Here is a 127,709-nt window from a genome sequence, read left to right as displayed (position 1 = left end):
GTTTTAAAAGAATGGTTGTTTTGGAATATAAACGTTTCTAAGAGCCACCATAGATGTTCCTCTGTTTATATTTCTGTCACGAATTATCTTTACTGAAGTCGAGCATCAGATCTTCATGGAGCCTGTAGGGATCCAGATAGTTTGGTTTTGTGGCACGCGTCCCAATGACACCGAGCACCGTTGTCCAGCACGGTTCCAATACAAGGTGACTACAATGCTTCATGTCACTCAGACATACAAATATACACCTATGTACTTGATGTTCTTCAAGTCACCTTTAACTACCTTTGGTTCATGCATAGACTTGCACAAGTCTCTCACGCAATAATTATTAGTTTAAATAATAATTTCTAGATTATGTAAATAATGATAACAAGTTGTCCCTATAAGAGACTGGAGTCCTTACTGTCCACATATCCAGACTTGCCTATTAGGAGGATATAATTACTACACATCTATGGACTCTTCTTTCAGTACAGCCTTGGAGCAAGGCTAGGCCCTGATCAGCATTGAAAGCCTTTAAATACAAGACTCACAGAGGGAGGGTGGAATGTCTGTTCGTCTTCGCACCGCTTGATCCTTGTCACATTATATATATATCTAAAACGTTATATATATATATATATATATATATATATATTCTGGTTTGTCTGGGCACAAAACAACAACTACGACGTAAAACACTATTCACTCACTCACACAGACCAGGTAGGAGGGCACGGGCGGTCGAGCGGTAGATGCATTTGCTCACCGAACAGAAAACCTGATGTCTCTTCCCAAAGTTTCAACAAACGATATCCTCGTCGACCTTGTCAGTAAAACCCTGACAAGGCTTTCTACAAGAACACCCGTCAGAGGTTCATGAAGAAATTTGGTTCTCTGATATTTGTGAGCTGGTCCAACGTGAGATTCCCATTCATACCGTGGTATTCATGAACAATTTATAAGAACAAGGAAATATCTGGTGAACCTATAACATGTCGCGTTGTTTGTTTACATTGCCACTGCGCGAACAGAGTATGTCAAAAAGTCGGGTCTTAAAGATTTCAGCAAACTTGTTTGCTATCCCATATATTAGTCTCCCTGTACTAACGGCTTAACCAATTCTTTTACGCATTTTGGACGACTTTAAAAGTACATTGAAAAAGAAACAGTTGTCAGATTGAGATACCCAAAGGTTCGTGAAGGAACGCTGCCCTTCAGATGGCTGATATGATATGACATATGTATTAGAACCAGCCCAACGACAGCAACGCGTTTAGTAAACAAACGCTATAATAGCAACTTGAACACAAGTCCTGTATCTTTCTCCCGTATATAAACACATCTGATTTCTTAGTAAAGCTCGACACGAATTCTCTGAGATCCGTGGCCAAAAAGTTGAGAAGTGTGCCAATATGGCAACGCCATGACGAATTGCCCCGGCCTCCACTCTGACACGGAGAATGCTAACTCGTTTTCCTGGCCGATCACTGGAGTTTTTTAGGTAATCTGGAAACCCTTTAGCCATGTCACGTGACAATAGTGGCGTCAACGAGATTCCCGCTGGCGTCGATCACACTACTTCGATTGTTGTGTCTGGGTTGGAAGTATTGTTTTTTATGCAGATGTGCGATGTTCGGTTATGATGGGGAAAAATTAACGCATAAATTGAATTTTTGTAGGTTTTTACGCTGCTTTAAGCAATATTCCATCAATGCTACAACGGGAATACCAAGAACGGGTTTCGCACATCAAACCTATGTGGAGAATCGAACCCATATCTTCGCCGTCAGGGGCGAACGCGTTTACCACTGGGCTTATTTGAGCGCACTCAGTTTTTTTTAAAAGTTTATGATAAATGACAATAATTACTGAAGTAACATGACACGCATGCCAGTAGTGTTGGCAGATAATGTTGGTGATTGATTGGGAGTATTCAGTCACGTGAGTATATACGCTACAGCTTATTGCTGCCGATAGTGTAATAGGGTACAAGTGTCCCATCTTAATGTTTGGCGTTGCGGTAAATGACTTGTATGAAATGTTGTAATGTTGGCGTTCGTTTATGTCACTCCAACAGGTTATGTTATTAAACGACGATTTCTTTCTTACATGCCCTTGTTCAGCCCCTCCAACAGGGAATGTTATCAAATGATGATTTATTTATTTCTTACTTTCCCTCGTTTCTTCTGGGGGGTCCCTCCAACAGGGAATGTTATTAAACGACGCTTTCTTTTTACTTTCCCTCGTTTCTTCCTGGGAAGCCCCTCCAACAGGGAATGTTATTAAACGACACTTTCTTTTTACTTTCCCTCGTTCCTTCCTGGGAAGCCCCTCCAACATGGAATGTTATTAAAAAGCGCTTTTTTGCTACATTCCCACGTTTCTTCTGGGGAGTCCCTCCACCAGTGAGTGTTATTAAACGACACTTTCTGTTTTACATTCCCTCGTTTCTTCTGGGGGGTCCCTCCGACAGGTAATGTTATTAAACGACACTTTCTGTTTTACATTCCCTCGTTTCTTCTGGGGGGTCCCTCCAACAGGTAATGTTATTAAACGACACTTTCTGTTTTATATTCCCTCGTTTCTTCATGGGGAGCCCCTCCAACAGGGAATGTTATTAAAAAGACACTTTCTGTTTTACATTCCCTCGTTTCTTCTGGGGATCCCTCCAACAGGTAATGTTATTAAACGACACTTTCTGTTTACATTCCCTCGTTTCTTCTGGGGGGTCCCTCCAACAGGTAATGTTATTAAACGACACTTTCCTTCTTACATTCCCTCGTTCATTCCTGGGGAGCCCCTCCAACAGGGAATGTTATTAAAAGGATCTTTTATTTTTTACATTCCCTCGTTTCTTCCTGGGGAGCCTCTCCAACAGGGAAAGTTATTAAACGACACTTTCTTTTTACATTCCCTCGTTTCTTCTGGGGAGTCCCTCCAACAGGGAATGTTATTAAACGACACTTTCTTTTTACATTCCCTCGTTTCTTCCTGGGAACTACCCCCAACAGGGAATGTTATCAAAAGGATCCTTTATTTCTTACATGCCCTCGTTGCTTCCTGGGGAGTCCCTCCAACAGGTACTGTTATTAAAAGGCGCTTTTTTCTTACATTCCCTCGTTTCTTCCTGGGGAGTCCCTCCAACGGGTAATGTTATTAAACGACATTTTCATTCTTTCCTGACCTCTTTCCTTCCTGCGAGCCCCTCCAACAGGTAATTTTATTAAACGACACTTTCGTTCTTACGTGCACTTCAAAATCTGCCATAAACTACAACCAACACTGGCTTGGTGAAGGCTCCAATCTACAACACAATGCGTCGTCACAACTGAGGGAATAGGGATGATTTAGATGAAAAACTATGCCACATTTTCAAAATGGGCCCTTGCGACAATTGTCTTTCTACGACGTAATGATACCGAGAACGAGTCGAAAGCCGACACTGACGAGACAGTTACTTTGAAGACAACTTTTATTGCCAAAGTTTACAATGTTTGTGACGGAACGACGGGATTAACTTGGATAATAGAAAACCAAACACACTGCGTTTTTAAAATCATAAATCAGGCGGGTGAAGGTAGAGGATTCAGATATGATTGCAGTCAGAGTGATAATTTGTGCTGACACTCGTAAATGCCCCTCCTCGTATAACCAACCCATCAAGTAGATCGCTGGCTTTGTCAGTGCTGGTAGACGTAAAGCAAGAGAGATGACACTGGGCGTTCCACCGGCTGTGGGCTGATAGAGAAGGAGAACACCAGATACGTGGATTAATGGTTCGATGCGGGTGTCGGGTGGAGGTTGAGTGGAGGTTGGGAGGGGTGAGGGTGGCGTTGGGTGGAGGTTGGGAGGGGTGAGCGTGGTGTTGGATGGTGTTGGGTGGAGTTGGGAGGGATGAAGGTGAGGTTGGGTGGAGATTGGGAGGGGTGAGGGTGGTGTTGGGTGGAGGTTGGGAGGGGTGAGGGTGAGGTTGAATGGAGGTTGGGAGGGATGAGGGTGGTGTTGTGTGGAGGTTGGGAGGGGTGAGGGTGAGGTTGAGTGGAGGTTGGGAGGGGTGAGGGTGGTGTTGGGTGGTGTTGGGTGGAGTTGGGAGGGATGAGGGTGTGGTTTATTGGGTGGGTAGACTAGAGTGGAGGTTGAGTGGAGGTTTGGAGGGGTGAGGGTGGTGTTGGGTGGAGGTTGAGAGGGATTAGGGTGGTGATGGGTTGAGGTTGGGAGGGGTAAGGGTGGTGTTGGGTGGAGGTTGGGAGGGGTGTGGTTGGGTGGAGGTTGGGAAGGATGAGGGTGGTGTTGGGTCGAGTTGGGAGGGATGAGGGTGGTGTTGGGTGGAGTTGTGAGGGATGAGGGTGAGGTTGGACGGAGGTTGGGAAGGGTGAGGTTGAGGTTGAGTGGAGGTTGTGAGGGATGAGGGTGGTTTTAGGGTGGGTAGAGTCGGGTGGAGGTTCAGTGGAGGTTGGAATGGGGTGAGGATGGTGTTGGTAGTAGGTTGGGAGGGGTGCGGTTAAGCGGAGGTTGGGAGGGGTGAGGGTGGTGTTGTATGGAGGTTGGGAGGGGTGAGGGTGGTGTTGTATGGAGGTTGGGAGGTGTGAGGATGGTGTTGAGTGGAGGTTGGGAGGGGTGAGGGTGGTTTCAGGGTGGGTAGAGTCGGATGGAGGTTGGATGGAGGTTTGGAGGGGTGAGGGTGGTGTTGGGTGGAGGTTGGGAGGGGTGAGGGTGGTTTTAGGGTGGGTAGAGTCGGATGGAGGTTGAGTGGAGGTTTTGAGGTGTGAGGGTGGTGTTGGATGGAGATTTGGAGGGGTGAGGGTGGTGTTTGGTGGTTGAGTGTAACATCTCACTCCCCTGTTAATATCTCATACAGAAACATCTCACTCTCTGTTACCCTCACATACAAACATCACACTCTCCTGTTACATTCTCACAAACAAACACCCCACTCCCCTGTTTCCCTCACACACAAACATCTCACTACCCTGTTACCCTCACACACAAACATCTCACTCCCCTGTTACCCTCACACACAAACATCTCACTCCCCTGTTACCCTCACACACAAACATCTCACTCCCCTGTTACCCTCACACACAAACACCCCACTCCCCTGTTTCCCTCACACACAAACATCTCACTACCCTGTTACCCTCACACACAAACATCTCACTACCCTGTTACCCTCACACACAAACATCTCACTCCCCTGTTACAAATACACACAAACATCTCACTCCCCTGGTACTCTCACACATAAACATATCACTCCCCTGTTAAAATCTCACACATAAACATATCACTCCCTTGTTAATATCTCACAAACAAACACCCCACTCCCCTGTTAATATCTCACACATAAACATATCACTCCCCTGTTACCAATACACACAAACATCTCACTCCCCTGGTACTCTCAGACACACAAACACCCCACTCCCCTGTTACCCTCACACATGCACATATAACTCCCCTGTTAATATCTCACACACAAACATATCACTCCCCTGTTAATATCTCACACATAAACATATCACTCCCCTGTTAAAATCTCACACATAAACATATCACTCCCCTGTTAATATCTCACACATAAACACCCCACTCCCCTGTTAATATCTCACACACAAACATATCACTCCTATGTTACCCTCTCACATAAACATCTCACTCCCCTGTTAATACCTCACACAAAAACATCTCACTCCCATGTTAATATCTCACACACAAACACATCCCTCCCCTGTTACCCTCCCACATCAAAAACACCTCCCCACCCCCACCCCCACCGCCACCCCTCCCCTCAGTACAAACAACAACACAAACACCTGCTGCACCCCGGACAAACTTCCTCCTCGCAACCTACACATGAAGCCCCAACCTCAAACCCAAACAAATTTATCAACCCCCCCCCCCCCCCTTCCTCCCCCCACCCCCTCTCCATATCCCAGCTCTACTCTCTCCTCCCACACTTCACCCCACCCCTCCTTCCACCCTCACCGTCACCCATCTCCTCCCTCCCCCAGAGATATCTTCATCTCGCTCGTTAGCTATTATAACTCACTCCGGCTCAGCGCAGTAATAATCTTCCCCAAAGTCGGCGATAAATAGTAGTAATTATGCAATCCCGTTGTCATTATTTCTCCAATCTCGATCTGAATCTGTCAAACACCCATCACATCTCGTCTGCTTCTCTTCCAATACTGCACAGCAGATGAGATTTTCGACAAGCAGACGATATCGCTCGCTTGGCGCGAAGCTTTGGTCTCGTCGTTTGGAGAGTAATTTTGGTAGGGGCTTATTTACCCATCTGTTAATGTATATATATGTGAGGGCCTAACGATCCCCACGTTAGAGTAATTCACATCGTGCTAAGGATTTATTCCGACAGTTACGCGGTTGCCTCTAGCGCCAATATTGAAGGAATATTCCACAACATGAGCAATTCCAGGAATAAAGAGAAAATAGAGAAAACATGAATCCTAGACTCACCAACAAAAGGTAAATATGCCATTTGTGTGTTCATTTTTTAAGAACTGAAATGAAAAACGCAAACTTTTCAAATATGAATAAATTACTGTTATAAAATACATGTAAATAGAACGAAAAAAACGTTATTTCATATATTGGTATACCATTTATACCGTCAATCGTTTTTAAATAGTTACTAATGCAAAGATTCCCGGGTGTTGAAATGGTGATAAATCAAACGCATATTTCTTTGCAATGACATGAAGGATGAAAGCCAAAACATTTGTTAATTCAATTTCGTCAGTCTGGAACAAGATAAGCAGGGAGACTTGTACAGTTTATCAGAAGTCATCGTATTTTCGAGCATATATATTTTAATAAAATGTATCACTCTCCCATCTTGATAACGTCCCTGGTAAACACCTCGTAGTGTTTATCGCGGTAGTATTAACCGCGCGTTGCTAAGGTCGCTGCAGCGTATGATAAAAGAAGGCTTGTGTCGTAAACTTCACACTTCGGGTTAAGATACACTCTCAACTACTCATAACGACGCTTCTGACGAGTGAGATACATTCATCTGAAATAACGCCCAAGTCTCGGCGAATTCGGCTCCAAGAAGCTTCTGCGGCATAGGTTATGTTATCTGCCCTTCCGGTGTGGACAGGATGTAGGATTAGCCGGTAACTTATTTTTTACTGTTCGCGTTAATGAACTTGTGACTTATTTCTCTTTTGAGATCAATTTGTACTTTCATTATTTTCATGTTAATGTTTAATCCAATGATGTTTTTATGATTATTTAAGAATTTGTACCATTGGAGATCGAGAAAATTGTAACATAAATATACTCATTTGAATTATAAAAATTGATAATTGAAATAAGTAATTATTAATATTTATAAGAAAAAAAAAGACTTTCCGTACGCGACATAACCTTCATGAGTGACCGAAATCTACGACATGGAAGATAAATTATTTAATGGTGACATTTCGTGTAATTTGTGAAAATCATTCAAATTTTAAATGTTTTCTGCCGTTGCGGTTGTCAGCGTGCCCGTCTCCGACTGCGTCTACACCTCGCTGACGCCAGATGATTCCTTCTAATACAACACAGTGATATTTCTCTGAATTATTCAATCTGTTTTTCCACATTTTTGCTGGAAACCTGTTTCTAGCACTTTGAAGAATGAGCCCGCACAACGGCAAGCTGCTTTGTTTCATTACGTTGTTAAAAATGTCCGTGGATTACTTACGTTATGGGCTTTCTAGACAAAGAGGTGCGCATTTCTCAAGGTAGAATCACTACCACAGCGGGCGAAACATTAATATGCATTAGGTTTTCCCAAAACAGTTTCACACGCTTAAAACATGTCCTGGGTATTTGTCTGATGTACACCATGCTGGGGGGTCTGTCCAAATAGAAAGATGTTTAATGTGTTTAATGCAATTGTTGTTTTTAAATATCTTGATGTAATCTGATATAATAGAGTATTGCATGGCAGATTTTCTAAAAAAATCTAATCGTGCATTGTGCTTAGAAATCGATCATGTCGAGTGGATATATCGGTAAAAGTGATTGGAAATTACATTGTTCCTACAACAGAGATAACACGGTAAATGGGTTGTTTTTAGTTCTGGTATGAAAAAATGTGGGAAATAATAGGTTGTATTAAAAATAAATGTCATTCAGTGACAGTGACAGGACTTGTCGCTTATAATTCACGGAAACAAATCAGTTATACTTTTTTCGTTGTTAATGGTTAGTGCAGAGCTTAAACACATGGTATTGTGTACAAGACACCTTTTACATATGTTTTATCATTTACATTTAAATGTGAGATCCACCCCCTTGCCGCCCCCCCCCCCCCCCCCCCCCTACTCAGACATTACTGAAGATAATGGACGATTTGTAAGATATTTTTTTTAATTTACAAAAAGAGAAGGATCCGAACGCAGTATTCCTTCTTTCGTCACTTTCGACATTTCTAGGTTTACAAACAGCCAATCCCAAAAGCAAATAAAGACGTCATATTAACGACGATAACATAAGCGGTGTCAGTTTTCATTGCTTGCAAAAAGCCAACTACATCATTAACCAGAGTGCGGGTCTACTTTGCCTTGTGTGAAGCTTATCTCTTCCTTGCAGTGTCTTTCATCTCCGAAAAGAATATATCGCACAATTATCTAGATGTTTCGTGTGTAAAACAATGCTACGCCGACGGAATTACGATCCATTGTCATACGTCATAAATCTCGCGGTACCAGAACGAGGCTGAAAAAATATCCAAATATAACAAATCTATCAGTAGGGATTGTTCATTCAGCATGCCCTATCGTATATCTGAGGGCGGACTTTCTATCAAATCTTGTAATCTGCCAGCCGATTCGATACTCTCGCGGCCTTATCGTTTCGCGGCTGCGCAGAAAAAAACTGAGGGGAAGTAGGAAAGCTCCAGCTTGTGCTATACATCAGCGTACAGTTTTATATCCACTCATGCCCCCTACCCCCACCGTCCTCCATTTCCGCTTCTGTTTCTCCCCCTCTTGATACAAGCTACTCAAAAGCTTCGTTCCGTTATATTTTCCTAATCGCAATTTTGATATACCCACAAAAAACATCTTAATTTATTATCTCCCTTCGCAAGAACGCGCGAATGCAATTATAACAGGATTGAATTTCTGATCAGCATGTGTGGTGATTGGCGAGTTGATATTGTGAAGTTTTCAGACAAACTCGGGGCTTTACAGCGGTTCTATGTTCTTTTACCCTGCACGTGTTCGATTTAGCCACAGCGGTAAAATATTTCAAATAGATGTATATCTTATTTTTAACGGCGCGCGTTGAATTGGCATACACAAGATGTTAGAGACGCCATGGCTTTTTTGTATGTTAATTCTGAGGTTGTTGCTGTGTGTTCCGTGCATTCAAGCTCACATCTACGTTCTGCCATCTGCTTGGGGTAGATTCCGCAAATATGTATTACAATTTGTCTTTAAATGAATAAATTTCCATTTAAAAACCGTTTGATTACATTGCGGCGGCACAGTAATCTGGACGACTTGTCCATGCAACTATGAGTCTGTTGCTCTAGAGTTGCCAATAAATATTTCCTGTTTCATTTCTTCTTCTAAGCGTCAGTCCAGTTGTCCAGTTCCAGCTAATGGTTCTCCTGTAGTTTACGTTCCTTGTTATTACCAAGAGATCAGCCTTGTCACGTTGACCGACATCAGGTATTACTTGGAAACGCTATTGACAAACACAGAATGTACAGGCGATTTAACTTAGTTGAAAACCAGAGCATCCGATGTGAATTAAAGGGACATAACCCACCTTATAATGACTGCACCGAAGTGAACTTTTTTTACACTGTTTCAAATGATGTATATGTGATTATTACGGTCCCATACGACTATTAACTCTCCCCGTCGTCTTCCCCATCCCCTCTCCCCCGTAACACTTGCTCCATAATGTAATGTGATGTCACCAGACGGTAGTTGGGCCTGTGAGAGACAGTCAGTCAAGTGTTAGAAGTTCAAAGGTTTAGATGAGAGGGAGCAGTGTCAGTGTGATTGCCGTAGATTACAAAGTGATTGTCTAACACTGACCTTTCCCCACACCCGGCTGTTCGCCATAGACTGACACACAACTCCAGCCCCGTGTCGCTCCTGCCGCCGTTGGAAGCCTCCGGGACCTATGGTGGTGTTCAATCTGTCACAACCTTAATCTGCCCAACTCCTTTCCTGCAACACATCGTGGAGTGAGAACAATAGTGGAAGCTTTAACGTTGTTGTTTTTTCATAGACTAACACTTGGTCAATGAAAACATATCTTTAAAATATTTAAACATTTTTCGAAAGAACCTTTCCTCTTCTGCTGTTGGAATCAAGCAAACTAGACTTGCCTAAAAAAATACCAAAAGAATATAAATTCCACAGTCATGTTGCAGGACTAGTTTTTTCACTGCACTTTCATTTCTCTCTGTTTGAATGTCATAGTCGTTGGGCTGTGGAACAAACAGGGAAAGGTTGGTTTGAAAGTGTTTTTTTATTCCGTTTTTTCACTTTACATGTGTTATGACCTTAAGTGAGGTGAGGTGAAATGGGGTTTAACGTCGCGTGCAAGATTATTGCACTTTCATAGCGACGTGCATGCGCGCGTGTGTGTATGTGTGTGTGGCTGCTTTTACTAGTCCGGACTAATGCCGATTTTATAGTGATAGCCCACGGAGATACCACCCCGCAGTTTAACATGAATACTTCACTCAGACACAGTATACTGGCTCCGAGCCGATCAGTCCTTGTTTTAGCCTCTTGATGCCGAGCGCCAGGCAGGGTAACAACAAGTACCATCTTTGAGCGCATGACGGGGCCGGGGATCGAACCTTTCGCTCTCAGAACGGACACTTCTCCACTGGACCACGGAGGCGGTCTATGACCATAAGTACTGTAATAGATACAACAATAACGATAGCTTAAGCTCTGGAAGATGTGACATGATGTTAATTGAAGCCTTATAAACCCTACTGTGGCTCTACGAGAAGAGACTATACCGTCTACGGTAGGTCTACGAGAAGAGACTATACCGTCTACTGTAGGTCTACGAGAAGGGACAATACCGCCTACTGTAGGTCAACGAGGCGAGACAATAACGTCTACTGTTCTTCGAGAAGAGAAATGACGTTTACTGCGGCTCTATGAGAAGAGACAACGATGTTTCTTTGTATCACCCATCAGTTTAACGTAGAAAGAAAGCCTCAAGTGGCACAGATCTTCGACATTTACCATTGCCATTTGCCCACGGGCACGGGGTTGGTGCTAACAGACCAAAGACCATAGTCTGGGATTAGCAAAAACTATATTCATGACCATAGGCTCATATTTGCCCTGGTCAGTATTTGAATGAAAAAGCCTTCTCGTCAGGAGAGCCACCAAGCCACCCACAGACACATACATTGTTATTATGAACACACTACGGGACACATGTTGTAACATAATTCTTGTGATTTGTTTCATAATATACAATTCCAATAACCCCACAAGACACCAGCAATTCGGCCGTAAGGAAACCATATTGACTTCGTGTTACTCTTGGTCAGTTAATGTTGAGATTGTTTCAGGTCTATTTGGCTTAAATGTTCTGGTGGTAACCGAATGCATCGTTGTCACGACACTCGCCTACTTAGACGAGGAAATGATATCATTGGTTAATTTGATCCGTATGAATTACACCCTATCTAGCCATCTTTGATGTCACAATTTGAATTGTTATAGCGCCATAGCGTGTTGTTTAAGGCTGAAATAATCGTCTTTATTAAAGACTACCATTTAAACGGCAGTTATGTCTGTTGGTTAAATCTTAGGATGGTTATATTATTCAGGCGTGCGCTATAATCTTGTACTAGTCTCCTTCACGAAATTGATACCGATGTTAATTTGTTGACTGGTTGAGTGGGTTTGAAATGAGAACGGATACTTTAAACATGGCTTGTACAAGGCACTTCCGGTTTCGTGACGGGCACGGGTGGTCAAGAGATCTGAGGAACCGCGATTCGTTGTGCAGAACTATCTCAACGTATTAAGAGCCGCTGGTCAAGGGTTAAACTAATATTTTAAAATCGTTGGTTTGCAAGAACCATATCCGTGCTACCATCTTTTGACACAGTGGTTGCCGTCTTCGGTTTTACCTCCACAGTAAACTTGCATAACCTTGTTAATTCAATAATGTTTAATTCGCCGTTAAACCCATCTGACTTAATCCGTTTCGGGGACTTTCGAAATGTTCCTCACGGCAGGGGACAGTAAAAATGGGTTTTTAATGAATGAAATCGAACCCAGATCGTGAATGCGATGAGGTAGCGTGAGAATAAATAGTGCAGTAATAGAAAAGGTCTTCAGCAACCCATTTTCGTCGTAAGAGACGACTAACGGGATCCTGTGGCTAGACTCGCTGACGTGGGTGATGCATGTCATTCGTATCCCATTTGCGTAGATCGATGCTCATGGTGTCAATCACTGGATTGTCTGGTCCAGGCTCGATTATTTACAGACCGCCGTCATATAACTGGAATATTGATGAGTTTCACGTTAAACAGGGAACAACAAACAAACACTTCTGATAGACAGTTGTATAATGCCATTAGGAGTCTTCCGTCGGCATACCTACGTGTGATTCGTGAAACACGAAACAAACATGCCCGCCTCGCACCTGCAGATTGGCGGGAGTAAGCACGCGCTGTATAAGCATTCCTGACTGAGGCGCTCGCTCATGTGTCGATACGGTATGTGATATATACGCCAGGAGATGCAGTAACACGCCGTATCACACCAGTAATTACAAATACCACTCTGCTCACTAGATGATATCCGAGTAATAAGAAATACACGCGCAGTGTTGATTTTGACAGGAGCGATAACTGCACGTGGAAATGTGTCAAGGTCAACGTCACAAACAGGCGAAATGACGTAGGCTGTTGTCAGCGTTGGAAACATCCATTTAATACACATTATACGACTTTAGTATTGTGTATATTCGGTAGCTCTCATCTAAAATATTTTAAATGGCTCAGCTTTCAAGTAAATAGGAAATGTCAAATAGCAAATTGTGGTCTTTTCCTTGCGACCGCCTCCGTGGTCTAGTGGTAGAGTGTTCGCCCGGACAGTGGAAGGTCCGAGGTTCGATCCCCGGCCGCGTCACACCAAAAGACGTTAAAAGATTGTACTTGTTTTTACCCTGTCTGGCGCTCGGCATTAAGGGGCTAAAACAAGGACTGGTCGGCTCGGAGTCAGTATACTGTGTCTGAGTGGGGTATTCATGTTAAACTGCGGCATGGTATCTCAGTGAGCTAGCACTATAAATCGGCATCAGTCCGGACTAGTACAAGCAGCCACACAAACACACACACGTACATGCACGTCGCTATATAAGTGCAATAATCTTGCACACGACGTTAAACCTAATTTCACCTCACCTCACCTCTTTTCCTTGCATGGTAAGAGTGACCATAGTCCGGTTTTAAGGACAAGCTAAGTCCAAGAGTTATGACAGCCTTGGGTCTGTACGACTACTTTGTATAAAGGGGCCAAGCAAGGCATATATCGTTGGCTTACACCCAGCATTGTGTTCACATATTGAGTGATACTGAATTATTTTTTTTAAATGCATTTGAAAGCGCAGGATGTACTTCACACTTCCACTAATCACATCGTAATTTCAAACGTTGAAAGACAAGTTCATAAATTTGGCTTTTACAAGTTGTTTTTCATTATCTCATTTTCAAAGAATCACGCTCAGCACTCTCGTTTTGATAAAATATTACCTTTTTCAAAATGCCACAGCGACATACAGGAGAATAAACACAGTCTCTAGGGAGCGTTGATTATTCACGGACAAAGATCGGCTTTACGGCTATTTACATGGCATACAGCTCACATATATCGCGTCTAATGTGTAACGTCTGTCAACAAGATAACCGTTACAAGAAAAATGACTTCTCCCTCGTCTTGGTCGCCATGTTAGCTGTGATGCGAGCTCCATACAGCGATCTGATGTTCTCCCCGCAGTGTTGTGATAGACTCCTGATAGGGTATTCATATCGCAGGAATAATTTGTCAAAATACTTTACAGAGGCCAATGCGAAGATAACAAGGAAAGTAATGTTGAATATCTGAAGAGAAGTGTGGAGTTTTATCTTGATTGATGGAACTCTTGTTGTCGAGTCCCTGTGTTGTGTGTGTTGACGGGCCATTTGGGTGAAATATTGATGCATTATGTACGCCAAACGTACCATGGCCATTTGATGTTGTGTATTCACTGAATACGGATGAGTTATTTACAATTGTGAAGCCTTGTATATCAGATAGCGCAAACAGGAATTACAATCACAGACTTTTAGTTTCGAGATTTTGAAGGATAAAACATGAACACGTGTTTATGGAAATATAAACGACTTAAAATCACCTTTTCCGTATGATTGTATCAATATTGATATTAATGTGTAAATGTGTTTCCTTGGAGATATGGAAATATAAGTGTAAAGTGTTTACCCTAGACATAGATATGAACGCACGCTGGGTCGGCCAAGCGCTCAAGGCGTTCACTCTTCTCGTCAATGATTCGGGTTCGATTCCTGCTTTGGGCAATGTGTGAAACCCATTCTGTGTGTCCCCGCCGTGGTATTTACCGAATATTGCTAAACGCGACGTTTAACCCCACAATTTAAACACGTTTTATAATGTTTCGAATTTAAATAAAGTGCATATCATTAATAATAAGTCAAATATGGATAATATGTATAATATATATTGAAATAAGTTGTGCAAATCAGATTCACAGGCACTTGCACAACACCTATGCCACCAGGAACGACAGGGAACTTGTGCAATATTTACTTAAAAATATACAACTTAACCAAAGTCGGTTAATGGTGACAAGAAAACTGACACTCGTGACGACAACAGTTTCCGTAGCACAGGTGGTAGCGTGCAGGACCACAGACCAAGGGGTTGCAGAGTCCTATCACACCGAGGTTAAAACATCTATGTGTTCATAAATATGATGTTGCTGTAAGACAGGTAGTACTCTCTCATACAGGAAGCTGACAACGAAAGTGTGTCTGATTACTACAATGTAGACCTTTAGCTTATCATGTTAACACCACCCACCCAACCCCAAAGTAAGCCATTTATACTTCTAAAATAGCTTTTATTGACCCCCCTTTCCTTACACACACGGGTGCGTGCGCATGGCTGTGTGTGCGTATGCGTGCGTGCGTGTGTCTGTGCGCGTGCGTGTGCGTGCGACTGTGCTCATGTGCATGTGCGTGCGTGTCACTTTGTGTGCGTGTTTCAGTGTGTATATCAGTCAGTGAGTGAGTGAGTGCGTGCGTGTGTGTGTGTGTTTGTGTGGGGTGTGAGTGAGTCTCTCTGTGTGTGTAAGTCTGTGCGGGTGTGAGTGTGCGTGTGTCTGTGCTTGTGTGCGTGTGTGAGTGTCTCTCTCTCTCTCTCTGGCTGCTTATACTATTGTATTACAGTCTTCCTTTACACTAACATGTATTCAGTATAAACGCACATTCCAATAGCATGATCTTCTCCACTATTGTACACCAGCATACTTGAATTAAAAAAAGTTACAAATTTATTCAACATTTTTTTACCTTCATGTCAAACAGTTTAAACTTGGCCATCATACAGTACAAGCTGGGGACTTTCGCGGAAGGGTTTGTTTGTTGGTCTCTTATCACTCGATCTACACAACCCGAGTTTACCCTGTATTTGCAATTAATAATCGTCAGGTAAGCATTGATCACAGGTGCAAATCCAGGTGATACACCTGGGCCCAGGTAATCTCGAGTTTCTCACCTGTGGCACACAAAACTGCCATTTATTCAACCTGTAAGCACTCCAGGTAATAAATTTTCCCATAGGTGTTTATTGGGTGATTGTTTGTTTGCCCCTTATATTGTTTCTTCAAGATTGTAATGATAAATCATCAAGGGTGGCTACAAATAGTTTTACTTTTACAGAAACATATATCCCTTCTACCAAGTTAATGCACGGCCATGTAGTATGGATGTGTTTTAAAACTATGACGGCTGAATGATTAATGATAAATGGTTTAAGAGAGCGCATTTTTGTGACTTGTAGGTTAATGTTTTTTAGTGAGCGTTATACTGATTTGAGGTTTCCTGTGATTTATACATTGACGATGTAACATTTAAAACTGAAGCGGGGTTGTTGTTGTCACCGTAATTCTTATATTTTTTCATAATTGACGTTGTTTGGTTTCGTGGGAAGAAGGTATGTATAGTTTTAGGGGAGTTTGTTGAAAAATACTTCTGGAAGGACAATGACTGATCGCATGATAAACAAGAATGATATATCGACACCACAAACACGAATTATTCAGTACATGTAAACACAACAGTGATTGACCTTACGGAACAAATAGTTCCACATTCAGATGTAGTTAAGGCGTATCTCTTCTTAAGCTGCACTCTGTAAAATGTGTTTAGAATGTAAACACACAGAGGTATGTTTAGATCTAAATCTGTTTAGGAATGTGTTCAAATCCCAAATGGAATACACATTTCATGTGTTCTATCTGAACACGTTATGGTGTAAACACATGAAATTAGCTATCATCTCACAACCTGAACACCATTAAAACGCAACATCCCCATAATCTTAAAATGTTTAAACATGTTTAGAATTAATATATATATATATATATTTATTGAAATTATTGAGATTATATGTGCAAATCAGATTCACAGGCAACTGTATAACATATATTCCACCAGTGCAATAGTTACATAAAACGTATAAATAAACCAAGCTTGGTTAATTGTGACTTGGTAAAAAGTTACAATTGTGACAGCAATAGTCTCGCTAGCACAGGTGGTAGCGTGAAGGGCCACCGATAAAGAGGTTCGTATACCGCCGAGATTTGAAAGTGTTGTGTTCATGAATATATTGTTGGTATATGACTCACAGTACTTCTCTCCGGAAACGGAAGCTGGCAGTGAAAGTGTATCTGATTACTACAATATACCGTTAACTTTAAAAAAAAATTAAAAACAGGTTTGATAAGGCGTCCTGAAGGACAGGGTTCGACAAGATTTCGACAGGTTCTAAAACTCATTCAAATATATTCCTGTCCAAGTGACATCCAGCTACATGGAAAAACTCACTATACTTGCACGCTAACCCGTGAAACCGGGGGGATAACGTCGTATTAAATGTCCTTTTTCGAATTTAAGTAATTCTCTAATATCTGTAATATGTACACGTAACAGAACAGGGACAGGGAACTAACAATTAAAACATTACTTTTACAAAGTTGTTTGAAAAGTCTTTACAAAACTTGAACCATACTTTTATTAGAGAAAATAAACCGAATACTATTTGAGTGTTTGCGTTTTATTCGCTCCTGATCCCAAACTCAAATCCCCGTCAGCAATGTGTTATTTCATAGCAGAGTTCCCCGTAGCGGGTGTCATATAGATGTCATAATAATGTCATTTCTGACAGGGACATTTAAAAACGTGTGAAAAAACCCTCGAGGTGGTGGGACATAGGAGACCTATAACATTTTCATAATACTGGAAATATTTTGGTATGAAATATAAATATTTCCCGCCTTAAAACCTGTCCCCCACCCACGGTGTCCTCTGTCGAGGGGGTGAGGGTAGAGTCGCCTTATCGTGGGTGACGATAGAGACGCCTTATCTCTGCCTGTATGACAGGAATGCGCCCGAGGATCAAAGTACTCTCGCCCAAGTAGTTTAATATAGGATATACAAGTAGCGAGCAGGCGAGAGGAGCTCCGCTGTCGTGCGCTATCAGTCTTACCTGGGTTTGTCAATCAACGCGGCAAGCTCAACAGGTGTGTGCTGATTATAACGCCGAGCGCGACAGGTAGCCGTGATTGTATCACCTGTACAGGTTCTGTGACATATTAGGCCGACGCGAACGCTTGTGTCATATATAGGACAATTTTTTTATATATTCAGCATTAATATGTTTTTATTGTTCGGAAAATAATATTATTAATTCGGGAATATGAAAATGTTTCTATTCGACCCAAGAAGAGCTAACATCAATTTCTACATTTCGTGCCGAAATACTTGATCTGATTTTACCTTCATACTTTTAGTGCATGCGTACAAACCACCCTGCCTGTGACTGATATGATATGAAATCCTAATTGATATTAAGCGATATGATATGATTGCTTTGAAACCATATGAGACACTTAAAACATATTTGAAGCATTTTGGTAAGATAAAACTATGAGAGATGTGTGACCTATTATTTAAGGGGTCAATCTTTGAAAGCGTATAAAACTGGTTCTATGAACAGACATGTCGATGGTCTTGCATCCTATACTCCTCTTTTAATACATCAACGCGGATGACTTGAGCTGTGTGGCTAGAGCGAGCCTTACAATTCACTACCATAGGAAGCACATGGGTGCTTCTTCATATTGCTTGTATTCAAAAGGAGCCCAGTTGATGACAAAACCAAAGTTGTAACGAATAATCGTTATTATGCGACTATTTATAAGATAGATCCCTCACCGACATCTTCAGTCAATTTAACATAAATAGCTTTTTTAATCAGCACTGCTGTGGCCAGCGTTCCGTAACACGTGCTTTCAACAACCTAGAACTCCTCAATAGAAATTCATTGCCGATATAAACGGGACCTGAGTATCTATAGCAACTCTGAATCAAACAGTTACACAATTTATTGGTTTACACTTTTTAAATCCTTTACAGACGAGCGATCCCGTTGTCATCACTGAACATCTTTCACTAACAAACGTACATCCCTTATAAAACCAAACAGCCACACTTCACAACAACGTTCATCGTTGACGTATCTCAAACAGTCGGACGGCTGTGTGGAGCGACATTCGCTCAGTCGGGACGGAAAGATGTGAAAACGATGGTTGTGGATGAGGGTATACATAAGTAGGATAGAGCATATCACAATGGGGTTAATCAAGAACGCGGGAACACCTGACAGGTGTGCGAGAGTGTTTACCTGGTTCTCCCTAGCGTACCTGTAATTTAGGCCCCGAGACACATATCGTCAAGTACCTCTTGCACAACATTTATTTGTCATATTTATACATTTCATGGTTGGATTATAGTTAGAAAGAAAAGCGTTGCACTTAAACACCTTTGTGAATTATTTTCATGTTCGACAGGGAACGTACATGTTCTATACAGGGAGGGGCAGGTATATCCCTGTTAATCGTTATTAATTGGACATTTAGTTTTTTCGATCAGATTTAGCAAATACATCTAACTTAAATATTAGTATTAGTCACAATAAAGTAATTGCCATGTGCTAGTCCTTTTGTGACTTAAAGGTAAACAGACAACCCACTGTATTTCTAGTTTTAATATGATTTGAACATGCCATTTCGATATGTTAACTTCATTTTCAAATTTTCGGGATTTTATAGAAAATATGGATTTGCACGAATGAACATTTCAGTGATTTTTTCACTGACCAGAAAGAACCAATGCAATCCCTGTTTGTAGTGAAAAACTTTGTTTTTTTAATTCAACTTTACATGGACTGAAATATGAAATATTCTACGAATATTTTCGCACATGGATCTGTGAGTACTGGGCATGAAAGCCAGCTAATTTCCTTTCGTGACGGTCCAACTTTTATAGTCCCTGTTCATGGCCAGGGTGCACATTGACAGCGTTATTACATCCACCTGTATGGGGTATAGGATTCCACTAGCGTCGTGTGTAGCCAATATCATGGGATCACACATGTCTTAGGTAATTGAAACACAAGCTATTAAACAACAGCTGAAACATAAACGACTGAATATCGTTTTTACGAGACGATAAGTTTGTCAAGATATTTGTCTGGTGGATTCGGGCCAAACATTGCCATGTAGGCCTTTAACTCGGACGCTTTTTACGAAGATAGTTCAGGTTAAACATTTAAAAAAAATATTTATGTTTACATACAAAAGAAGATTTCGCAAGGTCATCACATTCAAAAATATGTTTGCTGAAAGATGTCAGACTATGTTGTCATTGTAGAACTTGACGTATATTTCAGACACGGGATGACGTACATGTCAGTGGATGTGTTATATGTGCCGTTCTTCACTGTTTTACGTACTAATTTACATAGCTTTAAATAAATCTTGGCTTAAAAACATACAGCAGCTGTCATATTGAAGCTTACAATCGTTTTGAGAAATGGCGTTTATTCGAATCTCGTGGTGTTCACAATACAGGAAGTTGTTTATAAGTTAAACGTTGTAAAAAGTTACATCCTGCCCGGTTCTTTACAAGTTTAGAGGAAAGGGATACGATACTCGTGCTTAATTTACTCATTATTCCGACTTGCAATCTGAAGATTAACCAAACACATCGTGTATAGGTTAAAATATGTAAACACTGGTGAATACAGAACCCTTTCATGTTCCCTGTGTGTGTGTGTGTGTGTGTGTGTGTGTGTGTGTGTGTGTGTGTGTGTGTGTGTGTTTGTGTGTGTGTGTGTGTTTGTATGTGTGTGAGTGAATGAATGAGTGTTTGTGTAGATTTGAGTGTGAGGGAATGAGTGTGTGTGTCTGCGTGTGAGTTTGTGTGAATGAGTGTGTGTGTGTGTGTGAGAGAGTGAATGAGTGTGTGTTTGTGTGAATGTGAGTGTGTGTGAATGAGTGTATGGGTGTGTTTGTGAATGAGTGTGTGTGTGCGTGTGTGTGAGTGTGTATGTGTGAATGTGTATATGTGAATGAGTGTGGATGTGTGAGTGTATGTGTGTGTGTGTGTGTGTGTGTGTGTGTGTGTGTGTGTGTGAATGTTATTGCAGCATGAGTGTCATATACATTAGTAATACTACAACTAAACACCTCAGAACCATGGTAAACGTGGCCATTATGGCCTCTCCCTTCATATCACAGGTAACTACTGAATATCAATACATTATAACTTATCATATTTATCTAAATGATTCTTTCACAAACCATTAAACACCAAACCAAGTCATCATGTCGAAACTAAATGAGAAATATTCAACTTTGTCGAACAGCATTAACCTCTCTCCAGGATCTGTCACCTTCAATTTAATTTTGTACTCAGTATGAATCGATGTGATTGATTGAAGAACGATACCGTGTTGTTCGTGCTGCGGCAGGCGATCCGCGTGATTATAGTGTGGCTATAGTCTGATCCCGCATTGTAATTTGACGCAGGTGTTCTTTCTGTGGCAACTTGATATATGTACAGATAAACGTATCTCCTGGTATCGTATAAAATGTCGACACAAATGCACGAGTGATACCTAGTCTGTGGTCCTCATGTTTGATATATTTATATATATTTATTATAAATTATACAGCTCATCTTTGGACTTTTGTATTTTATTTGTATTATCTATTTTTTTGTGATTTCCAAGAGTCAAAATATATAATGATTTTCAAGAGCACACACACACACACACACACACACACACACACACACACACACACACACACACACACACACATATTTGTAAAATGACTGAAATTTCAACTTTGGCAATTTACAAACCGCCTAAATACAATTATTTTTCCATTTAATATATCATGATAACGAATTCCAAACATGTGACTTGACTAAAAATATTATGATAAAAGAATACGAAAGTCAATGCATACATTTTATATTTTTTGGCTTCAAATCCTAACATAATTAGTATATTGTGATGTTTTTTTAACCCTTTTGAGGTTCTCAATAACTTTGAGTCTATCTGACGGGAAAATATACGTAAAAAGACTGAAATATTTTGGCGTTTTTTAAATTGCCTAACTGAAAATGTCAGTCGTTTTACGAATTGGTTGATTTTACACATTGACTGTAACATATACAACCCTGTAGTTGTACGCCCGCAAGTCAGACGTCGAAACGTCATCTACCCGATGTTGTGATCCACTCTTGTCCCACTGACATTCGAGTGATGTCGTGTCACATTACCTCGATAGAAAAGTTCTAGTACAATCCTACAATAATAATACGCTCTTTTCACTAATCCCCCAAAGTACAAAATGGTAGATGTTAGACAAGCTTTCACTGTACTTGGCTTTAAAGAATTTATTAACCATTATAGTAAATAAATCCATTTTCATTATTATAAGAAATCTACTAAAGGGAAGTCCAACGTGCCATTCTGACTATATCATGATCATGCATTTATGAATCACTATCACATATCGTGAAAATGTGAGCGTATTCTGCCCCACCGGTGATACCCGTCACAAACACATGCAGATGAGGTGCATTAGGTACAAGATGAAGCAGGTACAGAATGGAGGACATATGTATAGAAAAATACAAATTTTCCAAACAGAACAAAACACGTCACACATATCGTCATACATCACGTCACGCAACACGTCACACAACACGTCATATGTCACGTCGCACAACACGTCACACGCATGTCACACATCACGTCACACAACATCGTGCTATGTTAGTGTGTTTGTACCTTTGTTGTTTAACGTCGTACTCAGCAATATTCCAGCTATATGACGGCGGTCTTTAAATAATCGAGACGGGACCAGACAATCCAGTGTTTGACATCATGTGCATCGATCCACGCAATTGGAATACGATGACATGCATCAACCAAGTCAGGGAGCATCACCCACCGATCCCGTTAGTCGCCTCTTACAACACGCATAGTCGCCTTTCACGGCAAGAATGGGTTGATGAAGACCGATTCAACCCCGGATCCCGACGGGTCTGTTGGTTTGAAGGTACTGTCATGACAGACTTGAGATTGCAGGTATGCTACTAGTTTGGTCTGTGCAATGTGTATCAAGCTATTTGTTTGAACAGTGCAATTTGTATCAAGATATGTGTTTGATCGGTGCAATTTGTATCAAGCTATTTGTTTGATCAGTGCAATGTGTATCAAGCTACTGGTTTGATCAGCGCAAATTGTACCAATCTATGTGTTTAATCATTGCAATGTGTATCTTGCTATTTGTTTGATCAGCGCAATTTGTATCAAGCTATTCGTTTGATCAGTGCAATGTGTATCAAGCTATTTGTTTGATCAGTGCAATGTTTGTGTGTGTGTGTGTGTGTGTGCGTGTATGTGTGTGTGTATGTGTGTGTGTGTGAGAGAGAGAGAGAGAGAGTGTGTGTGTGTGTGTATGTGTGTGTGTGTGTGAGAGAGAGAGAGAGAGAGAGAGAGAGAGAGAGAGAGAGAGAGAGAGAGAGAGAGAGAGAGAGAGAGAACAATGTCGGTTTTATATATACTGTAGACTGACTCCGAACCGATCATTCCTAGTGTTAATGCATGCCTAGCATCAAGCAGGGTAGCAACAAGTTTGTTTGTTTAACGTCGCACTCAGCAATATTCCAGCTATATGACGGCGATCTGTAGATAATCGAGTCTGGACCAGACAATCCAATGACTGACATCATGAGCATCGATTTAAGCAATTGGGGTACGATGACCTGCATCAACCAAGTCAGCGAACCTGACCACCCGATCCCGTTAGTCGCCCTTTACGACAAGCATAGTCGGCTCTTACGGCAAGCATAGTCGGCTCTTACGACAAACATATTCGGCTCTTACGGCAAGCATGGGTTGCTGAAAACCATCCCTTCCTAGAAGTACCTTATCTATGAACGTGTTAAGTATGACGTGGGCGGAGGTCGAACCCCCGACAAACCGCTCCCCGGGCAGACGGTCAATCCTAGATTCCTCTCTGATTATTCACTAGAATAAATAGATATAGATAGGATATCTAGGATAGATAAATATCCACTAGACGGTCAAATTTAATTTGATATATAAACTGAGCCTCACTGTGTTGCAAAACGAATATATTTTTTAACGTTTTCTTTACTTAGAAGCAGCAGATCTCTGGACTTGTTCATAGAAGACCTAATTCACAATTAACATACCGTTTTATTAGTTTCAACAAAATCACTGGATTTTCTGGTTCATCGACCTCTTGATTTTCTGGTTTGTTTACAGGCTGTCGTCGCATGGCAGAAGTACTGATGTGATGCGTCAGGCAATAAAAACTTACTTTTTATGCAAATATTATACGAACATTTAATGTTTTAGGGAAATTGTGTGTGAACGGCGGTTCTACCGATAGGACAAAGACATGCTTACCCCTTTCGCGAACACCTGGCGTCATCACTAATTTTCAGTGGTGCATTCATATAATGTTCACTGCTATTTCCCTTTACGCCAAGTGGAATCTGTTTTGGCAGGAAGTCAAGGCTGGTTATTCTCTTGCATTGACAATTTATATTTCAACAGCATTTCTGTAAACCTGGATGTTTAGCACTTACACCCAGGAGAACTGGCATGGTGCTGACACAGCAATACTCTGGGGCAAGTTTGGGGTTGAACCCACCCCCCAGGATCCCTTCCGGGACGTTATACCACTGACCTATACCCGTACCGGTTAATATCATTCTGGTAATACATGCGTTTGGCGAGCGCTAACCCCAAATTAGATTCCCACTTCTCCGAATCGCGTCAGTACTGATTCCATTTCGTGAATTACCTAAGATGAAATAAAATATCTCTTTGTGCATGACTTAATGTTTGTGTTTTCTTAACCATTTGTGCAAAGTTATGCATATAAGCGCGACATTTGTGCCCAATAAACTGTCATGTGATCACAAACTCCTCAGCACTGCTTTTTAATGTTCGGCCGTCAATGAAGCCAGGTTGCTCCCAAGGACACCTCCTAACTATCTAATGAATAAATTTCGCCACTTTAGTTGTAAGCTGTCATCGGTCTGACCTGCGTTACTCTCAAACCGACATCAATTATCCCCAGGTTGTAAGTAATAAAGTTGTCGCTGGAAGCTACATCATACCCAACGCGCTCTTTGACAGAGTATTTGTAAATGAGTGTATGGGCTGCTTCGGGTCTTATCCCAAGTGAGAAATAAAGTTCCGAGGAAGGTAATCGCATTTGAGTAATCACGGCCGCTTGGGAGATCAGATTGATTACAGCGCGGAGGGATACCGACATGAGATTGGAAAGTGACGTGTGATTGGTCGGCTTTGTGTGCTCGGTTTGAACGTGCATGATGTGCTGACCTTTCAGCGTGAGATAAGCGCAGTTTAGTGTATTGCTGGCGGGATGACATCTTCCCCTTGCGTATAACGTCACTTGCGGTGTGCTTCAAAATCCATTGTTGTATACAGTGATTGATCCTCGGGAAATATCTATGCAAATATCTATTCATCGGAGATGTATCCATCATTCAAAAAAAATCTTGAGCAAATGACTATGTTCGTGTAATGTGGGCTAAGCATTGTCTCGGTATTGTTGTGTACGTCCATCGGGGCCCCTTATCAATCCATCCTTCGTAAGTGCCGTCTGAAGAGCATACGGTGGTAACAATATGTGACCTTGATGATCGCATGTCAGGTTCCGGTGTTCATGCTATCAACCACTGGTTTGCCTGATCCTTCTTGATGTACCTAGATTATTGCCGTATGTGGCTTCGCACAACAGCCACTCTCGCTGCCATGTATAGATGGGAAAGGACTGCAGGACCACACAGACATGGGTTTATTCAAAGCCCACTGTGTGACAATGAATGGTCTTTCGGCTCCGATGCAGTCCGCGCCATCTCATTTTTCGGGAAGCTTCCGACAGCTCAATGTTTGGAGACGTAAGGAACATTTCGATTTAGCCGGAGTGCGAGACATAGTCCGCACTAGATACGCTCATATCCTCGTTAACTCCTAGATTTCGTTGATATGAAACTCAACCACAATCAACGTTAACTGTATACAGTCTTCCGCTGTTAACCTTTCATTGATGTGTATCTTGATAACCCTGTGGTTATCCCGTTCTCAGTATCCTATGCTTGATTTTTTTGGTTGTTTGTTTGTTTGTTTGTTTGTTTGTTTAACACCGCACTCAGCGATATCCCGGCAATATGTGACTGCGGCCTGTAAATAATCTATTCTGGACCAGACAATCCAGTGATTGACATCATGAGCATCGAATTGGGATACGATGACATGCATCAACCAAGTCAGCCGATCCCGTTAGTCGCCTCTTACGACAAGCATGTGTTGCTGAAGACCTATTGTAACCCTGATGTACACAGGGTCGCCATGCTTGACAAGTGGAGATCAGATCATTCCGATGTGCGATCTGGCTAATTTTGTGTACCCGACACTTTTCATTGCAATCAGGGGGCACGGGGCCCAGTCGCCTAAGTGCCGCGATTCTCTATGCAGAGTTGCGCCCCTTGGGCACGCCAGAAACCTTTGATTGTGGTTCGAATCCCGGTTTGTCCCGATTATGTTTCTAGGTTTGTCAGCACCATGCCCGTGCTCGTGGGTTTCACCGAAGTAGTAAACGTCTGAGATCTGCATCACTTCGGACTTTCCTCCTACATTAAGCTGACACGCCGTGATATAACTGGAATAATGTTAAAAGCGGCTTTAAACCCATCTCACTCACTCACTCATTGCAATCAACGGTTTGTCTGGTCCACACTACTTGCTTCAAATGACTTTGTATGTGTGGTAGTTACTCCTTGGTGTATTTGTATTTTCCGTGCACTATTGGTGCCATACATATGCTTCCACCGCTGACATGTTGACTGGGATACTGCCTCCAGATTACATGCATCACTTCGAAGACACACTGAACACCACATAGAAGTAAACTATGTCGATGTTAGCATCGCTGAAGGACATAACCAGTTACGCCTATGAAAATTTCAGAAAGATTGAGATACCAAGTAATGTTTTAGCCCCTGTCTTAGCTCTTCCACCGCATAGCTCTGTGGTGTTTACGGCTGGTGCTAGACTAACATCAAGTCTCTGAAATCAACATATCGTACAGAAAAAAAAGTTGTTAAATTATCTTAATAAAAAAATAATAAAAAGGATCCCAGAGACTCTCTTCATTTTCAGATACTGCAGAAATCTAGAAATCCAAACATTATAGACTTGCAAGGGCTGATATATTTGTATCAGGGTCTGTAACACAGACTGTGCCTTTCACAGTTCATTAGACAGCAGGCCAATATTGACCAGACTGAAGATTTGTCAGGGGAATACAATATGTTTGTGATGCAAACGTACTTCCTCTTATACGTGTTAGGCACCAGGTGTGTTTGTTTCTAGATGTTTGACGCTGCCTTGTAGCAAGCTATGCAATGGGTGAGAAGCTCTGACCTGCTGACCACGCCCTACTGACTCGATGACAGTATTATTGCAAAACAAGATCCTTCCATTCCTGCGAACTGTACTAGAATCCAGTATGACGGGTGCACCGCCAACACTTTGAGAATCTACTGAGATCTCATACATACAGAAATGTCAAAATCAAGAAGCAATCTGCTTTCGTTTTCACTGACACTATTCCGATACCCTTCCGATAAGATGGCAGATAGGGTCTGCCCTGACCCCAATCATCATCCGGGGCTATCTAAGGTCACGATAGCCCGGATGTTCAATGCTACCAGCTTCCACATTATCACACGAGCACGCTGCACGCGCTAGTTTGTCTCGCGTCACGAGCAATATATTTCGCAGTAGGTGGTCCGGTCTCATTATCACTGGGATGATCGGTCGGAATGTATCACTACGCCATCTGTGCTACATTGTCACCCAGCGAGTGGCAGTGCGTGTGCCGTTATGTACCTGACTAACAGGACAGCATTACCCCTCCTTGTGCAAGACCCCGAACCACGCAACAGGAGGAAACAGGTGTGATTGGCATTTTGGACAATCTCTCGGGGTTGGGGGAGCATAAGACTAACATCTAGTCTCTGAAATGAACATATTTTACAGAAAAAACAGTTGTTAAATTATAGTTATAAAATATAATAAAAAGGAGCCCAGAGACCTTCTTCATTGATACTGCAGTAATCTAGACTTGCCAAACATTATAGACTTGCATGGGCTGTATTGGATATATTTGTTTCAGGGTCTGTATGACAGACTAAGGGAGCATGAGCAGTGATATGTTTGTATTAGACTTTGTAAATTTGATGACTAACGGGGGCTTCAGTGTGTACAATACCCGTGAAGATCCGGGATAGAATAGGTCTTCAGCAACCCATGCTTGCCCGAAAAGGCGACTATGCTTGTCGTAAGAGGCGGCTAACGGGATCGGGTGGTCAGGCTCGCTGGCTTGGTTGATGCATGCCATCGTATCCCATTTGCGAGGATCGATGCTCATGATGTCAATCATTGGATTCCCTGGTTAAGACTCGATTATTTACACACCGCCGTCATATAGCTGGAATATTGTTGAGTGCGGCGTTAAACAAACAGACAAACAAACAAACAAACAAACCGTCTGACGTCTGTGTCATAACCTTATAAGGCACTGTTGTATTGTGGGAATGGTGATTAGATGTTGTTGTACGCCGCATTCAGCGATATTCCAGCTATATCCACACCATGTAAATTATTAAAGCTGGACCAGCCAGACTAGTGGTTGATGGAATGAGCATCTGTTCACGATGACATACAATCAGGTCACACAGACACTGTAACAACCCGATCCTAGTAGATCTCGCGACAAGCAGGGAAAAAGGGTGCTTATTGTCAACTGAGATGTAGCGATACTGTACGAACTAAAGCGCCACTGTGGTGACATTGTGAACTGAAAGCTTCCACTATGTGTCTAAATAGAGAACCATTACAGACCACAATGCCATCAAAGTGCCAGGGGACTTAAAGAGGAGAATTATGTCATAAAACTACAATGATGGCAACAAAAGTCAATCATATATAGATAAATAGCGTTTTTAATGACGGAACATCGATCTGAGAAGCATCTTTGTAATAAGAATCTACACGCAGACTTTCACGTTATTCCTGCATGCACGGACAGTTTAAATAGCCTTATCTCATTCCGACATAGCTTTCATACCACTCGAACACAGGTGGACAGCGGATGACACCCCGGGGATATAGTAACCCGTATCATGTCACGCACGCAATTTATCGACTAGTATGTCTGATAAATATTTGGCGATTACCTTTCGTATAGGATTTATTCGCAATCCGATGTATTGTGTATGCATGTTTTCGATTACGTGGCTCGTTAGGGGTAGGGAGAAGACAGTGACACTGACATCCGATCATCACCGCACTGTGTCAGGTTTCTCCGTCGGGTTGTCTATTGTTTCACAGAGGGCACTGCGTCCCGCATGTCAGCGACGGAACATTCTGTCGTGTCGTCGTCGTTAATTAGGTCTGTTTGTTAGGTGACATTCCAATCTTGGATAGGGTGACACATGTGTCCGGTATTAAACTCTACATACTTTATCGCATATCAATTGACTCGACGCAGTTGTCAGGCTGTGATATAATGACCAAACGTTATAACGCCGCGCAGTGGAGAAACATGGCGTAGTGCATGTAAATGTTTTCTTCAAAATGATTTCATCAGATATCCGTTTCTAACAACATCAAAATATTGTTTGTTGGTTTTAGTTTAATGAAAATTATTACAAAATAATGTGATGTGAAAGGAGGAACGTTCTAGCTTTAAATAATAATAATTCAATCCTATTTAAAACTGATCTTAACTCAGTGTTAAAGATCTGATTTAATGAGAATACACCATAATTATGCAAGAAATTATTTCTGAAAAAGAAATATTAACTGTGACCCGCGATGCAGTCAGCATCCATTGCACTGCAAAGAGATTCCTAGAAGCAGATGACGTGGCAGTGTCAGCATCACTTGTTGTACAGATACACCTAGAAGCAGATAACGTGGCAGTGTCAGCATCACTTGTTGCACAGAGACCACTAGGAGCAGATGACGTGGCAGTGTCAGCATCACTTGTTGTACAGAGACACCTAGAAGCAGATGACGTGGCAGATTCACCATCACTTGTTGTACAGATACACCTAGAAGCAGATGATGTGGCAGTGTCAGCATCACTTGTTGTACAGATACACCTAGAAGCAGATGACGTGACAGTGTCAGCATCACTTGTTGTACAGAGACACCTAGAAGCAGATGATGTGGCAGTGTCAGCATCACTTGTTGTACAGAGACACCTAGAAGCAGATGATGTGGCAGTGTCACCATCACTTGTTGTACAGAGACACCTAGAAGCAGATGACGTGGCAGTGTCTGCATCTCTTGTTGTACAGAGATCACTAGAAGCAGATCACTTGGCAGATTCATCATCACTTGTTGTACAGAGACACCTAGAAGCAGATGACGTGACAGTGTCAGCATCACTTGTTGTACAGAGACACCTAGAAACAGATGACGTGGCAGTGTCAGCATCACTTGTTGTACAGAGACACCTAGAAGCAGATGACGTGGCAGTGTCAGCATCACTTGTTGTACAGAGACACCTAGAAGCAGATGACGTGGCAGTGTCAGCATCACTTGTTGTACAGAGACACATTGAAGCAGATGACGTGGCAGTATCAGCATCACTTGTTGTACAGAGACACCTAGAAACAGATGACGTGGCAGTGTCAGCATCACTTGTTGTACAGAGACACCTAGAAGCAGATGACGTGGCAGTGTCAGCATCACTTGTTGTACAGAGACATCTAGAAGCAGATGGCGTGGCAGTGTCAGCATCACTTGTTGTACAGAGACACCTAGAAGCAGATGACGTGGCAGTGTCAGCATCACTTGTTGTACAGAGACACATTGAAGCAGATGACGTGGCAGTGTCAGCATCACTTGTTGTACAGAGACACCTAGAAGCAGATGACGTGACAGTGTCAGCATCACTTGTTGTACAGAGACCACTAGAAGCAGATGACGTGACAGTGTCAGCATCACTTGTTGTACAGAGACACCTAGAAGCAGATGATGTGGCAGTGTCAGCATCACTTGTTGTACAGAGACACCTAGAGGCAGATGACGTGGCAGTGTCAGCATCACTTGTTGTACAGAGACACCTAGAAGCAGATGATGTGGCATTGTCAGCATCACTTGTTGTACAGAGACTTATAGAAGCAGATGACGTGGCAGTGTCAGCATCACTTGTTGTACAGAGACACCTAGAAGCAGATGACGTGACAGTGTCAGCATCACTTGTTGCACAGAGACACCTAGAAGCAGATGACGTGACAGTGTCAGCATCACTTGTTGCACAGAGACACCTAGAAGCAAATGACGTGACAGTGTCAGCATCACTTGTTGTACAGAGACACCTAGAAGCAGATGACGTGACAGTGTCAGCATCACTTGTTGTACAGAGACACTTAGAAGCAGATGACGTGACAGTGTCAGCATCACTTGTTGTACAGAGACTTATAGAAGCAGATGACGTGGCAGTGTCAGCATCACTTGTTGTACAGAGACACCTTGAAGCAGATGACGTGGCAGTGTCAGCATCACTTGTTGTACAGAGACATCTAGAAGCAGATGACGTGGCAGTGTCAGCATCACTTGTTGTACAGAGACACCTAGAAGCAGATGATGTGGCAGTGTCAGCATCACTTGTTGTACAGAGACACCTAGAAACAGATGACGTGGCAGTGTCAGCATCACTTGTTGTACAGAGACACCTAGAAGCAGATGACGTGGCAGTGTCAGCATCACTTGTTGTACAGAGACACATTGAAGCAGATGACGTGGCAGTGTCAGCATCACTTGTTGTACAGAGACACCTAGAAGCAGATGACGTGACAGTGTCAGCATCACTTGTTGTACAGAGACACCTAGAAGCAGATGACGTGGCAGTGTCAGCATCACTTGTTGTACAGAGACACCTAGAAGCAGATGACGTGGCAGTGTCAGCATCACTTGTTGTACAGAGACACCTAGAAGCAGATGACGTGGCAGTGTCAGCATCACTTGTTGTACAGAGACACCTAGAAGCAGATGACGTGGCAGTGTCAGCATCACTTGTACAGAGACACCTAGAAGCAGATGACGTGGCAGTGTCAGCATCACTTGTTGTACAGAGACACATAGAAGCAGATGACGTGACAGTGTCAGCATCACTTGTTGTACAGAGACTTATAGAAGCAGATGACGTGGCAGTGTCAGCATCACTTGTTGTACAGAGACACCTAGAGGCAGATGACGTGTGTGAGGTTTGGCGCCGAATTTAGCAATATTCCAGCAATATCACGGCGGGGGACACCAGAAATAGACTTCACACGTTGTATCCATGTGAGGAATCGAACCCGGGTCTTCGGCGCGACTAGCGAACGCTTAACCACTAGGCTACCCCACCGACCCTCTTGTTTTGTTGAGACACCTTTAAGCAGATGACGTGGCTGTGTAAGCATCACTTGTCACAACATTTACTGTTGTCAAGATCTATTCGCTTTTTCGATACGAACGGACCTTGTACAAATATCCGGATCCCGTTTCGTTTAATATTATTAAACTTTCAACTGGAATCAACGCAAAGTGTAACGAACGCTTGATATTTAAGGACGCGTATGGAAGCGGTCGTGTTGTATATCTGTGCCATTTGATCAACAGCGATCAAAACAACGCTAACCGAGCAGATTGTCGTATTACAAAAGCATTTAATATCAACAACTGATTTTAGCACTATCGGTATTTGCAGAAACTGGTTCACATGCTATAGCTTCAAATGTTGAGCTTCGGCTCGGACCATTAGTCGTGGAAACTCGTTTGTGCCATAACAGCTAGTCTTGCTGTTGGTAGCTCAAATAAATCAATTTGTGCTGAATCACACATTTCAACATTTACAGCGAAAAGGTTTGACATTTTGACTTGCATCGACAAACAGCATTGTTGTCATGCATAAATCAGATCCTGTTATCGTCTGCTTTCTAAAAAAAGGGCGGGAAAATTCCGACAGGACATTTGCAGGACAACTGGAGCTTCTGAACTTTCTAAAGTCCTTTCTTTTGGGTCGTTCCAACAGATTTCCTCCTTAAACCTTCAGAATTCAACATTTATACCTTTGTCCGCACCCAGGGCTTTGCCATTCAATGGAAACAGCTCAAGCATTGATTTTACTCCGAGTATTGACAACTTTTCCCGTTTCTATCAGCTGGAGTGGTCAGTCAAGGGGGAAACTCCTCTCATGAGCTTCTCAGCGGGGGACCGGCCTTTATTCAATGCACTTATATTCTTTCCGAATTGCCCTTACCTTTCTCTCCAAGCTTTTCTCCTTCGTTATCAAGCTCGTAGTACCGCTTTTGTCGGCGGTTTGGGGTCGCCATGAATTGAAAGAAGCTGACGGAATGTTGAGAGAGGTTGAAAGAAACATAGCCGGGTATATGAAGTGGATTTGTACAATTCCCGTCCCTCCTGTATTGAACGAGACCCTTGCATAATTTATTAGCCTGTCGAAGTCTGTAACAATGTAGCGCCCGCGATAAACCACTAGGTAAATTCAGTTATCAGAGGCAGGCCAATACTTTCACACAAAAGGTGGGGAGAGAAGTGTGATATTTCTCGCCAGCTCGCGACGCTTTGCACGACAGATTATCGGTGGGCCGTCCGTTACGTGTTGCTTGACTCGCCCATCATATTGAGCGATCAGCGTACTGCTAATTGTACCAATTTCGCACAGCGTGTCGGGAGAGATGAAACACTCCGACTCTATGTCATATGTTAAGGGAAGATAGTGGTCCTTATGCTCCGAACAAGGTAGGTCGATGTTGTGTATTCCAACAGGTGACGGTGTATCTTCTCCTGCACTCGCCTATCTCTGGGAAACGTGGTTGCTTGTTTGTTTACTGTCAGTGTCGTGGTAAAGACGGAATATAATTGCGCTCTACAGCTACGAACTACACGTTAGTAGATACTATGTACGTGCTTGCTCTGATTGATTATGTTAATCGAATTTGAATTGTCCACGTATTTATTGAAAATGATATTGATGACAAAAGAGTATTTTGTGTGTTATGTGATACATACACACACAGACACACACAGACACGCACAGACACACACAAAAACACACTAAAACACACACACGAAAACACACACACACACACACACACTTCTCTTTCACTTATCTTTTAATAAACTTGTATTACTATTTGAGGCATATTTGATAAACATACACAAACTGTTTATCCGACCTATTTAGCAGCTAGGCATGATGAGATGTTGAAATCGATAATTCGGCAGTGTATCGAAGCAGTGTAGGTACATCCAGGCAACATTTAAGGAGAGCCACGAAAGTAGTCCTAACAACTTTTCACCTGTGCTTTGAGCGAGTGTCAGGTGGGAAACTCCCAGCACCCTGAGCTCCCTACTGCTTGACCATGTGCGCGTTCATGTAGAATACATTGCCATTATGTGGGTAATATGTATTAGCATAATTTACTCATTATTTCATAATAGACCAAGCTGCGCGCTGAGCTGTGAGAACTCCAAACAGCTCTCTCCACTACTAACATCCATTATCCTATTATTTTGCATAATTCGAGGATTAGCGGTACATGTGTGTGAATATTGTCGCTAGAAAGGCAGCTCGTAGTTTAATATAGTCTGTATGTACAATACATGAATCTCATTCTACATGTTGTTGATTTGAATATCTTTAGATTGCATATTTTTTTCCATAAAAATACAGATTCACATGAACTGATAAAAAACATATTCACGTTGATCAATTGCGGTGCAGTTAAGTCGAGTAACGTCTTAACTACTATAGAATATACTATGTAAAGAAAGTATCGGAGGAGTGCCTCGTTGATATTGTGTGTGGGGAGATATATAACTTTATCTCCATTCAGACCGTTTGCTTTAAACGCGTGTTAGTTATATGACTGTTTTATGCATAACCCGGTAAACCCCCATCGCATCCTTCAATCAAATCGCTGCTTAAAAATATTAGCCTTTAAAACATCATTATTAAAACGCATTTGACAATAGTTTTCTGACAATTGTATAATGACAAAAACATGATGTTATATATGTCAGCATAAAACGTTAGACAAATACATCGTTTTGTTTTCTCGAATATTATTTTCTAGTCCAGGATGTCTCTTTCATCATTAAGTGAAACACGTTAACACATAAAAAGCCCCACAACACAGTCGAGCATATCACTATAATAGAATAAGTGTTTTTTATCACCGCCTGTACGTTTTAAGCCGAGTCGAACTCGTAAATGCCGAAAATGCACTTAACATAACGCATGTAACTTTTTCATCGGAGAGCCGTTTCACGCACTGACGGTCTTGATGCCGTTCCTAACACCCATTCTGAAATTTAGTTCGCTCGTCATAAAATATATTTACCATAGAAAACACAACGCTACCTGTATGACAAGTGCTCATTGACAAACCTCAATTTGCTATTGCCTAAACTTCGAGGATCGTCAAACTAATAGAGATGGAGACGTCCCCACGACGTTCCCATAATGCACCATCTTCTTCCGCATCAATTTAGCGAAATAAAATTGAGTTACGAGGCCCCTGATTATGGATAAAATCTACAGATCAAACAGTGTGTTTCACAGGTGAGGTTGGATGTTATTACCTGTACAGAGGTAACAGAGAGCTTTCTGTTTGCCGCTCGTTCCAGCCCAAGATTAAATCTTTATTAATACACAGCCGCTCTCCAAATTTGAAAATAGCGTAACCACGTTTACACTCTGTTATGTTAAAGACTGATTTCACTGTAATTTGCATTCTGAACAAACGTTGTGATTTTTACTTTCTTTTGATGTGTACACTTAAAGGGATAATTTGGTTTATTGTAAAATTTTATATCATAATTGTCATGAGGAAATATCTGGCGTTAACTTTTAAGTTGACAGTTTCGAATAATGACAATAAATCATACTATTCATCTAAGGCGCAATCTACCTTTAACGTCTATAGGCAGAGATCAGACGCTTAGTTAAAGGCCATGGTTTACGTGTGATTGGTCGATTTCAGTTTTCAATATATGCTACTCAAAAGAAGTTAAAGAACACCCGATTTTTTTATGACTATAGTTGATATCATGGTCATGCCAGATTTACTATAGTCATATAATAAAAATCGGGTGTTCTAATTTTTTTCATATACAAAATGCGGATGTTATTAACTATTGTCTTATTAAACAGTCGGGTGTTATTTAACTTCTTTTGAGTAGTATACATGCAACTACATAAAGGGAAGAGGCATAATTTCGCGAAACGGGTTGGACAAAAAGGCCATGTTTGTCGAAGACATCTATATGAAGTACACAAATCTCGAAGAAGAAATCGAAATTTGAGATTCACTTGATTTAATGAAACTGCATTAGCATAAAAACTAAAAGAAGAAACCTCATGTTATTGGAAGCGCAAATCTATTTAAAACTAAGATTTATTGAGAAGATTCATACAGTACTAATGGGTAATTATTGATAATGAAAATTGAATTGATTCCACAGATCTTTTGAGAGTTTATGTTGGTATTCATTCACAGAAAAAGGAATATTTGCTCAACTTCGAATAACAAACACCCCAATTAGCTTGACCTTCAACCCTCTGACGTCACTTCCGTTTACACACGACAATTGAGTCCAGAGCTGCCTGTCATGCACCGCGTTGTTACAGTTCACACAACTCCGCTTGATTAAAGTTGCTTTGAACTTTATTTGCCTCTACATCGTAACAGCAATGTAAATAACGATTTCATAACGTCCAATTTCCATCCGATCTTTAGTAGCAACAATGCTCTGTGAGCACTTCAAAAACTGTTCAAAGGTGAAGTTGGTTTTGCTGGAACCGCGTTGTACTTTGTCCGAACGCTGCTTTCTTTATCTTGCTCATTGTATGTGAAATTAGTAGCTTAGAAACGGCACTGCACACACTTCATATTTGTTTATAAAGAATTATATTTTTGGATGTGGGTCTTTGTTGATATTGTATCTTTAATTTAGTGCTTTTGTATTGTAGAAATATTTCAAATATAACCGCAATCTTGTGCGGGTTTAGTGTAGAAGTTCTGTTTTGTCTTAAGGTCTGCTTATTAAGAGGTTGTGACACAAGGAGGTGGTTTGTTTCGTCTTAACGGATACGTATTTGACGTTTATGTATTTCGTTTGTAGCATTTTCAAAAAAGTCATTTGTTTTTACGAATTGTATGTACGTTTTTACGAATTGTAACATGAACCTGTAACAAGTTTTGATTTATTAGATAAGTATTAGTGTTAGATATTTGTACCCTCAATATACGTTCCATTACATACAAACTGACCAGCAGCAAAAGTCCATCTTGTTTTATAAACTGACACGAAGTATAAGTCTATCTTGTTTCATAAACTGACCAGCAGCATAAGTCTATCTTGTTTCATAAACTGACACGAAGCATAAGTCTATCTTGTTTTATAAACTGACCAGCAGCATAGGTCTATCTTGTTTTATAAACTGACCAGCAGCATAGGTCTATCTTGATTTATAAACTGACCAGCAGCATAAGTCTATCTTGTTTTATAAACTGACCAGCAGCATAAGTCTATCTTGTTTCATAAACTGACCAGCAGCATAAGTCTATCTTGTTTCATAAACTGACACGAAGCATAAGTCTATCTTGTTTTATAAACTGACCAGCAGCATAAGTCTATCTTGTTTTATAAACTGACCAGCAGCATAAGTCTATCTTGTTTTATAAACTGACCAGCAGCATAAGTCTATCTTGTTTCATAAACTGACCAGCAGCATAGGTCTATCTTGTTTTATAAACTGACCAGCAGCATAAGTCTATCTTGTTTTATAAACTGACCAGCAGCATAGGTCTATCTTGTTTCATAAACTGACCAGCAGCATAAGTCTATCTTGTTTTATAAACTGACACGAAGTATAAGTCTATCTTGTTTCATAAACTGACCAGCAGCATAAGTCTATCTTGTTTCATAAACTGACACGAAGCATAAGTCTATCTTGTTTCATAAACTGACCAGCAGCATAGGTCTATCTTACATCCAGTGTGTCTATGAACACTGTCCAGTAATGTTCAAGAAGTATATTCATATAAGTTTACATCTTTCGGTGAACTTTCCTTCGCTTTTATCAAAACAAATCTAAAACCTTTGTCTAAGATAAGTCATGTATATATGTCCTTAACGTTTAGCCATAAATCCAATGTAATACCAGATCGTTTGATATATAAAATTTCCTGACATCAAGATAGTGCCTTTTGAACTAATATTACTCATCACTTATCGGACTGAACACCATGAGCGTATTTCCTGCATGACAATCGGCCCTGGTGTAACGACAGTCGGCATGACGAGTCACAACATCAGATAAGACAAACTTGCGTGTATCAAGCCAAGGAAATACCTAAAGCAGTATCAACAAGATAAAACACAATACGTTTATAATCCGGAGTTAAATATATTTAATTTTCTGACACGTAAAAAGGCTTTGTTCCGATCTAGTAGTTAAATTTCTTGTTAACTGAGAGTGCACTGGTGGGGAGGATGGTGGGCACGTCTCCAGCCAGGTCCCAGTGATCAGCCTGACTCGCCTCACTGCTGCAAGCGGGACACAATAGGGTAACCACGCTCCTCGCTTCACCGTCCCGCTAAAGCCCTCGTCGGGGGACAATTTGTTCTGCGTGGATCATAGCTAGCATTCCCAGATCTGGGAGATAGCAAGGCGATCCTTTACCTGTCTTATGCCCCCTGCCCAGAACGTTACGGCTCGGGATAATTAAAACATCTACCGGTGTCAGGAGGTTTTCCCACTGGATTTTAAAATTCATCCACGATCCATGGATGTAGGAAGCGAGGGCGTTACGCGGGTGTGAGAGAGAGAAGAGCATTGTAGAGGAGAGTTGGGTATAAGAGAGTGAGAGAGAAGGAGGAGGAGTGGCGAAGTGGACTCTCTCGGCAGTCCTTCAAATCAGTGACGTTGTCAGGCTCAGCCAATTGCGAGCCATCGATACAGTTGAGTGTGAAGTGATTCGGCATTAATACCGGATTTGTTTGAATTCGTCGACCGCTTTAATAGAATCACTTGAACTTTGCAAGACATTTTAATTTCTTAGCGGTGAGTGACAGCCTTTGGTGTTTGCTGCTAGCGGAGTGTTTACACACTGTGGCTATACATCTAGTTGCATAAACCCGAGCACGATCTATGCCGGGTGTGCCGAGGCCAGTTCAAGGAGGAGGAGGGGGATATAGCGGATTACTGGATTGGATACATTGTCACACTTGTACAAGTGTCGTCTGCTCCCACAAGCCGGATGGATTGCATCTCACCACCGAATGAAACCAAACGCTAAAAGGTGAGATCTTACCCCTAGTCCACATCAGAGCTCATTCTCTCCAAAGGATTTCAAACTTTTCATGATTTTCGATCGTGTCAACTTAATTAACATGTCGTCTGCCCTTGGGGTGTAATGGTGGTTCTATCGTTTGGCTCTGTCAAACATTCTGCGAATATGTTCAACGATCGCTGAGAGGATCACTGATCGGAGGTGTTCCCCTGACGTCGATTGTTGCTACCAGGTTGGACTGTGTGTAAGGAACACCTCCTGGTTCCGTATCACCAACGAGATAGAGCTACCAGCCCATGTGTCATGGGTTATGACAGACGGGTGGATCACGCAATGTGTCCGGGGGTTCGCGAATACCTCGTTCATGGAAAAGTGAAATTGATTTGTCCGAGATTTGATCTGTCTGCAGTTGTCACAGATGCCACCGGCGACTTGAAAGTTTTGTTGACGAATGATACACTTAATTTCTCCGCACTAGGCAAGTCCCACAATGACGACAGTATTATTGTAGTTCTTTACTGCAGTTACATAAACATACAATCATGTATTTCATTAAAAGACATTGTCACGTCAGACATATTTTAAAATGATTGTTCACAAGTTGTAGCAGTTTTTTACTGGCTAAGAGGCACTTTCTACTGAACTATCTTCATGAACCGTTGAATTTTCGAATTAAGATAGACGTGAAAACTAAAACTTTACTACCCCATGCACCTTACTTAAATGAAAATTAATTAATTAATTAAATCTGAAAATAATGAACTGTTCCCATGACCGATGCTCACCTATACAACAAGATACACAGGCAAAACTTTACATGTGTGAAGTGTTTTTGAAAATGTCACGAGTCATCATTTATTGCGTCTGTAGTAAATATGTCGCCATGTCAGTAATGGGGACGAGAGACAGTCATGTCGCATGGGTATGGGGTACTATACTACAAATTGTCAGATGAAGGGGGGCGGGGGAAGGTAGGTCCCCCCGGAGCTACAATTAGGGGGTGTTTAGCAACACTGTATCTGTCCGCTGTCACGAGCGTTCACAACATGGCACAAGCAGACGATAGCGAGCAGACGACAATGAGAGTTGTCGTCTGCTGTCCTGATTTCTTAGAAATCGCGTTAGTTACCATTTGTAGGCTGGTGTGTATATTGATTTGGTTGGGGTAGCTTTTCCTGTGATTATAGGTAAAGGAAGTCAATCAATCCTCCAGAATATTGTGTCCATTTGTCACCACATTCCTTGTTTAATCTACCGACATAAATTCGCATGTTTTCACCAATTATATGTTGTTATTTGAATCATGGGGAAGGCATTCTAACTAAATATGTCAAAACAAAGCCAACATACCCATAATGCCCAGGTATTTGAATTAATTCACAAGATCTTCATACAAGTATATATCCGATATGACCGATTAGAGCTAAATACGTGTATATATATGAATTAACCGACCCGAGCTAAATACATGTATAGGTATTTTGGTTTTGTTCTTATAGTGACTTTAAATCACCAAGGTTCTTTCACTAATACACAAACTCTTGTGTAAAGATTAACCTTCATGTACTTCTGACCATTTAATTTCTAGCTACCTTTCTTTGGATAAGAAGAGATAACATTTTTGGACGACGGATATTTTCTTACTTTTAATCCCGACATGATAACAGTGAACATGGCGTCGAACCATATGGTGTCTGTGCAAAATCCATTACATTATCCAAACCAAGGACTATTGTGTTTAAGAGCCAACAAAAGCAGATAATGTACACAAGTTGCATTCCAAAAAAGTGTGATTTTGTAAGCAAATTCATACCCACTAAAACGTCAGGCTTTCTAGAATATCATCAACTTTGTGAAGAAGGGACACGCACGAGATCCTGTTCTACTCGGTAACTGGATGTCAGCTTGTAGGCAAATTCATATTCACTAAAACTTTAATCCAGAAGCCATTCTTCTGGAAACGAGTCTGTTCCGATAACAAAGCCGTTACCTTCGGTCACAGTCACCTTGTTTGGGGGACTGTTTCCCCATGCGCTTTACAGACACCCCTTGGGGTGCTTTTGTAGCCCCCTGGGTGAACAGAGCCGGTGTTTCAGACTGAAGCCGTTGCCAGCCACTCCTGCCAATCTCTATTAGAATTAAAACCTGATTGAAGACTGTCACTGTTTTTCTATTTCGTTTCTCAATAAGATGGTTGTGTTCATCGCATGTAACTAATCACTTAATTTTTATCCTTTGTTGTGCTTCTAACATAGGCTCTTTAGAGGTATTTAGTCCGGAACTATGAATATGGAAAATATATATTTTATGAAAACAAAACCAATCTAGATATATATATATTATATATATTATATTTAATATACATGTACAAGTCTATCCAACAAGCAAGTCTATCCAGCTCTAGCTCTATTCCTCAGCACCAGGAAAAGTATTTGTTTTAATTTTTGAGGAGATAAGTGTATTATGTAATATAAGATTTCATAAACCAAATGTTTGTATAAGAGATATTCTTCTTATTACGTTTTAGAATTAACTTGTTGTTGTCGGTTTGGGTTATCATTTGATAAATCTGAGTTGGTCAACTGTTTCACTGTACCACCTAGTAGAGTCATTTACTGGCAAGTGGCAACAGATCGTACAGTGCCAGTGTCGTCATATATTATCTCTGAATCGTCATATATTATCAACATAAAGCGTGGTCTTACTGAGCTCTTCTGTGTGTGTTGGAGGGGATAGTATGTGCCCGGACTTACAAACAATTAGTTTCTGTTACGGCTTTTCGGGTGGCAATTTGGTGTAATTTTAAGTGACATATATCTCCCAAGCAAACAAGCAGGGTAGTCAATATTTATTTTGTGGTGCGGATTGAAGCAACCGAGGAATCGAGCCGTATGACTGCCTATAGCTTATCTCATGCGAGTGGATTGTCCTACCATAGGGGTGGATTGTCTATCACATTTATAACCCAGAGACGATGTCTGCGTTATCAGTTCATGCACGTAGCATGTTGGTAAATAGTGCGTCTCTAAATAAAAAATAATCGGATAGACAAAAACTATTTGTGTCGTCTGCTAATGTGGAAAATGTAGCGGCAGGGTGGTGGGAATAATATCCCTTTCCTTGTGTCTGCGTATTGAACTTTACTGTATCCTTTTATTTCCACAAACAGGGCCAAGTGGCTCGTTTTTCTTACAAGATGATGCAGAGAATTGATCGGACAGATTATGCGTGCTTTAATCTTGTTACCGCTGTCACTTTCGCTGTCAACGTCCGCGAGGGGAAGTAGTCCCTCGGTAGCGTGTGTTTATGTCCATTTCCCATTTAGTTTCCCTTGCCCCATCAACAAAGGGCGCTGTTGATTGTCAGCATGTTTCGCAGATCATATTTCGCGCCACGCATTAGACCCGACGTTTGGGAAGAAAGGTTTCAAAAGTTCGTCTGCTCTCTGCCACTGAGCACCAGACGGTATCTTTCTGGGGAGATACTTCACACTTCAGTGTGTCGACTTGGGACATGCTTCATGGCCGTGATAGCAGACGACTCTCGCTCACCGTTACCCCAAGCCTGGTACGGCAACCCAACCCCGATCAGAAGGCAAAAAATATTCGCGGTGTTTCATTCTATCAGCTCGGCTATCGTCTGCCCCTGCCTCTGACAAGCAGACAAATTATTTCTTCTAGGTGAGACTTTTCACTGCGAGCGTTACACGCCCCCAGGGGGGATACAGTATACCGAAATAGAGGGTCTCAACCGCCCGCCACAACATCAGGAAATGGTCGGCAAGTTTCTCCTAACTTTGCGTACATACACTGGCGAACTTGAGATTGGTCCGACGTTACATAAAGTAATATTTAACCCCAGATGTATACGCGATGGCATTACATACGTGCTTGCCGATAATATCGGCCATAACATCCGCCCTTCTCACCTCGGCGCGGCCCCTCCACGAGTGATGCCGAGCGTCAGAGGATCAAAACATGGCTGCTTTGTTTCTTTAGTCAGTTTTTTTTCAGTTGATCTGGGTTCAATACCACGGCAGAGTGACTGCGCAGCGAAATGGAACGAGCACTTCCCGTGCACCTCTGCTCTACCCCCTTTAATGACACAAACATGTGCCTCTGACTGCCGTCTAGTATTTCCCGTTATGTTGAGGCGTCCCACTTGGGGTTGGTTCGAGAACGGCACCGCACATTCAAGGAGGTATGTAAATAGCAGAGCCAGATTGTTTCTCGCTTGCTCGCCTGCCATGTGCGTTCAAGATGGAGTTGCCAACACGGGGCCTAATTAGCACCAGCGCAAATCCAAACCATCAGCATTGCCACACCTCGGTACTGGCTTTGTTGATCCATAAAGCTACCTCTCGGCTTGATGGCTGGCAGAGTCCTGAGCTGGACCATTGGGCAGAGACGGCAGTACCCCCAAACCCACGTGCAGGCATCGGAACTGGCCCTGGGATCACACTCCCCTCTCTGGTACACAACTCGGATCGGGTCTGGAATATCTATCTGAAAGAGAGTAAGGCAGATAAGGAAAGCAACACCTTTCAGTGTGATGTGAAGGAAACGGAGCGGTGTGTGAGAGAGGCGGAACTGCTGGAACACATGTCAGACAGATTCTTCCCGCTACCGCGTTTTCTTGTGAAAATAAAGCTCGCATAGTTTACCATGTCTGCCACCAATTAATTAAAGCCTTCCCGGCACCGCTGGTGAAGAGAAATCGCGTCTTGGAGTGCCAGTAGAAGATCCGTCCCTCACTCCGCCTTCAAATTGAAAGATCGATAGAGCTGACTCTACTATGGTGGCTCGTTGAGCACCGAGCTATCATTCCGTCACTCGTCTGAGCCGACCGACGTCCCTAAAGTTGAAGGGGGAGACTCTCCCGGTGTCGTCTGCTACAGCGTGTCGTCTGCTACTGCCTTGTGGACAGCACCACGACAAGCAATGCTGGAACCGTGAAACTGCGCCATGGGGACCCCTAGCAGTTTAGACGTGGGGAAATGATAAAAGTTCCCTCTCTAACGCGGTAAGACTCTATGCTTGTTTCCTTTATCTGGTGCTCATGTAACTCTAACGCATTACTAAGTGTCTTCTGTATCCAGGTTCCGTTTGCATCTTTAAGGTGCCCTGTCTTTATGGGGTATAGTCCCACGAATTCTCCTGTTATTCCTCCGCTTAACAATCGCTGCATGCTAAAACGAAGCCGACAGTATATCAAACGCATTGTAAATAACTCAATGAGATCGTAAGTGTGAACATCTCTACCTGTTTGAGTCGACTCTCACCTCTCACTGGAGGTGTGCGTTCACCAGTGACTCACGCCAACCCACTGCAGCTTCTGTTTGATACAAGCTAGACGATACTGCACAGGAAGAAAATTGGAGTTGACAAGCCGGTGTGATTAGTATAGTATTCTGCAGTCTCATATGCGCTTCTTATTTTGTGAATGAGTGAAAGGGCTGTCACCTCTCTTCTACAAAATCGCCTATCAGATCTAGGAATGTTAGCACTCCACGATCATAACCACAGTGAGGCGAGGAGCCGAGAGGATGTGTTTATGATAGGGATAGCATCGAGTTGCCTTGGAGGAACTTACGGAATGAATGAGCCGCGCTTTGTAAATTATGCCGCTATAAAATTATAAAAAATATTGCAAATACGTGATATGGATCTAATTAAAGAGCCTTTGCTAGAAATTACTCGAAAAACGTGGAATTAAGTTTAGTAACTTGATTGTAAATTCCATTGAATGTTCCATCACTCTCTGTGATAGCTTCCATTCATTTTCTATAATGCGTTGAATATAAAACATTATTTCCTAGCTTATCCATGGCTTCATGTGATATAACAGAATAATCCCCTGTCGGTGGTGAAAGAGGGAAAAGGCGACCTGAGCACGCGTTAATCTCTAACGTCGTCTGCTAAGAGCTGTCGTCTGCTCGCCAACATTGTTGTGACGTAGCGAGATTCGATCGAAGAGAGTAGTCTGTCCTTGTTTGTCAGCATCACCTCCAAGGAAAACTAATTTGATCAACATTTAAAATACGTAACCCTTTGGCCCAGCGCCCTAACAAAACGAGTGTAGCCGGAGCTTCCCTGTCGTGCTTCCTCGTTCGGTTTGCGCCATCTCTCTCACGCACTTCTCGCGCTTCATTCACAAACACGAGCTGCAGACAATAACCACACGGTCGGAGAATGTGCAATGCAATTGTGTTTATTTACAGATATGATGAGTTATTCAACACGATCGTATTGCATAAGTAACCATTCATTCGAGTTGGTTTGTTGACGCCTATCTGACCCCTTAATGACCGAAACATTAATATTTCTCAAAATGTTCTTGAACATTGAGATTGATTTCATGAATGGTTTTAAATGTCGTTTTTTTCCACGAAATTGAAAATGTTATAGATTGTGACATGTTTTGTTATCGAATAAATATCGGAATCTAGGAACGTGGAGGAAAGTGAAAAACTGAAGATGGTTTATGCGGATAAATAAAAAGCGAAATTGCGAAACCGATAAATTACGTACAGTATAGATCTGTATATATACACACCGTATTTGGGTATGCGGTAGAATAAATGTGTATACTCGACCATGCGGGGTTTAACATAGAGTGGCGATGCGTGTGAAACATACGATTATGCAACACAAATTTGAAACTCATTTCTGACCATCTCTGGTGTTGTTTATGACCATTGTGATATCATCGGCTTCGTTATTCGAGACAGATTGGGTTTTGTTGGACGGAAGCAATAGGCAGCGAACAAACTGGCATGCGTCGTGACAGTGTGGAAGCCTCGCACTGTAACAAATGCTCAGGCCGAGTTTTAAAAAAAACATAGCAGTGTGTTGTAGAATATGGAGGAGGCTATATTATTGATTTTAGCAAATCTCAAGCTTTTGGTGTCAGAGGGCGAGTCCAACCCTTGAATTTGACAGACTCAGCCCGGAGAAACACACCATCGCGGTGCGAAGGCCAGGCCATTTTTTCGTGCGAGCCATTGTTGTTTGGGGAAATATTCGCTCCTTGCTGTTAAAATTTTAATGAAGCTTTTTGCAGCGTATGTTGAGTTTAAACAGAATGCTTCTTTCAATGACAGTAGTGTTGGGGGATCCGATTTCATATTTTGATTGAATGTTTTTGCATCATACTTGAAATATATTAACAAATGATATTTAACATGTGTAAGATTCTTCGGATTTCATGTGATGTATTGAATGTAAATGGTCTTGTTCGAACCGTGTGAGCTAAAAGCATATCTCTAAGAATTAATGATTTCAATATGGATCATACACAGGTTTTTCTGTTGGTATTAATTTCGATTGCTGTTTGTTAACTTTCATTATCAACTTTTAAGTCTCTTAGATCGCACGTTAATAGGCTTATATGATATATATTTAAGCCTCCATCAGTTAAAACCACACCGTTTTTCCATTACTGAAGCCTGCATGTTTCTCCTTACAGTAAATCGCCTGTCTTGATCTTATCCAAACAAAAATACCCCTTATTAATCATGTTCACATCCGAGATATCAGAAGCACGGCTCGAGAAGCGCCGAATGTATACGATAACCGGACGAGCTTCCACCAGCAGAGTAGCAAGAATGAAAGTTGATTGAAAAAGTGCTTTCCACGTTTTTAGCCGTCAGTGCAAAATTATAGTAGGTCTAACGTCTTGGTCGATAGTTCGCCAAGACTTGGTTGTATTGCGCAGGCAACAACAATGAAGGAAAGCTCTAAACAAACAGATATGCGAGCTGAGTGACAGAGATAGACCACGTTCTTTACATCGGGGCTGGTGTGACATAGAATACGGTTGACTTCATACTAGGTAATCAGCTCCACCGGTGATGCAAGTGTCTTTGGGTTGAAAATCCGGCGTGTATAATAAATAATAATAAAAACCAATGTACGTGTTTATTAAGCTCGACATCTCTCGTTTTACTTTATATATATAATGAAAGCGATATCATTAATTGTTATTTGACTTTAATTAATGACTTTGCGCTCTTTCAGGGTGACATTTGAATAACTGCATGGTTAACTGCAGTTATATACTTCTCAAAATAAGTTAAAAAACACCGATTTTTTTCATATTACAGTAGAACATGGATATAACGAACTACAAGGGACCAGAAAAATCAGTTCGTTATATCCGTTGTTCGTTATATACGTTTTCGCTCGGAAACGTCCGCCATCTTGGATTACACAAAACACAATACAGAGTTCGTTATATACGTAAATTTTATATGATATTATATGGGAGATAAATCGGGGATTGTTTAACAGTTCGTTGTATCCATTTGTTCGGTATATCCGTGTTCGCTATGTCCGTGTTCTACTGTACTATATTTAATCTGTCATGGCATGACACATTAACTACAGTAATATGGAAGAATCGGGTGTTCTTTGCATTCTTTTGAGTGACAGATTAGCAACAGTAATGTTAAACAATAGGGTGAGCTTTAACTTCTTTTGAGTAGTATATAACCAGATTGTTTGTGTTGGTTAGGACGGCTGGAGATGTGCGAGAATTGCTATCCGAACCGATTGTCCCTCATATTACTAGGCCTCCCTGTCATTGATCCCAATTGCGTGGATCGATGCTTATGATGTCACTCACTGGATTGTCTGGTCCAGACTCGATAACTTACAGACCGCCGCCATGTAGCTGGAATATTGCTGAGTGTGGCGTTAAAACAACAAACAAAAACTAGGTCTCCCGAAATTAGTAGAGCCATTGCCTCGTCACAATTTATCGCTGTCGTCTATGATCGATAGAAACTAACAGTCATAGTCCACTAGTGAGTCAGTATGGTTTTACGCCGCTTTTAGCAATATTCCAGCAATATCACGGCGGGGGACACCAGAAATGGGCTTCACACATTGTACCCATGTCGGGAATCGAACCCGGGTCTTCGGCGTGACGAGCGAACGCTTTAACCACTAGGCTACCCGACCGCCCCCATAGTCCACTAGTCCTTGTAATGATAACATATAGCAAGATTCTTAAAAGGGGTATATTTCTACTAGTCCTCAGGACATCTTTACTATTGGGCAGTTTGGCCAGGACTATAGAACTAGTGCCAATTTCTAACGCTGTATGAATATATATATCAATGTATTGCAGCTCAATCGCAGTGGTCTGTTGCATAACGCCAAGTCGTGCCAAGGATTATCATGCCAAGATGTCATCCTCTATAAGTGGTCGATATTCCAGTGGTTTAAGATAAAGAGTTTGAACAAACAGCTTTGTGGAACCACAACTTTCTCATTAAGGCGATAATAAGTTGTGCTATGGTCAACTGCCGAGTTCAAGCCCTGCTAACCAAATAATGGTTATGTAGATTCAACTTGGTATTAAGTCTAAATCAACACTTCTTTGGGTTAACTGCCTAATTACGACGCTATTTCTGTTGCCCTTTAACCTCTGACCTCGTGACGGGGTTTTCGTGACATACGTTTTTAACGACCGAAATACAGTGAATCTGACAGAATGGTCGGAATTAAGATCGGGCTTCTTGCAAATATTTCGAAAAGAAATTTTCCAGTTTTCAGAATTTGGCCTCCATGATGTTTTGGGGGGAATGGTACACCAGGGGAAGTAACTCTAGATAGTGTTATGAGAAAAGATATAGTATTTGTTGGGGTCAGTAAGATTGTGTTTGTATTGTAAGAAAAAAAGTAGATTGAAAGTTGGATGCTGTCCGCGAATTAAAAAAAGAAGATAAATATTAATTATTCGATCGTCTTTTATTTAAGTGTTCGTTGAGAATTTACTTTGGACGTTGCGTGCTGCGTATTGATTAATATTGTACTGATATTTCGCCCGCAATGCAAGGCAATGACATTTTGTCGCATGTACATGCTATATAAACATTTGATTTGGTAAAGGCAGGGTTTAAACTTGTTACTGCGATGTGAAATGTTTGTCAGTGCTCACTGTGCCGTTGTTTCGCATCTGCAGGCCTTGTAGGTCCAGAGAAATAAGCCTCTCACTTGTCATCGCTTTATTTCATCACACCGATAAAAACACACACTAACATCCCTGCGGCAGAAGATTACACAAGAAATCCACATTGTGCATTCTGGAGCACCGGTGTTGCAGATTTAGCAAATTTAAAAAGCGTCATCTCAAGCTCGGGACAAATCTCACTCTATATTGAAACTGGGCGCCCAACACCTAGCAACGTGTGACCTCTAGCGGCGAGAGTGAGAAATAAAACAGCATTCAGTCACTGGGCAAATAAATACGCTGCAATCGGCATTGTAAGCAGGCTATACCACCCGATAATCTATCATGAGTTGTCACCTGCAATCCTCTCCAACACCAAGGCACAGATTGCAACAACAACCACATGTCGCGGTGAGATATATAGTCTATGAATATGCAACTACTCTCTGGACTTCAATTTACCTTAACCCCGGGCGATGAGGATTAGGTGTTCCCTTCTGTTAGGTATTTTTACATAAAATTAATAAGAAGCAATGATACGCTGAAGTTAGTAAAGTTGGATTTTTTTATCAGAGAATCTTTTTTGTTTGAATGCTGTAGCTGTTGGATTTGACAAGCACGTATGAACTACTTTGTAATACTGAGATGGTTTCTTGCTAATTTGCGATTATTAACAAATGCTGAGAAGGTTGTTGTTTTCAACCATTTAGAGCTATGGTGGTGGTTCTGGAATTTTGAAATGTGAACTCTTAATCTTGTGTGACTATCAGTTACTGGGGTTTGTATGGGCTTGTGGGGTTGGACTGAGTGATTTTGAATTTTTCCGGTTTCTTGGAATTTGAGAGCGTTGTCTGACGTGTCTGTGAGGCCGCGCCTGGCCCCAAGTTTGGAGATGACACTAGGAGGAGAATATTAAGGTTTGTGTGACGGTCGGCCATCTGGTCGCTCGCATCAGCCGTGGTGAAAGTTTGCCTAGAGAGGACACGTAGTCACACGGATTCAGCAGAACACAGCGAAAAGTCTCACTTTTGCTTCATCTTACCTGAGGTGAGAGATTTGTGACACTCAAGGTCTCCTGTGTTGGGAGAGCAGACGACAACCTAAGCACAAAGCTCGAGATATTTTCGCGTGAATGTGTTGTCGTACCGTGCCGAGGGGGCACATTTTGTCCCTGTCAATATTAGTGTGGCTTTGATAACACAAATTGATTGATTCAACACTGGCTGCCCACCTTAGCCTCTCGGCCGTTGCACCAGTAATGGCGATAAATCGTGTAACACCCGCCGAAATAGGAGTGAGTGAGTAAATATGGAGTTCGTTTCCTTGAAGCCTTGTTACTATTGACAGTATACCGGTAGTATGTTGGGGACGCACCTTGAACCTGCTGTCCACCAAGCCGAGTCCCAGTAATGTTTCACACACTCAGTCCCAGTAATGTTGCACACACGCAGTCCCAACAATGGTACACACCCAGTCCCAACAAAGTTGCACAACCAGTCCCAGCATTGTTTCACACACGCAGTCCCAACAATGTTACACACACGCAGTCCCAACACTGTTGCACAATTGCAGTCCCAACATTGCTGCACATCCAGCCCCAGTAATGTTTAACACACGCAGTGCCAACAATGTTGCACACACCCAGTCCCAGTAATGTTGGACACACGCAGTCCCATCAATGTTGCACACACCCAGTCCCAGTAATGTTGCATACACGCAGTCCCAACAATGTTGCACACACCCAGTCCCAGTAATGTTGCAGACACGCAGTCCCAACAATGTTGCACACACCCAGTCCCAGTAATGTCGGGCTGTCCTTGAATCCTAGCGGCGACATGTATCTGGCTCCATCTTATGGATGTGACTCCTCATCCAAATATTACCACCAGCGGGGGGTGAAGCTTGTAACAATAATGATAGCATCAGAAGACGTCGACCACACGTCAAATTCCCCTTTCACCGTCAACTCGTGACACAGGAAGGAAGAATCTCAGACTAAATTACCAGAAATTAGGGCCAGAAGTGATATGTCAATATGTCGGCCTTCACACACGACAGTCACCATTTTCTCACCGCGTCCCCCCTCCATAACCAAACGTAGGGTTTGTCTGTGAGGCTTTGAGTCCTTTGTCCACTGGTCACACGCCATCTCTACCCCCACCCTCACCGCTACCCCCACCCTCGGGTCCACTCGGCGAGATACCAGACCTCCCCACCATCACTGTGCAGTCTGTCCATATGCGCCTCAAACATATTTCTGTGAAGCGATCTGGGCCCATATGTATAAGGAAATCTTAGTGCTACAACTAGTATTCGTCTAAATAAAGGTAGTCAGTATACGAGTTACAACAGTAAGAATTGCGTTCGGCTTGCGAGCACTAGCCGATTCGACTGTCGTAAATATTCGAGTTACAACAGTAAGAATTACGGGCACTGGTCGCTATTACGATCGCTCTGTAAATCGGGTCCCAGAGTACAACTCTCTAATTCTCTCCCTGTCTGTCACCTTGCCCGTTTGTGAATCTACCCCTATCACACCACCTTGTTCCATGTCCCTCCCTTAGAACCCCCCACCGACACCACCCGCCACCGCCCCCAGCCTCCCGTACCCCCCTAACCACCACCCTATTTCAAATCCATGGATGTCCTGGTTTCAAAGTCACACCACACTGTCCATTTTTTTCAATTTGTCAGATTCATCAACCTTCCAATACTTGGCCCATGCCTTTGGACTTCTCCAGCCCCCCCCCCCCCCCCCCCCCCCCTCACACACACATCCCCCCCACCCTCATGAGGCTCAAGTCCCTGCGTTCTGGGCACACATGTTCACCTGAGTCAAGAGCTATGGAATCCTGGCGTAGATGCTACCTACTGCTTGACCACTGACTGACCGCTGACGCTGACCCCGAGGTGCGCCGTTTGTTTATCGTCCGGCCAATGTTGTCCCATTCCGACTAAAGCAACACGTCAATTTCGTCTTGTTTCCGTTTCGCAGTAATTAGCAAATACATCACACCAATTGCTATTCACTGGTAAACGTGTACTGTCTTTCGTTCGACTTCGTAAAGTCGCAGTATAAAAAAGTAGATAAGATAAGATAATATTTATTGCAGAAACGTTCCATTACGGGACAGATGCAATTTTAAAAGACAAGACATTATGATTCATATATACATATATACAGACATACATAATTTACATTCCTGTAGACACAACCAAAAACAAAACAATCAATATTACATATTTGATGATATTATTATACATAAAATGTCAACGGTTGATAATGAAGGGGTATTTATTGTTTGAAATGATAGATATGGAAACAAATGCAGTTGATATTGACTGCTTCATTATTTGACAGGATGTAGGGAAATAATTTGTCTTCATGACTATGGACATTTACATTTACATTTTGTCTGGATAATTTTCCAAAGAGTATATTTATTTCTTGAGTGTGTTTAAAACAGTGAAGTAAGTCGTGTTGTTCGTCATCAATGGTTGAACATGTAGAGCATAGCCTCTGATGTAGTGGGGTTGGTGGCTTTGTATGTCTTCCAAGTACAATATTTAATTTATAGTTAGTTTAATATAGCACATAATAACAAGAGAATTTTGATAATTACAGTGTAGCCTGAAACAGCCCATCCCTTCATCTCGGCATTGCGTTTCACTTCGGATATGAAATCACTACCCTGTGCAATTAAAAGCGCTATACCGGATTGGTTTACTGGTAGAATTCTCTATTGATGCCGTTTAATCAAACCAAGTGTGAAATGTGAATTCCGATTCTTCAAAGATGTGAGGCTATTTTGGATCCGCTGAACCCTTTTATGCTCATTGCGGACGTCCGTGATAGTGTCACGATCGCTTACAACATGCAACATTCACCCTCATGCTATACCCCTCCAACCTCCTGTATGATGTATATACGGAAACAGCCTGGGCACATTAAACACGCCACATTTCTCTTTTCTTTCCATATAAGGCCATAGTAGATTATTTAATAATAGTAATAGTGTACATATTTACAATGCGCCACATCCACGCCCTAAAGGATGTTCAAAGTGCTGCATTACTACTCCAAACAATAGACAAGAGTGCACGTGATTTTTATTCTCAACTCCCTGGGGAGTCAAGGGCGGATCCAGCATTTTTAAAAGGGAGGGGTCCAAAATATCAAAATCCTCTCTGTCCACAGCATACTACTTCCTACTGCATACTAGATTTGTTTTTCAAAAGTGGGGGTCTGGACCCCCAAACCCCCCCCCCCCCCCCCATCCCCACCCCACCCCCCAAACCCCCATCTGGAACCGCCCATATATGGGAGTATACTCTGTTTTCTATCCATCCACCCACTCTGTTTCTTTCCCTGCTTGAGAATGGTCCGCTAAGTGTTATTCATATGATGTTGCGTTTCTTTAGTATTTCAGTATATCTTGTACTCCTTGATGACGCTGAAAATACCAAAATTGCCATGCGCATTTTCAGTGTTTATGTTAGTAAACAGTTGGTCCTTTCATATACAGCGGCGTGTATGTGTGTTGGAACTGTTTATCTATACAACGCCGAACAACTCTCCGTCACAAAAGAACTTAATCCTTTTGAAAAACGTCACCCGCGGCTGCATACGTTCCGATTGATAATCTTACAGTGTTAAAGTCACCAAGCAATTTCGAAATCTTTCATATCTACAAATAATTGAAGACTTAATACCACGAGAAAGAGTTTCCTCGCCAAGGGAGCGCTCCAATAACGAGACCCAATTGACTGGAAGCGAAGTTTTCCATTCACAAGCTCTTATGATATGTACAATATTTACCCACGTTTAATGAGATTGTTCAAAAACAGTAATAGCGTGCTCACATCTGTCCTAAGCGTATTGTTGTTGGTGTAGAACTCGACCTACAACTCTTTCATCTTGATAGTTGAATACGGTGGGAACACGGTTTGGTTATATTAAGGTTTTCACGCTTGGGGGAGTATGTATGAATTATACCTACTCCCCAACCCCCTCGCCTCCCCCAAACCAGGTGCGCTACCCCCAGGCAATGCCCAATCTCTGCTTTGGGTTATAGGTTTTCGTCTTACAACGTAATGAACCTTGAAACAACTTACAAATGATTCACTGATAGCGAATTAAGTATTGCCGCTGATTAAACGCATGTGTCGAGTGTTATAAAGCTTAATTGCTTGCCTCCAGAATGCGTTCTCTGGCATATTTTGCGATAAGAATATAGAAACTGCGTACATAGTGGAAAATGTGTTACATTCAAACCAGGCGTTATGCTTCTCGCACGTGGAGATCTCAAATGAAAGATTTTGAATTTCATTAAAGTTTAATTATCTTTATGCTCTCAAAGTATGCCATTTAAATCATTTAAAGCGGCCAGTGTTATCAGAGATAGCGGGGCGTGGGCCCAAGTGACATTCTACAGTCGTCTCCCATTGTTGTGGCGTCGAGAATTATCATTTTAAAAACATTTATTTCTCAAACAGTGAACGTGAGATTGCGAGTCATCGTACTTGTCAGGTGATTGTAATTACTGCCTAATTGTGTTTAGGTTTTAATGATTCACCTGTCGTTCCGTTGATTGAATCGTGATGTGATTAATTATTGCATTAATCAACAATGATTGTAAGTCACAAATGTCATGCACAGATTGCATGACACGATAATACATTATAGCGGGGCACAAGTCGTCAAGAGTTGTAAGATGAAACGACCATTTGAATATGCAATTACTTAAGTACCTACCGGACCAGTAACATTTGCGAATTCATTTCATCTTGCATGACATAATCGTTAAAGAGACTGTGTTCATTCAACTGGAACGCTTCCATTATTTTCCCTTCGATCATTCCCCCTACTTGTCAGGAAAGTGCCAATTATCCTTACGTCACTCATGTATCACGTGCCAGGCTCTGACAGATGCCCCGCCCCCTTTTCGGGTCGGTTACCTTCGCCTCGGGTCCATTGATTAGGCCACATCCCGTTACGTCATCGCTCCGATGCTTTGAAAGGGTCTACAAATTAACAAACTTGTGTTAATGGCATATTATTTCGTTTTAACAAACCTCTTGTCTAAACAAACGGGAGAGCGGCTTAAGCGTTTTATTACGAGGCAATTGAAAACGCGGGGATGCATTAGGCCTCCCAGTTATGTTGTTGCATCTGATGGAGGTAGTGACAAAGCTGGTAGCTGAAAACAATGGTACATGGGTTAGCCATCTAAGGTATAATTGAAAATCTAGATACCGTAAGAATGCCTCAAATTCCTTTAATGGAAACCAGGTCTTCTAGTTTGTTAAACCCCAGAAATACTGTTGAGGAATTGATTTCGCTAAAGTACAGTGGACGGTCGACAGAACAAAAGAATTAACCGATCCTGAAGAGGTGAATTTCTTGGGTATTTACTCAGGGTCTTCTCAAACCGCTAGGGCCTACGCCAGGTGCTTGTTTACTCGAGTTTTCGCGCCGCTAGAAAACTTGACGAGTATTTGAACATGGCTTACGTGCGAAATTGAAAGATTACAAACCGTCCCAGACCCCCCCTCTGCAAGACAGTGCGAAAGAGTTTGAAGTCCAACAGTACAAAGTTGGCTCAAAATCCCGAGTAAAATGTCACCATCTTCGCGCATGCGTGTGAAGCCCAATACCCATGAAAAGGGATGGTTCGGGTACACGGCACGAAATCTCGTTAACTCTCGTTTCGCTGCGAAGAGATTACGAATCAAGTTCTTGAGCATTTTAGTCAACTTACTCCTGACAAAAAACATAATCGAATTTGTTGTTCTCATACTTAATAAGAATATGAGAGAGATTATGCCATGATACGGGTTGTCGTAATGGGAATAATAGTGGCTTCAACACTGCAAATGACACGCAATCCATATGCAAATGGAGTGTAACGTCTTACTTCCATCGACTATTCATAAAATCATATCGAATAATCGGATATGTAAACGCATCGCTGATGTGGACGCTTATGCCTAGAAATAACGACACCGCGAAAAGCGGACCCTCGAAGCAGACGTTAGCTGCGTCGGCAGACGATAATACCAATCGGAACAGACTCAGAACTTTCTCTCGTAACCCTTAACCCCCGGCCGTGTCCGCATCTTCAATTCAGGGTAATTCCTGGCTGTTATCATCTCCTTGTCTCAAATTAAGCGCGAGCGTCTGACATTCCGCCTTCCCTCCCGCTCACCATGTTTTGAAGCTACACGTGAGACTTCACAAGGAAGAAGAGGAAGATCAACACCGCACAGACATAGTACTGGAGAATAAAGCATATTTCATATTCCATATCTTTTCATTGCGCGAGAACTCCACACATCCCCCAAACGAGTTAATGCGAACTGCAAACAGGGTTAAAATAGCGAAAGGTCAATGCGGAGGTTCGTACTCCACTTTAGTAAATTAAGTCGGATAGCGGTTCAGTGATGTCGGGCAATTTGGATACATGATAGATAGATATCATATCAGTCTCATGCAAATCCCCGAGCTTTGTTGGCCTCGGTTGTAACTGGAGCACCAGACGTGTGTGGAGCGGCATTATATCTCCGCATCTAACGCTGGCGGTGAGATAAACATTGATACATCATCTCAATTAAAGGATTCTGATACATCATGGTGTTTCTGTGGCACAGGGAGCAGAACTGTTCATATCTAGGGCATTGGTTCGTTATTCATGGAGGGAAGACACTCAACGTCTTTGGTCAAGCCAGTCTTATTGTTTTCTTCAGCAGTCAGAGCTTTTGTGGTCGTTTCGTAAGTTGCAAGCTGGTTCAATGTTGTTTTGACAGTTTTCATGGATACACGAGTGCAACTTTTTCAATACTGACATTTGTCACACACGAATTGGCTTTCCGTTTATACGTAGAATGTTCAGGATGCAGATTCATTCATGTTTATTTATATCTTGCTTAACGCCGCTCTCAGCAATATTCCAGCAGAGTGACGGCATTCTGTAAAAATCGCGTCTGGACCAGACTATTCAGTGATTGACACCATGAGCATCGATCTATGCAATTAGGTTACGATGACATGCATCAAGCACCTGATCACCTAATCCCGCTATTCTCTTAACACAAGCATGGGTTACTGAAGACCAATTCTAATCCGGATCCTCCAGGGACTCACTCAAGTATTGCAATGGGTGGAATGAGGTCATGGTACCATTGTGATAAGGAGACATTACGATGGGAGATGGGACGATTATGTAGATGGACACACCTCTGGTGTATCGTTAATACACACTCCATCCGTTATAGTGGATGATAGTCATCGGTCTCACTGGGTGTTCTATTTTGTAAACAACAAACACAAAACCGATGTATACGAGGATATACTAGTTACACATGCAGTTGATGGTAGACATAGGTGAAAGACAATATAAAATTGTACGCGGTATGCCGCATGCCACACAGTGATGACGCCACCCTTCAACTTGGGAATACACCGGAAGTGCACCCATCCCATCATGTAGGTCACACTCATTCAGTTGGGGTTATGTGTTATAAAGGCAGGTACCTGATACCTTATGGTATTACACCGAGTGAGTGAGTTGGGTTAAACGCCGCTTTGAGTGAGTGAGTGAGTTGGGTTTAACGCCGCTTTTAACATTATTCCAGTTATATCGGGGCGTGTCAGCTTAATGTTGGAGGAAAGCCCGAAGTGATGCAGGTCTCAGACGTTTACCACTTCGGTGAAACCCACGAGCACGGGCATGGTGCTGACAAACCTAGAAACATAATTGGGGCGAACCAGGATTCGAACCCACAATCATAGGTTTCTGGCGTGCCCAAGGGACACACCTCTGCACAGCGAATCGCGGCGCTTAGACGACTGGGCCACCCGTGCCCCCACGCCGCTTTGAAACAGTACCTATGTCATTGCGTGCCAGCTTCAGATTGGGAGGAAAACCCAAAGGTATTCATACACATTCACCACTATCAATGAAGCCCATTAACATGGGTTTGGAACAGGCAAACCAAAGATCGTAATCAGAGAGAAGCTAGGATTCGAACCCAACTAACAGTATCGAGAATGGACATGGGGCAGGGATAGTAGAGAATACTGCCCTCTGCAAACAGAGGCGCTAGAGACATGACTCGTTAGGAAACGTAGACTTCGTGTCGGAATTCAAACGCCATCAGAGATAGGAGAGAGCTTAACAAATGGTATCTTTTTAACTTACGCTTCATTAGCTACTATGCTATTGCTCTCACGGCCGGATTGCCGGATGCGCACTTTTTGTATCTAATTAGGACTAACCGTTTTAGGCCTTGGTCCTAATTCTTTAACGAAGGCTTGCTAATACAGCATCAAATTTATGACTAGAAATCTGCAGTCTTCATCAAAGGACTATAAATTCATTGTGTCGTAAACACCGGCAAACGGCAGACCCTTCGCACCGCAATTATCTTAACTGGTTCGCTCAACACAATAAGCTGCTACACAACACCATCAATAAAAACAGATCAAACTGGCGATATGTCGTGGAGGAATCAGCTTTGGTTTCATATGCTCCAACACTGCGCGGCTTCCGTGGCCGTTTTTATGACCACATCGTACACGGGAAAATATTATAACTGGAGTGGCATTTGACCGTGTTATTATAAAAACTATCAAAGATGAAGCTATTTTATTGCTATGCGTGACAGGGGGGGGGGGGGGGGGGGGGGGAGAGTAGATTGGGATTCTTCCCGACTAATTGGGCACAGTAAAAGACAATCGGAGGGCTCAAACCAGCCTTTGATCCTCGGTGGTTTTATATCACCCGGCATAGGAGAAGGAATCAATGTTGGATTACAATGATAGGAGCAAGATAACGGCAATTAAGCTTGTCATATGGTTCCCTGTAAATATACTGTTGATCTAAGGAAGATAGTTTTATTCTAATGATTTGTTTCTTGGTTATAAACGACAGTAAAACATCTTTGTAGGTAGTTGATCCGCGAACTCTTTTGTACACGACAGTGTAATTACATTTGTAATATAACATTTATATAATGTTATATTATGATGTCTGAACGTATTTTCCTTTACTTCTACTGTATCTGGGGGTTAGACATGATGTTCCTTCAGGCTTAGAGTTAAAAACTGTTTGCAGATATTCTAACCAGCATTTTTTGTTGAATAATTCCACTGTAGGAAACCGGATTTTGAGCTTAAAATAAGCCAAAAAAAGGCAAAGCTGCGTCGTAAGTTTTTATGACAACTAGTTATTGCCGTGTTGTATCTTCTGCGGCAAAAAGATACATGATCACGTGGTTTCAGCGTTCTATCTGTTAAGCAAACATAGACGTCTGGAATAGCCGACCCAGGAACACCGGCCACATCCCTGTTGGAACATTCAGTGCGGAGGAATATTTCTTTGTCACTATTATGTGCTTTCGAGTAGGGCTCTTCTTCATGTGGCGGATTAATATCAGTGTTTACATCTGTGTAAGGTGACTCAAAAACTGGCATTGCCCGACAGTAATACGCACTCCGGGACGGACCAGGAACAGATAAACCGATTATCATATTCTGAAGGTATATGTGTTTCGGCCCCAAGGCGACCTTAAACAACGGAAAACATACCGATAGATGTTTTATGTGCACACACTTGCAACTGAGTGTTCAAGAAAAAAATATCAGTCTTTTACCTATTAAGTCGGGGGTGGGGATCGGGTTAGGGCGGGGTATAATGCAGTCTTGTTACCCCCTACGCAGTAGTTGACATACTTTCTTTAAATTGGTGACAAAATTTCACACCTAGCACAGAGATTTGTATGGCGCATGTCATAAATTATTATTACAAAAGGGCTTATCTTGGGGACACGAGTTGAAAGTTAACAGCAGTATAGGGAAGGTACCAATTTGAAGTGCATTGTCTGAGAAAAGAAATCGTTACGTCGATATATAACCGGTATGCAATTATGTCTCGTCAGTTAGAGATCAAACGAAAACGGTTGACCCTTGCGGTTTTGCTAAACTACAGTTATCCCCCTTTCTTTGTGGTGCGAGGAGCTTTGGGCTATGTGTGGACAAGCTTCTTGCAATGGTTGCAGCGGTGTAGAGAAGCTTGTAGGTTGGCTCTGCGAGTGATGCACGCCTTGAGATTAGGATAGTTTGCTACAATTACAGCCGCTGCCATAAGAAGAGCGATAGTAATCATATCATTTCATTACAAACCCCTAGCGTTTATTTTTAGCACAAGTGTCAAGAGGGCTCGTTCGACGTGTTGGAGAGTGTGAAACATTCACGATCCAACCAATCAGCGATCAGCTTGCTGTGTTTGTTTGTAGCCCGTTTTGACAGCTTGGTTGGTGATACAGGATATATCGCCCAGTGGGCGGGCCCTTAGTAGGCGGAGCTAACACCTCGCCCGACAGTTGACATATCTAGGCTCCTCCTCTTGACCCACATTCTCGTTCTAGGCTGTCGGCTTATTCTTTCATGCACAAGTTGGCTCGGTCATTACAGGGTGTACCGTTGTGGCTAGAGGATAGTACCTACAACTTTGTTAGATTGAAGCGAATTTACTTGGCAGAGATGTAAGGATTTGTTAGTGTGAGCCGCTTGTACTCTGCTAGAAGTGTCACAATGATTAATGGCTGATGGAACGGTGTGTTTTCCTGTTATCAGAGCGTCAGAGCGGTTCCCAGCGCGAGGACAAACAGCACGGGCAGCGGCCGGGATCCTACAGAGGCGGCCTGTATGGAAGGGCATGGAATCGCGGTGCTGTCTTAGCCCGCCTCGACACCCGCTAACCACCCTCGTCTTTTTCATAAGTCTGGCCATGCTGTCGAGATCAGGTGAGTCAAATTTCATCCCTCCCCTCTTTGAATTTGTGCCGAAACTCGCTCCATGTTGTTGGCTTACCTCGAGATTCGGGCAGGTAGGCTCCATTAGTGTTAGCTAAAGAAGTAGGTTACCCCTTGCTCGACACCGGGGCCGTCGGACGCTCTGATATAAACTTATATGACATTGTTAAATTGTGGTTTGTTTTTGTAAATTGCAGAAGGATTTCCTAGCAGCTCAGGGTGCAAAGTGGACATGTGTTGGAGTAGCTATCAAAGAGCCACAGATATTCTCCCAGAACCGTTGAAGAACGATGACCGGTGCAGTGCCCTCCGGACATACATGAATTGTATCAAATCAACTACCCGTGGGTGTCAAGGAGATATTCGATTTTATAGTGTCCGAAATGGAGTGAAAAATCAAATGAAATCTTATAATTGTACGGAGTTCGGACCGACAGTGGATCCTGATAAACATACGCCTGTTCGCCCAACGATACCCGAGGTGTGTACGTACCAAGGAAAGAAGGTGTATAGACAGTGTGGCTTATTCGGGGATCCTCACCTCAGGACGTTTTATGACGAATACCAAACTTGCAAAGTGAAGGGAGCATGGCCCCTTGTCAATAATAAATATCTGACAGTCCAAGTTACAAACGATCCCGTGACGGGACACAATGGAGCTACCGCAACCAGCAAGGTTGGTATTTAAACTAATATATTATGTTTACACACACACTCAACCCCCGACACTGAAATATAATTTCCCAAATCTTCCCCCTCGCCCTGTCCCCTCAACTAGTTTAGCCTGACCCAGAAGGCCTGTGTTGGTTGTGGCAGGCAGCACCTCGCCGACCCCTCTGTAAACAATACATTCTCTTTTGTTCACGGTAAAATGCCACACATGCTCCTTCAAAAGCAGCTTAGCTGTGACTTGATGAAGATATATAATGACAGAACATTACTTAAGAACATGTTAGGTATCGGCAGTGACGGGGGATGCGCTAAGAAACACGTGAACATGCAACAAAGTAGCGAGAGAGTCGCGAGGAGCTATGGTCTCGCAATCAATATGTCCGCCATGTTGGTTGGAGCATTCGGGTCAATAACACTCGCTGCTTCATTCTTAGTAGACGGGAGCGAAAAGAGGGGCCGAGGGCACAAGGGGAACACGTTAGCTTGCTAGAGTAAATAGGTTTTTGGAAGATGGTGGTGTACCTTCTCTCCGGCCCACTGTACTTGTCTCCAAGCGAGCTGAAAACAAACACGAGAAAGGGAAGGCTATTGGCCCCCTCGCCCAAGTTTGCCTGACCCCCTCGCGCCATATTCAAGTCAAGTTTAGTACTACAAATTCTCATAATTGAAATACGGGTAGAAATGTATCCTAGTTACATTTTCCCATTCAGAAATATTTTAATGTTATTGATAAAAAAAGTTGGGAAAGAATTTGTTCTTATAATTGAACCAGATGAGTTGCATCTTACTTAAGAACACTTTTGTGGGTAAAATATTTTATGCTTTTAGAGTAAGTTCTAATCCATGCATGTTCAAAGATGTCCAACGACGATAAGTTATCTCAGGTTAATATGAGATGTTTGTAATCTCAAATAAATAAGTGTTTACACTGTTAAGGGTTTAATTGCCCGCGGTCCAGTGACAATCTACTAATTGCCTATTTGCTTTTTCGGTAACGAGGGCGAGGATCCTTAACTAACAAGGATGCAAGGTACTACAATGCTGTCTATTATGCCCCGCCATTCCAGTTTGCACCTATATAATTCCGAGAGAAAATAAGGGTTGTTATTGGCCTTAATTGGGCCCTGCTCGCCTAGCCCCGTCCAATCAATACCACATAATAACATCCTAATAGAAGGAGACAAAACTGGCTTAATATTGTTTAAGTCTTGACTTGAAGATATCCATATAATTAGAGGACAGCCCAAGGCTTGATTCGATTTTTAATTGGAATTTCATATTTTTACATTGTTTGAGCGAAAAATAACACCGATTTTTGTATGTTACTGAAGCTGCATAAATGGAAGTACACCTTTAATGTCGTTTTGATATATGTAATGTTCATCAGAGCAATAATAGTGATATAATTGTGATAGTCTGCAGTGATTACAATGTTATTGTAAGAATTATTGTTATAAAATACAGTATTTTAATAATTATTGTTGAATATAATATTAATAAGAACTATTGACACTGAGTACAGTACTATAAGAACTATTGTTATTATATACGGTAATATACGAACTATTGTTGACAAGTTGAAAACGTAACATTGCCAGTGTGAATTTAGTGTTTAGAAAAACACATCACAACCATGTTGCTGATTCATGTCTCTCCCGCACATGACAACCGTAATGTTTTTAAAACTCTTTCCACACAGTGCTTGACAATGACAGATGGGCCAAACCAGTGTGGTGACGCTACTATTTCCGTGAGATTAACTTTTATTGGAAATGTAACCATTTTTAAAGCGACTATCAGTCTTGTAGATACGTGCACAAGGGACGTATATTGCCGGTTTACGAGTTTCGTAAGATCTTTTTAGGAAGTCATTGTGGGTGTATGGTGCAATTCAGTATTGATGTATTGAAATGAAGTTAAATTACCCATGACTTTAAGAAAGTATATATAGTCATGTTCATTTACAAGACAGAAAACGTAGGTACTTTCCTGCCTCATGGTACACCCTAGGAGTTTTATGGTTGTAAGGTATGCATATATATCTGGAAGAGTAATTGATAGCAATCACATCATGGTCCGACAGGTGTCTTTGACTGGTGAGCAGAGAGAGACACGATTCCCCCCTCAAACTACCTCCTGCTGATGTAGTGGTGTTATGAGGTGGCAGGACTCCCACAAACTAGATCTACCTGTTCGTTTGCTTGTTTGTAGGTTTTGACAGTAGATTCATACCAGTTTTCATATAGTCCATTAAACACCATTATAGCAGTTTAGACAAATGTTATGAATATCTAGAAGTTGTTCCGTATGGGCAAGGTACACTCTGCCTGGGGCTGGTGATAATGTCCACATTTGCTACAGAATAACGTGATTCAGATTAGGAAACTATTTCAGCAGGTTACTCAGTTTAGGAGGTTGCCTTTGTCACTGACCCCGTGACCTACATAATGGCGTTTCCAAAATACTGGTTAGGAAATCCCATCCGAGGCAACCGATCTGTACAACCAACACAACACTAGCCAGGGTGGAGCAGTTTCTTGTGTCATGGTCGTGGAAGGCAGGGTCAGGCTTCCTACCTACACTGGAGGGTACCATCCACCGACCCTACCATCCACTCACCCACCCACCAACCCTACCATCCACTCACCCACCGACCCTACCATCCACTCACCCACCGACCTTACCATCCACTCACCCACCGTCCCTACCATCCACCGACCCTACCATCCACTCACCCACCTACCCTACCATCCACTCACCCACCGACCTTACCATCCACTCACCCACCGACCTTACCATCCACTCACCCACCGTCCCTACCATCCACCGACCCTACCATCCACTCACCCACCTACCCTACCATCCACTCACCCACCGACCTTACCATCCACTCACCCACCGTCCCTACCATCCACCGACCCTACCATCCACTCACCCACCGACCCTACCATCCACTCACCCACCGACCTTACCATCCACTCACCCACCGACCTTACCATCCACTCACCCACCGTCCCTACCATCCACTCACCCACCGACCTTACCATCCACTCACCCACCGTCCCTACCATCCACTCACCCACCAACCTTACCATCCACTCACCCACCGTCCCAACTCAATTTGACCCATTTCTGACCCATCTATGATACATCCATGCTCCTATCTAGCCGCTCTTCTACCATTCATCTATACACGTATCTAGCCATCCTGCTACTCACCCATTATACATCCATGCACCCATCTAGCCGTTCTTCTACCCACCTACCATAATCCGAGCACCCATCTAGCCGTCCTACCATTCATCCGTGCTTCTATCTAGCCATCCTTCTACCACCTACCATACATCCATGCACCCATCTAACCATTCTTCTATCACCTACCATACATCCATGCACCCATCTAACCATTCTTCTACCACCTACCATACATCCATCTAGCCGTTCTTCTACCCACTTACCATACATCCATGCATCCACCTAGCCGTTCTTCTACCCACCTACCATACGTCCACCTAGTCGTTCTTCTACCCACCTACCATACATTCAAGCATTCATCTAGCCGTTCTTCTACCATTCATCCGTGCACCCATATAGCCGTTCTTCTAAACACCTACCAGACACCCATGCACCCATCCAGCGATAGAAACAACCTGCTTTAGTCCACTAGTCTTTATGATGATGATATAGCTTTTGGGCAGTTTGGCAAGGACTATAGGACTAGTGCCAATTTCTAAAGCCGCCATCTGGCCGTTCTTCTACCCGTCTATCTGCTTGCTCATCCATCCGTTCACCCAGTTTCGCCCACCTTTCCTTTTATTCATCCCCTAATCTGCTATCAAACAAGGTTCAACCGTCTGTATGTACAGATGTTTGGCTAATCCATACCATAACATTAAATACACCCAAACCTATCAAACATTGGACAAACACGACCGTCTATGACGACTAGGACCAAGACGTGTGGAAGCCAGGCGGAATGTAGACATATTTGCATTCCGAATAAAAGGTGCGAGAAGCCATGTTGAGGATTTATGTAGCTATTATAGATGACACCTGTCAGGACCTCGCTGCGTCACCCACTGCAAGGAATCGTCCACTCTCTCCTCTCTTAAGCGCTGAAGTCGAGAAACTGTGCTTTCATCAGGTTATTCATATTAACAGCTGTATCGAATGGAAATTGCTGTTCGGTGCCCAAGGGCGTTTCGAAGGCTCTGAAATCAAACCTATTAATTTGATTTAGAAAATGTAGATTGTTTTGCCAACATCAAGGGTAAAAATTTTGAAGGATTGATACAATTGTACAAGTTAGACACTGGGTTCTAGTAATTAACTAATACATGGGAAGTTGTTTTATGACGTACACACGTTAATTGAAGGGATCGAAATGAATATTCAAAACTGAAAATTTCAAGAAAGGCATGGTACCGCCTAAATCAAGACAACGCTTAACTCGGCGAATTCCAAGATGGCGTAAAAATAAACAAAAGTGATTTGGACGTGTGAGCGGGTACAAGACTTGCACACCAACCTTGCATGTACACGAAAACCGGTGCTGTGAGATCTGCCCCTGTGCTATGTAGGTAATTACATCGGCTTTCGCCGTGGACCGAGAGCAAGTACACATCCCCAGTGAAGAAAGCAGCGCAGCGGAGGGCACTATTCATCAACATCACGCTTTCTGCTACGTTTCAATGAACGTTGGAATTCGTGGGCATTGCTTGACACCGTCGGCCAGTCGTAGTGACGTACACGGTGTTTACAGTTAAAGTAACACCGGCTCCTATTCCTACGCGTTCCTGTCTTCAAGGCTCCTTACGAAATGTCATGGACTATTTTCAGCGAAACGTTCATTTGTAAGGGATTTGGGAATACTGAGAGGTTACGTTGTGTGTACTCTCACGTGAAATATGTCTAAATCGCCGATTGTCATACGTCGGCATGTTTCGTGAGAACATGCTTAAATGTGCACTAATTAGGATTAAACGGAGAGGGATTGAATGCTACGTAATTTCGTGAAGTGAATAATCCGCTCCTCAAGTTCCCTTGCATGGAAATCGATGTTATGTTTCAATGTATAGAAGTACCCATACCACACGACTCGCATATTTGTAGGTAGTTTGGTGGTATCACGACAGCATAGGTGTTCTAATAGCCCCAAACAACAACCCTACTGAGTAGGAGGCCTGACTAATTGTGCTGCCTATATTTGACTTCACGTGACCTTGCCATGTTCATTTGTTAACTGTATTTACGTATACGACAGAAAACAAGATTCATTTTAACTTATATGTTTGCTTTAAGTAATTAACGCCGCTTCCCTGGTCTAGTGGATGGAGAGTCTGCCCGTAAAACGGAAGGTCGGTGGTTCGATCCCCGGCCGCATCGTACCAAGACGTAAAAATATGGTACTTTTTGTTTCCGTGCCTGACCGTATTATGACAAGCACACACACACACGTACACACGCACACGCGCGCTCAACTGTTCATAATGTCTGTTTAAGATGTGGAATAAAATTGTCCCTGATCAATGTGTGTGTAACATGTCAAGTTTTGTTTACAGACCTCTTTGCACTATCATCATGGATGTCGAATATTGTTTTCGAAGGTGCTGCATATGTTTATTATTGGAAATGTTTGTGAGTTGACGCGACGTACTTGAAATTACCTTGTTCCTCTATCTGTTTCAGCTAACTGTGATAATCAAAAAGAAGCCGGAATGTTCGTCAGATAATTTCCTTATGTACCAAGCTCAGACGGACTACCTTCCCGGGTCGTTCTACGACGGGAAGACCCACTACGGCCAGCATAAGAGCGTGGAACTCGTAGAAGTGGAAGCGGGGAAGAACGTTGAGATTCATATTCATTACATCGAAACTACACTAGTGTTGCGGCAGATTGGACGATATTTCACATTCGCCATTCGAATGCCCGAGGAAATTGCAAATAATAGTGTTTCGTTTGATAATCGACAACTGTGTGTTAGCGGGTGCCCTGAAAAGGAGAGAATTAACTATCAGGAGTTCCTGGCTCTGAGGAAGGATAGGATTGACTCTCTGTCAGAAAGTGAAAAATCCTTCATGCCAAGAGAGCAGGCTGAAGGTATATGTCGAGATTCCAATGTTGTGGATTTTTACTTCGACTCGTGTGTGTTTGACCTCATGACGACTGGGGACAAGAACTTCACTATGGCGGCTGTGAGTGCGCTGCAGGACGTGGTCAAGCTTGACCCATCAGCGGTCAGGTTCTCGGCCAACAGGACCTCTCTAGACAGTTACGACGACCAGTACGGCAATAGTGGTGTTTCAAGGACTAGGACCCCACATGACTATTCGTTGCTTGTGACGGTGACGGTATTCCTGTGTATGTTTTTTTGTCATGAGCATGTTCCAGTATGAACGAATGGGCGAGTGTAGACGACTTTCAAGACAGTACCATTACATTTCGGGGTTATTGTGTTCTTGCCTGTGGCAGGATAAAACCCAGGGCTGGTGTCTCTACTCCTATCAACACTTGGCCCCTCACGTCTCCTTGGGGGTCACATCTCCCCCTTGTTGATTCGGAAGGGGCGGTGTGACCCACGTGGTCCAACCTGACCATCACACAGTGGACCAGGATACGTCATTGAGGGAGTTGTTAGCTGTATTAACCTCAGCCCCACATTCACATTGTAACCCTCTGGGCTCAGATATGTCCATGGACTGGCGTCAACAAAAGGAAATGACCAGTACACTTCTCCACGTTTCTTGAAAAGGTTATAAGCCTAATACTACCAAGTTACGATTCGTTATGGTGGTCGTAAAGGACATTTTGTACAAATAGGTCTTGACACGTAATGATGTGTTTCATGTTTAACTTCGTCAAAACTGATATTAATTGTGATGTAATCCAGGTTCAAGTTCCAACACCAAATCTTATACAGTCAAACACCATTGTGTCGAACTTTTGGTGTGTCGAACTTACGATTGTATCAATGTGAAAGCTTGGTTCCTTCTTTATTAATCTTTTTCGGTTGTGTCGAAACTCGGATAACTCGAAGTATTTACGTAGGTCCCTTCAACTGCGACACATTAATGTTTGACTGTATCTGAGAATTCTCAACAAGCATCGTCAGATACCAATGTCAGGAGTGTGATGGGTTTTCAATCGTACACCGGTGTTGGTGATATTTTTGAAATACCACATGGAATATTGTCTAAACCAAAATGGAATATTGAATTAAATCTCCCTGGTATACCCCCATGACTCGACTCCCCCCTCCCCTTCTCTCTTGACAGAAGCCTGGAACTCAGTCAACACGCAATGCACTCCTGATGCGTCTATTTTTGGCAAGACACAAAATCAATCTGAATGTGATTACGTGGTGCTGTGATCGGTATTTTTGCAGTTGGAATTATTCATAAATATTTTGACCATCTCTTTTCAAAGACTTGCCATTTTCGCTGACGGCATTCTTCAAAACAAAATCTCTTCCGTGATCCGGGGATTGTGCGTGTACGAACGTGACAATCATCAATCCCGTCACGCTGACGTAATCGTCATATCTTGAATGGGGGGATTTTATTTTAAAATTCAGTCTTGATAATACCTTGCAACACACGAATCGGTCAAAATTTCATGTTGTGTTTTGATGTTTTGTGACTCATTCCAGCCGAATGTCAATGAATCAAGTCTATCAAAGCTAGTACTACATTGTCCGGGGATGTGTTCGGAAAATAGGACACTTCTTAAAGGAGCGTTCCCGTAGCTTTTTTTCTCCCTGCCCTGCCAGTTGAACCAGTTCCATGTGGTATGATGTTGGTATGAATGTGCAGCTGAATGTAAATAAGCTAAGCATTTCCCATTGTGAAGCAATCCCATTATATCTGAGCTCAGTTGGTCGCCCTTCATACATCATTGTACACGTTACGCCAGTGGTGTATGTATATAATATATTGTGTATGAATAAGTAAGATGCGTTGTGACCTCAAACTTGAATCCTAAAGGATCGACACCAAGTACCCCACATCAAGAACCCCACATCATACCTCAATTAACACAATCAGTGGGTGAGGGAGGGGCGGGAGGGAGGGTGGAATATTGTGGCCAGTTTTTACGTGACGTTATAGACCCATGTGCACGTTTTGTTATGGTGCTTATGATAAATAAGCCACCTTATGAACTAATAATTCTTTTGTTAACTAGCAATAGTTAGGAAGTATTCGTTACTGCAAATCTTGACCATGCAAAACAATGACAGACACGCGTGTGTTTTTGGTGTCGTAAGTTCAAACTGAATTAAGAAATACGATGGACAAGACATGCATATTATTTTGTAGTTATTAAGGGTAAGACAAATTTGGTTTAAAGGCCATCTGTAAAGATGAACACATGTAAACATTGAATTTGAAATTGAAATTATGATTATGAATTATTGAGATTATCAGCTTTTCATTATGCATTGTCTAATATTGACATTTATCCATCATATGAATGGCACTGTGCCATAATGTTTCAACATTGTGTGTCCATCAGGCCCGTAAAGCTAACATCACTTTCAGTGATATACTAGTACACACGACTGTGGATGCATTTGTTTCTCGTATGGATGAAGATGTTGGTTAAGTGACGGCAACAGACACATCGGTCTGTGATATGAGTGAGCAATATAGACATTATTGACCCAGGAACCAGCCGCAACGAGCAATACACAATGTTATGAATGGTTGATGTATAAGGAGCTTATTTATTTGTTATTTTGTTTGTCTTCAAGTTCACGTAAGAATTGGTCATGGTAGTGCACATTGTGATAAGGTAGACAAACTGTGCAAGACTCGTTTGTTGGCAAGTCCCATAATATATTACAGTAGGGCATTAACACGGATCTTTTATTGCTCTTGTGGGAGGGATGGGGTGGGGGAGGGGAGGGTTTTGTAAATTATGTCAGAGTTCTAATGGTCCGAACTCTTGCCTCGCTATACACAAGAGGTTGGACGACAATTTGAAGTAAACACTATGAATGTTGTGTACTTGTTTTTCATCTTTTTCCAACGAAATGCGATATGGTTGGCCGTTCCATGGATGAGCGCATTTCTCCATTCAGAAGGAAGACGACGATGCAAGCATGGGCCTCTTTATGACATCAACACATTGTCCGGGCCACGTACTGAGGGGAGTAAAACACGGGCATTATAAAAGATCCACTTCTTCAAATGCCGTGTTACGGTTTCGTATTAAACACTTCTGAATGGCACTAAACACACAGGGTACCGCTCACTTCCTGCTGTGGAGTAGATGGCGAGTCTTCAGAAACTTTTAAACATCCCACTTTAAAAGTGGTATGTGCTTATACTGTTATTTTCGGCACTTGTCTCAGAAACTACCTATTGCACAGGTGATAATATGCAATACACATCAAAGACGTTACTTCGCTAGTATACTGGATCAGACATGAAAATGTCAAATCTTGTCTGATTTGTTTGTCTTTGATAACACTGTTGCATCAAAATGTTTCACCCACCCAAATATACTTCAATCAACATCCGAATATACCACGTTTATAACGAACTGTTTTTGACCCCGTCCATTTGCTGCAGTTATGCTCTATATGTGCTTATAACGAACTACGGTTATTACGAAATAAATTTAGTGGTCCCTTTGAGTTCGTTATAACCGTAGGTTACTGTACTTCAGTCGTAGGACACAATCTGTTTTCGCGTTAGCCGTTCATACGTATGCATGTTATATATACATTCACAAAGCACCTACACCTCTACACAGTTGAAAGCTTTCATAAAAACCACAGACGTGGTCCTGATCATAAGAATATGGATCAATTAGAAACGATACACTGTAGGAGAGGATAAGGGAGGTGCCTTCTCGCAAAACCATACAGGCTGATGTATCCTGCGGATGAAAATAATGTGTGTAATATATACGTTGTTATTCTGTCCCTAAACCAAGTCCTGATGGTAACTCTATCGTGTGGCAGAGGGGGAGCAATTACCATATAAACTGCGCTAAATCTGATCACTTGTCTATGTGGAGTGGTGCCAAGCACATTTAATGGCCAAGAGAGATCGATACGGTTGTGTTGAAGCCGTGGTTTAAGACCGCGTGTGTGCCGTGTTTCTGACAAGGGGAGATTTTCCCCATAAACTACCCCCTGCTAATCCCCTCCCAGGAATCGCGACTTTTACTCTAACCAAATGAATGATGGCCTCAATTGTCGAGGCGATTACAGTTACTTGAAAATATTTTAACTGTCGTTTAGCAGTCCAAAACTATGTATTCAACAGAGTGAGTGAGTTGAGTTCACGCTGCCCGTAGCAATATTCCAGCACAAGATACCACACGTTGGACCGATTTTGGGAATCGAGCACCCGCCTCTCACATGATTTGCATAAAAAGTGTTTGTTGCCATTTCAAATAGATAAAAAAAAGTATAATCCATCGTCAGTATTAATTTTGAAGTGAAATGCCTACAACCCGCGAGTGCCGCGAGCAGTGCAGAGGTGACATTATTCAGGTGATGACATACCTCTTTGTTGTAACACCTGGGTATAGGTAATGGAGAGTTGGAGCAATCATGGCATCATGACAGCTAACTATAGTAACATGAAAGAATCGGGTGTTTTTTTAACCTCTTTTTGGTAGTATATATATTTTGAAACATAACTGAACTCAACTGAAACGCTTGGCTTCTCAAATCTGAGATCGGGATATAAAAAACCCCACATATCTAAAGCACAGGTATTTCGCAAACACTGATTCACTTTCACCAACACGCCTGCTTAATATCGTTACCCCCACACCTGACCACCCTATCCACCCCCATCTCCCCAATTTACCAGTAGATCTGCTGAGAGAGAGAGAGAGAGAGAGAGAGAGAGAGAGATGCCCTCCCCGAGTTTTATATTACTCAGCTTATTTCTGTTAACGATCTTGCAAAAATTTCCCGATTCCGCCTCAAACCCGGCTGTGCAATGTAAATCACGCTAGCAGGTGCGAGATGCAATGATTCTTCAAAATGAACGTCTAAGCTCAACCGCCTTTCGCTCCGGCGAGAATACGCCACCATTAAGACGTTGAATCCTGCATCAAATGTGGCTCTTTGGAAAATGGCGAGAAGACAATCTTTACTGGTGGCAGGAACCCGACACTCAACTTGCATTACACAGCGTTAGGAACCTTTCTTTTACTGTTTCATGTGATGTGTTTATTGACTGCCATCAACGCATCAGCGATAGCTTGACTCTCAATCACTTTGGAATTTTTAAATTGCTCGAAGGTGTAAAGTACCGACGCAGCCACAAACTTGACAAACTAGAACATTCATCAGCATGAGCATGGCGTAAAACTGCCTGGAATATGTTTTTATGCATACACATTTCGTTCAATCAAGCCAAAAAACCCAGAAGTTTAAATTAGAGATTTTCAGTAGGTCGTCTGAAAATTATTATTTGAGACATGGAGATATTTGAATCTGGAAACCGTTACAAAAGTGACGAAAATGACGCAATCCTTTTCAGCTGATTAATAAGTGCTCCACATGTTATCACCAACCGCACCTTATACCTATTATATTAGATGATAGAAGAGGATGCTTATCTGGAGTTGATTCCATTCTAAAAATATTTAAAAATGAGTTTAAATTTGACATCAACAGATTCATATTTCGACATCTATAGAAGAGTTATCAGCATATTCATAATTCTTCATCAACATCAATAGATTATTCGACACCAGTAGATTCATATTTCGACCATACATTCATAATTCAACAATAAAACCAATGTTAACACCATATCCCAATTGTGACATCACTATACCCAATATTTCGACAGCAAAACCCTTTTCCCACAACAACAGAACCCTATTTCTACATCAATATAATCTGATAACCTAATATGACCCTTTATCGACATGACCTAATCGACAACATGACCCTATTTCGATAATATGACCATGATCGACAACAACATAACCCTATATCGATAATATGAGCCTGGTCGACAACAACATAACCCTATATCGATATTATGAGCCTGGTCGACAACAACATGGCCCCGATCAACAACAACATAACTCTATTTCGATAATATGTCCCTGATCGATAACAACATGACCCTATTTCGACAATAACATGACCCTGATCGATAACAACATGACTCTATTTCGACAATAACATGACCCTGATCGACAACAACATGACCCTATTTCGACAACAACATGACCCCGATCAACAACGACATAACCCTATATCGATGATATGACCCTGGTCGACAACAACATGGCCCCGATCAACAACAACATAACCCTATATCGATAATATGAGCCTGGTCGACAACAACATGGCCCCGATCAACAACAACATAACTCTATTTTGATAATATGTCCCTGATCGATAACAACATGACCCTATTTCGACAATAACATGACCCTGATCGACAACAACATGACCCTATTTCGACAATAACATGACCCTATTTTGATAATATGACCCTATTTCGATAATCGACAACAACATGACCCTGACAGACAACAACATGACCCTGATCGACAACAGCATGACCCTATATCGACAACAACATGACCCCAATCAACAACAACATGACCCTGACAGACAACAACATGACCCTATTTCGATAATTGACAACAACATGACCCTGACAGACAACAACATGACCCTGACAGACAACAACATGACCCTATTTTGATAATATGACCCTGGTCGACAACAACATGACCCTATTTCGACAACAACATGACCCTATTTTGATAATATGACCCTGATCGACAACAACATGACCCTATTTCGACAACAATATGACCCTGATCGACAACAACAAGCACCACAGCAGCAGGGCCCTCTTTCAATAACTGTCCCAACTTTCACCCATTAAAACAGTTATCTTCATCCCGAAGAGTTCATCTGACGCATGCTCCCTCGAACAACCCGGCCAAAGCCTCAATTTCCTGTCTGTTTCTAACACTTCCAGGAAATATTAATATCTACAACTTTAACACATCTTCCCTTTACATTTCAAAACAATTGAAAACTACACACGGAAAGCGTTTCTGTTTTATTTCAAGATTCTATCTCTGCCACTAACAAACTCACAAAAACAAGCCCACAATTAACCCCTCTCATAAAAAAGTCCCAATTTCAAGGCAGGTCTACAACTTCTCGCGCTGGTTGAAGGACAAACGAACCTGCGGGCCGTAATGACACGACACGACCGTCGACCCTAGTAGAGCCGGGGGAGGCACAGCGCCTGCATAGTGAGTCTGGCTACAGATACATCATACACTTACTCACGTCTTATACAGATTAGGGGAGTTATTAGCTCATATCTTTGTAGTTGTTATGAAGACAGTGTGACGAGCTATATGACACGCGGCTGTGCGAGGGGACTACCGCGATATGGGTTGCGGGATACAGGGTGTGAACGCGCAATCATTCGGTGATGAAAATACATAATGTGATAACAATAATAATAACAGTCTCCATACAAAAGCATGTTCAAAATACCTCCTGTCATCATCATTGTCAAAAGGTAAGAACACATTCTCAACACTCAAATGATGATCCCCTAAACGCTCCCACAGCGGTGTCTGATGAGATATTAACGATATATGTACATATAACAAGAAACTCGACTTTTACTGAAGACAAAAGAAGTCGTGAACTACAGAAAAACAGAGGTATCGCTCAAAAGACAAAAATGTCGATTTGAAGCTAAACTACTAACGGTCTATTGCAATACCGTTATTAGTTGTTACCGCAGTAACGGGAAGAATACACCGCTGTGGCAGTTCGGCTAGGCGTTTGTGTAGGATGCGCCGCGCCAGGTATCTGACGAGTCGGGCGATACACAACGTTATTCCCTGTCTACAATTAATCCCGCGTTGCACATCGACAGTTAGCGTTCATTACTCAATTACGAGATCATCGTATCTGATATGAAAACCAGGATTCCTAAAATTGTTTCTGTAATTGTAATACTATCTAGCGCGCACGATTACAGCGTAACGTAATACTGTTTAGTCACATATATTGTCTGTTACGTGTAATATAGGTGCAATATCATAACAAATACCACACATACGTCTGAGTACGATCTCATAGTGTTCAACCGGTATCACTAATAGCAATCTGGGGTCTTATTTAGAAACAGTTATATGACTCGTATTACTTTCCATCTTACAAGATCGAACTCATTCTAAGAATTCATTGAGCCTTTTTTTTGTGTTTGAAAAAAATATGAATCTGCCATGTAGCTGGTCTCAAAGTCCCTGAATATATTATTTTCCCTTCCGCCCAGCCCTTACTGTAATGATGTTGCCCTAAATGAAGCAAGTCTAGATTTTCTACGGTTCAGAATCATTATCCCTCTGGGTCTCCTTTTCAATTTAAATGTAGTTCATTGTTTTCATAAAAATATTATATTTTCAGGGTCTTAGCGTTAGTTAACATAGAATGATAAAACTGGCACTACAACTTCCTGTGAATGAATGCCGGTGTCTATAGACATTTACAGTATGAACTTTTCATTTCGAGATCCATGCTGGACTTGGACGTTGGAGATTGAGGGGGTCGTCAAAAACGTCCTTTTGTCGGAATGTCAGTGTCCATGTCACTGGTCATTTCTCCTTCGTCAAAAGGTCAAAGGTCAAGGTTGTGTAAAGGTTACACGTAATTACGCGTAAATTCTTCGACCTGACTATCATAACGTGGAGGAAGGCGTGTAGGCGGCCCGACACACAGCCCGCCTGACCTTTGTCAAACACACTGGTGGACAATACATGTACTTCATAGTGCAAAAATCAATGCTGATTGCTGGCCATAACGTATTGGATGCTGTAGGTAGAACGTTGTCCAATATGATACGCCTGGTAGAGATGAACACGGGGAACGGACTGGGGAGCGTGGCGAGTAGATGGGTGGGTGGGGTGGGCGGTTTGGATGGTGGGTAGATATGGTGTGTAGGGTGGGGTCAGGTAGTAGTAGGGGTGGGGTAGCGGTTGTTGTTGTAACCGTGAAGAAGGGACTAGTCGGGGATAGTGTTCGATTGTTAGAAACCTTTGAGGAAGAAGAAACGAATTTGGTCAAAATACTGGACAAGAGTCAGCCCGTGTCTGGGTATCACGTGACATAACTGGCAACATTTAATAGTGGCGTGAGGGGATGGGGAAGGAGATGTTACGGGTGGGGATGGCAAGGGATGATGACGATTCACTTGACTGTGGGTATAGCTGTCTTGTTTGACAATAGTATGATTTGTGTGCCAGTCCGTGGGAATGTAGAATATATATTATCAACGAGGTGATTAGAACATTTTTAGCTTTTCGTTCTTTGATTCGTTTTACAGTTTGGTAGGACTAGATGACGTAATTATAGTCTGATAGACTGACTTTCTTCTCTTTGTTTGTTGTTTAACGCCACACTCAGCAATATTCCAACTGTATGACGGCGGTCTGTAAATAATCGAGTCTGGACCATACAATCCAGTGAGTGACAACAAGAGTATCGATCCATGAAATTGTGATACGATGACATGTATCAACCAAGTCAGCGAGCCTGACAACTCGATCCCGTTAGTCGCCTCTTACGACAAGCATGGTCGCCATTTACTGCAAGCATGGGTTGCTGAAGATCTGTTCTACCCCGGATCTTCACGGGTATCTGATAGATTGAAAAAACAACTTTAGATTAGTGTATGAAGTTCAACATGTATCGAAACAAGACATTCTAGTGACGTCACTGCTCAGTGGAGTGTTTTGAAACCTTGTCAGGGCCTCATCGGAACAAGAGTGAGTGAGTGAGTGTAGCTTAGGCCGCTTTTAGCAATATTCCAGCAATATCACAGCAGGAGACATCAGAAATAGGCTTCGCACATTGTACCCATGTGGGGAATCGAATCCTGTCTTCGGTGTGACGAGTGGACACAATCACTAGGCTATCCCGCCGCCCCATGGGAACTATATCATTCTTATAAGGATTCGAGCGTAACATGTGCACGTTACCAGTGTTCGGATCCTACATGAACATTTTGAAATTGAGATATTCCAAACACCGTCGCGACTACAGCAAACAGAGACAAAGATTTCCTTCTTCACCCCACCTCTCCCTTCAGTGCTGTGACCGTCTCCTTGGTCTATTGGTGGAGAGTGCGCAAAGACGTTAAAAGGTTGTGCTTGTTGTTACCCTGCATGGCGCTCGGCATTAGGGGCTAAACAAGGACTAGTCGGTTCGGAGTCAGTGTTCTGTGTCTGAGTGGGGTATTCATGTTAAACTGCGGCATAGTATCTCACTAGGCTAGCACTACAAATCGGCTTCAGTCCGGACTGGTACAAGCAGCCACACACACACACACACACACACACACACACACACACACGTGCCTGCACGTCGCTATATAAGTGCAATAACCTTGGACGCGACGTTAAACTCATTTCACCTCTACCATCAGCGCTACAAATGTACAGAACACAAAACCCGTCACAAAGTGGTTTCTTGCACTCTGCCTTTCGATCATCCATATATATTTTGTTATGATGATTAGTGCAATGCTTAATATAAGCAGGGTGATTCTTCTTCTCGTCGTGATTAACGCCTCTGGGTACTTCAGAGACTAAATGCTCATAAATGTCCCGTTTATCCAGGAATTCTCTCCGATGCCTCGCTCCCAGGTGTATGTGGATCTGAGGGGGTCGGGCGTGATGCAGTGTTTTATCATTATTGCCACGTCTTGGTATGTTAGGCCAAACAAGTAGCCCGATTATATGGCAGGTACACGCGACTTATCACAGCTTTGATGTTGAAACATGACGATTGAAGTCCGATCCGCGTCAAAAGAAACGTGACTGATACTGATTGAGGAGCTGGACATTCATTGGTGGACGAATGACGAAGGTGTACTTGGAGAAGGTGACATCTGCAACAACACGTAAACATCCGGGTTAGAACAGATCTTCACCAACCCTTGCTGTTGGTTGGTTGGTTTGTTGTTTAACGCCGCACTCAGCAATGTTCCAGCTGTACAACGGCGGTCTGTAAATAATCGAGTCTGAACCAGATAATCCAGTGATTAACATCATGAGTATCGGTCCACGCAATTGGGATCAACCAAGTCAACGAGCCTGACCACCTGATCCCGTTTGTCGCCTCTTACGACAAGCATAGTCGCCTTTTACTGCAAGCATGGGTTGTTGAAGACCTATTCTACCCCGGATCGTCACGGGTCGCAACCCTTGCTTGTCGTAAGAGGCGACTGACGGTGTAACCCTGGTTCGATTCCCCATAGTACAGATCGTCACATAGTGTACCTACCATCATGGGTCTGGACTACTGCACAGGCTAAACCCATACACTAATGGAAGATGAGTCCGTTCAAATCATGCAATATGTATTTATGATTGAAGATACCGTAAATAATTCGTTTGATGTTCTTAATTGATAGTCATGCACAACACATGTCAATAATTTTTATAATTAATAACGTACATGCACAACACATGTAGATACTTTTGATAATTAAAAACGTAATAATTACACATTTCGTGTATTTTTATCACTACAACAGCTACTGCTGCTACAAGTAGTAGTAGAAGTAGTAGTAGTTGTAGTAGTAGTAGCAGTAGGAGTAGTAATAAAAGTAGTAATTGAAGTAGTTGTAGAGGTAGTTAAAGTAGTAGTACTAGTAGTAGTAGTAGAAGTAGTAGCTGTAGAGGTAGTTAAAGTAGTAGCAGCAGTAGTAGTAGAAGTAGTAGTAGAAGTTGTAGTTGTAGAGGTAGTTAAAGTAGTAGTAGTAGTAGTAGTAGTAGTTGTAGTAATAGTAGTAGCAGTAGTAGTAGTGTATTCGAAGTAGTAGCAGAAGTAGTAGTAGAAGTAGCAGTAGTAATTGTTGTAGTAGTAGAGGTAGTAGTAGCAGTAGTAGTAGAAGTAGTAGTAGTAGCAGTAGTAGTAGTTGTAGTAATAGTAGTACTGCTAGTAGCAGTAGTAGTAGTGGTAGTAGAAGTAGTAGCAGAAGTAGTAGTAGAAGTAGCAGCAGTAATTGTTGTAGTAGTAGAGGTAGTAGTAGCAGTAGTAGTAGAATTAGTAGTAGTAGTAGCAGTAGTAGTAGTTGTAGTAATAGTAGTACTGCTAGTAGCAGTAGTAGTAGTGGTAGTAGAAGTAGTAGCAGAAGTAGTAGTAGAAGTAGCAGTAGTAATTGTTGTAGTAGTAGCAGTAGTAGTAGAAGTAGAAGTAGTAGTAGCAGTAGTAGTAATAGTAGTACTGTTAGTAGCAGTAGTAGTAGTGGTAGTAGAAGTAGTAGCAGGATTAATAGTAGAAGTAGCAGCAGTAGTAGTAGAAGTAGTTCTCACAGTAGTGAGTGAGTGAGTGAGTTTGGTTTTACGCCGCTTTTAGCAATATTCCAGCAATATCACGGCGGGGGACACCAGAAATGGGCTTCACACATTGTACCCATGTCGGGATTCGAACCCGGGTCTTCAGCGTGACGAGCGAACGCTTTAACCACTAGGCTACCCGACCGCCCCCACAGTAGTAGTAGTGGTAGAGGGCAGCCGAGACAAAATAGTATACACTCTTCTCTGGACTCATTTTAGTGTTCTGTGCACGTCAAGACTTGCATAAATCTCTAAGTAAAAAAATATTAGTTTCAATCATAATTTCTAGATTATGTAAATAATGAGACCAAGTTGTCCCTATAAGAGACTGGAGTCCACATATCTAGACTTCCCTTTTAGGAGGATAGAATTACTACACATCCATGGACTTTTCTTTCAGTACAGCCTTGGGGCAAGGCTATGTGCACGTCATCTGTTGTGAGATGTTGATTGACATGATGCATGTTACATCGCCTGTGATCCCCGTATCAAATTTCGTCACCATCGCATAACAATATCGTGTTTGTTTCATTTCAGCCACCTACAAACATGGGTGTATACTTTCATTCCTTTGCTCGCTGTGTAGTCGTGAATGAAGTAGACTATTATACCAGCCGCCAATAGAATCTATGTCACCTTAGACATGGATTTCAGGGTTTTTTACAAGACGACGTTTCGACAGAGATAATAGTATATTTTTTACCAAGTGATCAAAAACTGGTTAGGATATTGCAACAATAAAAAATATTGAAATCCATCCATAAGTAGACCCTGTCTTCAAAGACACAGTAGGTACTGTTTGTTGTCTCAGAATTTACATTTTCCAGACGCCGTCGTTCTATCATTACCTGATGGGGACATGGCTCCCCTCGCGGGGATTAGTTCAAACGTAATAGACCAATCAATATAATAACCTCGTTCGCACACTGGAGAGACTTAGGTGGCAATTTCATTTGTTGCACTTGGAGCAACTGTCTAACTTTCTACTGTCGGGATTGTTTTTTACCCTGTTTATCGACAGAGAAGTATTAGAAGGAGTCTGTAGAATTCCTACTTATTCATCACTAAACATGACTCCTTAACCGCGTCCAGAAAGTGTTTAACAGAACAATCTTGATCAAACAAAGGTTTCATTTTATAACAAGGTTCATCGCTCAAAGGAAAATATGAAGGTGTTGAAGAATCCATTGGCGTCAAATACCAGGGCTCTGTAAATTGGGCGGCGATGTTTACCGGAGATTCCCGAGCAACTTTAGCGGAGATGCAGAAGCTCGCTGTCATGCACCGAGCAGGTTTCAGCTTCAATGGAAACACGTGTGTGGTTGGTTCAGACGAAAATACCAAGAAAAATAATTAATATTTCCCTTCAGAACCGAATTAAATCCCGGTTGTTTGCCGTGTGACTGAGTTTAATGAATTTAATTAAATTTCCCTGACTACAGCTGGAGAGGGTACAAACAACACAGAAAAAGCTAAACAAATTAGTGCACCCTTTTTTATTAAAAGCAGACAAAAACGTTATCCATTTAATTTAATTTGTAGAAAACCCTACTTTATTAAAACGTGCATCGAATGCACATACAGCTAAACTTCCTTTGTTAACGAATACCCGGATTTACAGAGAGAAACCCTTTGTATGTAAACAATAATCCCCGAGTGTCAGGTTTCCGGTCTAAACGGGGTTCACTGTATGAGAAATGTATTCTGGTAAGCTTTATTGTAGACAAGTATTTGTTGTCTATTCTCCAAGAAAAAAAGCCAAGTTCCATCCATTCTATATTTTCATGTATTCTGTTCTTTCAGGTACCTTTTGGAAATGTCTACATTTCGCTATTCGTCTTAAATACCACCTATACTGATACCACTATACCCGATTCAACCAATATATGATATACCTGACACTACCGGACCCACTAAGATCCGGGGTAGAATAGATCTTCAGCAACTCATGCTTGTTACCCGTGAAGATCCGGGGTAGAATAGGTCTTAGGCAACATATGCTTGTCATAAAAGGTGACCATGCTTGTCTTCAGAGGCGACTAACGGGATCGGGTGGTCAGGCTCGCTGACTTGGTTGATGCATGTCATTGTATCCCAACTTCGTGGATCGATACTCATGATGTCATCAAAGGAGTTTTTTTTATCCATACTCTATTATTCACAGACCGCCGTCATATAGCTGGAATATTGCTGAGCGCGGCGTTAAACAACAAACAAACAAGCTGACACTACCAATACCTGATACCTTATGCACCAAAACACACAAGGACAATGTATGTTCCTCCAGTTGACCACAAGCACGTTGCCGCATCCTATGATGAAGATGAAGATTCGACGTATTTGACGGAGTAGTCAAGCGCCTATTGCCATGGACCATTAACGACATATGTAATTAGATAATCGGTTCAGTTTCTGTAACTCTTATTGAGTATTTGTCTCTTCGGATTATTAACACAGGATAGGATTATAAATATGGCTATTTTATATGGAAATATATTAGTAAGCTGTGCTTAATTTGATTTCAGTTGTATATATTAAACATAACCAGGTGAATAATGCATGATTTGCTATCTTTTGTTTTAATCGAAAGATTTTTATTTACATATTGTAGCTGAAATTCTAAAAGTTGTCGCAACAGAGTATTACAGAACGTAGACGTGAGTGTGTAAAGTACAAAGACAGTAACCTGTTTTTGAGAATTTATTTATATGGTTCCGAGCTGAAGAGAACACCGTATGGCAAACAGAAATTTATTACCGTATTGACAGAAGGCTTAAGAGGTCACACAACCAACACTCTTAATACTGCGGTGTACATCTCAACTCAGAGTGACCCCTCTGTATTTATAGTCATATAGATAAATAAACTTCAAAGACCTTGCTGACCTACATAGTCTGTCCACATCACTGAGACAAATCACAAATGATCTTAACAATATAAGGTTTTCGATCAATGTAGATATTTATGAGTCGGCGTCCATTGTGTGAGGTGCGGAGTGCCCCTGCCCTCTATATACTTCAGTACAAGTCGTCAGATTTATTGTACTAATAACGCAGTTGTTGTGAGCGCAAGTCGGGGCACGAGTCACGTGAGGCTTCATTTCTATTGATCTGTGACTCTGACTGTCTGTCACGTCTGTCCGTCTGTCCGTCTGTCCAACAGTAGGAGCTGTCTGTCTTTATGTCTTTCTCAAAGTCTGTCTTTCATGTATATATGGTCACGTTTGCCTAGGGCTGGGACGAGTCCAAATGTACTACCCGGGTACCCGTCACCCTATTACCCGGCCCTACCCAGGTACCCGCTACAGGTCTCAAGAGTTGGGTACAAAATGTCCGAATCGGAATTGTTTTACCGCAGCCGTGGCAAAAACTATTTAGATACATGTATAAAACAATCTGATCATGTATAATCTGCAGATGATAGACGCTTTATCCTTACTAGAACATATGAAAGTCAGAACGAATGCCTGCATGGTGAGACAGAAATGTGAACATTAGTTATACTTGTAGTGTAACCATTGAGTTTTATTGTTTTATTGTTAAACCGTATGTCATGTGACAAACCACGGGTCCGGGTAGTCATGTGGGTACCCAGGTACTACTCAGACCCCCCCCCCCCCCCTCCCCCGACCCGAGAACCCGAATTACCCGTCACAGCCCTAGTCTGTCTATTAGTGCGTCCAAAAGGTTAAGCTCTGTCATTATGTATGAATGTTGATTGTGTGTTTATCTATCCGTCCATCCATCAATTCACGCACCCATCCATCCTTCCATCCATCCAACCATCCATGGATCTATGTGTTATTCTGGCCATGTCTATACGCCAGCCGAAAGGTTGCCAGTTTTCAAAACGTCCTCTTGCTAAGATTCCCGCTTATGCTGTACGATTTCAGGTTATACCATGAACCCAGCAACCTATGCTGGTCGGAAGGGTCAGGGGATCGGGTGGTCAGCATGGTAACTTGGTTAATTGAGGGTCATCGTACCCTGACGTCGTGGGTCGCTGCTCGTATCAATCACATGATTGTCTGACACGGACGAGATTACAAATAGACTACTGTCATTTATCATTTATATGTGCGTTAAACAGCAAAAAAAAACAATTCCCATTTGGGCATTTTGGGAAAGCTTTGATTGGTGCTCACCACCAGAGGGTGCGCTGAAAGTGGCGTGCGCTTGTCCCACAAATCTCTCTCGGCCGTTTACGCACGTATGTTACATGAATTGATTAAACTACCAGAAGGCATTTTCTATTTTACATCTAGCACATCACACGATGGTTGCCACATCATGTTTTTATTGTAGGTCAAGAAAATGTTGTTTGAAAAAATTTCATTTTGAGTTTGTGTGACCGTTCAGTAGTACTTCCATATAATAAGGTCATGTTAAGTGCAAATATATGCATGACAAAACGCAACCACCGAACACGTAGCTGTGTGGAGCACGCAAACATGACATTTATTTGTAGGAAGAAATCAAGAACAAAATCAATATATGTAACCACAGGAACACCTCATTAATCTCGACAACCCGACCTCCGTGGTCGTCTTGGAGGGTACATAAGCGTACAGTAAACTACGGTTATAACGAACTCAAAGGGACTACTATTTTAGTTTGTTATAACCGTAGTTCGTTATAAGCATATATACAGCATAACTACAGCAAATAGTCGGGACTATAAAGTTAGTTCGTTATATCCATCAATTCGTTATAAGCGTGTTCGTTATAACCCTAGTTTACTGTATGTACAAAGGGATATAATTCCGTACCATTGATTCGGCAATCCGGACATTGTTAACAGGGTGACTGGGACTGAATCATACGGATTGACGAGGTTTAATAGTTTATGAAATTTGTCCCTATGAAATCATCAATATTTCAAAATCATCGCAGTTCCAAAGAATAAGTCATACCCCATTACCTCAATATAGTCGCTCACAACAGTACTCATGCGGAAAACGGGGTGTCTGAATTACAGGGGTCCACACTTACAGGGTTTCACTGTGCATACTATTTTATTCAATTGCGCGTGATCAAGATTAATGACTGTGAAACACGTTTAATTGCAATGCGAATATGACATGGCGATGGTACTGCCAAGTGCCAAATAGTGGCTTAATACACAATTTACTGCGAATGACTCTGACTGGGCCCTGAGGGTCAAGTGAGGTTGTAGCCAGGTCAGTTCGATTGTCATTGATATTGACATCCCGTACTAATCACAGTCCGATGACCACTCGTTTCCGCCAACATAATACCAAGTAATATCACCGAGGGCTGATTGTTGCGAGATGTGTCAATTACCAATGATGACCCGGGGGATGTTTTAATAGCTTCGATCTCCCGTACAGCCATAAATTGTTGCAGTACAAGTAACTATGATACTTCTCCATCTTAATCTACCGATACGTTTCCCTGCATACAGATGGACCTTCATAGTCCAGACACTCTACACTGGATGTCATCGTATGGTATATTTTAGAACACCATTTCTCTCAGCCTTAAGAAGTTTAAGAGCGCCGGTTTTCATCATATGGCTATAGTGGTTATTGCAACACACAGACTTCCAATTGTGGGCGTTCTTTAACTTGGTTTGAGTAGTATATGTTGATTATAGAGTTTACATTTTATTTGTCTGTTTTGCTGTTTTCCAATGGATAACTTTACTCACACTGAAGGTCAGAGGTTTTCAAACCGTTTAGAATTAATTAAATGATCCATAGCATAACGCGCACAATTGTTCCCTGATATGTTTTTTGAAACTGGTTATACATATTCGTTACGCGCACGATTATTGATATTTCTGTTGATCATCTCCCCGGAACTAGTTCTGGTCAATGTTTAATTCCAGTAAGTTGGATTCAATATCCACATTGTCAGTTATCGCCAACTTTATGTTGTATATAAATCAAGCAGTTATGGGCTGGCCTCATCACAATGGCATACATTGCAGTCATCAGAATCTGGACCGAGACTGGACATCAGCCAGTAGAGCAGCACTTGTCAGGGTAGTCACGTGATAAACAATATTTTCATATTAAATAAATAAATAAATTATGCACCCATTTCCGGATCAAATGATTTATTTTCATTTTCTACCACTCTTTTGACTGAGGGTGACAGGATTGTGAAAGTTTGAATCTGGGTTTCCCAAACTGTCTAGCTGTTGAGGACACGTTAAGGGTCAAACATTATTCACGCATCTGTCCCCTCTCAGCCCCTTCTGCCAAATGACTCCGATTTATTTCACCTACGTCTTGTATAGTTTCAGACAGTAACACGATAATGATAATGGTAGTCATTAGTTTGACGGACATCTTCGTTTTACAATGTCCAATTTCACATATTATAGACACCACACTTATGATTTGTTTTCTGGGACAAAGCACAAGGGCTGGGACTGAAAGCTCTTCTACTTAGATAGTCTTGTTCCTGGAAATCCCCGATGAAAAATGGAATGGCGTGATCCCGTTGACCCGAGTTCTCCCAAGGCCACTCTCCTGCCGAGCTGTTGTTCCGTATGGTGTAGTGCAATATATAACCCACTCCCACGATTCTTCTCACCCTGTACGTGACATTCATACATGGAGTTCCTTTCCCGGTCGACAGGTGGCGTTCTTTGTCACTGTGTACAGCACACAAATCACCGTGGTCAGTTCGGCCAATTCCCTGGTCTGCTGAACCCTGAAATAACGGTACATGAGAGTGTGATGGTGCCTCAATATATCAAATAAAATCGTCCACATCAAAGAGAAGTAGTGTGTTTCTAATTAACCCATTTACATGCATCTTGTATGTATATAACATCAATCTTTTCGGTCGAATGTACGGTGATATTCAGTAATCGTGGGGTCAAGTCATGTGGGAGTGGGATTTTGTGGGGTCAAGTCATGTTGGGGTGGGGTAATGGAGTGTCAAGCCATTTGGAGGTGGGGTAATGGAGTGTCAAGCCATTCCGGGGTGGGGTATTATGGGGTCAAACCATATGGGGATGGGGATATTGTGGGCCAAGCCGTGTTGGGATGGGGCAATGGAAGGTCAAGCCATGTGGGGTAATATGGGGTCAAGCCGTGTTGGGATAGGGGTAATCAGGATGACATGGTCAATGTGTTGGTCAACTTGAACCTATGAGGCTTGAACAGCTCCTATTGGCTAAACGGGCGACACCTGCATATAACCTCTGTGATGATCATTTTATTTGAATATATATTTTATAATGCATAATGTTATAATGCGACTCAATCTCGGGAATCCAACACCGAATAGCTCCTCTAGTGCACATGGACACAGCAGTGGGATGGGGGCGATGAAAGGTTCGTCACTCAGTTTTCATATTTAGCACATTCTTGTTTCCAGTTCTCACAGTTATTTACTCAAGACCCCAATTTTCCTCAAATTAAGATTTCACGAATGCAGACCGCTTGGCATGTTCTGTCAACACCCACAGTTTCCCATGTCAGTGGCCAGCCCTTGTCCTAGTTGTCAACACGGTCTTTCAAACGGATCTGTACTTCAAACCGTACCATGGGGAATGAACTTCTTATGGGAAACATTCCAAAACCTTTTTCATCGTTAATATTTGAAAATCTTCACATGGGAAACAATACCTCCAAACCGTCTCGTGGTACTTACTTCATACAGTCTGGTGGTAAATACTTCGAACGGTCTCGTGGTAAATGCTTCAAACGGTCTCGTGGTAAATACTTCCAACCGTCTCGTGGTAAATACTTCCAACCGTCTCGTGGTAAATACTTCCAGCCGTCTCGTGGTACATACTTTATACAGTCTCGTTGTAAATACTTCAAACCGTCTCGTGGTAAATACTTCAAACCCATCTCGTAGCAAATACTCCAAACGGTCTTGTGGTAAATACTTTATACAGTCTCGTGGTACATACTTTATACAGTCTCGTGGTAAATACTTCAAATCGTTTCGTGGTAAATACTCCAGTCTCGTTGTAAATACTTCAAACCGTCTCGTGGTACATACTCCAAACAGTCTCGTGGTAAATACTTCAAAACTCGCGAAATGGCAAGAGTGTCGTCCCATGGGAAAGACCCCAATCCCAAAGAGAAAAATATAAGAAACGAATACGGAACATGCTTCAAACCCGTCTCAAGGGTACGACAGATATTAGAATATTCATAATAGTTCATAAAGAACTTGGTCACTGAAATTTTGAATTCAAAATACACTTTATTACTCTACACTCAATAGAGAAATGAACTGACATTATACAGGCTCAACAACAACAAGCGCTTCAAGATGTACATCCGCCATCACGGACAGTGCTGGTCCACGTGAAGGCCATTAAGAAAAACTCAGGTCTGGTTTTAAGAACAAACCATATTTTTGTATTTTCATGAGGTTCACACAAATGGAACTCATTTTCTCACTAAAAAGCGCGGGGGCCATGTGAGATTGAGAAAAAGTATGTTTTAGTTGGAAACCCGAGCCGATTCCGACTCTACCGCCTGTTTGGATGGTGAGGGTATGGCAGATCACCGTATCCTTGGGTAACGAGGCTAGTTAGCACATTCGCACTGAAACACACTATTTCCTTGGCGTGAACATCCAGACGCCCTTGCTCAACACAGACTTTCAGACATCAGGGTCTAGGTAGAGTTGAAGGTGTTTGAAACTCAGACCATGAGATTACCTACTGTGGGTAGAGGATTAATGCATAACAAACTCATGTAATTTGAACTCCGATTGGTTAATGATACATAATCCGGATTAATCAGTTCTGGACAAGCGGAACAAGTGGTGTAAAACAGGAACATGTTCTTGTTCTAGCGACTGTTCATGACGCTTCAGGAACAGATTGGTTTGTAATGGGGAGGTTCGCGGAACAGCATGATCTGTTACGACGAAGTGTCTGGAACAGCTTCTTTTCTAATATCGGTGTTTTACAAAACAGCATAGTCTGGTAAACACCAGTTTCTGTAACAGTATGGGGGTTCCAAGACAGCAGGGTATGTAATGGGGAGGTGTTTGGAGCAGCATGGCCTGTTATGTGGGAGATTGCTGTCTCAGCATGGCCTGTAATGGGGAGGTTCCTAGAACAGCATGATCTGTAGGGAAACAGGAAATAGCCGATTTGAGCGTTATAGACTTAAACATGCAGCCTTTTGGAGAAATATTGATCGGAGTCATTAGAGTTTTAAAAATTATATTGAAAAGAAATAAGCGTTACAGATTAACATTTGAAATCATAGAGAATGATCGCTACGAAAAAAACCGTTGAAGCTGTAAGGAAATAGTTTAGCGTTACGGGTTAAATTAAACACTATTGATAATATACAAATGGGAAACAGAATAGAGAATCATTTAAGTTTCACGGGGAAACAACTGTCTCTAGTTATTAAAATTAAAATACCGCCGTGTGTACGAAAAAGGTTCCAATGTAAATGCATATAATAGAGGTCAAACGGCCTGTATTGAAATCAGGCACGACGCAATTAACTATACAAGGTGAGGTGAGGTGAAATGGGGTTTAACGTCACGTCCAAGATTATTGCACTTATATAGCAACGTGCATGTCTGTGTGTGTGTTTGTGTGTCTGCTTGTACTAGTCCGGACTGATGCCGATTTATAGTGCTAGCTCACTGAGATACCATGCCGCAGTTTAACATGAATACCCCACTCAGACACAGTATACTGACTCCGAGCCGACCAGTCCTTGTTTTAGCCCCTTAATGCCGAGCGCCAGACAGGGTAACAACAAATACCATCTTTTAACGTCTTTTGGTATGACGCGGCCGGGGATCGAACCCCGGACCTTCCGCTCTCCGGGCGGACGCTCTACCATTAGACCACGGAGGCGGTCTCAACTATACAAGAAACGTGTATGTATGTTCCAGGGTGAGGACACGGCCAGGCCCGGGGGGTGAAGACACAGATACGTCACAGTGGGGAATGGGGCTTTATGGAAAGTATTGACAACCTGATGCCAAACATGTCGGCTTGTTGCACAACTCCAGACAGATAAATATGTAGTCACGGATTTGGGTCAGCCTCTCGATGACGCGTACCAGGCGTCACAGGGTAATGAATTGGCGGACAGGTCAAGTTTTGTGTACATACATACGTTACGCATGCTCCATAGTTTCCAGATCAAGAAGTATGGATGCTGAAAGAGGGAATAGTTTGTTTTCAGTTGCTTCTGGATCTGTTGCGATTATTGACATACCATTGTTCTATACACTGTCGATCGGACGTTTTGATAACAAAAAATACAAAATATCAAGATCATTATTTTATTTTAGGCGGAACATCATGACACCGCATTTTATCAATCTATCCAAAATTGTAATTCAACCTCCTGGAGAAACACGGACTGTCGCCGTGGAATAATATACGGTCGTGTCACTTGTTGGGTGGGGTGGCCTAGTTTAATCCCCAACATGAGATCAATGCATAAAGTGTTAGTGTCGCACGCAGTGATAGGCTGGATGTTTACTAAATACGGCCTAAATTAATACTCACTGGAGAAACCCTGATAACGAGACCGGAAGTATACTCGAGAATCTCTGCGCATGGGTGGCTGCTAACATCAGCCTTACGCCTTTAAAATTTCTCATAAAGTATCAGGTATGATTTTCCTTTCATAATATGCCCTCCGGAAAATAACAACACCTATGCATATATCAATCGTTTAAACCAGAAATACCCTCAGGAAATAAATGTGAACGTGGCACAAAAAGTAAAATTCCCTTACATGATGAAATTAAGTAAATTGTATCGTTTAAGTGCAGCCATAGGTATTTATCGTTTATACAAATGTAACAGAATCATTTTAGTTTTCACGGTTAGCTTCTTCTAATAACAATTCTTACATAAAGTATTTTTCCTGACAAGGCCGATACAGACGCCACAATCTTCATGAACACGCACTGATAACGGGGTATCGATATATACCAGTATTTCGTCCTCATATTTATTCGAATAATGTTCAGATCAATGAAAGCATGAATTTTGATATCACGACACGGACGCCACTCCGTAACACGTCAGCCCCTGCACGCTGTCAGCAGTGGCTTCGCTTATCATCGTTTCCTAATCCCCACCATTTTTCTAGCGTTACGCGCTCAGTGCAGCTGGGTCCCCGCAGGACACAATATAGATTTCCTGGCGAGAAATATACCGTTATCTCTGGTATACATGTAATTAGATACATATCAGGGCCTTGTTATCTTGGGGCTGGGGTAGGAGGTGAGGGTAGGGGGTGGGGATGGTGGTTGGGTGGGAGAATGGCCTCACAGCTGTGCTTGGTGTGAATAGCGAGGATTGTTTGGGTCATGCTATCTGCACTATGCTCTGATGATGAGCGCTGGGTGGTGAAGATGATGCCATGGAGTAGGGATGGCTAATCACTTTTGTCTTTTGAAAGGGTTTGCAGATTTTATTACCATAAAGGTGAAATTCAACAGTTGATTAAAGTTTATATCAAACGTTTCAGCGCAACGATGACAAGAGAGGCCGTGTTTCCATTCAGTGGTGCCTAGCCTTGCTCCAAGGCTGTACTGAAAGAAAGGTCCATGGACGTGTAGTAATTCTATCCTCCCGATAGGCAAGTCTGGATATGTGGACAGTACAACTTATTCTTTTTATTTACATAATCTAGAACTTATGATTTAAACTAATAATTATTGCCTTAGAGACTTGTGCAAGTCTAAGTGGTGCCGCTCGTTTCACCTATATTCTGGTCAATCTTATCTTTACTTACATTATCTATATAGCTGTCGTAAATCAGTCTGTGACTGTGGACTCCTCATGGCCTCATTAAACACAGTCAAAGGTCAATCCGGGACAGCTTTGTGGTCAGTGAAGGGCAAGGACACCGCTGACCACCGCGACTACACGCACACCGGACACGTCATCTACACTGTACACGTCTTAGTAATAACCATCATAAAGTGAGCGAGAGAATGGGTATTATTGTACGCCATTACTTGTCCAGCTGTAGCATGGCGCACTATAAATACAGAATCGGGACCAGGCCGGACCAGTCTCCTGGAGCCACGGTATTAGCACAAAGGAGTACAAATGTGTCACAAGAGTACACAAGAGCCCTGAATTTGGTTAGTCTATATTATTCAGAGGGAGTGAGTGATTTGGGTTTAACGCCGCTTTTCACATTATTCCAGTTATATCACGGCGTGTCAGCTTAATGTGGGAGGAGAGCCTGAAGTGATGCAGGTCTCAGACGTTTACCACTTCGGTGAAACCCACGAACACGGGTATGGTGCTGACAAACCTAGAAACATAATCGGGGCGAACCGGAATTCGAACCCACGATCATAGGTTTCTGGCTTGCGGAATCGAGGCGCCTCAGACGACTGGGCCACCCGTGCCCCCTATATTATTCAGAGGGATATAGAGACGCTAGAAGTCACTTTACCTTGTAAGGATTCGGTATTGTATTTCTGGGATATATTGCCACCAGTGGTTGATAGCATGTCGGGTGTACGATGACACATACCCGGGACACAGAAAGAATGGACGGCCCCCGGTCGGCAATAGGATTTCCCAGCGAGCATAATAATCAAGTTTTGATGACAAATAGTGCCTGCTGGGCAAAACATTAAATTCTCAAATGACGTGTTTGTATGCATATGTGCATAGAAGTTATCCATAAAGATTTGTCCCAAATACAACGTTAGTTTCTGTCAAACTGGGTTATATTTCCCTATTCTGTCCCTCACAACAGAAACTAAATCGTTTTTAAATCTCTTCTGTCCAGTAGAAACAATGACAATATTCTATAAACTATATAAACAGATACATAAGAAGTCAGAATAACAACACAAAGTATTAATACAAAATATTACTTTATGACCTTGGGTTATCTATCATAAGTACTTCAGATTCATTTGAAGTTGTATACATGAGATAGATTATTTCTATGTAGACACTGTGATTGTCTGTGATGCTAAAGCTTTCAAAATAATTATTTTTCAAGGAAAGAAAATTTAACAGGGTGTGCCTTACATCTGCATCTTTTCTGGCCAAATATATTTTTCAGATAAAATATATCATCAGCAGATAAGCAGATTGCATGTCTTGATTAGTCTTATTTATACATTATCACTTGTCATCTTCTTCCTCATTTAATGTGACCTTGACATTGACAAAGCTACTCTCGAACCTTACAAAACATTTTACCTAAGTGAAAAAAGTAAATCACATAAAATCAATCATCAGGACACGAGGATCATATCAATCATCAAGACATGAGGATCATATCAAGTAAGATCTTTTCTTGAGACACCACTGAAGCTAAGACTCAGTCCCCCGAACGCGACCGGCTGGTCACGTGACCGTACCCTAAGGGGATTTGATCAGATGGTTGCACTGGTCTTAATAGGTTTGTTGCTTTAATAGAAAACTTTACTGGTGGACATCAGCGATCGCTCCTTTGCGATAAAACTAGTTTGAAATGTGACATCGATTTAGTGTTTGACAATGGCGTTGAACGATGGCAGCTCTTCTCAGACATCTGACTGTCGTTGGGGAGATATGATCAACACGGATAAGAGGGCCGAAGGAACCTTTTGCCTCGTGTTTAGGTGGAATTATCGTCACGTTAGCATTTAGAAGAGCTTGTTTACTGTTTATCTTAAACAAATCTGACAATGATTGAAAAAGACTAACAGTCATAGTGCTGAAAATAACTGACCTTTGGCGCCATAGTTTGAATCTGGATTCTTATTTGTCATCGAAAGACCACTGTGCGGCTTTATAATAGTATGATACAGTTTCAGTCTCGAAATACATGGTGACTTTTTGAAACATCACAGAGGATAAATAGAGAATCTCACCCGAGTGTCTTTTGATATCAAATATATCAACACATGCGAAACATATCTGATCACGGGAAGGGTTTATTGTACCCACGTGGAGAGTCGAACTGAAATCCTCAGCGTGGCGAGCCAGTGCTTTACCCGCTGGGCTACCCGATAGTCTTAATATCATATATCCTGAAAGTGAAATATATATTTGATGGTTGTATGACTTGAACAAACATAAATCAGTATTATTGCCAAATATCTTCCGATTAAGCTTGTTCATCTCTCGACATTTTATGAGCTCTATAACAACACTGAGTAACAACAGTCACGTGATGTTGCCCGACGTCAGTATCAACATGGCGGTGTCTGCGCGGGATATATCTACCAAGGTCATTAGACGTGGATAGTTTACGTATGTCTAGAAACAGGCGTAACATGTGGTAAGTACTAAGTTTTGTATTACATTCACGTACGAACTGAGGTGCATGATGCGACAAATATTGCATTCAAACACTTAATCACGTGACCAAATAAGCCCGGATTACATATAACGACGCTACACAATCCAGGCAATGCTGATCCCTAGCAACTAACTATAAAATTGTTACTTCATAATCCGACCCTCTGGGCACTGAGGGGAAGCGATAAACGGTATGATTTCTCATACAACTGGCTAGATGGGAGCTCAAGATTGGCGTCTACTTTAACGCCGATCACTAAACCGCCTTTGCACACGACCGACGACCCCCAAAATCCCCGCGACCCCTCAGAAAGCGGGCAGGATCTTGCCGGAGCTTACCTGCGCTGTGGTCAGTCAGGAGAGACAGAGGTCACAGGTCACACAGATAGGACCTTTATTAGCCCGGTGAATGAAGAGTTGGATTTCAATCAATATTTATATAGATATAGGTGCTGGGGTTGGGTGTCTCCAAGTTGAGCCACGTTATGCGCGCGCAGGTCTCTCTGTGTATGGCTGAACAGCGTTCATGTCTTCAGGTGGGTCAGATCATCAGGCAATCACCTGGCGGTGTCTTTCATGCCTGAATCTAACTGAGCCTTATCTTAACTTCTTTATATATAGTGTGTATCTATCATTAGCCTTCAGATTCTTTTGTGAATACTCTTCAGTACAATTCACGAACACAACGGATATTTTGATCAGAGCTTTGTGACTGTAGCGTCCCTACGACCTTACACCTTCATTTTCATTTCTTCATCGAGAGTGCCTTATTCATTAACAGAAACAACAGAATGGTCAGTTTGACAATAGACGTCACATAGATTTTCAAGAGAAACATCCCTTAGTTGATTTACACCACGAAATAACAGTGACAGTCACCATGCATATATACAGTAAACTACGTTTATAACGAACACGCTTATAACGAACTGACGGATATAACGAAATGTGTTTTGATCCCGTTCGTTTGCTGTATATATGCTGTATGCTGTATATATTCTGTATATATGCTTATAACGGACTACGGTTATAACGAACTAAAAGTAGTCGTCCGTTTGAGTTCGTTATAACCGTAGTTTACTGTACTACTCAAATGATTAAAGAACACCAGATTTTTATTACGACTAATAAACGAATATATTTGTCATTTCTTCACAAGTTACCTATAGTCATATGAAAAAAATCGTTCTTTAACATCTTTTGACTAGTATACGAACTAGGCAAAACTTTGAAATAAAGTTATCTTTGAGGGGCATTTTCAGATGTAGAATCAAAGAAGAAAGAATTGGTGTATGGATTTCACTCACTCAAACGGGTTTACTATGCTTGACTGGATTTAGGTCATTAGGTGACGTGGGTATGGAAGATCCCACTCTTGAATTCTTGAGGGGTTACCAAAAACTGAACAATGTGTCCTTCAGGCACTATTACAAACAGTTCTTCCATACACTGTTACAAATAGTCCTTTCATACACTGTTACAAATAGTCCTTTCATACATTGTTACAAATAGTCCTTCATACACTGTTACAAATAGTCCTTTCATACACTGTTACAAATAGTCCTTTCATACACTGTTACAAATAGTCCTTTCATACACTGTTACAAATAGTCCTTCCATACACTGTTACAAATAGTCCTTTCATACACTGTTACAAATAGTCCTTTCATACACTGTTACAAATAGTCCTTTCATACACTGTTACAAATAGTCCTTTCATACACTGTTACAAATAGTCCTTTCATACACTGTTACAAATAGTCCTTTCATACACTGTTACAATTACATAAAGCACTATCAATCCTACACCGATCGTACATCCAGTTATAGTCTAGCTATTCCGCACGCCAAGAAGATGGGTAACGGTGTCGGTATAGTCCAAGACAGGTAGGTGGTCACTGAAGAGCCTGTCTTAGCTCACAGCAGCCCCCGGTCGACTGCAACATAGCGACGTGTTCTAGGTTACACACAAAATGTTTTCCCATAGACTTCCATAGTAACGTTATATTTTTTTTTAAATAACTAAGCATTCAACAGCTATTACGTGTGTGCACAGTTTGGCCTTAAAGCAGCAAAAAAAACAAAAAAATGACTAGCATAGCCAGCTCCTTTTCCGAGGACAGGAAGCTAAACACACCATCCCCAATTTCGCACCAAATGTCACCTACTTGAAAATAGCTGTGGTCACATTCAGCATAAGTCATGTTGAAAAAGACAGTACTAAATATAGAAAAACATAGCCAGTTTTAATAACTGGATGGGTGTACATTTAAAAGACATAAAAATCTTACACAATATCCTCCAATCACAGCCTGCAGATATCTCTAGAACCGCAATGGTTCTGATTTGGTATAGTAGAACCTCTAGGTGGTTGTCTAGAGTGACCATCCTGCCGGGCATGGTTCACTTCGGTTCCAGACTGCTCGCGCTTAATGAGTTTCACAAAACCAAAGATGTTGAGGTGGCAAGTAGTCAGTGAGTTCAGTTTGTTGTGCCACCCCTCGATGTTGCTGTTGGTCCTATGTCTGCTGTTAGCAAAGCGGTTCCACTACATTTTATCCCAGTAAACACTCTTCCCAAGTCGTTGTCACATAGTTCATAAAAATAGTTCCTGTATCTCCTTGTGGACTATCGGCAATTGTATCTGACCAAACATTGTCAATCTGGCCAAGAGTTCCAAGGGGAAGGGCCTGAGCTCTGGTAGCGAGCTTCTTGAATTCTGCATCTTCTTAGACAGTAACAAGACCGAGATGCTGGATCTTCCCAACAAGGCCTGAGCATAATGGAAAAAGCAGCCATGTATCTGAACACAGTTCAAAAACTGCAATAGCATCATTGGCAGCAGCCTTCTTAAAATCAATCTGGAATACCAGGGGTTTCAGATTAAGAGGATGTCGTTCTGCTTCATCCTTAATTTGGCGGTTGTGTAGGAAGCGTCAGTCTATTCAGTAGGACGCAGTCAACAAGGGGATACATGATGCCTTGATGTTCAGCATGGAGGGTGTAAATTTGACAAGACAGCTTGATTTTCTCTTATTATGAAGACGAGAAGTTTGCCTCATTGACAGGCGATGAGGAAGTTTTCACCAACGTCAGTTGTTTTCCACTGGCTTCTAGTAGGATGGATGTTGGTGTCCTGGGTAGCTAAGGTAGATTCTATTTCTCTCTCTGTACATAGGTAACTTTGGTGTCAAAATAGTAAATGCTAAAGAGCCTGGATGGGATAATGTCGGAATTATTCTCAGTACAGACATTTCGTCATCGCAGATTTTGTTGATCGAAGTAGTCCCCTGCACTCTCCAACAATCGGCAGCACCTCGTGGTTATGCTGAGTTGGTCCAGTCTGGATGACACGGTTGCTGACGGTCTGAATGGTACCCATGGATTGCTGAATAGTACATTTCCAGTAAGAAGTATCTTATTTCATCCTATCCATGAGGGGCGGTCGGGTAGCCTAGTGGTTAAAGCGTTCGCGCGTCACGCCGAAGACCCGGGTTCGATTCCCGACATGGGTACAATGTGTGAAGCCCATTTCTGGTGTCTCCCGCCGTGATATTGCTGGAAAATTGCTAAAAGCGGCGTAAAACCATACTCACTGACTTACTCATTCCTATCCAGGATGCCAGTGACATGTAAACAATCAGCGCACCATACAATTCCAATAGACAATGATCATATAGAAAGTCAAGTAATACAGTTAAGATTATACCAGTATATACAGGAAAGCAAAAAACAAGTATGCACAGCGCAGTCACAGTACTGACACCCCTATGTTCTCAATAATGGACACAACCAACGAAATCAATGCCAGTTTGTGGATGACGTGGGCTTTGATTCACTAAAGGGGTAATGGGTGATCTGTGAAATAGGTGATCCTACATTAGGTGATGTGAATGGGAACCACTCAAACACCACCCACCCCCACACAACAAACAACAGTTTACCAACAGCTATTTCTTTAGACAACACGTCAACCAGGTTTTTCTTCACAACACCTTATCACGAAACAAACCATTACCAGTGTTTCATTTCAATATTGAAATGTACATTTTGATTGACAGTTGACCTGTTGTTCTGAGAAAGGAGGTCAAGGAGTGCATTAACCGTTCTCAGAATCATTATGAAGCCTATTTGCAAAGCCACAAATGGTCAATATGGTGAGCCATTATCTCCGTTATTACATAATGGCCGTGGATTTATCAAGTTGTCAATCAAACAGCCGCACTTATCCGATGATGTGAAACAGATTATTCAAATATCGTGAAGGGGCAATAGGGTGGAATGTTCGGGGAATATACAAAGAAGCAGGAAATCGATAAAACTGATGACCTATTTTTCTGTAATTTGATTCAAAATTGCCCTTTAAGTATGTGGAACGATTCCTGAAATAATATTGGCAGGAGGTCGCCATGGTCCTCAGAATGGTCTTGCTGTTGTCAAGGCTGGTGCTGTATATTGACTTCAAACCTTCGTGCCTTTATTGAGGTTTAAACATACCAACCGGCGCGTAACTCCTCGCAAAAACATATTGAAGGCAATTCTTATAAATATATATAAGCGCCCAGAAATAGAATAGAATAAGACCGAGGACCTAATCACTCAATCATTCCAAAACACACTCACACATGTACCGCACTCAATATTCACTGACCCTGCTAAATGCTCGATTTCCAAATTACTCACTCACTCACTCACTCACTCGCCCCGCTAAATACTCGATCACCGAATAACTTACTCACCTACTTACCCATGAAGATATGTTGAATATAAAACATTTGAGGATAGTGGGCTGGGGGGTCAGTAATCAGGTTGAGTGGGCTGGTGGGCTGGGAGGGGGGGGGGGGGGGGGGGGGGGGGGGCAGTAATCAGGTTGGATGGGATGGTAAGCTGGGGTGGGGCTGGTCGGTTATCATGTTGAGTGGGAGTGGGATAGTGGGCTGGGGGGTCTGTAATGAGGTTGAGTGGGATGATGGGCTGGGGTGGGGTGGGGTGGGGTGGGGTGGGGTGGGGTGGGGTGGGGGGCAGTAATCAGGTTGAGTGGGGTGGTAAGCTGGGGTGGGTCGGGTCGGTAATCATAGTGGATAGTAGGCTGGGAGATCTGTAATCAGGTTGAGTGGGAGTTGGATAGTGGGCTGGGGGGTCTGTAATGAGGTTGAGTGGGATGGAAGGCTGGTGTGGGTCGGGTCGGTAATCATAGTGGATAGTGGGCTGGGAGGTCTGTAATCAGGTTGAGTTTGATGGTGATCTGGGGGTGGTGGGTAGGGGTGGGGGTGTGGAGGGTCAAGAGTCATGTTGAGTGGGATGGTGAGAAGTGGGGTCAGTAATTTGGTTGAGTGGGATGGTAGGCAGTGGGGTCAGTGATCACGATGACAACAGCTCAAGAGAGAAATGCCTGTTCAAATTAACGCCCCTTCGTAATAACACCGTTGAACAGGTACACTATATGTAGCCTTTCAGCTGAGAAATCTTCACACCTTCGTCAACAAGGTTTACCTTTATTTTCACCTGCAAATCACTTCCTTTGAAGTCGCCGACATAACGCTCCGAGCTTTATTTTAATAGATTTTTTTCTTTGCCATCAGCTCAAGGTAATTGGCGTTGTGTGTGGAAAAATGTTCGTCTAGTCGCCTTGTAACAGGTCACGCTGTAGAGGTGTCAATGGGCCTTGCGGGGGGCCGCCCGGGGAATCGACGAGATGGAGGAACAGCGAGGCAAAGGGGGGTAACTCACGAAATTCGTCTGTATGGATGGATAAACGAGGTTCAACGTGATGATAATGAGTGAGTAAGAGGTTTTTTATGTCACATTTATCCAGTGATGATGAGTGAGTAAGAGTTTTTTCTATGTCACATTTGTCCAGTGATGCAGGTCTCAGATGTTTATGGCTTTGGTGAAACGGGTATGGTGCTGACAAACTTAGATATGTAATCGGGGCAAACCGGGATCTCGAGTCCACGATCGTAGGTTTCTGGCATGCCTAAGGGACGTAACTCTGCACAGCGAATTGCGACGCCTCGGGCGACTTGGCCACCCGTGCCCCCTGGAAATAATAAACCTATATCTACAGCATCGCCGTTTAAACTTACATTGTCAGAATGTTTGTATTTCAGCTTCTGTGTCTACACACCTACGCCATCAGCTTCATCAGTTTTGACAGCTACATCTACACACCTACGACATCAGCCACGCCAGTTCTGTCAGCTACACCACGTCCAGCAGCACATTTGTTACATCGTCTACACCAATTGTGCCACCTACATAGTCTTCTGCACTAGCTACGTCACGACAGCAGCTATGTCGGCTACACCAGTTGTATCATCTACGTCGTCAGCTACGTTAGCTATGTCGTCTTTACGAAGTGTTTCAGGGACACATCCACTCCATCTTCTTCTGCTACGCCCGTCATCCACACAAGCCGTGTAATAAGCAATATCAGCTACACAAGGTTAGCTGGACCAGTTACATCGCCTACGAACGCTATGTCTACTACACTAGCTACGCCATCTTCGCCCGCTAAATTAACAACGCAACCTATGTCCGCTACACACACTGAGTCTTCTACGTCATCTACACCCACTATGGCATTTACAACTGCACGCACAGCGCCATCTACAGCAGCTGTACCCACAACGCAATCTGCACGCACGACGCCATCTGCACTCACTGCGCCATCTACACCATCTGCACACACTACGCCATCTGCACTCACTGCGCCATCTACATCATCTGCACGCACGACGCCATCTGCACGCACGACGCCATCTGCACTCATTACGCCATCTGCACTCACTACGCCACCTACGGCATCTGTACACACTATGTCATCTAAACAATCTGCACGCACTGTGCTATCTACGCCACGTGCACGCACTTTGCCACCTACGCCATCTGCACGCACTATGTCATCTAAACCATTTGCACGCACTTTGCCAGCTACGCCATCTGCACGCACTATGTCATCTAAACCATCTGCACGCCCTTTGCCATCTACGCCATGTGCACGCACTGTCATCTAAACCATCTACACGCACTGTGCTATCTACGCCATGTGCACGCACTTTGTCATCTGCGCCATCTGCACGCACTATATCAGCTAAACCATCTGCACGCACTTTGCCATCTACACCAGCTGCACGCACCTTCGTCGTCTTAACCATATGCACGCACTGTGCTTTCTTCGCCATGTGCACAACGCCATCTACACCATCTGCACGCACTGCGCCATCTACACCATCTGCACTCACTACGCCATCTGCACTAACTCCGACATCTAAGTCATCTGCACTCACTGAGACATCTGCACTGGAGATCTACAACATCTACATTACTTCAGTATATAATACCAAATCTAGTTTCTGGGATTACAATTCGCAATCCATCTTTTAAAGAAAGATCATATTGATCTTGTTGGTGTGTGTATAACTTCCTCTCAGTATTACTCAAGGTGTCGGAATGACCAAATTTCGATCATGTTTTTGATGTAGGAAATGAATACACGCCAGTCACCTTACATAACAGGAAATAAAGAATGTTATAAAGCGATGATATCACTGACTCTGGTGTTCAGCTGGGGTCGAGAGATCCACCTCCCGCTTTGAAACCCATCGCTGCGTTCAGCGCACTAACGTGATAGGCGATCGATACGAAACGGTACAAGTTTCTTCAGGGTGTTTTTTTAATCTGGAAATTGCATGAATTTGTAATTCAAGCTAGGCGGTTTCCGAGAGGTTTTCCAATTATTACATTCTGAAGGGGAAATATTCTAATCACGACAAAAATGAACCCTCAAAGAAATAGTATTAGGGGATGAGATTATTGGTTGACCGAGCCGCGGGTACGAGGTATAGGCTTGCCTACGTTTTATCTTTAGTATCTTTAGTAACTAGTCGTCTGATTGGGATAAGGACATTTGTGGGCTGGGGGTGGGGGTGAAATGAGGGATATGAGCCCTGTCGCGCAGATACCCGACCCCTGTGTATCTCGCCTCGTTTTCGCCTGAATTCTTCTCTCCAAGGTTTTTCCACCTCAATGTGTGAGAGAGGAGAGCTTGTTTTCTTCCGCTGACTATTATTTTCGGTTGGACGGTGTAACAATGTGCTTGGGGAGAAGGCTGTGGCGGTTGATCGTTTGTCTCGGGTGGACTGTACTAGGAGAAGCTGGTGTATTTGGGTTGTCAGTTCATGCGTGCTGCCTCTTTTGTGTCTCCTCATCGTCCCTTCGCCACGCACCATTGCTCCCCCTCCTTAATATGGAAATGAAACATAATTATCTCCTTCAGACTGGGAAAGAATATTTCAAAGAAGTACACTGGGTGACAATGGCGTATTTAAATAGCCCGTCTTCTGGCAAGCTCCCCGCAATGTCGGCCTACAAAGGAAAACGTGTCGAAATTGACCAGGGCGACTCTCCTCGCCCACCGCGCTCAGATGTCACCCTCGCTATGGCACGTCTACCTTGACCAGGGGTCAATCACAAAAACACCCGTTACCTTTGAAAGACAATCTTCTCAAAGTGAAAAATAACATTCAGTTTATCCCCTCCCCGTTTCATTACTGCCAGATCTGCCCGTTCTCCCCCTGTCACTCAAAACAAAACTCGTTTCGGCCTCATTTTACCATTAACCGTTTATCTGCTGTCCAACGGGGATTGACGAATGCTGTAGAACTATTAACTGTGAATTACGTCATGGAATTGCGTGACACGTCATCACCTTTTGTTGTCCTTGGCAGCCATGGCGGATAGCAATTACCCCCCATTCCGCCGCCTGAGGGGTCAAGGAAGAGGCTAATTGTTCTCACCTGAGTTTAAGAGTGCGTAACAGCTCATAACTCTCTCGGCTCATGGAAGGCTGGTTCTCATAGCTAGCATTCCTTTATTATTGCTCAGTGAGTCAAGGGATCTTTGGGGACGAAATTGCAATGCCAGAAAAGCAATTACGGATTTCGGCCCTGTTATTGAAAAAGAAAACATTAAACGAGACAAATATTACAGAGACAAATAGTCGGTTTAGGTTTGGAAGGAAAATAGAATGTCTTCATTCAAGAACCCCTCGCGATATCACAGCATGACACGGCCGCTCTAGGCATAAGCCAATAAACAATCGGAGAATCAAAGATACTATAGAATTCTATTAAAGAATATCAAATGTGTGGTCCCGACAGCTGTACTGGCCAGTGCTGTAACATAATGTTACCTGTTCGTTTTGTTGTCTCCAAGACAGGCATGAAATGAAATACGAGTAAATAAATAGTATTTACTTCACCCCCAAACCAAAACTGTAGACTAACATCTAGTCAATGACATGAAAATATCTTACAGAAAAAACGGTTATTAAATTATCTTAATAAATCTATAATAAAAAAGAGCCCAGAGACTCTCTTCATTTTCAGATACTGACACTTCAGTAATCTGGACTTGCTAAACATTATAGACTTGCATGGGCTGTATTGGATATATTTGTATCAGGGTCCAAAACTGCTATACTCCCACGATCCTCTCATTACAGATTGTCAAAGTACTTCTTTAATTGCAAGACTGTATCAACTTGTCATCACACATTCAAATAGGCCATCAAACGTTATTTCAATCAGGTAATAGTCAAAATAATCAATGAACAGCATTCTGTATTTGCTTCAGCAAACTCGGATGAAAATGTTTGATAGATGTAGTATTCTTAGATGTAGCGCCTTATTTCGTTCCGCAGAGTTGCACCCCCTAGCCGTAGCAGGATCTAATGGTCGGGTATTCGAATGTAGATAGTTATTCTGAAGCTTAGCATGGAAACCTGTTCCTGATCCTCCACGTATCAACTAGGGGATGAACCCCCTCCCTCTAGGACGGCGGGTTAGGTCGGAAGCTGAGTCTAGCATAACGATCACAACGAGTTATCAGTAGATATGAAGGGTATGTGACATTGTCCCTTATAAGCTTACCATGTAAAATAACAGTTGGGTAGTGGATGTATCCAGGTATAAGGACAACGGATAAAAAAGGATGCTAAGGTTCACAGGTTGTGTAAGGGTATTTTCATATTTCACTGTTGGGTTTAAGAGACTTCCGCCAGACTAGTGTGTTAAGTGCATCGCTGTGATATCTCTCTCGCGCCCAAAATGAAAGCATCAGGCTCGCTGACGTGTCATTCCAAATCGTGATTTCAATCACTCCATTGTCTGGTCTAGGTTCTATTATTTACAGACCGCCGTCATAGTGCTTGAATGCGGCGTTAAACAACAAAAAAACAAACAAACCAATCATACTTAGGGAGAATCTGGGATTCGAACCCGATCAAAGAATCCTGGCACACCTAAACTGTGTGAAGCAGGTGTAGCCCAGTGTCGGCTCCGACCCCATGGTACAAGTGTGAGTGAGTGAGTGAGTTGGGTTTAACGCCGCTTTTAAAAGTATTCCAGTTATATCACGGCGTGTCAGCTTAATGTGGGAGGAAAGCCCGAAGTGATGCAGGTCTCAGACGTTTACCACTTCGGTAAAACCCACGAGAACGGGTATGGTGCTGACAAACCTAGAAACATAATTGGGGCGAACCGGGATTCGAACCCACAATAATAGGTTTCTGGCTAGCCCAAGAGACGCAACTCTGCACAGCGAATCGCGGCGCCTTAGACGACTGGGCCACCCGTACCCCCGAGTGAGTGAGGTTTAAGGACACATTGAGACATATTTCTCTTTAGTAACATCTCGACAAATGGTTCATGCATTGTATCTATATGGGGAATCGAGCCACGTTCTTCGCCATGGCGAGAAAGCCCTTTTAGCTCTATTCCATCCCACTGCAAACATACATCCTTCAGATGACAGTTAAATGTTTCAGCTGTACTAAATGCATGTGACATAAACACATAGGCAGAAATATATACAGCATTCATATTATGTCTTAATTCTATGAGATTGCAGACACATTTAAAGAATGTGCATACTGCAAGGTCTTAACTGATCTTATTAATCCGATTGCATATTACAAAATTCATGCACTATTATCTGTAAGTGAAGATGGTTACATGTTATACGCCATGTAAAGCAAGACAAGCCAGATTCAGATATTCTAACAAACACGATATCGATCCATGATAAGTCGATATGAATTTTTTTGACAAAAAACTCCGCCGTTACAAAAACACATGGATATATACCGCCTTTAGGTTGACATAAGTTGTACCGCAAAAAACACCCCCTGACAATTACCCGGCGATTCATACAGTTAGACCAAGGCCATAACCCGCGTCACATCCCTCGTCTTCCCATGGACGTCAAGTTATGGCTTAGCGTGCAGTACACAGGGTTAGGTCATGTCAAATTTGCATGAAGAGGTAGTAGAGCTGCAGACCTTTACTGTATGTCGTTATAACACAGCCATTGTTGCAGCATCCTCATTCGTAGCCGCTTCCAGTCCTGGCTAGATACTGCGGCAGAATGACATTACACGTGTGTGGGCGGGGATGTAAAATGACGAGCTAAAGAAACGATATCTTATTTGATTTCATTATGTTTGATTTTCAATTGAAAATATCGATATTAAATCAAATTAACTGTGTTAGCGCTTAGTCAGCACTCACAGAATTTGTCTACAGTAAACTACGGTTATAACGAACAAAAGGGACCACTAATTTTAGTTCGTAATAACTGTAGTTCGTTATAAGCATATATACAGCATATATTCAACAAATGTCCGGGACTCAAATTTAGGTTCGTTTTATCGGTTAGTTCGTTACATGGCGTGTTCGTTAAAAACGTAGTTTACTGTACTTGGTTTTATTTTTTTAAACATTTGATTTTAATCTTTTAAATTAAAAAAACCTACACAACTACTGATGGCTATTTTAAACATCTTATCTTTGAAAATTAATGTTTGCTTTTTTCGGCACAATTTTGCGATTCAAATTTGGTTGGGGTCACGTGGTTGCAAATTTATTTCTTACCATAGTGTTCATTGAACCAATTTATATTTATACAAAATTACTCTGCCACAGATTACTTTTTACAAACTGTCACAGGAATGTGTGATGTTTAAACAGACATGTTCAAATTTAACAACAGTTTTCATGTTCCATTACATAAAAACAAACTCGGTATTCTGTCTTTGGGGCCCCAGTTTATATGGTTTTATACTTTAGGGCTATAGCTCGTCAATTTAGAATGTGTTTATGATTTTAGAAAATAAATTTATTACTTAAGTTGTCTGGATTTATAAAAGAAACGCTGCTGGCTGATAGCTGTATCGAAATGTAGAGTTTATATAACGGTGGTATTATATGTATATCGGTATTGACGTTTAATGGATTTCCTGATGTGGAAATCTAGTCTGGGCCCGTTATTTATTTAACACAATTCTAAAGGGTGTTCTAATATGAACGGGAATTATTAGATTTCCGTCTATTTCATATGGAGTTTGGATTCAGTGCAGTAGACAACAGTGGCGAGAGGACCCAGGAAACACTCCGTGCTGCAAAGAAGCAAGTCTGCCCAGACTCCCCTGTGTACTCTATGTACGTATGATCCTACCCCTACTCCCCTGTGTACTCTATGTACGTATGATCCTGCCCAGACCCCCCTGTGTACTCTATGTACGTATGATCCTGCCCCTACTCCCCTGTGTACTCTATGTACGTATGATCCTACCCCGACTCCCCTGTGTACTCTATGTACGTATGATCCTGCCCCTACTCCCCTGTGTACTCTATGTACGTATGATCCTACCCAGACCCCCCTGTGTACTCTATGTACGTATGATCCTGCCCAGACTCCCCTGTGTACTCTATGTACGTATGATCCTGCCCAGACTCCCCTGTGTACTCTATGTACGTATGATCCTACCCAGACTCCCCTGTGTACTCTATGTACGTATGATCCTACCCTGACTCCCCTGTGTACTCTATGTACGTATGATCCTGCCCAGACTCCCCTGTGAACTCTATGTACGTATGATCCTGCACAGACTCCACTGTGTACTCTATGAACGTATGATCCTACCCAGACTCCCCTGTGAACTCTATGTACGTATGATCCTGCCCTGACTCCCCTGTGTACTCTATGAACGTATGATCCTGCACAGACTCCACTGTGTACTCTATGAACGTATGATCCTACCCAGACTCCCCTGTGAACTCTATGTACGTATGATCCTACCCTGACTCCCCTGTGTACTCTATGTACGTATGATCCTGCCCAGACTCCCCTGTGTACTCTATGTACGTATGATCCTACCCCGACCCCCCTGTGAACTCTATGTACGTATGATCCTGCCCCTACTCCCCTGTGTACTCTATGTACGTATGATCCTACCCCTACTCCCCTGTGTACTCTATGTACGTATGATCCTGCCCCTACTCCCCTGTGTACTCTATGTACGTATGATCCTGCCCCTACTCCCCTGTGTACTCTATGTACGTATGATCCTGCCCCGACCCCCCTGTGTACTCTATGTACGTATGATCCTGCCCAGACTCCCCTGTGTACTCTATGTACGTATGATCCTGCCCAGACTCCCCTGTGTACTCTATGTACGTATGATCCTGCCCCTACTCCCCTGTGTACTCTATGTACGTATGATCCTGCCCAGACTCCCCTGTGTACTCTATGTACGTATGATCCTGCCCCTACTCCCCTGTGTACTCTATGTACGTATGATCCTGCCCAGACTCCCCTGTGTACTCTATGTACGTATGATCCTGCCCCGACCCCCCTGTGTACTCTATGTACGTATGATCCTGCCCAGACTCCCCTGTGTACTCTATGTACGTATGATCCTGCCCAGACTCCCCTGTGTACTCTATGTACGTATGATCCTACCCCGACCCCCCTGTGAACTCTATGTACGTATGATCCTGCCCAGACTCCCCTGTGAACTCTATGTACGTATTATCCTGCCCAGACTCCCCTGTGTACTCTATGAACGTATGATCCTACCCAGACTCCCCTGTGTACTCTATGTACGTATGATCCTACCCCTACTCCCCCGTGTACTCTATGTACGTATGATCCTGCCCCGACTCCCCTGTGAACTCTATGTACGTATGATCCTGCCCAGACTCCCCTGTGTACTCTATGTACGTATGATCCTACCCAGACTCCCCTGTGTACTCTATGTACGTATGATCCTGCCCCGACTCCCCTGTGTACTCTATGTACGTATGATCCTGCCCAGACTCCCCTGTGTACTCTATGTACGTATGATCCTGCCCAGACTCCCCTGTGTACTCTATGTACGTATGATCATACCCCGACGCCCCTGTGTACTCTATGTACGTATGATCCTACCCCGACCCCCCTGTGTACTCTATGTACGTATGATCCTGCCCCGACTCCCCTGTGTACTCTATGTACGTATGATCCTGCCCAGACTCCCCTGTGTACTCTATGTACGTATGATCCTACCCCGACCCCCCTGTGTACTCTATGAACGTATGATCCTGCCCCGACCCCCCTGTGTACTCTATGTACGTATGATCCTGCCCCTACTCCCCTGTGTACTCTATGAACGTATGATCCTGCCCCGACCCCCCTGTGTACTCTATGTACGTATGATCCTGCCCAGACTCCCCTGTGTACTCTATGTACGTATGATCCTGCCCCGACCCCCCTGTGTACTCTATGTACGTATGATCCTGCCCCTACTCCCCTGTGTACTCTATGTACGTATGATCCTACCCCGACCCCCCTGTGTACTCTATGAACGTATGATCCTGCCCAGACCCCCCTGTGTACTCTATGTACGTATGATCCTGCCCAGACTCCCCTGTGTACTCTATGTACGTATGATCCTACCACGACCCCCCTGTGTACTCTATGAACGTATGATCCTGCCCCGACCCCCCTGTGTACTCTATGTACGTATGATCCTGCCCAGACTCCCCTGTGTACTCTATGTACGTATGATCCTACCCCGACCCCCCTGTGTACTCTATGTACGTATGATCCTACCCTGACTCCCCTGTGTACTCTATGTACGTATGATCCTGCCCCTACTCCCCTGTGTACTCTATGTACGTATGATCCTACCCCGACCCCCCTGTGTACTCTATGTACGTATGATCCTACCCCGACTCCCCTGTGTACTCTATGTACGTATGATCCTGCCCCGACCCCCCTGTGTACTCTATGTACGTATGATCCTACCCAGACTCCCCTGTGTACTCTATGTACGTATGATCCTGCCCCGACCCCCCTGTGTACTCTATGTACGTATGATCCTGCCCCTACTCCCCTGTGTACTCTATGTACGTATGATCCTGCCCCTACTCCCCTGTGTACTCTATGTACGTATGATCCTGCCCCTACTCCCCTGTGTACTCTATGTACGTATGATCCTGCCCCTACTCCCCTGTGTACTCTATGTACGTATGATCCTGCCCAGACTCCCCTGTGTACTCTATGTACGTATGATCCTACCCAGACTCCCCTGTGTACTCTATGTACGTATGATCCTACCCCGACCCCCCTGTGTACTCTATGAACGTATGATCCTGCCCAGACTCCCCTGTGTACTCTATGTACGTCTGATCCTACCCAGACTCCCCCGTGTACTCTATGTACGTATGATCCTACCCCTACTCCCCTGTGTACTCTATGTACGTATGATCCTGCCCCTACTCCCCTGTGTACTCTATGTACGTATGATCCTGCCCAGACTCCCCTGTGTACTCTATGTACGTATGATCCTGCCCAGACTCCCCTGTGTACTCTATGTACGTATGATCCTGCACAGACTCCACTGTGTACTCTATGTACGTATGATCCTACCCCGACCCCCCTGTGTACTCTATGTACGTATGATCCTGCCCAGACTCCCCTGTGTACTCTATGTACGTATGATCCTGCCCAGACCCCCCTGTGTACTCTATGTACGTATGATCCTACCCCGACCCCCCTGTGTACTCTATGTACGTATGATCCTGCCCAGACTCCCCTGTGTACTCTATGTACGTATGATCCTGCACAGACTCCACTGTGTACTCTATGTACGTATGATCCTACCCCGACCCCCCTGTGTACTCTATGTACGTATGATCCTGCCCAGACTCCCCTGTGTACTCTATGTACGTATGATCCTGCCCAGACTCCCCTGTGTACTCTATGTACGTATGATCCTACCCCGACCCCCCTGTGTACTCTATGTACGTATGATCCTGCCCAGACTCCCCTGTGTACTCTATGTACGTATGATCCTACCCCGACCCCCCTGTGTACTCTATGTACGTATGATCCTGCCCAGACCCCCCTGTGTACTCTATGTACGTATGATCCTGCCCAGACTCCCCTGTGTACTCTATGTACGTATGATCCTGCCCAGACTCCCCTGTGTACTCTATGTACGTATGATCCTGCCCAGACTCCCCTGTGTACTCTATGTACGTATGATCCTACCCCGACCCCCCTGTGTACTCTATGTACGTATGATCCTGCCCAGACCCCCCTGTGTACTCTATGTACGTATGATCCTGCCCAGACTCCCCTGTGTACTCTATGTACGTATGATCCTGCCCAGACTCCCCTGTGTACTCTATGTACGTATGATCCTGCCCAGACTCCCCTGTGTACTCTATGAACGTATGATCCTACCCCGACCCCCCTGTGTACTCTATGTACGTATGATCCTGCCCAGACTCCCCTGTGTACTCTATGTACGTATGATCCTACCCCGACCCCCCTGTGTACTCTATGTACGTATGATCCTGCCCAGACTCCCCTGTGTACTCTATGTACGTATGATCCTACCCCGACCCCCCTGTGTACTCTATGTACGTATGATCCTGCCCCTACTCCCCTGTGTACTCTATGTACGTATGATCCTGCCCAGACTCCCCTGTGTACTCTATGTACGTATGATCCTACCCCGACCCCCCTGTGTACTCTTGTACGTATGATCCTGCCCCTACTCCCCTGTGTACTCTATGTACGTATGATCCTGCCCAGACTCCCGCCCGTCAATCTGTACATGCAACACGGAATTGTGTGGTCCGATTACACTAAGCAGACGCAGAAACAATTCACAGTGCTCGCTGTCACGTCACAGCCATCAAGGCACAACGTAACTTATAATTGAAAATGGCAACAAGCATTTTATCATATTTTCTGTCGAGTATACACACGTCTGAATGTCGACTTTGATGCCAAGAACCAGGGGGTATATATATTGATGTTGTGCGTTGTCTGACACATATCGTGAGGCCTGTATGCATGTGGTCGTGCTGTTAAGAGAAACGGGTGATGTGTGATGTTTAGAAACCACGTCATGGCCATCGTGTAGGGTTCACACGGGGATAAACGCAACGCGTAAAGCGAAATTCATTATGCGTAAAGACGTTGACTAATCGGAAATCCCTTTACGTTTAAGCTGGTTATTTTACGACATAAGCGCGTGAAGGTGGTTGTTTTATGCGTAAAGCTAAATTCATCACGCGTAAATATTTTGACCAATAAAAATTCAATGTATGATTATGGGTAACACACTTGTTGATCGTTACGCGTAAAGACATTGACCGATGGCAATTCCACACGGTTTTACGCGTACACAAATTGCTAGTCGTAAAGGTAGTATGTTATCCTAGACTGTCATACAGACTCTGAAACAAATATATCCAATACAGCCCATGCAAGTCTATAATGTTTGGCAAGTCTAGATTACTGCAATATCTGAAAATGAAGAAAATCTCTGGGCTCCTTTTTATTATATTTTATAACTATAATTTCACAACTGTTTTTTTCTGTAAAATATGTTCATTTTATGGATGTTAGTCTATATGTTACCCGTAAAGCGGGATTTAAGGTTTGGATATAACGTTTAAGCGTAAATGCGTTAGCTTTAAGATTAACTAATTTGTTATGCGTTAATCTACGTCGATTTATTTCATTGGTTCAAAAGCTTTACGCGTTAAGCCTTTTTAGCTTATGCGTAAACACCTTAGTTTGTCGCGTAACAAGTGTGGCTACGCGTACACCTACATGAATTTCCTATTGGTCAAAGTCTTTAAGCGAAACGAATTTCTCCAAACGCGTTACGTTTACCATCTTCCGTCCGCATCCGCTAATCATTATCGTGCGTTGGCACGGTTGGCAGCAGAGAGGGCAGGGCAGGGAAATTGAACATTCGACTGATTTTGAGAAACTTGGAGGCCAAGATGATCAAGCAACTTTCATTGGCATTTTCATACATTCACGAAGTTGAAATAAGCGAAAAGTCGGCTATGAAAAAGCCACATAATATCACTGTTTGATACTCTATAGTTGGCAATGTGTTGATGTCCATGGGATATTGTAGGTTCATCGGAGCCGACTATCGTCCTTCCTGTTGGTTCCGCAACTGACGTGCCCATACCTGGGTGGGCCAGACAAAATATACCACTTCCCCATCCCTACCGGGGTGGGCCAGACAATCTAATATACCACTTCCCCATCCCTATCTGGGTGGGCCAGACAAACTAATATACCACTTCCCCACCCCTACCGGGGTGTGCCAGACAAACTAGTATTCCACTTTCCCATCCCTACCGGGGTGTGCCAGACAAACTAATATACCACTTCCCCATCCCTACCGGGGTGGGCCAGACAAACTAGTATTCCACTTCCCCATCCCTACCGGGGTGTGCCAGACAAACTAGTATACCACTTCCCCATCCCTACCGGGGTGGGCCAGACAAACTAGTATACCACTTCCCCATCCCTACCGGGGTGGGCAAGACAAACTATTATACCACTTCCCCATCCCTACCGGGGTGGGCCAGACAAACTATTATACCACTTCCCCATCCCTACCGCGGTGGGCAAGACAAACTATTATACCACTTCCCCATCCCTACCGGGGTGGGCCAGACAAACTATTATACCACTTCCCCATCCCTACCGCGGTGGGCAAGACAAACTATTATACCACTTCCCCATCCCTACCGGGGTGGGCCAGACAAACTATTATACCACTTCCCCATCCCTACCGGGGTGGGCAAGACAAACTAATATGGCACTTCCCCATCCCTACCGGGGTGGGCAAGACAAACTATTATACCACTTCCCCATCCCTACCGCGGTGGGCAAGACAAACTATTATACCACTTCCCCATCCCTACCGGGGTGGGCCAGACAAACTATTATACCACTTCCCCATCCCTACCGGGGTCGGCAAGACAAACTATTATACCACTTCCCCATCCCTACCGGGGTGGGCAAGACAAACTAATATACCACTTCCCCATCCCTACCGGGATGGGCCAGACAAACTAGTATACCACTTCCCCATCCCTACCGGGGTGGGCAAGACAAACTATTATACCACTTCCCCATCCCTACCGGGGTGGGCCAGACAAACTAATATACCACTTCCCCATCCCTACCGGGGTGGGCAAGACAAACTACTATACCACTTCCCCATCCCTACCGGGGTGGGCCAGACAAACTAATATACCACTTGCCCATCCCTACCGGGATGGGCCAGACAAAATAATATACCACTTCCCCATCCCTACCGGGGTGGGCAAGACAAACTAATATGGCACTTCCCCATCCCTACCGGGGTGGGCCAGACAAACTGGTATACCACTTCCCCATCCCCATAAGGGTTGGCCAGACAAACTCATATACCACTTCCATATCAAACCTACGCGTGCATCTAATAATGTACACAAAACTAAAGGAACGAAATCCAAATTTTAATTCTTTCTTTACTTGTAACTGGTTGTCCTGCCAACAGGTTTAAAATAAAGAACACACATTTTTCATCTGAATCCCTGGCCGCCCCTGTCATGTTCCCCATGTGCTTACCATGCACGACATGTCTCCAGGATCTCAATGCATGCCGCATCTCAATTGTACACAGAGAACAATAAAGATCCCCCACCTGAAGTACGCAGATTGTCAAATTCCACCGTTCTTTATAAGGCTCCCCTATCGACTACTTGTGTTCTCAAGATGGTTCTGAAACGGGCACTCTGGGAGCGGGTCTCATTTGGGGCCAATATGAAGAATTCACACAGGCCTTGTGGAATGGATTCCTGGTTTGGCGGACTCGACAACAGGCTACAGGTGCGCACACACCACGGACAACTTCCGTTCAGAGACGGGAGCTACAGCACGTGGCGGCGGCAATGTGGATCTGGTCGTGTTTGTGAGCGAGACTGGGTGTTGCTGTTGGCGGGCTACCACAAACTATGAGATCATACCAAACTAGACAAAACATGACCAATCTGAGTGAATCAGGGCAAGGGGGTCGGTCAACCGAACACACTTTCTGTTTAAGCACAATGCACGTGGTCGTAGAACATTTCGAGATAAGGGGATTTTTTTTGGATAGAAAGTCGACTGCACTATTTGTACTGTTGTATCATTGTCCATTGTTTCTATTCAGTGATATTACTATGATGGTAACAGCTGGGAGGAATAAATTTATCATGGATACTCATCCGTGATAACTGATTACACAACATAAAAGTTATGTCTCTGCTGACGCTGTTCGAGGGCTTGGGTGTCGTCGATGAGGTCGCAGTTCGTTATGCAGGGCTGAGTTTATTTGGTGTGCCTGGATACTATGATCGTGGGTTCGAATCCCAGATTGACAATGGTTTTGTATTGTTGGTTTGTCAGCACCATGCCCAGAACGAAACTGCTCGTGGCAGGAGTGCCTTGTGTGTATCTTTAATACCGATGCGACCGCCTCCGTGGTCTAGTGGTAGAGCGTCCGCCGGGAGAGCGGAAGGTCCGGGTTCGATTCCCGGCCGCGTCATACCAAAAGACGTTAAAAGATGGTACTTATTGTTACCCTATCTGGCGCTCGGCATTAAGGGGCTAAAACAAGGACTGGTCGGCTCGGAGTCAGTATACTGTGTCTGAGTGGGGTATTCATGTTAAACTGCGGCATGGTATCTCTGTGAGCTAGCACTATAAATCGGCATCATTCCGGACTAGTACACGCGACGTTAAACCCCATTTCACCTCACCTTAATACCGATGGATACAAACTACAAACACAATGCACTATCAACACCATAAACTATATTATAAACAACAGCAGCACTATGAGCATTATAAATGATAATCATAGACAGCTATGAACATTATAAACACAATAACACTATAAAAACCTTATGCACTATAAACTCCATTTACACTATAACCACCATATGCACTATACACACCTTATACAATATAAACACAATAACACTATAAACACAACAAACATACATTAACACTGTAAAAAGGTGCTCTATGCGCTATAAATACTATAAACACCATATACAATATAAACACCATATGCACTATACACACCTTATACAATATAAACACAATAACACTATAAACACAACAAACATACATTAACACTGTAAAAAGGTGCTCTATGCGCCATAAATACTATAAACACCATATACAATCCAAACACCATATACACTATAAACACCTTAAGCACTATAAACTCCAAATGTACACCTATTACACTATAAAAACCTTACACACTATAAACGCCATATGCATTATAAACAATATATACACTATAAACACCCTATACACACTATAAACACCATATGCACTACAAACAACGTATACACTTTAAACATCGTGTACGATGTAAGCACCACATGCCAACCATATCTTCACCAAAGGTACAGTGAGTGCATGTTGTTTTACGTCAATGTCCACTTTACTCCTGCGATATAAAGCCGTTGGAAACAATCATGTCAAGGCAGATCAGTCTGCGACCGGATACAAGCACACCCCAAAACAGCCATTTTAACCACCCGATCCTCATTTTAGGCGGGTCTTCTCCAAGCATGGGGTCGTGGGGACATTCAGATCCCCCTGGCGTTTAAGAGACACTGTCACGGTCTTCGTGGGTATTGGGAGACCACACTGAGTGTCGAGTGGAGCAATATCACCTGGGAGGTCGTCATGGAATATACAACGAACCTGTGACGTGGCTGACTTCGTACCAAACTCCGTGACATAGCGGCAATATTGATATGACATAGAGGAACATTACTGGCTACGGCGCAAGCCAAATAAACTCTCCAAGTAAGTATTACTCCACCACCGCAGCACCGCAGGCAAGTGCTATGAATACCTCGGTGTTTTCACAGAGCGTCGACACAACAATGGGTACCTCATCGGCATTCCGGTCTCCGACGTGGACAGCGGCGATGTCCTCCTCCTCCTGCTGACACGGACTTATGAGGCTGTCTGTCGCTTTCTAACGCTCTCTGTACACTTGTAGTACGCTTGAACTTTAAATATTGACAGAAAACGTGTTGATTTGGCCGCCTCATTCCCCGTTAAACCAGCGTTCACCACAGCCGTTACCACCTTCACTCCAATAACAGCGGCAACAAGCTATGCATAACTGCTCAATGACATTTGTCGTTATGGGTCCATTGTAGTCCTGGTGGTCTATTTACTAGCCTGTCTTAGCTAATACAAATCTTTGCGACTTACGATAAGAGAGATACGACTGCCATATGAGCTATTCTTCAAGCTGTCTTAACCCTTTCGCAATGTAATCTTACTTACGACACAAATGTTAGCTAAGACTGTGAACTCTTTTGTGACGGAGGTAAAATAAGCTGAGTGTTTCCCAATGACGTCATCGATTATTCAGAGAATACCCCAGATTGAAATTATATTATTATTCTTTATAAAATGGCAGAGAAATTTTAAAGATGCACAATTAAACCGCTATTAAAGATAAATGTTATTGTTTTGTACAACTGTAGGATAGTATTGTAAAGCTGTTGTCCTTATATAGATATAGCAAGTATTGAAAATAATATATAGAATTTGAAAAGATGATGCCGAAGGAAAAAGAAAATTGTGTTAAAAAATATGTGTAAATTATGCGCAAACTTGCGACACGTCGCAACACCGATTTTGCTTTCTGTAGGCATTGCCTAAGCCACGTCGCAGGTGCGGAACCTTATAGTGTCGTACAAGACACATTTTCTCCCTTTTATCGTAAGAGTCTAGCCCGTTCACAAACTGCTGACTTCCTTTTAACATTATTTCCACATTGACAAGGCAAAATAATGGCAAATGATCATTTATGGAGTTAATATCGCTAACTCGTCAATCGAGACGGTTTGTTTGGCAAAGCGTCATTTTTGTTACTTGACCTGCGTGTTTTCAACGGCCTCGAAGATTTCAAGAATATTTTTGTTAAAGTTGATTTTGTATAAAATCATATTCAAATGTATGATAAAGAATTGTTTTAACCTCAAATATATTTTGCTATTTATTTTTTTTAACATTTTAAGATTTTGCGAACGCGGAACTACTTTTTAAGTCGCTATTACAAAGAGTGGTGAAAGTCCTTGCGTGTGAGGTAGGGAACATTCACGTTTCAAGGTTTTACATTTGTCATTAAATAATTTGATTTTCGATAGATAACTACACAAAAAGTATATAATAAATAGGATTTTTCATGTGTCTTTTGTAATATCGAGTTTCTGTCATCTCGTGACAGGGGAAAGGAGATATATTTACTCGTGGCATATCTCTTTGCCCCCGTCACTCGATTAGACAAACATGATATTTCACAAGATACACGGAATATCCTCTATGGCAGCCATTGTACCTATTGTAAGCTCATTAGACAGGTCCGACCCTGTCTTCATTTTTGTCGTAAACTTAAGATAACTTTGCGCTAAGACAGCTTCGAGAATAGACTTAGCTAAGATGTTTTTCGCTACATCTTTACACCAATTTCAGCGCTGGGCCAGCTTCATTAATAGGCCGCCTGTAGATTCGTTAGATACAATGATTTTATTTTAAATTCCTAATGTATCATATTTACGACACGAAAACACACTCGGCTAATAATCTATGTTTTGCCTCACTCCTCATGAACAGACACCATGTAGCAGATGAATCACCAATAACTGTCATTTTGGATACCATCATATCGTTGTTCAACATACAAATATTTCAAATGTCTGTCCTTCTGTCTGTATGTGTTTCAACGTAATAGTCTGAGAGAATGACAATAATCATCGTCATCACTACCATCATCATGGTCATAAAACCCCAATACCCACGACATCTTCATCTCCTTATGTAGTCTCGGGGTAGGGTTGAAATTTAGTGGATCAAAGACGTATATAAATCTTTGAGTGGATAGAAAAAACATATTTACAAACCTATGTATACGATTAGACAATCAGCCTGTCTCCGTAGTGAAAATATGTTCACTTGGTTTGCTAGGACGTATATGTGAGGTGGATGTAAAAACCCTTCTAGCGCCCCTAGATAGCTTTGGTTGTATACTCCCCACGGAGTAGAGAATGATAATTGGAGTGCAAACGGATCCACTGGTCGGGGAACAAATAAAACCGCATTTGAGCAGATACCTAGTACCTGGATACCTGCTATATATATATGTGTGTGTGTGTGTGTGTGTGTGTGTGTGTGTGTGTGTGTGTGTGCTGTACAAGACACGATATAGGAAATTCAAGAGGCTGAGGACGTCGGGACCAATCTTCGCAATATCACCGCATCGTCGTGACGGCTTTCGTCATCAGCTGCTACAGACCACCTCGTCTCGACCTCTCCGGGGACGGCCGTCTTCATCCGGTCACAGCTCGCTCCTGGACTGATGCTGGGGGATGGGTGCCTTATGTATTCACGTTTCACAAATGAACCTTGTGTTTTTAAAATGAAATATTAACATATAGACATTTATTGTATTCTAACACGGAAATGGTCGATGAAGAAATGCTTCTATTTTTTATTCAAAGCAAGACAAATATCGTTTCCTAGTGGCGCTGTCACGGCCCATGCGCAGAGGTAGTTATCACTGAGTAACGAACAAATCACCAGGCTCACACTGATAGATGGGTGTAAAGGACCATAGATTTAAAGTTAAACTAGGTCGTTGCTAGCTAAAAGCACGTGACTATCTTAGTCCATGACTTGAAAGGTAAGATGCGTTATCATTAAATATATTGTACTACTTAACGTCCGGCTGTGAGCATCCAATGCTGTGGTATGAAGACTGGCAAACGAATGTCGTCAACTGGATGCAAGAGTACCAGGGTCAGTGTGGACCTCGAGGAGATTTCGGGTTCGAATTGGTCCACAGCAACCATGACTGGTCTTTTGAAACGGCCAAATGGATCGGATCGCTGACTTGGTTCTTGGCGTGTTAAAGAGAGCACCGACGACGTGGATCGATGCTCGTGATATCAATCACTGGACAGTCTGGCCCGGGCTCGATTATTTACAGACCGCCACCATATTCATCAAGACAAACACACACAGATGTCTTGTTGTAGAGCGTCCGCCGGGAGAGTTGAAGGGTTCGATCCCCGGCCACGTCATACCAAAAGACGTTAAAAGATGGTACTTGTTGTTACCCTGTCTGGCGCTCGGTATAAAGAGGTTAAAACAAGGACTGGTCGGCTCGAAGTCTGGGTCTGAGTGGGGTATTCATGTTAAACTTCGGCATGGTAACTCAGTGGGCGAGAACTAAAAATCGGCATCAGTACACGCAGCCGCTCACACGTGCATGCACGTCGCTATATAAGTTCAATAATCTTGGACGCTACGTTAAACCCAATTTCACCTCCCCTCACCGTGGACATTTGGTATAGCGGTCACTGTCCAAACCGTCACTTGTAAGCTTCCTCTTACTCAACCGCTCACTGAACAAACGATCCTAGTGTTGCGATCATCAAGCGTCTATGCTAAAAAAGAGTAAAACACGGTGTCTGTGCGTTTAGATCGCTTATGTAAACGAGGCCATAGGTCCATAACACAGAGTTTCGACTGTCAATCACCCATACATTAACACAGATCCTTCACACTTCAGTATTTTACTGAACACAAGCAAGGCAAATGTAGGTTTTCTGGTGGGTAAGTGCGGTACGACTGAAGTCACCTACGTCAACGTTATTTTCAACGACATGCTTTCCGAATAGGACGTAAGCATCAACTCTCCCGTGGACCCCTAGGAGAGAGTACTGGGGAGGGGGGTATCGTTAGGGATGAGATAAGTCAACAGTACAAGAGAGAGAGAGAGAGGGGGGGGGGGGGGGGGGGGGGCAGAGCCGATGTTACATGCTGCAAGTGTCCGAGTGCTTGGCGACAATAGAAGTAAGATCCGTGGCCTTACGACGATGAGAGCAAAAAGCTAAGTCCACGACCACAGTTCAAAGGCTGGAGTGTTGACGCTGCCCGTGTCCCGGTCTTTGAGGTGTATGTGAGACTGACACACAGCACTTGGATGGGGATACGGCGGGACGGTACATTGAGGAACTGGTATGTTGGCTGGCATAGCAGACGTGGAGGGAGTTTGACCACCGAAATGGATAGTTAGGTCAGGATGAAAGATGGTTTTAGAAACAGAAATATATTTTCTTTTCCTCACCTTAAGTGTACTTAAGGGCCACCTACAACAAAGCGATCGCAGCGCTGAGACTCGTAACTTTCATACATGAACATAGACTTACGACTGTCGCAGCGCTCAGATTGCTTCATGGAACGGAGCCCAGATTGAGATGACGTATCCTGGAACTACGTAAAAACGTGAACGTGTTTAGGGTTACCAGCCCTTAGTCTGTATTCCACTCTGAAAATGACATACAGGTGGACAGGTGTAGGTGTAAGAGCAGCGTCATGACGTAGGGTGTTTGTGGAGGAGTAGAGTCACGACGTACAGGTGGAAGTGGAGGAGCAGAATCGTGACGTACAGGTGTTTGTGGAGGAGTAGAGTCATGACGTACAGGTGTTTGTGGAGAAGTAGAGTCATGACGTACAGGTGGACAGATGGAGGAGCAGAGTCGTGACGTACAGCTGTACAGGTATAGGTGCCGATTCGTGACATACAGGTGTACAGGTATAGGTGCCGATTCGTGACGTACAGGTGTACAGGTAAATGAGCCGATTCGTGACGTACAGGCGTACAGGTAAAGGAGCCGATTTGTGACGTACAGGTGTAGGAGCAGAGTCGTGACGTACAGGTGTAGGAGCAGAGTCGTGACGTACAGGTGTTGGAGCAGAGTCGTGACGTACAGGTGGACAGGTGAGGAAGCAGAGTCGTGACGTACAGGTGGACAGGTGTTAGAGCAGAGTTCAATGGTTGATACCAGGAGCAAGGATCCACTTCACCGGGGTATGGTGACACACAGTCCCCAAGGTCACTCATTGTAAGCTCCTGATCATGTAACCAAGCGACTAGCATGCGATGTAGATGCCAGTAATAACCACGAGGTCAACATCTGAAACTACTAAATGTTGTCCCATGCCAACAAAGTGTCATGCGCAGACACCACACCAACCAGCCCCTGTCAGTGACCCCCATCTCCACTTTACCTATCCCATAGCCGGGATACAGTTGCAAGATTTAAACAAGGGCCTTTCTAATAAAGTAATATAGACCCTAACACAGAGACCAATACCGCTCGCTCTATTGTGAACAATGGGAAACTACATGTTGCTCGGATTACTAAGAAGCTTGAAACTTAACTTGACATGGGCCTGCATTCATCTCATTGCAAGAGTCTCGCATCGGGTCAAATTCACAACCCAGGTTCGGAGAAATCGTGTCCGGATTTTAATAAGGTACACCACGAGAGAATGTAGCCTTTGTGAAGGTGGGCACATTTTGTAATTGTGAAACCGTCTACTCGTTAACAGGGCCCATACACCGCCACATGCTATGTACACATTACGCGCGAGTACGTCGCTAGATACAAAATACCATGAAGAATAGAGGGCTGAGTTTGAACATACACCAAGTTCTTCGAGGTGTGAACGCCTCTTCAGGTATAGCGAAGCGCTTGATTCACCGAATGAGACTCGTTTATGTCTAAAGATATGGCGGAAGGAGACGTCTGCGGACAAGGTTTAGAACACTCTACCTGTGTGTGTTGTTAAAGTGCCTGGACTTATTTTATAACACTGTGCCTTCATAGTGTTTGCGACGTACCTGACAGGTTCTATAAGATATAATTCACACCTCGGTATCAACCTGCCAACGTCCAAAGGCCATTTCTTGTCTGTCTGTGTACATTGCTGTTGGTATTTTTAACACTTATCCACACAGGTGAGCAGTAGGTTATCGCGGCCCGACCCGAGTACACGGAACATATACTACAGGAGAACAACAGATGATTGTTCGAACTAGTAACATGAAAGTTAATATGTGGAATTCCGTTTGGACCACACCTTGTTGACGTCAACAAATCTCAGTCAGTGAGTGAGGGAGGGAAAGTTAAAGCCGCAAGCATTATATATCTCTGAAGCATGTAAATGATAACAGACCCGTGAAGATCCGGGGTAGAATAGGTCTTCAGCAACCCATTCTTGCCATAAAAGGCGACTATGCTTGTCGTAAGAGGCGACTAACGGGATCGGGTTGTCAGGCTCGCTGACTTGGTTGATACATGTCATCGTATCCCAATTGCGTGGATCGATGATCATGATATCAATCACTGGCTTGTCTGATCCAGACTCAATTATTCACAGACCGCCGTCATATAGCTGGAATATTGCTGAGTTCGGTGTTAAACAACAGACAAATCAATGATAACAGTGTCACACGGACCAGCGGTTGAAAGCATGAGCAACATTACACGTTTTTCGGACAAAATGACACGATCACATGTCACTCTACAATCGATGCAGTGGGATGAGTGTCGCCTTGAGCAGTTGGGCTGAATTACACGTCGCCAAACTAATATTGTCGTATGGATATTAGTGATCTGTTCCATTTTGAATACTCACGGGTTTACATAAAAAAACACCCGGATTGGTGCGAGTCACACTTGAGATAGGAATGTGTACCCAACTCCCGTGCCAGCGAGGATCCCCAGTGTTAACACAGCAGATTACCATACCAATAAAGTAGGGGTAGTTGGAGTCATCAAGACATATCTTCTGATCATTTATGGTATTAGCAAATGGAAATGATATGATTATATCTGCCGAGAGTAGGGGATGAGATCTAATGGGTTCTAACGGTTGGTGTGATGAAATGATGGCGCGCTTGGTCGTTAAAGAGGTCGAGGGCCAAATTCGAAATTTGCATTTTTCAGTTAATGTCACAAATGTCGGGTAAAACCACCTCTGTTGGCCAGACATGCACGAATTCATCTATGCATGCTTCTTGTGAATCGACCAATGGCAGTCTGACTCATGTTGTTTCAATCATCGTCGAGTTGAGAGTGGTGGGTGTACTCCAGTGACGTCGCAGGCTGGGTGGGGTGTGTGTGTGTGTGTGTGTGTTTGGGGGGGGGGGGGGGGGTTTGGAGTGAGTGCTGGCCATGGCATAACATCGATACTTTGTTGTGGGGGCATTGGGTCACACAATCTTGATCTTGGCCCGATCAGCACGTGCATTATCATCGTATAAGATCAAACGTTGAGCGGTAGATGCAAATAGAACAATTGGTGTTGTCCCGATAGTGGAGCGCAATTCAGCCAGTCTTTGAGATACCACCCCATACCATTATGGACCCAATCCCCTAAACGACCGTGGTGCACGACGTTAACGTCCATACAATGTTCATTAGGACGGCTCCAAACTCAGTTTTTTCGGTCATGAAACATGACATTAGCCCAACGTCGATTATGCCAATGCTGACGCTTCTGATTCTAATGTAAGTTGCGGGATGACACGTGGACATTGCGCAGGCAAATGCCATCTGGGCAGACGATTTCACACCGTCTGGGTATGAACTCTTACACCAGTTGCCTGTTGCAATCCGCCCATTATCTGAGTGGCAGTTTGCAACCGATGTCTTAATGCCATCGTTCTGAGTAATCTGTTGTAGTTGGGCTGGAGTTGTTGCCCTTGGGGGTCAAAAGCGGCGTCGATCAACGACGTCTTGTGTTTGCTTGTATCTTCTGATGACATGGGAAACATGCAGCTTTGGGGCAAAAATATTCTGACCTGTGCCCTCCTGCAACATGCCGGTGTCACGTATACGTTCAGCACGTTGCAAACGTCCCATGATTAATGCTGTTTATGATCAAATGTCTTTGAGCGTTTGGTCCAAGAAATCAATAAACGTCTGCTGGCGGCCGAGTCTGAGAGACAAAGGCTAATCAATGGTTAATCTGGTATACCACCCCTTGCATGTTCTCTCTGAGTTCACCTTATTGTCAAAATGTTGTGTTTGGGAGCTTGATTAGTTCCGAAATGTTCTTGCCACATGCATCACTTCCTTTCATTGCCAGACCGCCTCCGTGGTCTAGAGGTAGGTCCGGGGTTCGATCCCCGACCGCGTCATACCAAAAGACGTTAAAAGATGGTACTTGTTGTTACCCTGTCTGGCGCTCGGGATTAAGGGGCTAAAACAAGGACTGGTCGGCTCGGAGTCAGTATACTGTGTCTGAGTGGGGTATTCATGTTAAACTGCGGCATGGTATCTCAGTGAGCTAGCACTATAAATCGACATCAGTCCGTACTAGTACAAGCAGCCACACAAACACACACACACACGTACATGCACGTCGATATATAAGTGCAATAATCTTGGATGCGACGTTAATCCCCATTTCACCTCCATTCATTGCCAGATATTGGTGTATTTCCCTGTAGTTTCACCTCAATACAAAACGTCCCATACTTTTTTTGTATAGTATATAACGTTTGTGTCGAAGTTGCGCTGCAATCCTTTCTCGTTCGAGACAACGAGGTTCTACAGAGGTTGAGAAATTATGCCAGGAAAAGAGTAGAAAAACAACGATATTCAGCTGTCGTCCTGTGTAAACTAGAGCAGTAATATAAATATATACAACAGTAAATTTAAACACCAAAGAGATCTTACAGGGCCCAATAATTCAGTCCCGCGTCGCCGCAACACCACGCCTACAATCCCCTCAAACAAGCATCTACGTGCATGACATTCCCGAGGATTTAAACCTTCTTAAAAAATTCAAATTTTGCATCAGTATAACGTGAAGGCTATGACTTGGAGGAACGCTGATTACTCGACTGTTATTGTCTGAGCTCGTCTTTTTCACAAAAGGGTAATTAAAAATTACAGTTTTTGTCAAAGGCTCCTTCAGTTTGATACAGAGGGCAGAGGACTCCGCACGACTTGCGCCTGCAACGTGAATGGGGACAGTGAGCGCCCCGGCTCCCAACTGTTGACACTTGGTAATGAGTAAAGCGGGATGAAGTCACTACAAAGCAACACCGACCCCGCACCTACCTCCAGGTGTGATATTAGTCGGTGTCTGTGGACTTAGCCCAGACTCTTCTTGTTTACATACGGGTAATCGAAATAGCAAGAGCAACCGTAGTCAAGGCAACGCTAACCTTGAAGGTTGCATATGGGACATCTACCCCAGTGCTTCATTCACGGGACTGCTCGTACTTGGACGTTGGCTAGAAACGGGTAGAGTTCCCTTGTCGCCAAAAGGGTTAAGGAGAGTTAGCGTGGAGCGAGTGAGGCCAATGGCAGTCTAGCCGTGGAGTATTGTGAATGAGATATCTCGAAAGCTGGAGGCCATGCTAAGGTCTGCTCGTCAGGGCGGTGTGAGAATACCTCTACATGGGTATGTAGTCAGGGTGGTTTGGAGGAGTCTGGAGGAGACCGAATGCTCGCACACGGAGCAAGGCGAGAGATAAACCACGTCCAACTGTCAGCGGTTGATTTATTAATTACCCGTTGTCTTCATAGTAGGACGCGGGATAGCGGCTTGAGTCGACAAAGTCTGTGGTGTGGGATCCCGCGGATGAAGGCAGATTGTTGTGTGCTGTACGGGGGTAACCGAGAAGCACTGTGCAACTGTCCCTTGTCTGGATGGTTGGCCACGCATTGACAGAGGAAGACATGTTTTCTTGGGCAAGGGAGATAACTCAGTAGACTACAACGAGGCTGTGGAATGTCAATGGTAATGTTAGGATATGTGTGTAAGTGTTACACACCTGGTTACAGTGACGTCGCTATATCATGTAAACAGGACTCACTGCCATCGTTCCCGATGCACATCGGAAGATGGTTTGACTATATCAGATTTTATTTCAACATTATGTTTCCTTCAAACGATTTTATATTCATTATTTTCAGGGCAAGGGCGGTGGGATAGTCTAGTGGTTAAAGCGTTTATTCGTCACGCCGAAGAGTCGGGTTCGATTCCCCACAAAGGTACAATGTGTGAAGCCCATTTCTGGCGTTCCCCGCCGTGATATTGCCGGAATATTGCTAAAAGCAGCGTAAAACCAAACTCACTCACTCTATTAAGGGTAAAAAAAGTTTGATTTGGTTACTAGCCGAGTGTTGTACAATAATTGGGCAGATAACTCTTGACATACTTTGATCCATATCCCAACACTCCCTAACGTTTAGACTGTATTGACGTTATTCCTCGCCTTATTTGTGTTTTAACCGCCTCCGTGGTCTAGAGGTAGAGTGTCCGCCCGGAGAGCGGAATGTCCGGGGTTCGATCCCCGGCCGCGTCAAACCAAAAGAGGTTAAACGATGGTATTTGTTGTTACCATGTCTGGCGCTCGGCATTTAGGGGCTAAAACAAGGACTGGTCGGCTCTGAGTCAGTATACTGTGTCTGAATGGGGTATTCATGTTAAACTGCGGCATGGTATCTCAGTTGGCTAGCACAATAAAAAAAGGCATCAGTCCGGACTAGTACAAGCAGCCACACACACACACACACACACACACACACACACACGTGCACGCACGTCGCTATGTAAGTGCAATGATCTTGGACGCGACGTTAAACCCAATTTCACCTCACCTCACCTTATTAAGAAAGTAGAACTTACTAAAAAAGATACATGTCCCAACATGGGTACACAGTGTTATGTTTTACAAAAGCAGCAAAATGTCGACTTCACTTGAATAATTTGTGGTAGCATACCGTATCCTGCGGTGCGGTCATTACCAGTGTAAATTTCACCCTTCGGTGACAGTTAATGCGCTTTTTATTTACATAATCTAGAACTCATGATTTAAATAGGCCTTCCTCCAAGGCTGTCCTGAAAGAAGAGTCCATAGATGTGTTGTAATTCTATCGTCCAAATAGACAAGTCGAAGAATTGCAGTCTCTTATAGGTGTGACCTTTTCTATTTATTTACATAATCTAGAACTTTTTATTTAAACTAATAATTATTGCCTTAGAGACTTGTGCAAGTCTAAATAATATCATGCACGGCCTCAGCAAGTCTATGGCCATTGGTGCCAGAGGCGACGCAACCGGAGCGAAGTGTCACAAAGTTAGCCTCATGCGACCTCCTCCCCTCCCGGCAACGTTAGCTCACGTTACCCCTCAAACTCTCCCTAGCATTCCTGGCACCAACCCGGTAGTGCCCAGACCCGTCTCCCCGGGTCTCACGGCTATTCTAAACCCATTCTGTACGTTCCAGCAGCAACAGTTGAAATCAGAAATACCACAAGAAACCATGGCCGGCATGGTAAAGCCAATCTGTTCCCCGAAAGTAACTGCGTTTATTTAACTATCGCGACCAAGCTGCTTACCTCCTATGCTTGCTGTTTATTCAGATGGATGTACAGGAAGGCGTGCAGATAAAGTTACCGGCAGTTCCTCTATAACACCCTTCTTCACCGATCACATTTTCCATTC

The 127,709-nt window shown here is 42.9% G+C and overlaps 1 protein-coding gene across 5 annotated transcripts; it reads left to right on the top strand.

The window, feature by feature from the left end:
* The first annotated feature begins 6,183 nt into the window (after nt 1–6,183).
* Nucleotides 6,184–70,535, top strand: LOC139442111 (repulsive guidance molecule A-like). Of its 5 annotated transcripts, none has more exons than XM_071223059.1 (4): nt 6,184–6,471; nt 60,702–60,871; nt 61,078–61,556; nt 67,241–70,535. In XM_071223059.1, exons 1-4 carry the CDS (start codon nt 6,446–6,448, stop codon nt 67,946–67,948), a joined length of 1,383 nt encoding a protein of 460 aa, XP_071079160.1. In that variant the 5' UTR covers nt 6,184–6,445; the 3' UTR covers nt 67,949–70,535. The 5 variants fall into 5 exon arrangements, with proteins under 5 accessions (XP_071079160.1, XP_071079305.1, XP_071079232.1 ...); XM_071223204.1 differs by lacking the exon at nt 6,184–6,471 and adding an exon at nt 33,442–33,548; XM_071223131.1 differs by lacking the exon at nt 6,184–6,471 and adding an exon at nt 38,536–39,118.
* The last annotated feature ends 57,174 nt before the right edge of the window (nt 70,536–127,709 follow it).

This window comes from Haliotis cracherodii, unplaced genomic scaffold (genome assembly GCF_022045235.1).
Source record: "Haliotis cracherodii isolate W230 unplaced genomic scaffold, xgHalCrac1.p SCAF_1, whole genome shotgun sequence".
NCBI classification, from domain to species: Eukaryota; Metazoa; Mollusca; class Gastropoda; order Lepetellida; family Haliotidae; genus Haliotis; species Haliotis cracherodii.
This window is presented reverse-complemented; position numbering and strand designations above follow the sequence as displayed.

Excerpts from the sequence above, each read along its gene's own strand:
- LOC139442111 (XM_071222944.1), top strand. The coding sequence starts at position 60,513 with ATGCACAAGTTGGCTCGGTCATTACAGGGTGTACCGTTGTGGCTAGAG. Across the intron at positions 60,872-61,077 it reads GGCCATGCTGTCGAGATCAG|AAGGATTTCCTAGCAGCTCA; the intron begins GTGAGTCAAATT and ends TGTAAATTGCAG. Across the intron at positions 61,557-67,240 it reads GAGCTACCGCAACCAGCAAG|CTAACTGTGATAATCAAAAA; the intron begins GTTGGTATTTAA and ends TATCTGTTTCAG.